We start from the raw sequence: 139,854 nt of genomic DNA on the forward strand, positions 1-139,854 counted from the left end.
TTGGTGAAATTTGGAAAGTAGATGTTATTGTTGATAGTAAATGAAAGTTGCATCAATTGCACCTTCTGTGGGGTCGATTTTCAGATAACAGTCATTGGTACTTGTATAAGATCTACTTTCAGTAAATAACTTATAAATTTGATAAGTTAAGGATCAAAATGTAGGCATAGTTGTACTTCAATTTGTATTTATGAGAGTATCTATTAGTCATATGTTTTTGGTTTTTGCAATTTTAGGCAATGGGGATTCGAAAAGCTACTGTTCAGGGAATCGCGAACCGGAATTCGTAGGGATCGGAAGTATGCAATTCAGGCTAAAAATGCCTTTGCAACGGGAGTGCACATGTCAGAGAATGTGGTTGGCAAGACATTGCACAAGACAGAAACAAAGATCCGATATTTTCACTATCACAATACCATAACAGTACATGAGGAACTATGCAGGGAATTGCTCCCTCAGTCGGCCAAGAACAGTGTGACAAATTACGATAACCTTCCATATGTTTATGATGACAATATGAAGAAACTTGTCAACACTATCAAGGAATTCGAGCGCAAAACCATCGGAAATGTACAGGGGCTTTTATGATTAATTTAGCTCAGAGTGATGCCAAATCCCACCAGCATCATTCATCCCCATGTATGTGTAGTGTGGCATACGTTCTTATAATTCCTGATCTGGGTTGCTTAAAGTTCACTCCTCTTTCCTGGATGGCATGAATGACCAGAAACTGATGAAAAAAATGGAAAGGGAAAGGAGGTTCCTGGGTCCAGCTATATTGCTTTGGTTTGTCTATAAAGGTGAGTGTCTTACTTGTACCATTCGGTTCATATATTTTTCTTTTTTCCTTTAATAATTTCATTTAATTTATATACAGTTGAGACTTTGTAATCTTGTGACATTTTTTAATCTTACCGTTAATGAGAAGCAGTAGGTTTTAGAAAGTCCTATTTTGATGATCAAACTAAGATGCCTGGACGATGAGAAATAGTGATGATAGAATCATAAAGGTAGATGCTGTGTAATGAATGATGGGGACACTTGTTTCCTAAAATTCATTTCTAAAGAAAAAAAAAAGCTTAGGAGTGATAAGACATATAATTATAAAGCAGAAGGAATAGAGAATGGTAATGGGAAAAGTGATATATTGGAACATTACAGTTTACATTCCTCTTTTCTATCTTTCAGCTCTTTATTTTTACCATTAGATGTACAATTCATGAACTTTTTTACCATGGAAAACACTACAGAATTTCAGGTCCATTGTACGTCTGTTTAGTAGTATTAAAGGTTGATTTTTCTTTTTTCCTCTTTTCTGACTAGATTTGCATGTGGGTCTAAAATTGCAACAGTACAAGACCCACATGTCAGCTCCATAATGTTTGAATAATTCATGTAGTGATAATTTTATCTAGGTGCTCTGTAGACGTCCTCCAGTCCGACACTTGCAATTTCAGAAAGGGAAAACAACTATTTCCCACCCAACTTTTAAGTCATTCTCAAACTTATATCTACCGGAGATGAAAAACCCCTATTCTCACTCATAGGTAAACTTATATTAATTTTCTCTATTAAAGGAAGGGGTAAAATAGTTATTTTACTGTTTATATTAAAAAATTCTAAAGTTGATTCTCCTCGTCCCCTAAGTTTTAAAAACTAACATTTCATTTTTACTTAAAGTTTTTAAACTTTGAAAAGTAATATTTTCACCCTCAAACCTAGGGTTTACACATTTTTTAAAACTCAGTCGTCCCCTATATCTTTCAAAAATAACAGTTTCACCCTCATTCTTCAATTTCATCTTTCGACGTCTTCTCTGACCTCCTCCTTCTCCTAGTGTGACGATGGTGGTGTGATGAATAAATTTTCATCTCTTTGTCGCACGGTGCGACGAAGAGATGGATCTCTTTGTCGTACCACCGTGCGACGAAGAAGTCTCTCTTTATCGCTTCACCCAAACGACGAAGGACAACGCTTCGTCGTCCTTCGTCTGTTCTTTCAGATCTTGACGACGCTTCTTCATCCAAATCTGAGTAACGAAGGGTCGTCCTTTGTAATCGCAGATGGGAGATCGGTGAAATGCATCGGTCGTCGGAGGTGGCCAAAGAAGGAAGCAAACCCTAAGGGTGAAATCTAAACTTTTCAAATTTTGAGGATGGGTTGAGATGTTAGTTTTTAAAACCTGAAGGGGGGAAATGATGAAATTTTAAAGTTTTAAAGTTTATAGATAAAATGATAATTTTACTCCTGTCTCTAACTGAAAATTTAGATAACAGTTTGGTCATAAATGAGAGTTTAGATTTTTCATCTTCTATGGGTATGAGTTTGAAATTAGGTTAAAAGTTGGGTGGGAATTTCAGAAATATATTAAGAAAGTGTACAGCCGGAGAAGGCAGAATGCACGTCTTGTTAGGTGGCTTGTCATACAATATTGGTGGAACCAACCAATTATTTCTCGTCTTGATTTGAGATGCTTACTTTTGGTCCCAAGCTTACTCTGTTATGGACTTTAATTGACTTGATATATCACATGCTTGTAGGAAAACTTATCTCCCAGGGTGGAATGGAAGTCCAAGCTCAAATTTGATAATACAAAACCTTTTAAATTCAAATTCTAACTTAAACTCGCTTAAACTAAATTTGGTTGAGCCAAGCTTAAGCTAGTTCAATTAATTTACATCTACCTAATTAAGTTAGAAAATACAAATATAATCGGTCAAAGGATTATATCCCACCCAAGTTTTAGTACATTCTTAAAGTCGTATCTACAATGTTTAAAAAAATTAAAGTCTCACCATAAGTTAACTACTATTGGAATTTTTTATTAGAAATAGGGGTAAAATTATTATTTTACTAATAATATTAAAAAATAAAATTTATTATATTTCTTCCCTTGAATTTAAAAAACTAACAACTTCACTCTTGTTTAAAGTTTTTTAAGTTTGAAAAGTCATATTTTACCCCCCAATTTTTTTCTTCACCCTAAAGTGTTGGCCAGTACACAGAAAATGCTCTAGAGCAGATCTCTTCATCGGATACAAAGAGATCTGATGACGAAGAGAAGATCTTAACAAATTTCTCTTCAATAATGAGACGAAGAGATTTAGAGATCTCCTTGTCTCCAAAAAAGAGATATGTTTCAGATCACTTTTTGTACATTGGCTAATAGTTTTAAGGTGAAAATGGAAGGTCATTAATGTCAGAGATAATGGTCAAAGGAGTAACGAAAAAATTTTGAGGGGGTAAATATAAGTTTTTAAAATTAGAAAACTTTTGATAGAGATAAAACTGTTAGTTTTTTAAATTCTATAAATGTGATTTTGAGAAAACACTAAAATTTGAATGTGTCATAGTCCTTTGGCCAATATAATTATTTGGATGTGGATAGGATATTTTTTATTGTAATTAAAGGTAATGCTGTAGGATGGCGTAGTAGATTAGGCAACTAATTCTGTATTTATCGTTTGACCTTTACTATATCCTGGCATACAAAAAGATGAAATTTATTGGGACGATCCCTGCGTTTGGCCAGACTCCAGGCGTCTTTTACGTTTTTTCAATTTTGCATTCTTCTGTGACGGTGATGAACAAACAAAACTGTCTTTGTTTGTTTCCATGGAAACTGACCCAAGTTGATTATTCAAGTGTGTTTGGTAGATACCTGATCCAAGTTAGTAGTGATTGATTGGATTTTTCTTCTAATCTTGAGCGGGTAAGTTGTATTTTGTCTTAGATCTTTTTTAGTATGAAAATTACTACAAACTGAGTGTTTGAGCGCCTTCAGAGAAGAGAATAAAAAGTTAGAGCCAAATTGAGTTACTCTGGTTATCTATTCAAATAAATTAAACTTGAATTGGGATAGATAGTTCAATTCGAATTTAAATTAATTTAATTAATATAAATTGAGTTGTTAGTAAATTATTAATGGATTTTTTTTTAATAATTTTTTTTTTTATGATTCTTAATTTTTATATTTTTGATAATTTTTTTTCTAATGATCCTCTATTTTATCTGATGTCCTTCCTTCTCATCAAATTGAGCAAATTTAAAGTAAAATTTTTAATCATAAATTGATTTTTGTTTGGATTTAGTTTAGCTCTATTCATACCACGCATTAGAGTATTTGAAACTAGGGAGATTGGGACAAAAAAGGCCTTGTACCTCCAATCAAATCAACAGTGTGCAACAAAACAATGTCAAAGCAGGACTGGAGCATATACCCCACAGCCTCCACTATATGTGGCGTGTATTGCTTGCCATGTTGATTTTATGAGCTCAAATAGTTGATGATAATCATTAAAATTAATTGCGTTGGTGGGTGGTCTTCTCATCATAAACATGGAATGGGCTGTTGAAACAAAACAAGCCAAGAGTCAGGTGGGCTGGGCTGGGTTGCGCTGAAGTTTATCCTAGTTTGCCGATTCTCACCCTGGCTGCCTTCCATCTTAAACTATTGACTGAAATAAGGACCGAGCTCTCCTCCAAGAGTTCCGCCACGTTACTTTTTCAGGATGGACTGAATTAACTTAATTTGAATAAGTTAATTTTAAAATTAGAGTTCTAACATTATAATTTAATTTGAGATTAATTTGTTTATTAATTTAATATCATTATGCATTCTATGGATGATACTGTTTATATTACTGACAATAACACTTCAAAATGCTAGACACAAATTCAAACGAATTTGAATATGAATTCAATATAGATTCAATTTGAGTTAAAGTCCACCCAAGGCTCGATTTAGCTTGAATTGAGTTTAGTTCAGATCGAATGCACCTTAATTATTTTATGGGCATTAATTAAAATATCAAAATTTTGAAGCTATATAAATAAAATAATACTACATATACAAACAATATATATTAACAAATAGGTAATATTGTATGTGTACATAAATTTTATTAACTTATCTTTACAATTTAATGTGACAGTTTGTTAATAGTAAAAAAAAATATACAATCGTATCACCCAATCTATTATTGTATTTATTTATATAATTAATTTTATTTTATCCGTATATCCAAATAGCTCGTAACTTTAGACAAATATAATCTACTAACTCAATTAAACATAATTTTTTCTTCATTCCTTGCTTCAACCAATACGTAAACTAAATTCTCAACCTAATCAATTTCTAATTCTTATTTTAAATATCTCAATCTCTAACTCTCATTCGTAATATTTCGCACATAAAATCTGAAATCAAACAATAAAGATCTTGAAAATGGGTAGTACATTGAAGAAGAAAACCTTCAAAGACATACAAATCTTTACTTCTAAAAATACGAACTTTGAACTACTGAGATTTTGGCCATAATTTATACTAAAGATTGGGAGATGGAATTTTGTTGAATGTGAAGAATAACTTCTGAGTTTATATATAAGGTTAAATTTGTCAAACTATTTTATAAATATAGAAGTCAACTAACTGTTTAATTTTTAAAGAGCCCCTCTTATTTTAATTAATATCTCTTATTTTATTAGCTTAGATTTAAATTTATAAATCTTCACATATTAATAATTTATTTTCATTTATAAATTATTACTAGGGTTTTGAATCTTTGCATGGCTCATTTGGGATGAGTGTGAATAAATTTTAGTTTACTATTAATTCAAATTAAGATTTAAATCTAATTTTAAAAATAACATAATTTTAAATTCGATTTTAATTTATTTAAATTTAAATATTTAAATTAATTTAAACCCAATTTATTTATAAAAATAATTAAAACCCTTAACTCAACCTAAATTCATCTACATCCGAACTCTCGAATTCAATCATGACACTTTGCATTCTACATTACATGGCAGTTAATTCCGGTTTCTTTCTAACATTACATGGAACCTAGACCTTTCGACTCCAATCTCTCCACTATCATATCTAACTTGTAATAAATCAGGTGATGCTTATGACACGTGGACGGTCATTAACTCCCCGTGAATCCATGAACCCGTCTCTCATCGAACGGCTAGAAAACACCTTGGGTGGAACGGGGTCTTCCCGATTCTGATAAAATAATAAATAAATAAACGAATCTGGTTATCGCTGTCTCCATTGAGGTCCGTCGATTTGTTCGGCTGTTATCAAAGATGGGCACGTTTCCTCTTTCATTTATATACGTAAATATTATTATTATTATTATTATTATTATTATTGTTGCAGGCAGCTGTTTCAGTGACCGCCATAATAACATTTCCTTATTGTTTTCTTGGTATTCTTCATCTCTTTTTCTCAGTCTTACCATATACATACATATGTTTGTATGTATATACCATATACACTCTCTGTCAATCTCTTCGGTGGCCTGGCCGTTTCAATTTTCCATTTCTTCTTTACCTGTTTCAGATTTGATCTCAGTCTGATTTTTTTACCAGTTTTGATTGCTTGTTTAGAGCTGGAGGAGTTGGCTGTTTATAATCAAGACAAGATTTTAGAGGTGGTTGAAGCCAATCAAAAGGAAGTCATGGTATTTTTTTTTTTTTTGATTTTCATCAGTGTTTTGGCCAATAACTGATTGGTTTCTGTTTGATTTTCCAATCCGGGTGCTAATCTGTGGAGATTTTGATGAACTTGTGAGCATCAGGTGAGTCCGATAGGGCGAATTGAAGACCATGATACGGGTCCGCCATGGTTGAAGCCAATGCTGAAGGCTAACTACTTCATTCCCTGTGCCGTTCATGGCGACTCCAATAAGAGCGAATGTAACATGTTTTGTTTAGACTGTATGGGAAATGCTCTCTGTTCTTACTGTTTGATTCACCACAAAGATCACCGTGTTGTTCAGGTTTTTCTTTTCTTCTTCTTCTTCTTCCTTGTTAAATCTTTAGGGCGAATCTTTTATTATTTTAATTATAAATTTTCTGAGAGACATTGAAGGACGTGAGTGAAATCTGATTGGGTGCAGATAAGGCGATCCTCCTACCACAACGTGGTGAGGGTTAATGAAATACAGAAGTACATAGACATTTCTTGCGTACAGACTTACATTATCAATAGTGCCAAGATTGTCTTCTTGAACGAGCGTCCTCAGCCGAGGCCTGGAAAAGGTGTCACCAATACTTGTGAAATTTGTTGCAGAAGTCTCCTAGATACCTTCAGATTCTGTTCTCTTGGTTGCAAGGTTAATGTTTTTCTCTAACTCTTCACTTGTACATGCATTTTCTGATTGTCTGGTGCTCAGCTGCTCTGTTTTTACTCTGTTGTAGCTAGGAGCCATGAAGAGGGGTGATTCAGAGCTCTCATTTACACTGAGAGCCAAGCACGGGTTCCATGGCGGGTCAGAATCAGATGAATCCTCAACTCCAAAGAAGATTCGGAGATCTCCCATGTTCAAACGCTTGATGGAAGGGCTAACAATTTGTTCAGAAAGTCATCAGAACGAATTTGGGGAAAGGTCTTGTAGCTCTGGAGATGAAGCCACCACCACCACCGGCAAACTCTCACCAACCACTCCTCCCATTTACAACCACCGCAATGCCACCAGGAGAAGAAAGGGTATTCCTCATCGTGCTCCATTCTAAATTCCCAATCCATCCCAGAAAAAAAAAAAAAAATTCAAAACATGTGAAAAATTACCAGAAAGTAGCACAGAAAAAGAACAGTACTAGCCAGTAGTTTCATGTGTATCTACCAGAGAACAAAAATAGTGTATAAAGGGAAATGGTCCATTCATATCTAGTTATTCAGAAACATTAGGATATGAATTGATACAAGTTTCCATGTAAAAATCATGTTATATACACGGCTTGAAATGACCGAAATAATAGATTACAATGTAAAGAAGAAAATTATATATGTTTTTAGTGCATATTGGCATATCTTTATTGAGTTACAGGGAAGTGATAAATCCATATTTCTGTCTTTCCTTCTTTTTTTCAGTGTTCTTGGCAGAATTCTGTTGTGGGTTCAATTATTGGCTGTGGAAACTGAATAGAACAAATATTGGGATGAGCTAATCATGTTTGTGGTTATAATCTTTCTATTCAGAGAAAGTCCGAAAATTCTGAAGGCGTATGATTGAGTGGACCAAACTGTTTTAACGATTAATGGGGTTGTGTGTGCTTGATGTGGCTTTAGCGTTCCCGTACAGAGTTGGGTTGATGTGAGATGAGATGAGGCATTTCTTGACAAGTACAATTACCTAACTTCTCCCACCATAGAACGTCCATACTGTTGAAGTGGATGGTTTTCACAGTGAGATATTAGGTTAGTCTCTCTAAGATGGATTGGTTCGATAGACGAGTCTCGACAAATAAAATAGAGTAGAATGTTTTAATTGTATGTATTAGGTTGGTCTTCTCAGACTTTATTGTCTGATGGATAGGTTTTTTAACAGTGTATAATTAGGATAATCTTTTCAAGGCTTATCGAATTAATGGATTATGGACGAAATCCACCAAATAGGTTAGTCTTTCAGAATTTACTGTCTTAGTGAATAGGTTTTTTGACTGTGTGTAATTGGGTTGGTCTTTTTCAGGTTTATCAGACTAACGAACCGGGAGTGAAATCCGGCCAACAGTGATAAAGGGTTCAGGATTATGGAGTAGTATAGGTTAAAAACACAAGGAAAGAGGTGATCAATTATTGATGGGTTGAAGAAAGTGGTAATTATAGTTTAATGGAGATGGGATTCGAAGATGAAATCAAGAAAAAAAACAACTTGGGGAAACACGTAACCCCACTGAGAAGAGACAAGGACGTCCTCTTCTCCCTCTCTCTTTCTCTCTCTCTCTTTCACAGATGATGCCTTCAAAACTCTTCCTTATCCCTTCTCTCGAGTGTTGTATTATTTATTTATTTATAAATCCTCATAAATAAATGAAATAATAATTTTGATAAATAAGTGGATTACGAGAGCCGTGAGGAATCAAAAAGACTGCGCGACTCCTCTCCACTCCTCTCTCAAATTGGCGTTTTCCCTATCAAGAAAAGTTTATGAATAAATAATATTTATAATTGTATATATAAATAATAATATATTATTATATAATTAAATATTCTTTAATTTTTAATTTAAAATTTAAAATTATTATATTATTATTTATATATAAAATTATATATATATTATTTATATATATAGTATTAGTATTTTTTAATTGTGCCTTTCTTTTTTTAATTAAGTAATTTTATTAATACGAACTCTAAAGATTAATAAAATTGATAAAATATTATAATTTTTGGAAAAAAGATTTGAATTAGATTTGGTCACTTTATCATAGGTTACCTGTTCAATCAATACAAACGAAATCTTCGGTTATCAAAAAAAAATTTTATTAACATGATGATTGAATATCATCCTCTTAAAATCTAAAATTTCTCAATTACACTTTTATATTGTTATCATTTTAAAAAAAAATATTTCAATTTGTATCAATAAGATATATTATGTTGTATAATATAAATAATATATTATAAAATATTAATAATTATAAGTATTAATATTTTATAATACATATAATATAATATAAATAAAAACTGTTTGAAACATTTAAAATTAATATAATATATTATTCGTTCCTACATGCATCAATCTTTATCATGATTTTATTATACAATTTTTTATGAAAGTGACAATAAAATATGACTGTATTGAAAAATATTAAATTTTATGTTGACATTTTTAAAATTTATATTATTTACAAGTGGCATGGAAAATTAAGTCTTCCATGTGGAATTGACTTTCATGTGATAAAAATGTAAGCCTCTCTGTCGTTTTATCAAGTGCTTACCATGAAACTCGTCGCCTCGAGAGCTGCCACGTACCTACTCTTAACAATTCCATTGTCGACACATTTCACTGTGATGTGCTGTGATGGAACCTCTTATGTTTATCTCATCAGTGATGATTTCTAGATAAATGACGTGGCACTAATTAAATTAAATCCAGCCCACCGAGATAAGTTGAGTTTGGGCCTCCACAAGTTCGGTTCCACTTGCATAGGGCCAATTGAGTTTAAATTTAGTTTAATTTAAAAGAATTTAAAATCAAATTTGATTTGAATTTAATTATTATATCAATTTGAATTTAAGTTAAGCTAGGTTTGGTATTATAATGAGAAGAAATTTATTAAAATTATATTATTATAATATATATTAATTAAAATAATATATTTTAATCAAATCAAATCAAATATTTTTTAGGTTCAAAATTTGGATAAACCAAATATAATTAAACTTGAGTTTGACAATATAAAATATTTACGTTGAAAGTTTTGACTTTGTTATTAATGAAATAAAAATTTGTAAGTAGCACAGGTTATTCAATCATTGGCTAAGACTTTCAAATTTTTACAAAAATTAAATTATATATTTTCAATCTTATAAATAAAATTAAAATGTTATATTTAAAATATTTAAATATAATCAATAAAAATATTATATAAAAATAATTCTTAATTTATCCATATTGAAATTATTATTTTATCCTTATAATTTTTTTTTTTTGGGAAAAATGAAGTCTGACTACGTGTAAAAAAACACGAGGTTACTTTTGTTAGTGGGATATGCCCAAATGGTGCTACTGCAATGTGGTGGGTGGGACCATATACTAAATAATTGACACCTTTATTCTTTCCTTTTTTTTTTTTTAAATTTTTTTATAGTGATATATTATGTAACTTCATATAATTTACAATAATAATTTAAAAAGTGAATGGCTGTACTTGGCATTTAAAGAACAATATTATATATTATTTTAAATATTTAATTAAATATTTATATTTTAATATTATTTTATTTTTAATTTAAAATTATTTAATTATATAATATTTAAATCCGGATATAACTATTATTGTTGACATCTCAAATATTACAAAGTCCAAATATATATTTATTGATATCACGCTTGGGATGGGTAGATAAGGTTTAGGTTTAGGTTTAGGTTTTGGGGTCCTGCTGGGTTTCGTCATTCTTTAGTCATTTATTTGCTTAATTATTGATTACCCTTTTTAGATTAATAATCACAATAACGGTATTTTTTTTTCATTTTAAAATTATTTAATTATAAAAGATTACATTAAATTATAAAAATATGTTGTTAAAATTTATTTTTATATGTAATTTTCATTTAATCACGTATTATTATTTTATTTGTTTTATAGTTAAAATCATGGAATCTGTTAATGGCGATTAATAAAACCAGTTTCTGGTTATTGCTTTGAGAATAATCTTTTTAACTAAAGTGAGTAAGTGATGAACAAAAGGATTTTTTATGGAACAACGCCACCATCTCAATAACATAGAAGGACTTTTCAGTGAATCCATACATTTTCTGTATCTTTTTTTAGGCCAAAGGACTATTTCTCACCCAAGGTATGTTGTTATTTCAAGTTTCTATCGGTTAATTTTGAAAATCTCATTTACCCATTCGTAAGCTATTAAAATTAACGGTTTAAAGAGTAAAATCGTCATTTTATCTATAATATTAAAAATAAATTAAAAATTTATTTCTTTTTTCCCCCTAACCCTAAAAATATTGGGAGACGAAACTCTTCGTCTGGAAGATGAAAAACTTTATCTCCCGATAAAGCTCTTCAACTTTTCAGCCCAAATCTCTATCGATCAATGTTCCAGAGGAGGGAAGAGAGACCGTCGGAGTATGGTGATGCCTTTGAAAAGCTTCATTATCAACAATGACGTTGGATTTGACACCAGAGATTGAAAACTAAACCCTAGAAAGGGAATACTATTTTTTAAAATTTGGTCTAAGAAAAAATTGTTAGTTTTTAAGGGTTAATAGGAAAAAAGAAATAAAATTTTAAAGGGTTAGAGTTTCGTTAATTTTAATCATTTATGGATAAGTAAATAAAAATTTTAAAGTTAACAAAAGAAACTTGAGATAACAACATACCTTGGGTGGGAAATAGTCCTTTGGCCTTTTTTTTATGGTAAAAATTCTATCATACAAAAAATTAAAGGTCTAATCTTGTGCAAGCAATGAAAATTTTTAAATGGTTTAGGTTTCGAAACCCTGCATCCAATGTTAATAAAAATGGTCGTCTCTTTATCTCCGTACAACCCGATGACAAAAGAAATGAATAATTATAATTAAATATTTAAAAGCTAATATTCAAATCCCTGTTGAATTTGGGAGGTCTCAAGTACGTTGTGATTACGGTACATAAAAAATAATTGTTCTGAGTCAACCTACGGATAGATAGTATGTATAATTTTTATTTGTTGCTTGCATAACTAATCACTTGTATATATTATCAATACACTCTTACAACGTAATTATCCTACTTTTTTATGAGAAAATTGGAATATAATATTTGTCAAACTTTTGTGAAGAGATTAAAGCAATAAAAATATTTTGGTAAGTGAAAAGAATAAATAATTTTAGACGGGATTAAGTTAATTTGAATATTTAAAAGATGGGTTAAGAGTAAAAAATTTCAATATAATTCTAATTTAGATTAGATTAGAGTTGAAGACTCTCTGATATAAAACTCAAACTGACACGATACGAATATAATCTGATAATACAAACTATCAGATTTATTGTTTATTGAATAATTTAAACATTCATTATATTTTAAAATATAAAATATATGAAATATATAAGTCATAATTATATATATATTAATTAAATAATTGACATTTCATTATATATATTAAAAAAACCAATTATGAATTTTGTTATTAATTTAATTAAAATATTATAAATTGTAACTTTTTTAAGTTTTAATAACATAAAAATAGTATAATATTATATGATCTCAGTTTTATTTATTTTAAATAATTTATTCTTTTCAATGCGCTTAATAAATTTGATCAAATTTTATATAAATTAATATTTATATATAAATTAGAGTAAAATATAAAATTAAATTGAATTTTAAATTAATTTATAATTTAATCAACTAAATCAATCAAATTGATTGTACATTTTTCTACGGAAAAGTTTGAGTATACAATATTTGTCAATAGGGGGATCGTGCAAGGAGATGATTCCTGTATATGGTTGATAATTATTTGACAGTCAATGACCACAATGTAAATTAATTTGTTTGTTGACATTGACCCCACGAATTGAATTTTGACCGAGCTATTTATCTAATTTATACATCTAGCTACCATCTTTCAAATTTTCAATGAAGCAACAGAAATAATAGAAGTACCAACCTAATGCACATAAAGATTCTACTTGTAATGATATAAATTAAAAGAAAATTCAAAGGTGAAGATGCGTACCTATGTCATGTGTGCACTCGTTCAATTGACACCATTGTCGTCTATTTGAGGTTGCATTCATGAATAATAACAGTTAATATTGAATATTGATGATGCCAAAAATTTCATATTGAATAGAAGATGAAAGTTTTAAATTATTAGAATATATATTAAACCTATAAATATGAAGATCGAAACTCATATTACATAAAATTAATTAACTTATGTTAAGATTTAATCTCTTACATTTATATTGTATTTATTAAATATGAAAATTTCGTTTTTAATATAAATCAGTATAAATTTATTATCTTTTTTTTTTTTATAAGTTATCTTTTACAATAAAATCGTAAATTTATTGAAGATCAAACCAAACAATATTTTATAATTTTTAATGATTTGTTACGTGCGAATTAAGATAATATCAATGTTAATATACTCTTATCAGATCTCTCAACTGAAAATTAAGTTGTGTTAATATCAAAAATTGCAAATCAAAAGAAAGTTGAAGATCTCTTTTTAAGAGAAAACTTATGAGATTGGCAAGAGACAAACCCGGAAATGTCTTGCCATTTTAAGTGCGAATTTAGGCAACATAAACTAATAAATAGAAACAATCGGGTTGGTGGCTGGCTGGCATCGTTGTCTGAAATACTGGTTGAGTCCGATTTCTAGATTCTGACTGATACCAGTTCTAAGATTCAAGTTTTTACGAAAAGAAAATGTCAGAGATTGAACTGATTCAATTTCTCTACTCAAAAGTTGCGTGCGTATTAGCCGTCCTGTTTTCAATTCAATGCCTGACTTTTTTCCTTTCGTCAATATCTAATATTATTTATATGTTCGTATGAATTTTTCACCTTATGGTTGTAAATTGACTGAGTTTTATTCTGGTTAACACAAGCAATCATGTCATCGTGATTCATAATTTACTTGAGATGGAAAATAATAATAAAACCATGGATTAAGTCACCACGGGTAGGGCTAAAGTTTGGAATCTTAAGCCTTAAGTTAGACGACTCGGCTATTCAATTTCACACTCTTGTATATGGATTTGAGTAAAATATACTACCATTTTTTTATATGTTTGTATTGAAGTAGAAAAAATCCAGAGTGGGTTGTTGGGTTAATCTCTTCAAAATTTATTAGTTTAATATTCAAACTCTATCACAAAAGGTGATTGGACTTTTCAAAGTTTAAAGTTTGGAATCTATGATTCTATTTCACACTTTCACAAATAAATTTGAATATGTATCTATAAGATTGACTGGTTTAATGATCAAACTCTATTACAAAAGGATGATTGGGCTCCATCAAGATAGGTTTTTTATCACTAAAGTAGAAAACATTAATGATGAATTATTGAACTAATCGAGTTTATCGACTTAATGATGAAGCTCCACCAAACAGGGTTCCTAAAAAAAATTTGTGGTTGGCCTCACTTGTGTCCTTGATTATAATGCGATTATTGCACCGATTCAACTGATAGTTGATGTAACAAAACTGCAAGGAATATTATGTGCCGGGGTGTGAAGAACCAGATCGCAGCATAATCGGACATTAAAGAGTGAGGGCTCGGCTATTAACAAATAAACAAACATTGGAAACAAACGCCACGTTTGACGCTGACAGATGTGATAATTAATTGCTCAAATCAAATCAAACGGGGAACATTGAAAAGAAATTCACATGTTTCCAGTGACTTGGCTTTGGCTTTGGCTTTGATTATAGGTACCAGCTAGGGTTGTTGATATTTGACAATTTTTTTTCCCGAAACCCCGTTGGTTCGTTTTGTCTTTCTTATTCTGCTGATGCCTTTCAATTGTTTTATAGTAACTTTTCCTCGCGTGTACAACGATTATGAGCAGTAAGAGCGACTCAGAATGTATTTTATACGCGAATCATTCTTAAATACGATAGCCGCCATACAAAGTCATCAAGAAGAAATATATATATATATATATATATATATATATATATATATATATACCTGCGAAGGAAAGCTGCCTTCTTCTATTAAACCGGGTATTTAATTTAATAATACTAATATTTAATTATTTAAAAAGAAAATGACAATTTTTTATATAGGTTTTGATAAAATAATAAATATATATTTGTAACAGATAAAATTTTTTAATATTTATCTAAGTTTTAATTTATTAAGGCACACTAATAATTTTACTATTAAGGTTAAGCGATAAAATTATTATTTTAATCAGTAATATTAAAATAATTAAAGTTATATCTTATTTTTTCCTTTTAGTTTAAAAAATTAATAGTTTCCTCTTGATTAAGTTTTAAAAAAATTTACTTTTTACTCTTAGGATATCAAACCTGAAATCTAATCACTTTTTCTAATGAATGGTGAATCAATGATAGAAGAATAAGACAGAGTTGTTCAGAAGATGACTTTTGGATGACAATTATTGTCCAAAAATGACGACAATCGTCTAGAGAAAGGATGATGTTCCATCTTTCAATAAAAGATGATGCTCATCGTCTAGCAATGTGTCACACCGGTTACATGTGATCAAAGAGAGGGGTGAAAAAAAAATTTAAGAATTTGAGAGAAAAATTACTTTTCAAAATTAGATATACGATTAAATATCAATTTTAATATTATTATTAAATAAGAATTTTACTTTATATTTAATATAAAATTCAATGATATTTCAAAGATAAATAGATATTTAATTTTTTCACCTGTTATAAATAATTATTAAAATTAAGTTAAAATTTAAAAGAAAAATAATCCGATTCCCTTATTTAAATAAAAATTCTTCTCTTCATCGTAACGGGATAGGTGCATAAAGAGGGACGTATACACTGACAAACATACATGGAGATAAATAAGTCAAGAGTCATATTCACTTACCTTTCTCTTAACATAAAATTTTTCTTAATCTTTCTCAAATTTTTTTGTTCACTGTAGAGTCATTTTCAATACATATTTTATTATATCTACTCAATTAATAATATACTGTAAACATAAGATTTTGATCATTTGAATAAATTATATTAAAAATTATTTATATTTATCTTTTATTCTAATAAATATTAAAATTATCTATGACATAATTTAGGTAAAACTCTCAATTATGTATAGTTTGATTCAGAGACGCACTAAAAATGAAAAACCTGTGGATCAAAACCAACGGAAATCTGACCAAGTGATATTGAAAATTTTAGGTATCAATGTAGACATTTTAGGTATTCCAAGCCATCAAGTTTTGAAAAATTGAAGCTTTCATTTTGTTGTCGTCATCACCCTATCTGTTCTTGGAACTGTAAATGCGGAAAGTACAGCTAAATTTGTACGGATGAAAAGCGCATGCGGTAAATTACTACAACGGTACAAAAATTAATACAGTTGGGTCTGTGCTTGTTCCGCAAGTACGTACAGTTTTTGACGTGTTACCCTGCCGCGTTCGTTCCGCGTCATAGCTGAGCTGAGCATTTGTAAATTGACCCATCAATATTCTATGTTAATCTCAGGTCAAGGGCTGTCAGCCCCTAACGAGGCTTCCTATATATGTTCAACCCATTCCCCCTCACGTCTCTATATCCTCTTTCTCCTCCTCCTCCTTCTTCTTAAGTTTCTTCTGCTCATTTAATCTCGTGGTTCTAATTGTTAGTTCTAAAACTGGAAGGGAAATGGGTGCTTGTTTGTCTTCAGTCAGGGGTGAATATGAATCCGAATCCGAAAGACCCACTTCAGCAAAAGTTGTCTCTTTAAGGGGTGATCTTCTTCAATACAAAGTCCCGGTCTCGGTGTCTCAAGTCCTCCAGGCTGATCCTACGGCTGCTAATTGTTTTCTCTGCAATTCTGATAATTTGTTGTACGATGAACACATTCCGGCTTTGGATTGGGATGAACAGCTTGAGGCTAATCAGATTTACTTTGTTCTTCCTAACTCTAAGCTGGTACACAAACTGTCTGCATCAGATATGGCAGCTTTGGCTGTGAAAGCCAGCGTTGCTCTTCAAACGGAGTCCAAAAACAGCCGCCATCGTCGTAAAAAGTCTAAAATTTCTCCTGTTTTACCCATCAATCAAGCCAGTGCTAGTAGTATTAATGGATTTGATAGGGCAACGACGAAGGAAAAGAGCTTTAATAATAAGCCAGCTGCTGTATCTGAAAGTAGTATTCGTTTGTCAAGATCTGGTTCTGTTAGAAAGTTAAAAAGATACAGTTCAAGACGAGCTAAATTGGCTGTTCGCTCTTTCAGGCTCAGGCTTGCCACCATTTATGAAGGAAGTGTTGCCTAGATTGATTTCTTTTTTTCGGCCTTTTGTTCCTTCATATCCCTGTGCCTAGAATGATTTCTTTTTTTCGGCCTTTTGTTCCTTCATATCCCTGTATAAAAGAACAACGGAGATTGAATTTAGTTGTAAGCTTTAACTTCAATTCAATCTTCCATACGTATATATGGATTTTCCCTTGTTAATTTTCTTTATTCTTTTACAAATATTTAATGTTTTATAGTTTTTCATGTGCATGCATATGGAGAAGTAATTCATATATGCTACATCCTTTATGAGACAACAGATAGAAATGGAATGTACAAATCTTTTGAAAAGAGAATTTCTGTATGAAAACCTATGTTTGTTTTCCAATCTGGGTCTTGATTCAATTAAACAGAATTATTGTCTGCTTTCGTGATATATAGTGCATAATTTTTATCAGACAGATTGGATTCGAGACTAATCAGAATTGTTGTATTGTATTACAAAACCAGCTTTGAATATCGATGCTGATCAGAATGATCACCGGGTCCCGATTCCACCGGCCAGGTCGGTGTGTACCATAGCAAGCTGGAACCTACTCCTGACTTTCCTAGAAATTGCAGACAATGCACGGCGTGTATGTTTTGTTTTTGTAAAACTCTACGCGGACTAAGTTGAAGTTCACAAAGGAATACAATTCTACTCTAACGTACTTTGTCTTTGTCTACAAATTTAGCCTGGTCGGCCTGTGTGTTTACCTACAACTGTGTTTTTCATAATATGGAGCCTCTGAATTTCCTTCGTTGGCCCAGCAGCGCAAAGCATTTCTATTTTAATTCGATAGCTAACCTTTATAATGAATCCTTTGTGCCTGTAACCTACTATATATGCCTGTTTTCACAAAAAACCCAGTTCGAATCTTAAAAAAAGAGGTTGTTAAAGATTTAAAAATGAACTGAAAAATATAGTTATAAGATTAGATGAATCTGGTGATAATTCGTTGGATTTAAATCGACTTAACTTAAATTTGAGCTAAAGATATAAATACCTCAATTTGAGCTTAGTTCGGAGGTAATCTTATACCTAACTAAGAAGAAATGTTACATTTGTTTTGTTCCCACTACAAAGAAGCTAACATATAGACTTTGGCATTGCATTTTCTGTTGTCTTGATTAAACTAATACTGAATCTGACTAAGATAATTGAATTTAAAAAGCCATTTGCGTGCAATTAATTTCAAATTGCTGACGTCTAATTACCAAACAAGAAGTGTAGAAAGAGACAGTACAAAAAGTCCAATCTCCGTACCCATTTCATACAAGTAGACGAAAGTCCCCGATGCCTCAAAAGTCAATCCCTGCATTCATAAGGGCAAGATTACTTGTTTGACAATATGCATGATTTAGATATAAAGTCATCTCTCTCCTCAATATTTTTATGTGGTTAGATTTTTTTTTGGTTACCAATTAATATCCTTAATAGAAAGTATTATATGAAATAGATTATTAAGGGTTCATTAATAAATATTACAAAACATAACCTATAAGAATGTTTGGTAATATTTGAAAAAAAGATGAAACTTAGAATCGAGATTCTTATACGAGAATATTAACTATCTTTCTATTAGCTTTCTTCTTTTCTCTCTTCTCTGTGTGATGATATTTTGTATTTATAAGAAAGAAAAAGTTACATATTTTTAATTCAAATTTGATTTTCAGGATATATTACCATATTCATTGGGCCAAAATATAGTTATATTAATAACCTAATCTTGATTTTTGTAAGAAAACATCGTCTTCTCGAATCCAACCTTATCTACAGTTATACCAATTGGATTATGTAGCAATCCCAGGTTGCACCTCTTATCTTGACATTTAACTCATGAGACTATCTGTGATTATACCTTGATTAATACTTGGATAGTGATCAAACCAACCTATTTGCCTTCATAAATGAACCCTTAATGTGCGTGATTTTTTGGGTAATTATTAAAGTGATGATAATGATATGTTTGAAACTAACGAAACCACAAAAAATTGGGCAGTTGGACAGTTTTCTCGTGATTTTCTCAATAAAAACGTGAAAAAAGAAAAATAAGGTTATTTGGGTCAAGCTTTAAATATATTTTCCAAGTGATGTCATGTGCTTGAAAAGCTTTCCATCAGACTCCCCCAATCGGCCTAGTTCTCCAGTGGCCCAAAAGATACATATTAGACTGCAACTAACCGGCTCTATTAGCCCTTTAAATTCGACCTCACTAATGTGCTATAGAAATTGTAGAAGGGCCCATATTACTGTGAAGTTGGGAATGAAAATAATTCAAACCAAACTGACTTGAGTTTGATTATCAATTCAACTTATTTGAGCTCGAAACTAGTAGTTCTAGGTTAAGCTTGAGCTATGGGCATGTGATACTATTAAACCCAAGCTTCAGCCAAGGGAGTGCTCAACTTAATAAACTCTTGAGCGGTCTGTGTATACAAATAAAATAATATTGTTTTGAGCTCGAATTATATTATGTATGTATTACAAAATGATACTATTTTGCTATATAACATAGAGTTAAAATGACAACGTTTTATTTTAAGTTAATTGATGTCAAGCTTGGTTCTTAGGGGCTTGAACTCATAAGTATGAAGCCTATGCGAGCCAAGCTTGAGTACCACCCATCATAACGAACTCAAGCTTATGTCTCTTTATGCCATGTCAAATCGAGTTTAAGCAAATACAAGTTTGACTCGAAACTAAAAGAGTTGACTCGACATTGATAAATTGAAATTCAAACATAATTTGAAAAACATTTTAACTTTGAATTTAAACTAAAACAATTTGAATTCGAATATTTAGATCAATTTAAACTTGATTTGATTTATAAAAATGGACTCTATTATTGACTCAAACGTAATTCATTCTATCTCAACTCAAATTTTAATTTAACTAACTTAAATTAAATTTAATCTTAATTAATAAAAGTATTGATTACTAATTGGGGTACATATATGGGTTGGAGTTAGTAAGAGAAGTCAAAAAGCAAACAATTCTTACAATTGAATGAAGCCAAATAACTTTAAGCTGAAACGAAAGGGGCGAATGCCCCCACTGGTTCGCCACTAATTGTTACTTAATACGTGATATGTTCTGAAACCTCAAACTTTAACAGCAGAAACTGTGCTTGTCTCCCCCAATTTGTTGTGTCAAAATAGCGCACGTCTTCTTCATTGCCAGTCATTTCTGCTTGCTCGTGTTTTCTTTGTTATTGTTTGTCTGTCGTTTTAATGGTATCTTATCACAATTTCTAGCCTGGCAATTCCCAGTCTTTGCCCATCAAAGATTAATCATAAAACAACAAAGATCATGAGCTTACGTGCTATCTCCACTGTCTTCCATTTGCAATCAGACGAGCCAAACTTATCAAATCACTGCATTATGCACGTAGAATGTATTCACTCAATTGCCTACTTACAGAGTAACTCTTCGATCATTGATTGAAATGATAATCTTGAGTCTGGACTAGTGGATAGTCATCCCTTGATCAAGAATGTATTCCCTCAATTGCCCTCTCTTTCCTGTCATCTACATACAATTGAAAACAATTACTTTAATTTAACTATTTAGGAATTTACAATGTCTCTCGTTTGAAGAATGTTTTATTATCAAAATTAAAGGATAATTTTAAAAATAAATTATTTTGAAAATTATTGAGTATAAATTATTATTATGTTTGATAATCTTTGATAAAACTAGATAAATACAAATAATTATTATATTTAGTTAGAAGTAATTAAATTAAATTAGTATATTAGTTTACTTAAATACCCTTGGGTATAATTATTTTAAAATATTTTTTATGTTATTTGTTATATTAATTGAAAATGAGATTATTTTTATCTTAAAAAATTAATAAATAAGAATATAATTATAATAAAATTAATATTACCTTATTAATATTTTAATGTTTAAGGTAGAGACAATAATCAGATTGCCCTTTGTATTATCTATTAAATTACCATTAGGAATAAAAATTACTGAAATTTTTTATTACTTATAAATTAAACAAAATAATGTAAATACTAAAAAATAGATTACTAAAACAATCTTTAATCTCTCATAACCAAATGCATTCTTAATGTTTAAATTTTATAACCGATAAAACTATAACCTATTTTCTGAATCATGTAAATACAAAATATCACAATAGAAAAAAGGGAAAACATAACGAAACACAGATAGATATAAGATTTCTCTTCCACACTCAGGATTAACCCTATTTCTTCCTAAACGAAGCTGCAAACCTCTCAAACCTAGAAATTAATTCCACCAAAGGTTACTTTTCGAAGTCAAGTCCTACTCAGAAGGACGTTTCTCTATAATTTCTTAAGTTCTTGAGCAATGGATTGAACAAGATTCAAAACTATTTTGTTTCTTACTTTTCCTTGAATATCAAAACTTATTATTGGATTGGATACTCTTGCCACTACAACAGCTTAATTTGAATATAATTAGTCATAACCGTCCACCCACTAATCATGAGACACATGCAGCTCAATGAATTAGCTCATATATTCAATTATAAATCACACAGAAAAGTTGACAAGATTTAATAATTATGCACGAAGATCAATCAGATAACTTAGTTAATCTAGTATAACTGAACACTAATAAGGCTTGAAAGAAAGAAATGGGATGATGATGATGATAATGAATGTCAGGCTCTTCCACCTAATAAAAATCCCCACCATCCACCGCAACTGTCATGCATGCGTTCATAAAAAGGCAAAGCCGCAGAGTCAGGACTGGACATGATCATAAAAGAGAAAAGGGATATGTGGGATAGCAGATCTTATTGTTTTGTTTTGTTTGAAGCAGGAGTCGACAATTGAATTACGGTTTCAAAGGCATATTCTCATTACCAGACCTGAATGGTCCAGTACACGTAGAAAGAATTATTCCTCAGGCCTGGCCTGCCCACCAGCTGAGGTGGATGGCGGTGGTGGAAAAAGTGGTGCGGTGGGCAGGTGCATGCTTGCAATACTATATAAATAGGCCAAAGGACTATGTCCCACCTAAGTTTCAGTTCAATCTAAATAACACACCTACAGTATTTAAAAAACTCAAACACTCATTTATGAACTTACTTCCATTAGAATTTTCTGTTAAAGATAAATATAAAATTATTATTTTATCACTAAACTCTAAAACCCTAAAAATATATATCATTTTTTACTTTTAATTTGGAAAGCTAACAAATTTCTACCAATGATTAAATTTTAAAAATTTCACTTTTTCTCCCATTTCTAGGTTTCATCTTTGATGACTTAAAGAATTTGGCCACTAACCTTCTCCGACGAAGATCATTTGTTGATCTTCTCTGACGAAGAACAACTCTTTGTCATCTAGCTCTGAAAGATATAACGAAAGACTTCATCTCATCTTTCAAATCTGGACAATGTTTTGTTGTCTTTCATGGAAAGATATAAAAAATGGGTGAAAAATATCAACCGTCGACTGAAATGATAGTAGCAAGAGAAAGGAAACAAACTGGAGGGGTGAAATGTTAATTTTTCAAACTTTGAGTGAGAGTAAGTTATTAATTTTTAAAACATAAAAGGAAAATGATATTAACTTTTAGGATTTAATAGTAAAATAACGATTTTATTTTTATCTATAACTAAAAAATTCTAGTAAAAGTTAACCTTTGGATAAGTATTTATTTTTCGAAATACTGTAGACATATTTTGAAATTTGGCAAAACTTGGGTGGGAACAAGTTGTTTGGCCATATAAATATTATACAATTCAATGAATTGACGAGGCAAAAAGCAGATATAAATATTATATAATTCAATGAATTGACGGGGGAAAAAGCAGTGAAGCGTGCAAATAGATGCCTTCTCTTGATAACTGTTGAAGGTCCTCTTTACTTTTTTAACGTCATCCACTCATTGTATTTGCTTTCTCTCCTTGTTCCTTTCATCTCCAATCACTTTAGTGCTTCTATTTTTAAAGATTATATAATTAATATTAACCATGCAAATGATTTGCATTAAGCACATACTAATGTAATTAATCAATTCACCTAGGAGTAAATTCAAATCGAATCATATTCAAATATAAGCTAACTCATGTATCACTCAAATCCAAAATAGTAAACTTAAATTTGAGCTTAAATTGACTTTAATAGTGAACACTGATATTTGAGAAGATGACAAGTCGTTAGAGAAGGATAAGAAAAATAATTGTTGAAAAAGGTAAATATTATCATCGAAGAAGAATAGTTTCGGTGAAGAATCTATCAACATGGATTTGAGCATAAAATGGATCAATTCAAGTCTACTCTTAAATTTGCCATATGAAAGAAGAATTAAAGACTAATGTAAGAGTTCTAATCAAATTTCATATAGATAAAATATGAAATAAATGTTAAGTATATCCGATAATTTTTTGATGGGTTTTTGAATTATTAAAATATATTTATAATGGTAAAATATAAAATCAAAATTATGACGGATTATTTATGTAAGTAGAACAATGTAATATCTTAACCAAAGAATTAGAAAGGGTTAATGTTAGGTGTGGTGATGATGATATTTACTGTGCTAGATTATGTAAAAGAGAAAGCTACCTCCACTTCATGAAAATGTCACCCCTGTCTATGACAAATTAAAGATGAAAAATCAGTGCCAGCAAACTTGTGGACAAAGTTTACAGGAACAAAGACAATTGAGAGCTATGCCTTTTTTCTTTTAAACTTATAAGTAAAATGAAAAGCCAAAATTCACCAACACGTACCTTATTAGGGAGTTGAAAATGGGCAAAAATAAAATTCTCCAAGTGAGAAGCTGGTAATTAAAGTAGATTAATCACAACTTAGATTATTTTATACATAAATTGAGAATCTCCCTGGGCAAAAAAGCTGTGGACCATGGCAGAGAGAGAGACAGAGAGAGGTCGGCTTCTTGGAGGGGCAAAAGCTGAGACAGGCATGACTGATTAGGTCTAATCAGTGCCTCGTGCATGCTCATGCTCATGCTCATGCTTATGCATGCCCATCCTTTTCTTCTTCCGTGTTCCTATCTCATCCCGTGTAAGATTTACTGTACATTAATTGAATATAAAACCATGCAATCCAATATATATATAAATAAAAGATATTATATTAATACTGAATTAACCTTTTAACATTATATAAATATCTGAAGTATTATCATGTAGTTTCAATCTATAAAACCTGCAAATGCTTAAGATGTCAGATTAATATTATAACCTGCAAATGCTTTGCTTAAAATATTTCAGATTAATTGAAATTTAGCTTAAGATGTCACTAAGTTTATGATAATTAAGATTATGATATGTAAGCGGAAGATGGTGGTGCAGTTATTGGTGTTCTTTCGCAATCTGAAACAGGAGAGAAAGCCGAGAGGTATAACAATCAGGCGCACTAAGCTTACAAGTCCAGCCAAAAATGGAGCCCGCAGACCCTCGTGGGCAGAATTATTGCCCACGATTCCTCGGCCCACTTTCATTTCATCACTTTGTTCCCTTTTCCGTTCCTTGCTTATTTATAGGCCTTACGCTCTTATTCTTTTACTTATAATATACACCTCTCTCCGTACTTAGCTCTTTGCATTGCATGCCACCAAGCTAGCCTCTTCCATTTCCAAACCAGACCAAGAAACAATGAGGATGATGATAGACTTAGGAAGCCAAAGAGGCCCCCTGCAAATTATAGAAACAGCTACTTCCGTTGAATGTGGAAGAGAAGTTCGGTTTCGTCGTTCCTTTCGTTCTTTAGTTGAGTGTATGGTCCCTTGTTGCGGCTTCCAACAAACAGATTCATTCTCCAGTGACACTGACTCCATAGCCACTCACGCTTCCACTATAACAGGCACTTTTTTTGGCTACAGAAAAGGCCGCGTCAGCTTTTGTCTACAAGATGACACACGTAGCTCCCCACTTCTGTTGCTTGAATTCGCCGTCCCTACAGCTTATCTCGCCAGAGAGATGCAGTACGGTCTGCTGAGAATCGCCCTTGAATGTGACCGACAGAAGCAGTGCTCCACCGCTTCTTCTTGCTCTCTCTTTAACGTGCCTGTTTGGTCCATGTACTGCAACGGAAGGAAGGTGGGGTTCGCCATTAGAAGGCAGACGACTGTGAGTGACATGGCGGTGCTTAAGCTTATGCAGTCTGTTTCCGTTGGTGCAGGCGTTTTGCCTGTTTCTCCGAAGTCTGAGGAAGAAGGAGACCTCATGTATCTACGTGCAAGCTTTGAACGGGTAATTGGGTCAGCCGATTCTGAGTCGTTTCACATGATTAACCCAGTTGGGAGCTCTGGACAAGAACTCAGTATTTTTCTATTAAGAACATAATACTCTCTTCTTCTTCTACTTCACTCATCTTGTGTAATACATTTTCATTTCTTCTTCGTCATTTTGTCCCGTCCACCCTGTACTGTACTAGCTAGAATGTATAATTAATTATATATAATCTCTAATTTTAGCTCTTTGTATCCACTACTGTCTATATGCAAACCACCTTCTTCTTCTGTTTATGCGACTAATTGAATACTTAATTAATAAGGTATATAGCCAGCCATGAAAATTATGTTAATGATAGGAAATCTTGTACAAGAGATGACCTTTATTTTGTTCCACGACAAGATAAAGTAAAACAACAAAGTGTAGGACAGTGTTTGGTTAATAAGCATAACTAGCCATGGTAGAATCAAACTAAGTTAAATCTGAACAAGAGTTAGTTTAAACTCATGTAATGAATTATAATACTAAAAAATATGATAAATTATTAAAAAAATAATTTAATTATTGAAAAAAAAGAAAAATTTTAATAAAGAAACACAAACAAAACCTCACCTACAAATCAAATATAAATTAACTGGATTCAAATTTATCCATAGTTAGTGATTGAACAAAAAACAATGAAACTACTTTATTGGGTTAGGGTTAAAGGTAATTATCTTAGAAAAAGTCATTCCATCTTGTGTCAAGGTATCGGTGGGAACTTGTGTGATAATAATATATGAATGAACAAACAATTGACACATTTGGTCATGTCTGTCAACATTCATGAATGATTTGAGTGCAATTGCATAATAAATATATGCCTCTCAATCTGAAAGGCTCATTTAATTATTTTGACAACCCCCACGGGCACTATGATTGCACTTGAGGACAAACAAAATAACATCTCCTTTTTAAACCAAGCCAAAATTCTTACATTCAATTAACAGGGTTTCGAATTAATATAAACCCGTTATCTCTTTTTCCCTTATGAGATATTTTTTAAGGATAAAATTGTAAGATTTAAAAACTAAAATAAAAATATTTTACGACTTTAAGTGATTTATTATATTCAGATTAAGGAAATATCAAAAAATTATCATATGTTTTTTTCAATTCTCAAAAGCTAAGGGTCTTATGTCACTATTTGTGGGGATGACTCTCCCGAGTCTAGAGGATTCATAAATTGTATTGATGATAAAAATTTTATATCAATATGAGTCAAGAATATTGAATCAATATAAATTTATTATCGAGCTTGCGAGCTTGATTCCATTTCTTTCATGAAACACCTATAAGAACAAAATTGTGAAGTTAAAGAAGGTCAAAATAAAATAATAAGTCGTGGTGGTGTGGATCAAGACAACATGAGGCAACATCTAGATGATAAATGCATAATATCACTCAATAACATGTGATGAGGAATTGGTCCAACGATTTTGATATATGAGAGATGGGTTTGACCATTGTTTCGCAGTTTAGTGGGAGAATGAAAATGATCTGCCAGAAACTGAAAATGAATAAACAGGCAGTGTGTCTGTGACTTTAGCATCAATTAATTTGTAAGCATGCATCAGGCAAAGATTTGATGAAATTCTTTGAAGAGAAAGAACACAATCAGATGAGCTGTCCAGGGATTTTAATGGGTCGGCTTCTTCCTTGCAGCCAAATGCAAAAGAATATATGCAATGTGATTGACCATTGACTGTCCCGCCTGGCTAGCCCACTCTCAAATAATTGGTTTCATTTCAGACCTCCACTCCAGTAAGATTAATGCATGAAAAAAGAAGAAGAAGATGGATAAGATAATATTGGATGTGGACATGCACACGAGTGGCCTCTTTTCCAACACAGTGGCTCCACCTCCACTGTAAGGTTTGAAGATCGAAGAGACTTATCCTGTTTGCATCCATCTGTCCATCCATGATCACCGTTCTGATCTTATCTTCACCTGGACTTTTTCAACTCAAATCTCTTCTGCCATTGCCTTCGCATATAATATTTAGGAGTTGGAAATATTCTTTGTGAATGGTAGGTATAAACCGGTGGTTGGGTAAGTTCAAATTGCGTCAATTGAAGCTAGAGGTAGATTCAATCTAAACTAGTTCAGTTAAATAAGGAACTCTTGAATTAAAATTTAAGCTCGATAATTTAGTTTATAATTGATCTGTTTGTTTCTTTAATAATATTATTTATTTCTTTGATAATATATTTTTTAACTCGCTAACAATCTTTTAGTGTACTATATATTAGTTCAAAGTAAGTATTACAAATTTAATCTAGATTTGAACTAACTCAAGCTTGAGTGAAATCTAATTGAATCTTATATTAAAATTCATGTACGGTTATGACTATATGAGTAATTTCTTATGCTTGAAACTCTTCTTTATATAAAATCGTGACATCTTTATGGATCTTTTAATACTTTGACCTTAAGACAAATTCTCTTCGATCACCCGATTTTACTATTGTTATGGTAGATGTGATTTGAATTAAATCGAGCTTAAATTATTATTTAATTTGAATAAACCGAGTTCAAACTGAAAAACTTTTTAGCTCTAGCTTGATTTTGCTATATTAAACCTATTTAATTAATGATTCTTTTGGATTTGAATAATTTTTTTATTTACAACTAATAATGAAATTATTTATTATTCGAATGAATTAAATTCAAACCGACTTCTTGTTCAGGTGGGCTCTGCTTTAATCTATCCGTTATTAAAGTCAAAAGTGAATTGATCGGTCTAAATTAAGTGATATCATTCGGCTACTGGACAAACTGGAGTAAGCCCATTCGTTTGTTATTGGAATTTGAAAAGGACATTCAAGGCCTCAAGCTGGGCCTTTCTGAAAGCTGGAGCTCAACTCTGAGCATCTCGAGAACACCAGATTAAATTCAATTAAAACCAAGAGCAAGTTCCAAAGCAATTATTTATTTGGCTTAACTACTTATACAGGATACCCTGGATTTGATTTGTATTGTTAATGCAAATTGTCTTCTGAATCGTTTTAATTACTGTAATTATTATACATTTAACATGGGGGAGAGAGACTTGGGAGGGAAGAATTCAATGCTATTTATTGGGTCTAGTTATCTTTTTTATAAGGCCCCGCGCCAACATTTATTGCACCAGCCATTGTGATGTTCTCTGTTCATTCTCTGATTAACATTTTCCCACCAATTGGTCCAATATCAATAAAGTTAATTTTCTTTTTTTTTGTCGACTTCGATTAATAAATTTTATAAAGTGTTTTCGTATAATTTTTTTAAATCTTTTTTCCTTCTTATTTTTTCTCTTTTTTATTTTTATTTTCCTCTTGCTCTTCCTATTTCTCCTCTCTCTCTTATTTTTATTAATTTTATTTTTCTCGTATTAATTACTATATTAAGTGTTTATAACAGTTTTATGATTATAATAAAAAGATAAAATAGTTATTTTCATAATTATTAAATAGATTCACTCTAAATAAAAATTTGATTTTTAAAATTTACTGTTCAAAAAGTTTAGACAAGAAGTTTGGAAATGTTTTTTTTTTTAATTTAAAAAAATTACATGACAAATATACTATTTTACCTTTATTCCATGGTTTTTTTTTTTTTTTAAATAGAAAACTATTGGTAGGAAAATGTCAATGGCATTTATTTTTTCTCCAATAACATGGACATCTAATCAAGCAGGCTCTGGTTATTTCTTTTTCAAGTGAAAACCAAAAGGTTCTGCCTTTGCTATTGGTGTTGTTCTTCATTAAATTTCATTCAATCTGGTAGCTCACATCAATAGGACCTCGTTTTCTAGATTTCTATCTTTTCACCTCATTATAATCGAACAAAATATGGGCATTTTATTAAAATATCAGAGGTAATCAAGAGTAAAGTCTTGGAGAATATAATTAAAGAAGAAACAGGGGAAGGACCTGGTGTCATGCATGCTTAAAACTATAGTGGGTGGAGGTGGAGGCGGAGGCGGAATCTGGAATGGAAAAGGATAGCTAAAAGATTTCCATTTCCTTTTGGGCAAAGTCGCCGTCATAACAGTCTACTTTCTCCACCTAGTCTAATTAGCAATGTGTGTATTTAATTTTTCAATAATTATGATTTTAGGAGACAGTAGCCAGACGCTCTCTCTCATCACCTCATATCTCTCAATCATAATTGCTGTTTTCAATGCCCCATTCAGACCTTCTTGGTGGGTCGTCCCCACATCTGAGACATTGTTTGTTTGCAAGCATATATCATAGCCCCTTTCAATTTTTCTTTTAACCCTTTGCAAGAATATTAGTTTAAGATTACCCACTTCATATATTTTACGTTGGGTCATCGATTGCTTTTGTTCTTTCTAATCTGTGTTTATAATTAACTTTTGTAGCTGGGTGGTTTTGTTTTGTTGTTTCGGATTGCAATTGGTGATGCTTGCTTTGTTTGATTGTTAGTGGCTTTGGCTTTGCGCGGGCACTCTTTACAACTGGTAATGTCAGCTTCACTTGCTGTTTCTTTTGTTGTGTAGTTTCCTTTCAGCAGATTCCAGAGATTAATATTGCTAGAGAATCGAAACCCTGTTTTACAAAATTTGCAGTTGGTTATGTTCTATATATATATTTAGGGTATTATTATTTCCTTATTTGGATTGTTTGATTGCTTAGTGTATTTTGTTGTATATATGTTTAGTGTCTTTTTGTTTAACACTTCGTACAATTCAATAATAACGAGCCATTCTTGTTTTCTAGGAGTGAAATCTATGCCGTTTGACTAAGGTAATGCTGTTTCCACTTTATGCTTCAAGTTTAAGATGAGACTACTTTTCCTCTGTCTTTGCTTCTTCTGGTGACTTTTTATGTCTAAAAGTGTTACTGTTGATTGTGATCCCTCAGGTACTCCGAAAATTTCATACAGCAAAATATTATAAAAAAAAAAAGCATGGTGGTGGGGAATTGCCGCTCTTCCTCTTCTTCTGCTTCTTCTCCTCCACAATCATTTTCCTTAAGGTAAGCTTTACCTGTGCATTTCCTTTATCATTACTCATCAAGTAACTGTTTATAACCAGTAATATTATCTTGGGTTAGTTGCAGTACTCTTGACAAAGGGCTTCTAGAAAGCATAATCAATATATCTCCTAGACTCTCCTCTCAATTAATTCCTGTAAGTGCTATTGCTTTAGATTTGCTTCCTTTTATGTCCTTTTCATTGCTTGAAATATGTCGCTGGTAAATCACAAGTTTACGTTGGTTCTTTTTGCCAATATTTTTTTTCACTTTTTTTTTTTTGGGTAAGTTACTTTCACCATATTATTGATATAGCTGGTTTTTTGTCGGCTTTTTATCTTGTGGGGACGTGGGCATTGACAGTTTCTTTTTCCTTCCAGCTTGGTCTCTTTCTGTGTTTAATGGAGTATCAAGACTGAGAAAATGGTTTTAGGATCTCAAACACCTTGTTAAAAGTGCCATATACAGAGGTGGAGGTTTTCGCCAGGAGACCAAGTACTTTCCATATTCTCCAAAATGAACTAAATTACGTGTTCTCCAAATCAAATTTTGGGGTGCCTGGTCCTTCTAGAAATAGGCTGGTTGTTTATGTCTTTTTATGTAAAAAACAGGCCAGCATTACTTTCTGTTTTGGATTTTAAGATTAATCATACAGCAACAACATAATGTGATTCCAACTCCTTAAAAATTCAGAATCTCCAATAAGATGGCAAATTTTAAGACTTGGGGTCATGGCAACCCCCGTGTGAAGTAGAGAGTAGTCAGCTGTTAAATTTGGTTGACCACGTTTTAACTTGTGTACTGGTACCAGGAGATTTTTCTATTACCTTTCAATTCAACTTGAATTGTTAGACTTAATTTCCCAAATTCATAGCATTATTTATTTTTTCATGGTCTCATTTTTTGACATGGACTGTACAGTTTGAGAGGACAGTACTGCACCAAAGTTCCCCATCTCCAGATTCTGAGAAAGCAGCAAGTTGCCATTCTATTGCAGCAATTCCTTCTAATGACACTACAACATTTAAGGTTTCTATCTCATACACAAGTCTGATCTTCATTGCCAGCTACATGGAAAAATTCATAATAAATTGATGGTCAAACTTTTTATGCTTGAGTAGGCTATAATTTTTTAATGCCCATCTAGGTTGATCGCCATAAACATCAAATGAAATCATTTTCTATAGTCTGTTTTCCATTTTGTTTGAATCTTCTAACTTGACTTTTGAGCGTCTAATGCAGTCATCTGTACAGCTGAGGAAGGAGATCGCTGCACTTGAAGCTGAAATTTTGTGTTTGGAACGCTATCTTCTTTCACTTTATCAGACAGCTTTTGAAGAGCATGTACCAACATTGTCAAATGTTAATGGGACCTATTTACAGTTGAAGGCAAAATCTCCAACTCAAATTGCACCAAATCCATCTTATTGTACAGAGCCAGAAATTGGGAAGGATGATTTTTCCCATCATAGCCCCGCTTCTTCTGGACTTGATTCATTCACTTCAGACTATGGCAATTCTGCAAATTGTTTAAAAGCAGATTCTACGAGGGTAATTATGCATCATGCACCATCACCTAAATTTTTGTAGTTCAACTTCGTTCTTTGCACAAGTTTATATTCACCTAAGATGTGTAAGTTACAATTTCATGGGTTGTGTACATATGCAGAGTGAGGACAAAAAAGGTTCTGGTCATCGCAGCCTCGCTGATCACCTTGATGCCTCTCGCTTGGAGAACTACCTTAATACTCCAGAAAGACTCTCTGAAGATATCGTAAGATGCATATCTTCTATATACTGCAAGCTACCCAGTGCCCCTCAAAGCAATGCAGGCTTGTCAGCTTCCCCCACTTCATCCCTGTCCTCCTTTAGCATATTTTCTTCTAAAAATCCTTGTGATAGTTGGAGTCCAAATTACTATGAGGATGCTTCTGTACATAAACTGTCGAAAGAAGAGAGAGGATCACATACTTCAATGGTTGAAGTACTGAGGATATATTTGGATGAAGATAGTTTCAATTATGCAGCCGAAATGCTAGAAAATTTCAGGTGGTCAACATGCACCCAGCTATGCTATAGTTGAACTTGCAAATAGACTGCATTGTGTAATGTGTATAATAGCCTCATTGGTATTTGTATGAATTTTATCCTTCAAATATACAAATTGCTGAATGAGATTCCAACACTTTTTTAAGCAAAGACTCTGGTTAATGCAGTGCTTTTTCAGTCTTCTCATTTATTTTAAAGCTGTATAGGTCACTGGTTCGTACTCTTGAGAAGATTGATCCAACAAGGATGAAGCGGGAAGAAAAGCTTGCATTCTGGATCAACATTCACAATGCCCTGGTTATGCATGTATGTTTCTGAAAAGCTTATCTTTCTTTCAGTTATGACTTATAATGTAACATGTGTTGAAATATATTCATCTCATCTAGTAGGTCACTTTGTAAAATGAACTGGTAGTAAAATGCTAACAACTGCTCCATTGCAAAATATCATCCTAATCACAATTTCATTAATAAACAATACAGAGGATCCTTTGTTGGTTCGACCTTTACCAATTGCCAGAATTAGTCTTCCCTGTATATGATATGATAACTGAAATAATTTTGCTTCAGTCATAATAATATTATACAATGTTTGACTAGAACTTTTATGATCCTGATTTCTGTTTGATCTTTTTATCTGATATGCTCTGGGGATTTTCTTTGCAGGCATATTTAGCACATGGAACTAGTAATCGTGTAAAAAGATCCCCTATTTTAAAGGTTTTGCTCATTGCATATTTTGTTAATGTGATTCGTCATAAATTTTTAAATATAACTGTTCAATTTTTTTGCTCCTTTCAGTCAGCATACAATGTGGGTGGACATTGTGTAGATGCATACATCATTCAAAGCTCAATTCTAGGAATTTGGCCACACCTTTCAGCACCGGTACTCATTCATATGTTAATATCTCAGATGTAGTTTGCATGTTTGTTTTATTGTTCGCTTGCAAGTCGCAAGGTAGAGATGGCGGCTTGATTGAAAGCTCCTTTCTCTTGAGTTGAAGACTTTAGGGAAGCCCCTCTTGCAAAAGGTCCCTGCAGCAATTTAGTGCTTTGGATCCTAGTTAGTGAATACGTGTATTATTCGCGTATTAAACACATTCAAAAAAATCTCAAAACGTATTAAACACATATTTTACGCCCTTCTCATATTAAATGCGAATTATGCGCCGTGTTTTATGTTTACCGTATTTTTTAATTTGTGCTAAACTTAAAATACAAAAGTGTTCATTCTATTTTCAGTTATTTACGAAAATGTTATTGTCATTTAAAAAAAACAAACATTATTTTTTTTCTTAATTCTCAGTTTTAATTTTGCGTTTTCCTCTCCTGTAGTCTATACAAAGATTCATTCTGATTTGAAGTCTGAAATTCAAACTGATTAATTTGTTTGCTTTTCCTAACTGACTGGTACATTACTTATTATACAATGAATTTTGATTATGTATTAGGTTTAATAGTTAATTAAATACTTTACAGTTGAATTGTTAAATTAATTTTCAATAGGAGATTCGTAAAAAATACTAAAATTATTATATATTGCCATATTTTAATAAATGTATTATTGACGATGTGCTGTATTAAACCAGTATGTACATGTTTTGTACTTTTTTCGTATGCAAATTTTAAGAGTTTTTTTTACAAACATATTTTTTATTATTCGCCATATTATACCCATATAATTCGCGATCGTTTTTTTTCTCGTTCCCATCTTTACTAACTAGGCTTTGGATTGCAGCAACCTTAAGAAATAATGGTCATAGAGAATAAATTGATGTTGTGGTCTGGAGAGTTGCATTGCAATTTGTAGTTGGTACATGTTGATGATGTACATTGGGCAATTTGTAGTTGGTACATGTTGATGATGTACATTGGGCAATTTCCAGTTAGAGGCAACTTTTGCCTTCATGTTTTAGCTGGTTAAGCCAAGTAATCAATCAGGGCTGGGATATAGTAATCTGTATAAACTAAAAGTTTATGTTTTGAATATAAAATGCGGCAGATCATTCAAAGTTTTCTGATTCATAATGCTTTTCTTCCACAAATGCAGAGGCTACAAAAGTTGTTTTCTCCAGGAAGGAAATTTAAGACGGGCAACACCAAACATGTATATGCTTTAGAATATCCAGAGCCACTTGTTCATTTTGCACTTTCTTCAGGGGTTTACTCTGACCCGGTGGTATGCATATTTCTCAAAACCAACCAAATTTGTTGCTATCATAGATTTACTATGTCTATTCTCAGTACTTCTTTTTTCTGATTCACAACTTCTTAATTAATTAGGTTCGAGTTTACACTGCTGAGAGTATATTTCATGATCTCAAACTTGCATTCAAAGATTTCATTAAATCCAGCTTGTACATCTGCAAGGAATCGAAGATCTACCTCCCAAAAATTGTATACTACTTTGCAAAGGATATGTCATTGGATGTGTCAAGTGTCTTGGAGTTGATAGCAGACTGTGTGTCAGAAGTGCAGCAAATTGCTATCAGAAAATGCATCAAGGGAAGGTATGAAAAATGTATCCATTGGCTACCGCAAAGTTCAACCTTTCGGTATCTCATCCACAGAGAATTAGCTGGAGGGAGATAACCATATCATTAAATTTTTTTGGGTCTGAATCTCTGTACCATAAATAACAAGTCTGCTTGTTTATTTTGTCTAATAAAGAGAATGTGTAAGCTGAATGGTTGTATTAGAAAGAGGAAGTTATTTTTATGCTTCTTGCAATTAAGCAGAGTGGTTTTATATAGTTGTTGTACAGGCTCTTAGAGTGGCTTATATGATTTATATATAAACCGTTTGGTAGGATCTCCAACATTATTATTTGGTGGTAGAAATAGAAAGAACGGAAGCATTCTCTTTGGTTGAAATGAGCTGTAGGGGTAGGTATGAGTTGGCTGGGGCTCGGCTTATTGTTCGGTTTGTACAAACCAAACTTGAGCAGGGTAGCTCTAACTCAACTTCATTCAGTTATGGCAAGTTATTGATTGGTTCATCTCTTCTGACGATTTTTCCTCTTTTTTAATAGATAATTAGTCTTTTTGATTTTTCATTTTCCAAGAATTCATTGTAAACTGGAGTGAGACTTGCTTGTGTTAGAGCTAATTATTTTAGATTTCAATCGAGTTTAAACTGATTCTTTAATTCAACTTAAAAGTAGTGTTATGTATATAACTTTTATGTATAAATAATAATATGTCATTATATAATAAAATAGTTAAAAATTAAAAATAAAATAACACTTAATTATATAATAATTTGTTATTGTTTATGTATAAAATTTTATTGTTACGCTCAAATCCATTCTTACAGTCCGACAACTTATCTATACTTTTGAGGATGACCAAATTTCTCAATGCCAAAGAACACAATTGTAGAAGTTTACCTATAAAAGACGTAAATCTCGTTTAATGTTCATTCCTTCCAACAGATTCAACTCTGAAATGATTTTGCGTAAGACTCGCTCCAATTGAATCTAACCTGTGAGATCTATGGCTATTTGCCGCCAGCGAGAGCGCACCGTTTCATCCACATTGTCAAACTGACTGTTATCAATCTTGGCTGTTGGGAATGGCCCGTTTTGTTGTGCGAAATGAAATCATTTTCATATCCATAATTCATTCATACAAAAGAAACAACATAACTTCAACAAATTCTATCCGGGTTAATCAATGGTACGTTTTCATTTATTCTTCAGATTTCTTTGTCGCAATCTTGTAAACTGACGCTTGATGCTTCTGGGCGTGTTCATGTGTTTTAGATTCACTTTGTGCTTCTCGTTAGTCGCCAAGGAAAAGTGAGACTCACCAAATGGTATTCACCATATTCCCAGAAAGAAAGAGCTAAGGTATCTCCAACTGTCCCTGTTAAATTTACTCCAAACACTCACATCTATTGGAATTGGCAACCAGTTCGTCTCTAAAGTGCGATGCATATGGGTTCAGCTATAAAAATTTTCTTAGAGCCAAAAGACTCGTTCCCCACGAGGTATAGTGAAGTCCGAAAGCCGTACCCTTAAACTTTCAAAAATCTAAACACTCATTTATCAATAAATTTTTATTAAAAATCTTAGTTAAAATTAAAAATAAAATCGTCATTTAACAAAAGAATTTTAAAAACTAAATTATCATCGTATTTTTCTCCTTCAATTTTAAAATCTTACATCTTTTTTAATTTTCTTTCAAAGCTTGAAAAGTAACAATTTTTCTTTTAAGCTTTTCTCTCATTCTTTTTAATGATCGATTTCTTTTTGATGTCATTTAACTTTCCCTCTTTCTTCTTTTTTGGAGCTCTTTTTTTTTCGTCAGAGACGAAGACAACAATCTTCATCTCCAACAAAGGAGGAGCAACAACAAAGAAGGAGAGAAGATTGGTCGATGATCAAGAAGGATGAGTCGCCAGAGAGAAAAAGAGAAAATCTTAAGGGAAAAATTGCATTTTTCAAATTTTGGATAAGAGTAAATTATTAGATTTTTAATTTAAGAGGAGCAAAAAAATAATAAAATTTTAATTTTTTCTAAATTTTTTGTTAAATAACAATTTTGTCCTTAATTTTAACTAAGAATTTTAATAGAATTTGAATAAAATTTAACTTATAAATGAGTATTTAAATTTTGAAAAATTGAAAAGTAAGACTTTAGGTTAACACAATACCTTGGTTGGGAACAAGTCTTTTGGTTTTTTTATTATAAATAAAAATCTTAATAAGGCTTCTGTCACGGATGATAATATTGACTCTGCAAAGAGTCATGTTTTGGGTCAGTCAGTATAAATTGTGCGTCATTTCTCATCCTGTTTGTTTACTTCGTTGATTCCACACATTATTTTATTAGTTCAACCTTATCATTCAACTTGTTTCAGATTCTCTCCTAATTTATTGGATGATATTTGGTGTAGAATGCTTCTGCTTTTTTGATGATTTAGATTTGAGTACACAGAGATTAGAATCATTTGTGGACTGAGAAACGTATACAGCTAAATTGAATTCTTGCTGTGTCATGTGATTTGAATATCAAAACTGATGAGTGGTAAGTTGGAACAGGTAATTCGACAGCTTAGTGGCATAATACTTACCCGAGGCCCCAGGCTCTGCAACTTTGTGGAGTGGAGAGGGTTCAAAGTTGTTTACAAAAGGTATCAACATATTACGAACTTCATTCTTCTTTAATGCAGTAAGCTAGACAGAATGCTAATATGAAGAAAATTTGATAATGGTTCAGATATGCGGGCCTTTATTTCTGCATGTGCATCGATTCAGAGGATAATGAACTAGAGATTCTGATGATAGTTCACCACTATGTTGAGATTTTGGATCGGTATTTTGGCAATGTGAGCTTACTTTTCTTGTTAGGGGTGGATTCACTCTGATTCAAATCTAGGGTTAGCTCGAGTTTGAATTAAAGTCTTAATTCTCAATGTTTGAACGGGTGCATATTGTTATGGAGGGCTACCAACAAGGTAAAAGTTATTGGAGGGATAAATAGTATTATTGGTAAAATAAACATTATAATCAGATAAACAAATGAGTCAATTTAGAGCCGAACTACTGAACTAGAACTCTAATTCGAAATTGACACATTCGAATTAAACTGTAGATTCAATCTGAGTCAGTTTTGATTAGATCCACCTCTATTCCTAACCATTGAAGTAATTAAGAATGGGGAACTTTATACTGCCAAGTCTTGAATTGACCTTTTCTGGAAATCCTTTGCTTTCCTTTCAGGTTTGTGAGCTGGACTTGATTTATAACTTCCATAAGGTATTTCCCTTTAACCTAGGCTAATATGTACTATTCTTACTAAAATAAAAAAGGAAGGGGGCGGGGGTTGATTGGATTGGTGAAAAGCTTTTGATTTTAAATGAGCAGGCCTATTATATATTGGATGAAATTCTGATAGCTGGTGAACTTCAAGAGTCAAGCAAGAGAGTGGTTGGACGGCTGATAGATGCACAGGTAAATGGTTCTTCTCGTTGACATTGTCTAGTCGCAAAGATAAACAATGGTTTTACATTGATCTAAGACTCTTTACTCATATTTGATATAAGATTCTTAACATTAATATAATTCTAGTATAAGAATTTAAGTAAAACACTTGACATCATTCCAATATATGATATCATTGTTGATATTGCAGAGATCCATATACAAAAGATTATTTAAAATCGTAAGATATTGTTCACTTTAACCTTTGTTAGTCTTACTGTTTATACTTAAAAGAGAGGTTTGAAGTATCACATTTCTAAGTTAGAATATTAAAGTTATGGTCTAATTACTTGTCTTGGTATGGAAGCAGGATTCACTGGTGGAGGTTGCTAAAGAGCAGGCCAGTTTAGTGCGCACTATAATTGCACAGGCCACCAAATAGGAGAAGAGCAATGTCATTTGATCACCAAATTTGGCTTTGTTTAGCAATAAGAGAAAAATACAGTGCTTTCATTACTGTTATTATTATTATTATTATTTAGGAAGTGGTGTAAATGCATTTGTAATTGTACCAGCAGTATTTCTGCAGGATATTGTTGTTTCTGATTTTTACTGCTTGATGAGAAATAATGAAGGCTCATAGAGGAGATTAGATATTTTCATAATTTTGGTCAAAGTTAATAAAATTTTGCCCTTAATATTTTATCAACATCAATTAATGAATACCCAGATTGCAGCCAAAAAAAAAAAATTCATTATCACAAACAAGGTTGAATTTTCTCCTAATTAAGTCTAAGCAAAGGTTAATTCGAGATTATTTAGGATTCAGTAGGAGTAACTAAATTTAAACTAAAATATTTAAATCAATTTGAATTTGATTTGTTTATGAAAATAAACTCAAAGTTTAAATTAAGTTTGACATATTTGAATTCGATCTATTTAAATTCAAATTCAAATTCCTAATCTTTTTGGATAAATTTTTATAATAATTGAATCTTGATTATATATTATATTACATTAGGTTTAATAATTAACTAAATATTTTCTATTTAAATTATTAATAAGAAGATATATAAAATATGTTAAAATTATAATTGATAATTTTATATTTTTAAAAATATATTATTAATAATGTGTCGTATTAAACTTATATATATACATTATATATATTTTTAATATCCAAATTTTATCACTTTTTTATAAACATGTTTTTTATTATTTATTATATTATATCCAAATTATTTTTAATTTATTTTTTTATTCTCGTATTTTCTAATATCTGGGTATATCATAATACGGAAATGATGAAATAAGACACCGATATGAGGAGCCGTATTCCAGTTATAAAAGGTGATATCATCACAACTTTCAAGTTAGGTCATCTTGGCATATTGTGAGATAACTGAAATTTTGGAAAGCCTAATAGTATACAGTAGACAGTTCGAAAATATGTAGTGTAGAGACAAAGTTGACTTAATGGTGCGAGTGACAAAAGGGAAGAATTTCAAATAGGAGCGGAGTTAGAATCCAAAGTAGGCGTGGGTAGAGGGGGGGATTGGATATTAAATTTCCTTATCGGTATATAAACCTGAACCGGAGAGAAGAGTGGTTTAGGGTTTAAGTTTCCAAAAACATGGATAAAACGGTCATCTCCTTGAATTTTGCTTCAGAAATTGTATAATTTTGTTAATAATTGGTTTGTGATTATTAACTGTAAATGAATGACGATGGTTGTGTTTGTTTTAGGAAGAAGAAAACGAAGCTCTGTTGAAACAATTGCAGGAATCTTTAGAAGCCAATCCGGAGGATGCCTCCGTTCACTTTGATCTTGTAATTTTCAATGAACTTTTTTTGATAAATTTTCATGATAAAGGTATGAAATTTATGCATGTATTCGTTTTTAAATTGGATTGCAGGGGTTGTACTTGTGGGAGAGAACAGAAACAAAGGAAAAAGCAGCCGAGCATTTTGTAAAATCGGCCAAATTCAACCCTCAAAACGCAGCGGCTTTTAGATATTTGGGTGATTACTACAGGGGAGTTTGTTCAGATAACCAGAGAGCTCTCAAGTGTTACCAAAGAGCTATTTCTCTCAATCCTGATGATTCTGACTCTGGGGTGAGTGAGTATCAGAAATTCGTGTTAACTTATTTTTCTTTCAATAAATGAACTAAATTTGTTTGTATTAACGAACGAACAACCGAACAAATACGCAATGCAACAGGATGGTTTATGTGATTTGTTGGATCAAGGAGGAAAGGAGAGCTTGGAAATAGGCGTATGCAGGGAGGCTTCCGAGAAGTCACCTAGGGCTTTCTGGGCATTTCGAAGATTGGGCTATCTGCAATTGCATAACAACAATTGGTCTGATGCTGTACAGAGTCTTCAACATGCCATACGAGGCTACCCAACCTCTCCTCGTCTCTGGGAAGTATGTTGTAATTTTTTTTTAAAATTTTTATGTTGGTTTTTTGACTTTCTTCTCCATACTTACATTTCAATATCTTTCTTTGCTAGGCTCTCGGTCTTGCTTACCATCGACTTGGCATGTTTACTGCTGCTATTAAGGTTTCTGTTTTAATGCCTTTGCTCTTCTATCTGTGTTATGTTCCTCAGTCTCTCAGCTTATAGCCAGTTCTTTATTATCTTAAGTTGTTGTTCCCTTATTAAATTAGTAGTTTAATTATGATTTTTGACAGTCATATGGGCGAACTATTGAATTGGATGATACAAGCATCCTTGCGCTTCTCGAAAGTGGAAACATCTTTTTGTTGCTTGGCTCCTTTAGAAAGGTTTTTTTTTTTTTTTGGTTATATTTTTTCTGCATTAATTACTTATGAAGAAGAACCATTTGTGGTATTGTTGGAACAAATACCTTTTAACCGTCCTTCTAGTTATCCAGTGTTGTATCTGTGAAACACAGAGTTGGACTTGTGATGCACTTTTGAGCGAGCACATTTTGAACTTAAGACTATTGTTATATAGTAAGGGATAGGATATATTTGTTTATTGAATTTAATTATACTGAACTTCTCCCTTATACCAAGTACCAACTTCTTTTTTTATGTAGATGTGATGATGAAATTTGATAATGTGTTTTTTTTTTTGCATTAAGGGAGTTGAGCAATTTCAACAAGCTCTTAATATTTCACCTCAAAATGTATCTGCACACTACGGGCTTGCTTCTGGACTACTTGGTTGGGCAAAAGAATGTATTAATATGGGTGCATTTAGATGGGGAGCTTCACTATTAGAGGTCAGTCATTGTGCAGTTTCAAGCTGTTAGCTGCCTCCCTTTTTTAGTTGGAGTTGTGGGGAAGTATTTGTTACTCTCTTTTTAAGTGCTTGCAGGATGCATGTAAAGTTGCAGAAGCTAATACTTCTTTAGTAGGAAACCTATCATCTGTATGGAAGTTGCATGGTGACATTCAGGTATTATTATCTAAAGCTTTGGCCATTTTGTTATTACACTGTAAAGAAATGGCTTGCTCTTATATATACCTGTTAAATAGCACCCATTATTTATTTCTTCTTTCTTATATTAGTCTTATGATTCAATTTAATATAGAGCACCAGTGGTCTGAAGTTATGATGTCTATGGCATGACTAATATAAGTGTTCTGTGTTTTTTTTTCTGGCCAGCTTACATATGCAAAATGTTTCCCATGGATAGAAGAGAGCCAGAATTTAGAATTAGATGTTGCAACTTTCCATTCCTCCATAGTTTCCTGGAAGAGAACCTGCCTTATGGCGGCCATTTCTGCCAGAAATTCTTATCAACGAGCTCTGCTTTTGGCTCCATGGCAAGCTAATATCTATACTGATATTGCAGTAGCTTTGGATCTCATTTCCTCTTTGAATGAAAGTTGTGAGCATCATCTCGGTGCTTGGTAAGGTCTTGGCATAGTTGGTTTACATTTGTTCATTTGCATTTGGCTAAGGATTTGCTATTACAACCTGCTTTCCTTTTACCAGGCAGCTGTCTGAGAAGATGGTTTTGGGTTCTTTGTTTCTTGAGGGCGAGAATCATGAATTTTGGGTTGCATTGGGATGTTTGTCTGATCATAATGCTTTAAAAGAGCATGCTTTTATTAGGGGATTGCAATTGGATGTATCTTTAGCTGTTGCTTGGGCACATCTTGGGAAGGTATTGTCAAATTTATACTTTAATCTCTTGGGCTGTATTTGGGCTATACTGCTTACTAAGTGCAACCCATCAATGGAGAATTGCTATCACTGTGTACTTTAACTAGTCCATGCATTTCATGGTATCACATTGAGTTTTCATTTTTGCAATAGAATCACATCTACATTTATCCACCACACCCCCTTCTCAATATACACAACTAGTTGATTGCTTTATCTTAAAACCTATGGATTATATAGTTGGTTGCTAAAAGCTAGCTGCAAAAATCTTGGGGTATATTTGTCATGTTGGATTTCAGTCTCTTTCTTTCTTTCAAGGGTCAACTCATGTAGATGAGATGGATGCTAAACTCATTTTGGCTCTTGTAGTTAGCTGAATTTTATATGTGAGTTCACTCTGATTAATTGACCAAAGCTGATGCCTCTCTCTGATTAAGGCTGACGGCATGTACCTTTGTTTATCTTAGCCTCACACTTATCATCCCTACAGCTGGGAGACATTAATCAGTTCAGTAACATTTGATACAAACTGAGTGAATTGGTAATGTTTCTGTGTTGGATTTTATAGCTATATAGAGAGGAAGGTGAGAAGAAGTTGGCAAGACAAGCATTTGATTCTGCTAGAAGCATAAATCCTTCACTTGCATTACCATGGGCAGGCATGTCAGCTGATGCTCATGCTAGGTGAATTTTTAAGTTTTATATATATATATATATATATATATAATTTATTTATTTATTTATTTATACTGAGTTGTCACCTTGCAGCCTTTAACATATACTTCATCCTGCAGGGAGCCTTCACTTGATGAAGCTTTTGAGAGCTGTTTACGAGCTGTGCAAGTATTACCTGTTAGTGTGTTTGCCAACTGGTGCTCCTCAAATAAATTTTATATGATGAAATATGCACTTTTAATTTATTCACGTTGAACTAGCCAGACAAATTGATATTTGACCGGAAGTTTAAATTACATTGGTGTCTCATCTCATTTGTGTGTTGAACAGTTGTCTGATTATGTTGGGATAGATTTTTTTTTTTTTTTAATTTTAAGTACATGTGAGACACTCTCTCTTGGTTCTCCAATTTTTTTTCTTTTAAACTTTTTTATTTGGCCTGAAATCTAACGTTGAAGTATCAAGTGGTGATTATGGGTTCTCTTGCCAACATTTTGCTTATAGAGCTTTCTATGGTTGTCCTGAAAGCTTTGATTTCTTGCAGCTTGCAGAGTTTCAAATTGGTCTTGCTAAGCTTGCTCAGCACACGGGGCACCTTTCATCTCCACAGGTACAGCAATTTATAAGTGATAGGCAAGGTTTAGCCTCTTTGGAAGAAAAACATACCTTCTTGTTCTTGTGAAGCAAGCAAGTGCTAATGGTGGTTTGCTTCAAAGGGTATTATTTTAATTTAGCTGGTAATTTGGTTGCAGGTTTTTGGAGCCATGCGGCAGGCAATTCAGCGTGCTCCTCACTATCCTGAATCCCATAATATGTATGGACTAGTTTGTGAGGCACGGTTTGACTATCATGCTGCTGTTGCTGCTTTTAGACTAGCACGCACTGCAATTATCTCTCCTTCAGGCACTGTTCAAAAATCTCATTTACAAGATATATCCATTAATTTGGCCAGATCACTCAGTAAGGTAAATATCTTGTGGGGACAATTCACTTCTCTTTGTTATCTGCTAGATCTATAAAGATGCAAATTCTTAACTCGACCTCTTGCCCCTCTTAGTGTCAGTAATATTAATCTCTGTTTTCTATCGTTGCAATCATTGTAAATGTTATTGTACGTTGCAGGCAGGGAATGCTTTAGATGCTGTACAAGAATGCAAAAATTTGGAGAAAGAAGGTTTCAATTTTGTTTATATCCCTTTAGTTCTTTATTTGAAGTACCCTTCATTTCTTTGTTTTTAGCCATTCTAGGCCTTTGTTAGGGTTCTTAGATCTACTGGTATATAATTGACTGAAGCTTTTTTAGCATTAAGTTTTTCCCCAGCTTTTCTTAAAATGTCAGGTAGTTATGAAAAGAAAAAGTATTTGGATTTGATCAAAATGAAGCATAGTACAGATTGTAGAGTTGATGTTGATTCCAGGATCTGAACATGTTAAAGTGTGGACTTTAACTTGTGATTATGGTTTAGAATTTTTATATATCTTACCTTGCAGGTATGCTGGATGCCAAGGGTTTGCAAATATATGCTTTCTCCTTGTGGCAACTTGGTAAACATGAGCTGGCCCTCTCTGTGGCAAGAAATCTCGCTGCAAGTGTTTCTACCCTGGAGCAGACATCTGTAGCATCATCTGTTAGTTTTATATGTAGATTGCTTTACCACATATCTGGACTGGATTCAGCAATTAATAGCATTCTGAAAATGCCAAAGGGGTTGTTTCAGAGTTCAAAAATGAGCTTTGTAGTATCTGCCATTCATTCACTTGATCATAGTAATCAGCTTAAATCAGTAGTTTCAAGTAGTCGTAGCTGTGTTTTATCTTCTGAAGAAATCCTGGGAATGCATTATTTAGTAACACTTGATAAATTGGTGAGTAATTTGCTTCTGTTTTTGGAACTTGAAAAGTTCTGACACTAAGTTGAGGTTTTCATTTAAATTTTAGGGAAGCAAATTTTATTGATTATATCACCTTTGCATTTTGCAGGTAAAAAACAGATCAGAATCCCATCTTGGATTTCACAGTGGAATCATTCACCTTAGGAAAGTCCTTCACATTTACCCAAGTAGTATTTTGATCAGGTAATTTTGAGTTTTTACAAGAACTCTATTTATTCATTTCTGATCTATGCTGAGGAATCTTGTGTCTGCCATTTGCAATGTAGTGCTTTGTGCAGTTCTGCTATTGTAGTGGCTTTCAGCTGATTTGCATCTCTTTTGAACTTGAAACACTACACTTATCACCCTGCCAGCTCTTGCTTTTTGTTATTTATGACGTAACTGTCTAGATGAATGTTTCTTCGTCTAGTCTACTTCAATATGTACCATTAATAAATATGTCCTGATGTATTTTAGAATTTTAATTGCTCAATGTCATGATTCACTTTATCATTTGATCCAAGTTTTGCAGACCTTATCTTTGTTGATAATGTTATATTCTTGTTATAGCTCTGAGGTTCTGACATAAATTTGCCGGGACCAGGAATCTACTTGGTTATTTATTGCTATCAAGTGATGAATGGAAATATACCCATGTCTCAAGTAGATGCTGCATAGGGACTTCTGACTGTACAGAAAAGGAAGGTCTAAAGTCAGCATGGGAGATCCTTGGGGCTGGAGGGGTTGCTTGTAATGTGATTGGCAATACAGAACTGAAGTTTGCTTTCCCAACCTGTGGCTATGAGTGCCTGAATGGACCAAAAGCTGCTCAAGAGTTGCAAAAGTATAACCTCATATTTTTATTTATTTATTATTATTATTTTTTTTTTTTGTAATTGGTCATTGTGGATTTGCATATGGTAATTTCTTTTTCTGTTTATTTGCATAAGTCACCAGCATCTAATGTGTGCATATAAAAATAATGGGTATTATTTTCTTTTTCTTATCCTTGTACATTATTTGAATTTATATGGACCTATTTTCTTCAGCAAAATAATTATGTTGTCTTTGTCTACATTGATCAGATGTTTACATCGAGAACCATGGAACCATAATGCACGGTACTTGCTTATACTTAATCTCATGCAGAAGGCTCGTGAAGAGAGGTTTCCGCAACATCTTTGTACCATACTTGAGCGGTTAATTGTTGTGGCACTTTCCAATGAATTGTATACTAGTAAACAAATGTTTTATCAATATCAAAAGTTTCAGCTTCTACTTTGCGCTTCTGAGATCAGTTTGCAGGGTGGGAATATAACTAACTGTATCAATCATGCAAAAAATGCTTCAGGACTTCTGCTTCCTGATAGTTACCTGTTTTTTGGACACTTGGTATTATGCCGTGCCTATGCTGCAGAATTTAATGTTGTAAAAGTTGGAGAAGAGTATTTAAGATGCTTAGAGCTCAAGACAGATTATCATATTGGCTGGTTATGTCTTAAAGTCATAGAATCTCAATATCAAGTCCAAGTCGATACAAATGCCATAGAATTGAGCTTCCAGGAATGCTCAAAAGAGGGGAATTATTCAGGACAGATGTGGATGGCTGTATTTAATTGGATATTGGGTTTGGTTTTCATATGGAAACGGGATTTTCTATCTGCAGAAAAGAGTCTTGCACAAGCTTGTTTGGTGGCTGATGCTGAAAGTTGCCTTTTTCTCTGTCATGGTATCTATCTATCAACTCGCTTATTTTTGGTTCATACCTTCTTCTACTGAATATTGTGTTGAATTATCAAATGTTGATCTGAACCTAAGAAGCTGGAAAGAAAAATCTGAGATTAGGTGCTTTGCATTATGTAGGTTAGCTCGGACAATGTGTGCTTCTGAAAAAATAAATCTGTGTTTTTGTTTTATAAGAAGACAAAATTTAGCATTCTGAATATTCTGGTGCATTGGATGCCAAATTGAAATATTAGGCTTAATTTGTAGGGTTTAATCTCAGGAAACCATTAGAGGCATGCTTAAACTTAAATTCAGTTACTAAAACTGATGTTACCATGCAGGTTTTGAGTTCATATTTATGAAGTTTTGTGCTAGAGAAACTTGTTGGGCAGAGTTGAATCAATGTTTTGTGTATGGAGTTGTCTGTCTTTTTCCAGGAATGTCCTGGTCCTCTCCTGAAACTGTGTGCAAAATCCCTAACCTTTTGGTGTATGAAGCATCTGAGCCAAATATAGGATGGTGCACTTTTATCTATCTTCCTGTTCTCTCTTATCCATGTTATAATTTATGGAACAGGTACCACATGTATGGAAATTGCCAGGCAGTGTTGTGATTCACAATTTTTGGCACTTGCTGTAAGAAGTCTTACCAAAGCTCAAGAGTCGTCATTTTTTCAACTACCTGTGGTGTCATTATTGCTTGCTCAAGCAGAAGGAAGCCTATCCTCTAAAGGAAACTGGGAGAAAAACCTTCGTCTGGAATGGTCAACTTGGCCACCAGGTTTAATTTTCATCTGACATTTGTGTGCAAGTTTGGCATTTTTTTTTTCTTTTTGGATTTATGTTTAAATTAGTTCTCATGTCTGGTGGCATTGCACAAAATTTTCTAGTCATGTTTTATAGAGATGGATGGTCTATGAGACAAATCATGATTTTCTCACACAAGTTTGCATTTTCCGCAGAAATGAGGCCTGCAGAACTTTTTTTCCAAATGCATTTGCTTGCAATGCAATCAAAAGCTGGGTCTGACTCTTCTTCTTCGATGAGAGTGGAATTCTGTCAGAGCCCACAGAAATGGGTTCTCCGAGCAATTCATACGAATCCTTCTTGTTTGAGATACTGGAACGTTCTGCAGAAGCTTACAGATTGAGTCAGGTATGTCATTTTAGGAATGAAGAGTAATTTTGTGGACTGCTTGTTGTGCAAAGTGCCTCCATATTATTGTCAATATAGTACTGTCTTCATGTTGGTTTAAAATCTATGTAGCTGATTGACCCATTATGTGCTGGAGGAATAATTTGAACTGGAGTTCACCCCAAGATCTCCTTTTCTGTGTATTATGTGATCATTTGTTGCTAACATTGTAAATCGACCTAAAATGATGCTGGGGATGAGAAATTCACACCAAAGTTACTGCAATTTTATGCCTTGTACTTTTTTTTTTTGGGAAATTAAGAATTTTATAAATGAAAAATATAATACAAAGATACGAGGGATATATACCCAAACAAATGTCATAGATTCAAAATAAAACAGATAGAGCATGTAAGTTTAACCCAAAAAAAAAAAACTGACTAGGTAAATGTTAAACAGCATGGAATTTGGGTGAAATTTCAAATCTTGTCTTTAAGTTTACAAGTACAACCCTAGATCGAACTAAATCATAGACTGTCTTAACAGATTTGTGATACTGATGGATCATTTGGTTATTCTTCTCATAAAATCGTGAAATAATAATAAAAAAGCATGTATAAGGTCTCTCACGATGAAAGTACAAAGAACCCAATGAAGAAAGAGAATATAGATAAACTTAGTCAGGCTATAAAAGTCTTGGCTTCGACTTTCCCCTGAACTGATGAAGAGAAGTCGCAACCAAAAACGAGATGTTCTTGAGTTTCCAAAGCTGATCGGCAAGAGGACCGTGAGCCCTGTAACTACTCGTATCATCTCATATAGTAGTACGACATTTTCTGAAATATTAATATTTGATGTCTAAATTCTGATTCTGGAAAATGGGAATTTTATATGACACAAATTTCAGCAGGCTTCTAAATATAGTGAGGTGTTTAACTACAAGAAGCACTAATATTGTATACTAGCATCTTGTAACCTTACCATCAGTAGTTTATTTTCTGTCCCTGACGCTGCCTTGTGACATGGAGCGATATAGCTCGTCTGATGGATCCCAATCCAACAATGAAGATAAAATCTTGGACAGAGTGATGAAAACTTCAACCATGGATGGGCGAGAATTTAGATCATGAACCACACAGTTTTTGGCAAGCTGAGCCACAGAGAAGGCCAAGTCTAAGGGGTACTCATTCCTCAAACAAGGATCCATGAAGCCTCTAAATTTCTCTCTTACATTGTCTCCTTCAAGCACCTTATTAATGGATGCAGAAAGCAATTCTTCCCCTTTATCTTTATCTCCTGTTAAAGCCTCCCTTCCAGATAAGAGCTCCAACAGGACAACCCCAAAAGCGAAAACGTCTAGTTTTGCTGTGATGACTCCATTTTCTATGTACTCTGGAGCCAGATAGCCATGAGTGCCAATTACATGCCTTGTTAATTGCATTCCACCCTCTTCTTGGTCGTCGACACTTCTTGCCAAACCGAAATTTGCAATTTTGGCTCTGAAGTCGGCATCTAGGAGAATGTTACTGCTCTTTAGATTCTTGTGGATGTAAGGGGGAATGGTGTATTTGTGGAGATAGTTGAGGGCGTTAGCTACATCATATGCAATCTGAACTCTTTTCTTCCAATCCAGTGTAGCAGAAGCAGCTTGGTTCTTGCTGCCATGGAGCCAATCATCGAGGGAACCATTGTCTGCACACTCGTAAATGAGGTATGTATTGCCTTGATGTACACAGAAACCAGAAAGCCTTATGATATTGCCGTGATTGATCTTCTTCAATATGTTTATCTCGCTTGAGACATCTCCTTTCATTACCTTAACAGCAGCAGCATCACCTTTGAAAGACCCCCTGTAAACAGAGCCCTTGATTCTGTTCTCTTCGCTGAAATTCCCAGTGGCTGTTTCCAAATCCTGAAACTTATAGATTGTCAAAGACTCAACAGTGCTTCGAAACCCCTGTGAGGAGACAGAAGTGGACCATGATTTGCTGTTTTCAGGGAGTGCTGTGTAATCAGTTGACTCTGAAACCATCTTAGGCCTTGGAGAACTAGAGGATGGCTTGGACTTTGGCTCCTTAGACTGGCGACGAAAGAAGCAGAATAAAAATGCCAAGAGGGCAATAAGTAGCAGCAAACCAACTCCGATTCCAACACCAACATACACCCACTTTTTAGAGCTGGATGATTCACCAGGAGGGCTGGTTGGTATTTGTGGAGAAGGTGCCGGAGGAGAAGCCACTGGTGATTCAATCTTGGTGGGCTCAGTCGTAAGAGGAACTAGAACAGTTGTAAATGGAAAAATAACTTGATCTGCTGACAGCTCATTTGCATCAAGGATGCTTTGTTGATCCACTCCGAAATTTTTAGCAATTGCAGAAATGGAATCGCCCCATGTGATCAAGAAATTGAGCAAATACTTGACACCAGAAGCCGCCTGGCTGGTTGATGGACAAGCACATCGAATTGGAACTGTTAAAATATCACCCTCTGTGATATTTTTTTCACCATAAACATTCTGAGCCATCATTGCCTGGCAAGTGGTGAGTCCCTGGTAAGTGTTATTAGACACAGAGAAATATGTCTCCCCAGTGACAATAACGTTGTAGGTGGCATTATGCTGGTAGTAAGAGGACTGATTGGTTCCGGAACAAGAGCAGTTGACTGGAATTATCAGCATCTCATTAGTGGGGACGGTGGCGGTGGCGGAGGTTAACTGGTTGATGGAGACAATTGAGTCTGCTTGAGCAGACAATAGATAAGCTATGCTGACAGCTGAGTTGTAGGGAGAAATTGATCTGAAAGTCACATAGGATTGACATGAAGATCCAACACTGCTGCAAACAAAACCTCTGGTTATATTATTATAGGCGGAGTTATCGCAGTCCAACTGGCGGTTGTTTACGTATGGCTGTTGCCCATGAATCAAAACTGATACATGAAGAAGAATCGAGATGCAGAAGATCAATTTACAAGGAGAAAAGGTTTCCATCTTCACGCCCACATAAGAAACAAAATTCAACTCAACTCAGCTTCTCTCTCTATCTGTGATAAAGAAAGGAGTAAATGAAAATGAGGGTTTGGTTTTGCCATTGGTAGGTGTTAAATTGATAAAATATTAATATTGCGTGTTGAAGATTGCTGAATACCTACCCCGCAACGACGTTTCAAAGAAGACGACGACGCAGACTCTTGACTTCTGCATTCCAAATCAACGCGTTCTTGAATAGTTTATCCATCGAGCGTCGTTCACGTAATGGACTTGACCAATCTTCGATTTAACCCACACACCAAGCGAGCGGTGGATTAGAGGGAGACAACTTCTGAGTTCAGTTATAATTTAGAACCATCTGTTGAGTTTTGATTTGCTCGAATTGATAAACACTAACATCGGATAAATAAAAAAAATCACCGGATCATAAAAAAATTTGTTGGTAAAGCAAACTTCAATGCAAGTGTTGATTTCAAATCAAACTCAAATTTAACAATTTAAGTTACAAATAATCAATAAATCATAAATTTAAATCACAAACTTGAATCATAAATTTAAATAATAAATTTAAATAATAAATTTAAATCAAATTAAATTCTAACCACTCTTAATTTTGATTCAATGAATTCAAATTGAACTCGAGACAGACTATTTTTCATTCAATTTAAATTTAAATTAAGGAGTGTGTGAACGCAGTTAGATTTATATCCACCCCTGATAAACGTCACTCTTCAGTGTAGACAGGTTAATCCGGAAGTACTCTGAATCTAAACAACTAAATGTTCCATGTACCCGTGTGGATAGATGACTTCTGGATCGGTATTGATCTTGAAAGTCAAGCCATCTACTATGGTCCTGCAATTTTCATCCAATACCCATTTAATAAGAGGGATGTTCAATGCTGACCCTTATTCAGACTCAGCCCAACCAAATCGAATCCAACACTATTATGTCCCCAGAATGATTATCCCCCTCCATGGGTTAATATATTAATACCCTGTTCCTAGCAAGGGATAGAAATGACTTAAATTATTGATAAATGAAAATTTTGGTTAAAAAAACTTCTTGACTTTCATTGATGCTTGAAAGTAGAAGATCCCATTCTTTTATTTTCTGAGAGTAGAGTGAACACTCCATTACATCTCAAAACTAACTCATGAGACTCTAAAACAGCCATATTTTAGATGATATAAATTTGAGTGGGAATTTTACATCACAGAATGAACCCTTCACAGAATTATTTTACCATGCAAAACTGATCAGTGAGTCAACATGGTTATTTAGGGGCGTAAATCATGATACAGAGATCAATCATATGGTCAGTCAAGCTTGCATTTGCGAAGAGCTAGCCTGATCAGTGATGCAGCTAAAATATTGAGTCCCACCAAAGCAAGAAGCAAAACTGCAAAATCAAATGACAATTCACAATTAGGGAAGGAAAGAGCAATGCTATGTGCATTTATAATGAGTACTAATTTGAATACTGATGATAATGTGTTATCATGTGAGTGAGTATTACTTTATTCTTAATTTAATATTATTCAATCACATCATAACATATCTATCATTGGTACTCATTATAAGTACACATAGCTTTATTGGAGAATAAAATTGTCTAAACTTGCGTTGATGCAAATACTACTCATATTTCAGGTATCATACAACAACACATTCAGTCAATACTCAAATATCATGCATAATAGATGCAACAAATTGCTGATACATGTTCTATACAATGCACCAGCTATACCAAAAAAGAAGAAAATAGCCAGGCGGTATCTGACGATCCATGGAAGATCAACTTCAAGAGAACAATGCTTCCTCTGTTCTCCCACTTTAATACTGGCCACAGAATTTACAGTTTTTGCTTGAAGTTCTGATAATAAAATATCTACACCTGTAACAGGAAATCCGTTCATATCCCGCACTGCAATTTTCAGTGCCACTGGAGTTGCATTCCAGTCTATCTCAATGGTTCCAAAATTTGGAAGGCCTGTACAAAATTCACAAACAAGATATAAGTGTAAAGATCCCAAGCAATTTTCTCACCATAAGATTTCCAAGAAAAATTGGACATGACAAGCATACCATATGTGCATGATCTGTGTCTGCAATTTCGGTCCATAACTCTCATTGTGTTTGGTGTCAACCATGCCAGAAATCTCACTATGAAATGTAATGGTGATGGGACAACCTTTTCAACAGCTTGTGTAAGCCCACTTGAAGTAACATCATACAATGGATATTCAACAGCACAATCATACCGTGTAATTTCTCCAAAATGAACATCTCCACTGATAAAGAAGACTCCGTCTCTCTGGACAAGGAAACAGAAAAAAGAATCATGGAAACTGATATACACAAAGCATCCTCCAGTTTTTCAGAACAGAACAGAGGAAAACTCACATACAAGCAAATGAACATATAAATAATATAAGAGGGGCCATCTAGTAACTATCTGCTATTAATTGGAAATGCACGTCAGTAGTAATCACCTTACTATCCGCTATTAATTTAAAAAGGCGATCCCTCTCTTTTGGAAAACGTCCCCAAGACTCCATATCGAACAACGGCCCAGTGGTCGCTGAAAGATTTGATACAACCTAAATTGGGGCAAAGGTAATTAAATAGTTTCAAAGTATAACATATGACAAAGCTCAAATGCAAAAACCTTAGAAAGCATGGTTATTGTAGGAAAGAATAAGCATCAGCAAGCGCACCAACTTATTTCTTAAGACACATAACTAGCTACTGAAATTCATCACTCAGAATTATTTAAAAAAAAAAAAATACACTTTTTAATGTCAGAGAACAGGCAGAAAACCACACAGAGCCATAATTCATTAATCATTGGTGTGCAGAAATGATGGTACTGCAATCTGCAGGGGCCAGAGAAGATCTTCTACTAAGACGTTTCCATGATCAACAACGACAAAATATGTTACCAGTAAAATTTAAAATCTATACAAGAAACTTCTGTAAACCTGAATGGAAGATCCAATTATGGTAATGGCAGAAGGTGGACCCTTCAACTCTTTTTCCAACCATGTCCATTGTGCACTTCCCAAGATACTTCCATCACTATTCAAAGGGTCTCTGTGGTATCTAGTGTCCAAGAGGATTATCTGAACAAAATAACTACCCCAGTCATGCTCCACAGAATACATACACAACCACATGGACATCAAAAAGTGAACTAAGTTAGAACATACAAGGGGTACAAAAACTAGATTAAAGTAATCTTTTAACATATCATAAAAACCACACATACCATTCAGATTCTACACAAAAGAAAAAACCCAAATAGAATTTGTAAGCACTGATTTTAATACCTTGATCTGTTTACCCACGGGGCCAAACATATATGATGTATAGATGCCAGCTTGCTTGCGGCTACAATATTAAGATCACAATAAGCAAACGGAAGGAATAATAGGGAACCAAACACGATCAACCCCTATTTTCCTAACGACAACTCAATGGGGATTCTAATCAAACACCATATTACACAAAAACTATACAATAAAAGTAAACAAATACAGGACAATTAATTGCTTACCGTGGACTATCTTGAGGTTCATCCAAGAAATCAAGGGAAAGCCTTTGGTTACGGACTTTGTGTGGAAATTCTTTGCCGGCATCATTTAGTCCATAATCATGGTCATCCCATGTACCAATTACCTACAAATAACAACTGCCAAATCAGTAAACTCAATAAAAAACTGTCAGCAAGAATTAACCAAAGTTGTTGCATGTAAAGCACCTTAGAAGTCTTACGAAGATGAGAATAATCAGGATTATTCTTGATTATGCTGTATCTGGATTCAAGTTCCTCCTGGGAAGTAGGAGCAAACCTTAGAACATTCTTCCAAGGGCCAATTGTCCTTTCTCTTCCAAATAGTTTAAAAGGGCGTTTAATGTCTCCGTATATATTGTCCCCCAGCCAAATGAAAACTTGTGGATCAAATTCGATAATTGCATTCCATATGGGCTGCGTTCAAGTAAAAGTACATACAATACAGCCAACCCAAACAGATAAGGACAAATTCGAAAGTAAAATAAATACTGAAGAAGTCGAAAGAGAACAAACCTGAGGAGCGCTTTGGTCGGCACAAGATCCGAAAGCTATACGAGATACCGGAACGTCTTCGTCCTTGGAAATAAAAGCATTGCTGCTGCCGCCGCCGCCGTAAGCTAATTGTGTACTTATCAACGCTCCAATTATCATAACTCCGCACCTCCACCACCTCCACCACCACCTCGTCCACGGCCATCTCCCGCTTGATATTATTTTAAATATCGTTTTCATATTATCTTTCAGGCGTCGCTGATGAAACTTAGCGTTCTGCTTGGATATTCACGGCGAGATGGTCTAGCCTCTTCTTCCGGAACTTGGAACAGAGTAACATGTCTGTCACTTACGAAATCTTCTTGGCTGTCATTTTAATTCTGCGTAGGATTTGAAGGCCGAATAACTATTTTTCACCCAAACTTTTCAACCAAACTTTTCTGGAGTACCATTCTACTTGAAAAGTTTATTTTTGCTAATTTAAAATCCTTCTACTTGAAAAGATTATTTTCCATAATTTTAAATGAAAAAAATAATAATAACTTATCCTTTAAAAAAAAAAAAAAAAAAAAAAAGAACTGATTGTATCAAAGGTTAACAATACTGATAAAGAGTTGGAATTTTCAAAATGAAACCTCCTATTTAAACATTTACCACAAAAGTCAAACCTTGAGGTGAAATATATTTAACTTCAATTTAATTTAATCTATAAAGTAAATGTTTAAATTTGACTAAAAAGTGGTTTAACTTTAAAATTCGAACAAAATCCAGCTCGGTTCATTTTCAAAAGGGAGCTCAATTTTTAATTTGAATTCAGTTAACTCAATTCAAACCATGGCCCAAACTTGAACCACTTCAATTACAACTAGCCCTAAGTGACAATTTGAAGGCACTTGAAAGGATCTCACAACAGATTAACCTCGAAAGTGAACTTACATAAATTTGCACAGAAAAATCCATATACAGAGAGCATGGCAAGGTGGGCAAGCGGCAGCCACGGAAGGCCCAAACAATTCAAACACACACATTGTATCGAAGGGCCCAGTGGACAATAAAATGTGCGGCTGTGGCATCGGCGTTGGAGTCACGACCATACTTACGACCTTACTAATTGTTCCAGTGATTTCCTATATTGGGTGGCCTTTGGTGATTTCCACTATGCAAAGCTCAGCTTTGTTTTCAGGTGTAATCTCAAAGCCACCCTCCTTGGTTCGGGTAAAAGCCCTGTTCACAGCCAATCCGGGCACTATTAGTGACAATTCAATGGCGGGTTCTGGTAGTTCTTCTGCTCCTAAATGGGCGCAAAAGACTATAACTCTGCCTCCCCATCGCCGAGGCTGTCATCTTATTACTCCTAAGGTATAAGTTCACCAACCTTCAGCCCTAACTGTCTCTCCCTTTTTTTGCTTTTTCTTCATTTTTAATTATACAGTGCTTTGATTTCCCGGGAACCAGATTGTGAAAGAAATTGGGAAGGATTTGTCTGAATTTAAATGCGGCCTCGCACATCTCTTCCGTAAGTGATTTTAACATTTCAGTTGAGGCCTGTGTTATTTCACAAACCGATTTTCACATTCTATTGATTGGAATATTTCTGTTTGTGGTAATTTGACATTTCAGTGCAACACACAAGTGCTTCTCTTACCATTAATGAGAATTACGACTCTGATGTTAGGGATGACACCGAGACGTTCCTCAATAAAATAGTTCCAGAGGTTGGTTTTCCTTTTTAATATAAGCTTTTATGAAGAATACTTCGTGTTATTTATCAGTGAATGATTGGTTTTATGTGTTTTTTATTTTTTTAGGGGAGATCTGCCCCGTGGAAGCATACTCTGGAAGGTTTGTCCGAGCTTTATTTTTGTTTCAAATCACAAATATAACTGCAACTTGATAGACAAGATATCAGATCAGTTAGGTTGGATGATTGAAGTTTAACATATTAGGGAAAACTTTATAGCATATTTGCAATGAAAAAGGAATTCTCTTGATGATGAAATGATGTCAAGTATGATTTTGAAAAGAAGTCATGTGTCCTTACCATCCTTGTTTAGTTGTATTATTCTCTTGTTAGACTCCTCAGTTTATCCTTGTTTTTACTCTCTTTTATGAAGGTGCTCCACTTATGCCCAGTAGAAGGCATATTCTTTCTCAGAAGCATATCCTGGATAAAACCTGGCTGAAAATTTGATCTTCTTCACAAGTCACCATCAATTAGTAGTATTTCTAGTTTTAATCCGGCGAAATTCTAAACATATCAAATTGCTGAGTTCAAACTTAATGATGTGAACTTTATTAAAGTGTTGTGTTTAGTGAAACAGTTGCTTAACCCTTAGTCCATTTGAACAACATGAATTTCCTGTCTGCATTCCTGTCATCCCTAATGCTTGGCTGATGTTGGATCTGTGTAATTTCTGCAGGCCCAGATGACATGCCGGCACACATCAAATCATCAATGTTTGGCTGCACACTCACGTGCGAATGTCCCACCTTCATTCTTACTATTTCTTTTTGCTCTGAAATAAATGCTTGATCGCCATTTACCTAGTCCTTAATTCTTTTGCAGGATTCCCATTACCGATGGAAAGCTGAATATGGGAACTTGGCAGGTGTGTACAAATTGTGTTGGTAATTTACTAATTTGTTTTAAAATCCATCAACTTGTTTTACAGAAATGCATGCCTCATAAACTGAGTTTGAGACCTGCATCTAAAGAATTTCCTTGGACCTTCAATTATTGATCCTGATTAATTTGGCTCACTGGAAGTAAGAATAAGCTATTGTTTATTTATGCATTATGATGACGGAAGTGTGTTAGGACTAATATTTAGTTGACCCCCAAGAGGTAGTTTGAGTAATAAAAGAGAAAACGTTATGTATAAGAGACTATAAGTTCAAGTTTTTTATAACGACATTTCAAGATTAAACTTTTGATTTACTTGATTTAGTGGTTGTGAGATTAGTCACCGGACTCGAAATTTGACCTGCTCGTTGTGATTGGTTCGGCCTCAAAAAGACGGTCCAACTCTGGTGGGGTTCCTCATTACAAAAAGAAAAATTAGGTGAATATGTTTGGGTACTTGTGAAACATGTATGGTATGTATGGGCCATTATAAAATAGGATTGGGTCGGTATGAAACATATATGAGCAATTATGAAATGAGCAAACATAAAAGAGAGATTGGGGAAGGAGAGAAGGGAGAAATTTGGGTTTTGTTTGGGTAGCCTTTGATTGATTGAGGGGCAAAGTCTAGTCTCACGAAAGCTAGAAAAAATAGGGAGTTATGACCTCTCGAATCACCAGAAGTGGAGAGCACCGACCTCTTGGATAGCTAAAAGTATGTATCTAAGAATATATACAATATAGTGGAGGGTTACTCCATTTTGGTTGTTTTTTTGTTTTACATCCTAAAAATCAATTTTGTTTGTGTGTAAGTTGTGTGTGCTTGCTGTGTGAGTTGGTTGGGCGTGATTTGAGCTGGTTCCTAACAGAGAGATTCCAGTTTTTCTGGTAACAATCAAATATATGGTTACAGAGAAGAATTGAGGGAAAACAGAAAATTATTGGAGAGATGATACAATCACAAAGTAAGAGAACAAGCCACCAAGTTGGTTTAGTTAGGAATGTCTCAATATTTGTCATTTTCTTTCACAAAATGGGAAAGTTATCTCACATGAATTAGCAAAATGTCAGCCAAGTTGGAATGATGTGAAGTTGAAATCTAATATCTGGCTGACCATTATGGTATTTAGAAGTTTAATTTATTAGGCATAGCATTTTTAATATTTATAAATAATCATTTTCCAACCATGGTACGGTCATTTCCTGCTTAAATGTCCAGGTGCACCATGGACACAGAATACCCCGTTACTGTCGCATGTTCTGGATTAATATCTGATTTGTTTTTATTATTTGCCAACTAGATTTCTTGAAATTTTGTTTCTGTATGTGATGTTTCAGGGAATATGGCTATGTGAGCATCGTGATGAACCCAGTGCTCGGAAAGTTGTAGTCACCCTTAATGGAATATAAGAAGATAGGATATGGAGCTTTTGTGTTTCTTTTCTTCCATCTAAATTTGTAATGAGAGTAAATTTTAGAAAAACCAAAGCAGCTGCTTTACTTGTTAATGTGATGTTATGGCAATAAATTTCAGATTTGATACTTGAAAATATTTTAATTTTGTGACGATGATATCTGAAAAGTTCCAAGACCTAATAGCCTGAAATCCTTCTGAAAATCAAAATTTCGATGTGAAGACTTTGTGGGCTTTAATCCTGAATTTCTTCTTTCCATTCATGTCAGTATTCATGTTAGCGGCTTAGATTGAGTTTGAAGACTCAGTCAACGTTGTTGTACTAGATCCCTTGTTCTTTTCTAACCATGCTTCTTCTTTTCCTTGGTTTTACTGTTTATCACTCGGGTTAGATAGAAGTGGAATTTTAGTTCAACAATTTAGATTTGAGTTGAGTTTGAGTTGATTCTTGATCTAGTTTAGTTTGATTCTATTCAAAATTGAATTATAATTATTAATGAATTAACAAAGAAGTTAAAAGTGTATCAGTCGTGTTTGACAGAAATAATGTGAAATGTGAAGGTGTAGGGGAAGGGATATACCAGAAAGGAGCAAAGAACTCAACTAAATTCTTATTATTTGAAAGTAGAACAAATAATCAATGAAGGGATTACAATATGTGTACAGTAGTAACAATGAAAGAATAAATGCAATGGATAGTCTACTGCAGAGACTAATAAAGAAGCTATTCAGTGCATCATAATGGCGAATTCCTCAAAGCTGAGAACCCCGTCTCCATTGAGATCAAAGGCACGGATCATAGCCTTACAATCGTCGATGGAGGAGGACTCACCCAGACGGCTGAGCATCCTCTTTAGACTGGCCGGGGTGATGCAACTCGACCCTTCCATTACATACATCCCAAAAGCCTCTCTTAGGTCTCTATTTTTCTGTTCCTCGTCAACACTCCCGTTCTCCATCAGCTTGTGGAACTCGTAAAAGTCCAAGTGCCCATCTCCATTTAAATCGGAAGACTGTACGGCAGCTTCAGCTTCGGCCGCCGACAGCTCCCCTCCCACCGTCCTCAAACAGCTTTGCAACTCAGCTGCTGATATTCTTCCGTCCCCATTCTCATCGAAGTAGTTAAACACCTTCTGCAACTGGCCACCGCCTCTGCCGCAGGTACTGCTCTCTAATGAAACAGAACGCGAGTCGGTCTTTTTTGGAGAGAGTTTTCTTCGTAATCTTGCAAAAGTTGAAACGGAAGTGCGCTTCTTATCATTTGAAGAACCCATTGAGGATGCTGCGTCGGATTTCATGAATACGATGAAGGTTGTGTTCGGAAACGAGACTTATATATTGTTTTTGAGCTTGAGTCGGAAGAGGAAAGAAGATAAGTTATAATATTGGAAAGTAAAGAGATTAGATCAGAAGAGTCGTGGAATGAATCAATAAGTTGTTGGAATTTGGCTTACACAAGAATGGAATGTTAAAGAAAGACACAACACGGTTTTGATTTTGGAGATCGCATTGTATTTTATAATGATTTGCACCTGTCCCTTCCGCCAGTTGTTATGGCGGTTTCAGAGGAGGTAGAATTGCAAGATCCACGAAGGTTCCCTGCCAACTTGCCTCTGTGCTCTCTAATTATTGCCTAATTTACAGAATGAATTCGGTAATATCTGGGAAAAAAGATTGTAATTTGTAAGTTAAAGAAACTTGAATAGAATTGCAAATCTCAATCTTTTCGGATTCGATCCCAACTTTTTGTCATTTTGTCATCGCGAAGGGTGAAAAGAGAGTTATGGACTACGAGAACGTGGTTAAACCGTAATAGAAAGGCATTCTGTCGGTCCTCCTCGTCAATCGTCATGCCATTCGTTCTATCCAGTCTACTTTCTCCTCCGTGTTGATTGTGGAAGGCCTGTTGCCCTTTTTTTTACTCCGTTTATACACATCTGTAACACGTGGGTCATTCTAGATGTGAACACTGTATGTTTATACACGGCCTACACATGAGACTGTATGCTGGAGTCACTCATGCTTACCAATCCCAAGTCCCATGTAGTGTACTTCAAATTTTAGGCAAAACCTAAACTTATTATTGATAGGGGTACACCCGAGTATCACTCAGGTTCAAAATCAAGTCAAATTCAAAAGAATAATTTAAAACTGGTTTAAAATTGATTGATTGATATTCAACTTGATTAAAGAATAATTAAATTCACTATAATCTGGTTTAAACTCAAATATTATAATTGATTCATTTATGAAAATGACTCTAATCTATATTTTGAATTTGACTCATTCAATTTGAGTTTAAATTTGAACTTAAACAACTTATATTGAATCTAACTATTAATATATTTGAATAGAATAGAACTCGAACAAAAAGTAACTTAAACTAAATTGGAATATAGAATGACTTATTTGAGCTCGAACTTAGCTTTTTCAAACTGATAAATATTAATGACAAAAAACAAAACAAAACACTTGAAAAGAAAATCATAAAACAAAAAACACTGATGAGATGAGCTTTGACATTCGCTAGGTTGGATTTGAATCGAGCTAGCTTAGCTCAACTTGGTGTTCAACTCGATTCAAACTAAAATTGTGTTAGAGCTTTAGTTTAACAGACTCGAGTTTGACTTAAATCTCTCTCTTTCAACATTGTTTATTTTGTCAAAGACATTATTATTTCATCAATATACTAATCATCTTATTGATAAACTCAAACTTGAGCTCAAGTTTATCATTTAAGATTCACACTAAAGTCAAGCTAATTTATATTTGGATTATCTCAAATTCAACCCTAAATTTAGCTTCAATCTTTATCTAAACTCAAATTCGACAAGCTGAAATTGCTTCAACTAAAATTTGACTAATTCAAGCTAAACAATCGATTCATTTTGAATCTAACCTGAATACATTCTGCAGATTTTATCTTATATTTTAGAAGTTGTGATGGGCCAAAGCAAGGAAGGGTCTATGCCCAGCTCAATTTTTATTGGGCCCGTAGGCCCGTATCTGTGTAAATTACAAGTCCAGTTTCACAGATATTTAATTTGTTCTATTGGCCTTGAATGACAAGTTTCCTATTTCTTAACCCCAAAATTTTATTTTATTTCCACATTTTCTTTTCCATCTCTTATTGGCCAGGAAAAAAAAATCGTAATTACCCATTTGCCGGTCTTTAATGGGAAGTATACCCTGTGAACAAGTCCACAGAAAGATCGTTGACTCATCGAGATGTTATAATCGGACGGTTGAGGAGTAGACCTACTTGAATTACTAAGTGTTTGTATGCGCGAAAAATCTTGCAGCCGAACCCTCCCTAACCTTTTCCTGCTCCTCCTTTCTCTTTCTCTTTCGTTCGTCTCTAATCCTCAATATCTGTAGCAGGTGCTACGTGGTCGGCGGTAGGTGACCCTGCTAATAATTCAATTATAAATAAATAAAATTGGAGAATAGATATAGAGATAAAAAATGGCAACGTCACCAAGCTCTCTAGTGGCTTCGGTAAGCGTGCCTCAAATCCGTCCGTCGTTGAATCAAAGAGACAACAGGTTTCGGATTGTACGGCCACGCAAACATCTGCCGCTCCGAAACCGTTTCCATGTGAAGCCTCTTTCTCTTCTTTCTCCTGCCAGGTACTCACTGAAGCATAAAATATATATTTATATATTCAATTTCGCCAATGTGTCGTCGTTTTCATCTAATGCTTTTTGTTTTGAAATTTGGCGGATGAAGGTGGTCAGTTGCAGGTGGTGAATCGACGTCATGTTTCAACAAGGCTGTTACTCGACACAGTCGTGCTTTTGTTTTCGGTAGACGAGAGCAATTTCATTGCGGTACCTGTTCTCTTAACCACCGTAGAACTCGTTCCAGATTTGTCGAGCCTAGAGCGTTTCTTCACAAATCTGATTTTCCTTTACGCCACACTGCTCGTGTAAGTGATTTTATTCTTCAATTATGTAATCAGTTGCTTATTATTTGAATTTTCTATCTGCAAAGCCTTCTTGATGCGTAGCTCACTTAGCACGCTTTTTAATTCTGTGAATTTTTTGTTGTTATTGATTTTACTACGATTAAATTCCTTTCCGGTGCACTTCAGAATTGCGAGTTGATCACTTGTATTGTTGCCTGAGCACAAATTTCTGTTTAATATTTTAGTTATTTATCCATTTTTACAAAAAAAAAAAACGATCGAATTTTTTTCCGTATTTTTCATCTTGCCTTTCTACTGCTTTTATCTGTGGAGGTTGAAAAGGTGATGTTTTCACCTTGAATTAGATATTGATTTTTTTTAATCTACCTTATAGTAAGAGGGTTTGCATAATGTAAGATTTTGAGTGAGAATGTTGGACTTCTATTGCATTTGTGAGTTGGACAGCATCACATTTGCTAGCAGCTGCATCGGATATTTATATTATTATGCCATTGTATCCCCAATTTCATTCCCCTTATGCTGGAAAGAGTTTCACTAATTGTGGTACTTATAATTTTCAGGTAAAGCATGTCCACGTTCCCTGTGCAACTGTGGGTCCAGATGAACCACATGCGGCTAGTACAACCTGGCCAGATGGTGTTGTTGATGGACAGGACTTGGATTCATTTTATCATGAGCCAATCAAGGCTGAAATTGAGGCATTTTTAAACTCTGAACTTCCATCTCACCCAAAACTGTTTCGTGGACAATTGAAAAATGGCCTTTGTTATCTTATTTTGCCAAACAAAGTTCCAGCAAGCAGGTATAGTTTACCCTAAATATGATTTATGTGCTTAAGGGTGCATATACTTGCAAGATTCATTCATTTTTAGTAGTTGTTATAATTTTTTCCTTAAAAAAGATCAGTAGCATTATCGGGGATTTGAGAAGTATAGAAAAATACTAGATTTCCATTTTCTTTTAGATTGTGAAGAAGATTTTTCCTTAAAGCATTGTTTGGTTCTCATCTATTCAGTGAACATATTCAGCCAGTAGTATTATCAGGTTTTATGGTTCCACCCTTTTAGAAGTCTGTTTTCGTCAAATATGAATGATTAAACTTGTTAAGTAGTGTGGATGCCAATGCTTTTTCTGGGTGAATGCTCCATTTTCAGTTTTTTCCTTGAACATAATAATGCTGCACATTGTAGATACATAATTGTATCCATTAACTAAATTGAGGATAATCTTTTTGAAATAATGTGAAAAAGTTTTGAAGTCATTGATAAAAAACTGTTGAAAACTAGTGCTAAAAAAAGTTTATTTTAAACCTGGAGTCTAACATTTCATTTCGGGAAAAGAGTTTTCCTTTGAATTTTTGCTAAGGCGAAATGAATGAACCCCGATGTTTATTCTTTATTCTTTAAGTTAATAGACTCCCTTTTTGTCTCTCTCCACTCACTTGGATGATTTTAGGTTTGAAGCACACATGGAAATTCATGCTGGATCAATTGATGAGGAAGATGATGAACAGGGAATTGCACATATGATTGAACATGTTGCATTTCTAGGAAGTAAGAAACGTGAAAAACTTCTTGGGACAGGGGCCCGTTCTAATGCCTACACTGATTTCCACCATACAGTGTTTCACATCCATTCTCCAACTTGTACAAAGGTTTCTATTATCTCTTTGGGATGTTCCTTATATTCCTGTATATGTTAAAATTTATTTGCTTCTAGCAGTTCCCTAGTCATATCAATGATCTATGCTTATATTAACTTGAAATTGATTGCGTTTTCCACTTTCCAGGACTCTGATGAAGATCTACTTCCTCTTGTATTGGATGCCTTGAATGAGGTATGAACAGCAGAGTTTGCCATATGATTTTTATGAATGAGTTTACTTGCATATCAGCTGGACTTGCTCTCTTTCTTTCCGATTGCCCTTGTTATTGTTTATGACAGAATCACTTGCATCAATTTCTTTCTGATGTGATCTATTCAATGATTAAGTAAATAAATAACTGAAAATGATTCATTTGTTGTGTCTTATATTTTGTATCCATTTGATTTCTGCAGATAGCTTTCCATCCAAAATTCCTTTCTTCCCGAATTGAAAAAGAACGTCGTGCCATACTTTCAGAACTACAGATGATGAATACAATAGAGTATCGTGTTGATTGCCAGGTGTGAAAAAATATATGGTTGGGCTTTCCTTCATTTCTTCATCTGACTGGTCAATATCCATAATTTCATGTGAAATTCTTTTGTATGTAGTTGTTGCAACATCTGCATTCTGAAAACAAGCTAAGCAGAAGGTTCCCAATTGGATTAGAAGAGCAGATTAAGAAATGGGATGCTGATAAAATAAGGAAATTTCACGAGCGTTGGTACTTCCCTGCTAATGCAACCTTGTACATTGTGGGTGATATTGATAATATTTCAAAGACAGTTCATCAGATTGAGGTATGTTGAAGATTTCTTGTGGTTATGCAATTAATGTGTGTCCACATTGTTAAATATTGAATTTACGACTGCAGTCGGTATATAGACCATGATTTTTTTGCTTCCTCACAGGCTGTCTTTGAGCAAACTGGCCTTGAAAATGAAGCAGCTTCTACACCATCTCCTAGTCCTAGTGCATTTGGTGCAATGGCTAGTTTTCTAGTTCCTAAGCTGTCAGTTGGCCTGGCTGGAAGCCTATCCAATGAACGATCATCTAGTTCAGCTGATCAATCTAAAATCATTAAAAAGGAAAGACATGCAGTTCGTCCTCCTGTGAAGCATAATTGGTCTCTCCCTGGAAGTGTTGCAAATACAAATCCCCCACAGATATTCCAGCATGAGTTGCTTCAAAATTTCTCAATTAATATGTTCTGCAAGGTATGAGCTTTGAAGACTTGTGTTGCTACTTTAATCATTTGCATCTTGCACTTACATGTGGCACATTTAATGAGTGTTGCTTGTTTTGCTGTTCATTATGCAATTTCTTGTTTTTACTGTTCCTCAGTTTTATGTGGTCTCATTCTCATCTGTGTCTGGTGACTTTCAATTGGTTGATTTTTTTCATTTGAATTTCTTCACTCTAACATTTTGTTTTGAATTCTGCTGCAGATTCCAGTGAATAAGGTTCGAACATATGGTGATCTGCGAAACGTTTTGATGAAAAGAATCTTCTTGTCTGCTTTGCATTTTCGGATTAACACAAGATACAAGGTATGCTGCAGCACAAAAATTTTCAGACTTCACTTTGAAATTTTAGAAAATTTTCATTTTTTTTGGGTCCTACCTTAGAGAAATATCAGTCAGAAATTAATAATTAAGCCAAACATTTGGGACTTTTTTCTTATGGGAGGATAGTGGTGGTTGAATCATTCATCAAGTCCAAGTGTTTGTATTCTGTATGTATTGCCATGTTGTGTTGCGCTTTAATGGTTTAACTAATTCATAGAAAATTTCAGAGTTCAAATCCGCCGTTTACCTCTGTTGAAATGGATCATAGTGATTCTGGAAGGGAAGGATGCACAGTCACTACCCTTACAGTAACTGCAGAACCTAAGAATTGGCAAAATGCAATTAAAGTTGCAGTTCAAGAGGTTTGTACTTTCTGCTATTCTAACTGTGTCATCGCAGACAATTTCAATGAAAGTTTTGTTCTTATAAGATTCTAATCATGCTGTTTATATGATTCTTCTGCATTAATTTTGGATAAACTCTAATTGAACTAGTCAAGAAGAGAAAGTAATCAGTTTTATTTATTCATATATTTTTTTGATCTTCTATTAATGAATTGTTAGGTTAGTTTATCTGGTAAAAATAAATGAATCAGTTACCACTATACTAGGCTTCAGTAGGTACCAGGTACTTCTTTCACAATTTCAATTGAAGTCTACTTGATCTTCTTTACCTGCATGTCTTGATGGTAATGATATATATTGTTGGTGCAGGTACGAAGGCTTAAAGAATTTGGTGTCACCAATGGTGAATTGACTCGCTACTTGGATGCGCTATTGAAAGATAGTGAACACCTTGCAGCTATGATTGATAATGTGTCATCTGTTGACAATCTGGATTTCATCATGGAGAGTGATGCCCTTAGCCATATGGTTATGGATCAGAGACAAGGACATGATAGCTTGACTGCTATTGCTGGAACAATTACTCTTGAAGAGGTATTGTCTACTAACTGTGTTGACCCACCTATGTGTAGTTGTATCTCATGCTTATTTCATTGTCTATTATTTTAGGTCCACATATAATTTGCATCTCGGTTATCAACTTTTTACTAACAGATTTGGTCTCATAAGCAAGGCGCAAGTATCTTTATTGTAATTCTTACAATGTAGTAATAGGACTTGCATATTTCTTACTGATTTGCTCGAGTTTTTTTCTTGTCTAAAAAATCAATATTTTTTCTCTTTCACAGTTTTTGATCCTCTATCGTCTGCTGCTGTAGGTTAATTCCATTGGTGCCAAGGTCTTAGAATTTATCTCAGATTTTGGAAAACCTTCTGCACCTGTTCCTGCAGCAATTGTTGCATGTGTTCCAAAGAAGGTTCATGTTGATGGCATTGGTGAAACCGAATTCAAGATATCCCCCAGTGAGATAACAGATGCCATAAAATCAGGACTAGAACAGCCAATTGAAGCTGAGCCTGAGGTGTCCTTTGGAATTTTTCTTGATATGAGCTTTTAAATTCATTTCAATGTTGTACCTATGTGAAAATAAAGGCCTGAACTTCATTGTGATTATCTTGTTTGGCCAGCTTGAAGTTCCAAAGGAATTAATATCTTTATCGGAGTTAGAGGAGCTAAAGTTGCAGCGCAGGCCATCATTCGTTCCTCCAAGTCCTGAATTAAATGTCACGAAAGTGCATGACAAGGAAACTGGAATCACTCAACGCCGTCTTTCAAATGGAATTCCTATTAATTATAAGGTATAACTTTTCTTCTTTGTTTTCTTTATTTAGATTTGCATATTTTATGTGTTTTTATGTATATTTGAATGTAATTTAAGATCTTTCAGAACATTGGAAATGCTTGGAAAGGAGATATTTTGTTGAGTAACAGTTTGCAGTTCTCTTTTTCCTTTGAGGTTAATTTTTTTTTTCTCCTAGAGTCTTGTTGTTTCCCTAATTTTTCTTGTCGTAAAAATTTCAATCCTTATTATTAAGAAGCCTACATCTTTCAGTTGCTATATTGATTGCCTTTAAATGAGAAAAATATCTATGATCTTCAGGTCAGTTTTCTCATGTTTTCACATCGATAGGAGTATGTGTTTGCATAATTGATTATACTTCAGCTTTTATACCCTCATTGCCATTCAGATTTCAAAAACTGAATCTCAAGGAGGTGTTATGCGGCTTATTGTTGGCGGTGGGAGAGCAGCTGAAAGTTCTGAGTCAAGAGGAGCTGTTGTTGTGGGTGTTCGAACTCTTAGTGAGGGTGGTCGTGTGGGCAACTTTTCAAGGGAACAGGTAAATTAAGTTATATTCTATTTAGTTTTATACCTTTGTAATTTCACAGTTACACTTTTATGAATAGTATGCACACACATATACATAGTTCTGTATTGGTATTGGTCCTTCATATGTATGCAAGATATGTCGTCATGTATCATTAAGGTGTAGAAATTTATTTCTTCAGTTATCTACAAATGTGTATTGATGGAACCAAGGTTTTGCTTGTATTATAGAAGAAAAATGTAAGAGCTTCTGTGTGAAAATCAGAAGCAAAAATGTATAATGTAGTGAATCAAAAAGTGCATTTCCATGGATAAAATCATTCTTGTCTTCTCCTTCTTGTTTCATTTTATTACCTTATCTTAATTAACATTTAAGTTAATATGGGCTTCTGACCTCAAAGCATGGGTAGTAAATTACTGTATTTATATACATAATGGTAGGAACACTTCTCAGCATTGTAGTTTCACAATCTGCTGTTATGCGGCTGTCTCTCATTTTTTTAATTGATTCTCCAGGTTGAACTGTTTTGTGTAAATAACTTGATAAATTGCTCTTTGGAGTCCACCGAGGAATTTATTGCTATGGAATTCCGTTTTACTCTAAGAGATAATGGAATGCGTGCAGCTTTCCAGTTACTCCATATGGTGCTTGAGGTATCTCTATTTATGTCAACCATAATCATTATTTTGCACATATTTTGTTCTTCCTTGTGGCATTTTTATATACTATGACTTGGTAACACTTCCTGTTCAGTCAATTGTTTAACAGTGGTTGTTGACTTACAGCATAGTGTCTGGCTGGATGATGCCTTTGACAGAGCTAGACAGTTATATCTTTCATATTATCGGTCGATTCCCAAAAGCTTGGAACGTGCAACTGCACACAAACTCATGCTGGCAATGTTGAATGGAGATGAGCGGTTTGTGGAGCCTACACCAAAATCATTAGAAAGTTTAACTTTGAAATCAGTAAAAGATGCAGTAATGAATCAGTTTGTTGGGAATAATATGGAGGTGGGTAATTGTCAAGTTTTAGAATTTTTTTTATGAACATCACATCTGATATGAGATTTCTTATTATCTAAATGGTTTTCTTAGGTAAGTATTGTTGGGGACTTTGCGGAGGAGGAAATTGAGTCTTGTATTCTTGACTATCTAGGCACAGTTAGAGCACCAACTGATTCTAAGAGAGAGGATGAGTTTAGTCCAATCTTCTTTCGACCATCTCCATCTGATTTGCAACACCAACAAGTGAGAATAAGATATTTACAATATTTTTATGTTTAATTTCTAATTTTCTAGCATGCAAAAATGTGGAATGCTTATGAAGTATTTTGGTTACAAATGTAGCAAAGTTTGTATTTATCTTAGAAATTTGATTTTTTTTTTTTTCGAAAAACCATATTAATAATCATTTTTCACCTTTTAATCAGGCATTCCTGAAGGACACAGATGAGAGAGCTTGTGCCTACATTGCAGGCCCTGCTCCAAATCGTTGGGGGTTTACAGTTGATGGTGAAGATCTGTTTGAGTCAATGGGTGATAGCTCAACTACTTATGGTAAGTTTATGCATGATATGTAATGCTCGCTTGGAAGTTCTGTGAGCAAACTTATGATTCTTTAATTATATTGCTAGTTTTCACATGCATAAACTAATTTGAATAATTTTATGTATCTGTGTACTCTATCTCCTAATATTTTCGTGTAAGATTTATTTAGTTTTTGGAATGTAATCACTTCATACTCCAATGACAATTCAGGATTAATTAACTCGAATGCTTATGCAGATCTACAGCCTAAAAATAAGGAACCATTTTCAGAGGGGAATAATATTGAGAAGGATCAACAAAGAAAACTTCTCAGACATCCACTTTTCTTTGGTATCACATTGGGACTGCTGGCTGAGATCATAAATTCTAGGTAATTTTTGTACCATGTTCATTGCCAATACATCTAGTAGAGCTGATGACTAAATGTGTTCCTTTGTGGCCTGTTGCATTTTTTTCATTTTGAAAGTTTCCCAGTCTGATTTCATTAGGTAATTTATCAACATATTTACTAGGGAAGAGTTAGCATAGAATTAAAATGGGACTGTGATCCCAAAGGCAGGAAGGTCATTCAAACATTTTATAAACGGCTGTGGAGTATTCTCATTCAGAATCAAAGTATTGATAAATGATATAGTCCAAGGATTTTATTGTGCTATATCTCTCTGTTTCTGATAGACACAAACAAGAATTAGTGAACTTAGAAATCAAAATGTTAGTTTTGCGCACCTGGAGTGAAAGGGTATGATATATCTATTCCAGGCCTGTGAGCACAGACAACTTAGCAAACAGATTATCCTTAGGGATGTCTTATCTATTATTCTATTTGTGGATAAATTGATTTTAGTTGTATTTGTAATCTGTCTATCTAGTATTATATAGTACTTTTATTTGATATACAGAAGGCAGGAATTGATAGAACATTGTCGAATTTTGTATTCTAGTGACTTTGCAAATATATATATATATATATATATATTTTTTTTTGAAATAAAATAAAATAAATTATGTATATTGAAACCCTATGAAATCTTGCATCCAAGAATTAAGATGCAATTTGTGTGGCTAGTTTATTACCAATGACATGAAATTTTTCAATTTGCTTCCTACAGGCTTTTTACAACAGTCAGGGATTCTCTTGGATTAACTTATGATGTATCATTTGAATTAAATCTGTTTGATAGACTTAAGCTTGGCTGGTATGTGGTATCTGTAACATCAACCCCAGGCAAGGTGGGAGTTCAGTTTTCCAGACATCTTTATTTGAAGCACATGTCATTTCTGACTGTTAACCAAATTTGGATCTATATAACATGCAGGTTCATAAAGCAGTGGAGGCATGCAAGAATGTCCTCAGAGGTTTGCATAGTAACAGGATTGTTCCCAGGGAGCTGGACAGGGTGAATTTTCACACATCTATCATATGCTGCTTTATATAACCTTGTAAATGAAAGTAGTCCTATTATAGTACAGGTGTTTGATGTAGAAAACGTTTTCTGGGGAAATCGTTTGAATCAAATCTCAAATTACAGATAATTATTCTTTCCAGAGAATAGCTTTCTGCTTAAAGTTAATTTGTGGAATTTTCAGTATTTCAGATAATTATTCTTTCCATAGGAGAGCTTTTACTCGAGATAATGTTTTGTTGTTTACTGTTCTGGTGTGTCTGTGCATTACGCAGGCAAAGCGGACCCTTCTAATGAGACATGAAGCTGAAATCAAGTCAAATGCTTATTGGCTTGGATTGTTAGCTCACTTGCAAGCATCTTCTGTTCCAAGAAAGGTACATGGGAAATCTTGTCACTTGATTATTTCTGAGCTTACTTTTTATCTTTGACATTTGACAGGAGTGGATAATAGTTTTATGTCCAAATTTGGTTAAACTTAGAAAAAAATACAGATTATTCCTTAAACTTTTACTGTAATTCTTATGATTACTTACTTTATGTGGTTTTGGCGTGCAGGACATATCATGTATTAAGGAACTTACTTCCTTGTATGAAGCTGCTACTATCGAGGACATATATCTTGCATATGAACAATTGAAAGTGGATGAAGGTTCTTTATATTCATGTGTTGGGATTGCTGGGGCTCAGGCTGGTGAAGAAGACACTGGTAAAGATTAATTTGTTGCATTTTCCTCATGCCTAGTGCCTTAAGATAACTAGAATTAGCTGGATTAATGCATAAATGAAGAGAATGAAAAGGGTCTGAGTCTTTATATGAGATCAGGGTGTAAGAAGAAAATACATTTTTCTAGTTTTTTTTTATAATGTTTCTTCTCATTTGCATATTTTTATGTTGTGCAGCTGCTGTAGAGGAAGAATCAGATGAAAGCTTTCAGGGAGTTATTCCTGTGGGAGGGCGTGGCTTATCTACCATGACACGGCCAACAACATGAGCGCACTATATCTCAATGTCAATGTTGCATGTTGAGGAGATTTAAACATTAGAAGGTATGTTCTTACAGGCATTAAGTGAGAGATTAGAATTCTTCAGGATTGGGCTTGCCAATATTCTAAACAAAGTAGGCATGCCTGAGAATACCTATATTTGAGGAAATCAAACTAGAAGATTTAAAAAGGGGATAATTCATATTTGCATTGGTTGACGAGAATTTTGCAATATCCAATTTCATAATAGAACAGTAATCCCAGGGAGCTTGGGACAGCCGAAAACATAAAGCTGTGAATCAAGTGATTTGCACCTAGTTGATTCTAGTTTTGAATAATACATACAGCTAGCTTCTCATTATAACCGATGGAAAAATCTAAGATTTCTGGTATATTAGCATTTCATTCACCAAGCAGGTATGTAATAACAATCAGTAGAAATTAAACCAGGGCAGGGTTCAGCTTATAGGTAGCGGTTATATAATTGTATATTAATTGATTTGAGGTACAATATCAGAGCTCATTAGCTTGTGATTATAATTTCAACTATCTGTTCAATTTTAATAATGGCTGTAGAAAATTGTCCAATATTTGTTTTTATGATTGACATTGATGGCAACTTCATCGAAATTAGTACATTGGGAATGGGTTAGATTTATTCTAGATGAGTATTAGTACATGCACAAACGTATATATATTCAATTATATGATGACGTATTATTTGTGTTTGTAAAATAATTTTTGTGCATGAATATAAAATGACTTACATATCATATTATTGATTACTGTACTAAAATTTTCAATCAGGGAAAATGGAAGCCATTCTTTCCTTTGGGTATAGGACCCAGAAGTTGGAAATTACCTTTGTGGTCAGGATTGCTTCTTTAAACCTGAATCCATAATACCGTTGCTCACAATGGCATGCTTTCAACAGATTCAAGTCTAATACACCAGAAAACCAACACCCTTTTGAGCCATATAATTGTCTTTGTATCTCTCGTACTCCAAATAGAATTGATTCATTTTCCAGATATGCTTTGTTTATGTTGGTGTTATGGGTTGAGCAACACCGTTCTGATCTTATTTCTCTCCAATGTTAACAATAGATACAAGCAGGGGTGTAATACAATAATATATCATTATGTAATTAAATAACTATGAATTATGATAAAATAACACTTCTTACGATGACATGCATTAACATTTATATCTATATTGATATAGTGTATGTTTTAGAGCAGTTGACCGGTAGTCTTGAAGGCTGGAGGTAGATGGATCACGCACAAAATTTCCCTTTTTTGTTGAAATTCTGAAATCATTGCTGGAGCCCATAAATTCTTAGGCCACGGTCACACAGTCTTTATTCTGAACAGATATCCAATTTTGATTTTGCTTCCTGTCGTCTGCAATGACTCGTCACGGACTGGGGCCTCGGGCGACACATTTATGACTAAAATTTCCACTCCATTTTTCTTCCTGCCATCCCATGACTCACCAGTCGTGCAAAATCCATTCCGTTGTTTCATGTTCATCTTCAGCTTTTGATTTCAGATTCAATAATTAAAGACACATAAAGCTGTCTCCGTATCCATTCCATCCACTCGATATGCCACCTGGACGCATCACTGAATGACCCACAGTAATTTCAGATTGGTGCTCATCCAGAAGTGAAGCCAAGATGACGATAAAAGGTGAAGCATTCCTGATAACTACGGGAATTGAATAAAGGTCTGCCCATTTATGGGTTCCCAATTCCCAGTTACAGTCCAAGTTGGATGCTGAAAAGCCATTCGAGTCACCACTCGCTATCTTTCTCGATTAAAAAAAGAAGATGGGCCACAACGTCCCCACCATTGCTTTCCTCTTCTCTCTTCTCCATTGCCCTTCCGTTCTGCGCTAGGGCTTCCTGTCTTTTAACTCCATTAAATAAATCCAAATCCCAAAATAATTTTAGAATGGTTCTGGTCCTAATCTGTTCGGATTCTTGAAAAGTGTTTCTTTCTTTGTTAATTAGGCTCGAAAACTGTTATTCGGTAAACTCTAACCTATGGAGAATGTAATATTTCAGTTAGCATTCTTTCTGTCACTGTAATCTTATCAGACTTGATCGTTATCTTATTTAACATTTATAATGGATTAAAAAGTTAATATTTTTTTTTAATTTTGAATTTCTTTATCTTAATTATTATGAAATTACTTTTTAAATTTAAATTTGAAATGTAATCCTATAATCATTTAGGGAAGGAAGAAAAGGAAGAAAGACAGACATAGAAAGAGAGCAAGAAAAATTCCCAATGGAAAATTAGATATACAGTTCTATATATATATATTGTAATCTCTGCTTTTCACTCTTGTCAGAGCACCTTCCTAGAATTACACTAGGTTCTAGATTGTGTACATATATATAAGTTCACAAAATCTCATCAGCTAAAGCCCTAAAGCCAAAAAAAAAAAAAAGGGTAACCATCACTGCAATGTCTTTCTCAGAATGTAGCTTTGGTTTAAACTGTTAAAATTAGTAACACTTGCAGATTCCTTAATTGGCAAGCAAAATATTTGAAGATCAATTCTGTTTTTCTTTCTGTATCAATGATTTGGAGGAGCCCGTCCAACAGCTGGGGAATGGGGAATGGTGTACACCCAAGTTCTTTACAGATTCCATTTTTATATTTCTCTTTCTGTCCCAATCAATCTCTTTGATATGAAAGCAATCTATAACAACCCATCAATTTGGAGGTAGGAAGAAAGAAAAGAACCACAAAAAATTATTATTATTATTATGAAATTAGTAATTACCGACATGGGAAAACTATCACTGCTGCTGACCTCTGTTTACACTAAAGCCAGATACATATTTATAATTGGAGAAGAAAAAAGAATTCACAGCCTGATCCACAGTGGTGATGCATGATTTGTCTGTGGAGATCGCCTGGCATTTTTACAGGATTGTAGGGGATGAATTTGATCTGAATTGAGCCAAAACTAGGGCCAGCATGAATTTTGATCAAATCCATAATATCCGATCGAAGTTCAAGGGTGAATAGTCTTGAGTAGATCTGGATCCAAATTGTCAAACTAGAGCTCTACTTAGAGATTGGTTTGTTCGAGCCAAGCAATGGGTTCGAACAGAGGCAGCTCGAATCGGATCCATTCCTACAGGATTGTGAGCATTTGTATATATATATGCTAAAATCTACAGTCGTTAATCTTCCCTATTCTGTTTATACAATCTGATGCTTCAAGTCAACGAGCGATATCTGATTTTGTTGTGTTGTAACCCAGTTGTTGCTCCATCTCCCAGCTTAATTTGGATGCCACACCAGAGTGCTCGGGAACATAATCCTGCTCAAAATTTTCACATTATTGATCATCAAGATGAACAGCGCTCTCACATATCATTTGACAGTTATAAAAAAAATGCAAAATTCTACCTCAAGCTTGCACATGAGTTCATGAGCAGTTGGTGCAGAAACAATAATATGTTTAGCAGTTTCTGCTATGAAACCTTCATCAACAGCTTTGTCTATGAAAGATAAGAGTGAATTGTAATATCCATCAACATTTAGCAACCCCACCTGAATCCAGAAACAGTGTCATTATTTATAAGCTTTTTTTCTGGATAAAATGGTGAAATGGTTTTGTATTTTTGAAGGTGAAGATAGAAATGGTTACAGGTTTGTCGTGGATTCCCAGTTGAGCCCAAGTGATAACTTCCAAGAGTTCTTCCAGAGTTCCATAGCCACCTGCAAATTGAACTTTAGTTGGCTTTTTACAGGTATCTCGGAAAGTTTAATTATAGAAAAATAAGCAGATCACCTGGCAAGGCTATAAAGGCATCAGCCTGACGTGCCATTTCAGCTTTGCGTTGGTGCATGCCTGATACAGCTCTCACTTCTCCAACAGTCACTCCAGTTATCTGAATTTCACAATTGGATGTCAGATTCATTTTATATAAATTTACATGTATACATGTATATGTATAATTGAACTCTACTTCTTGATGAAGAACACTTTGAATACCTCTCTTGGCATGAGAGTTTTAGGAATTACTCTGCAGGAAGAACAGAAAAGAAAACAAAGAATTAGAATTAAAAGGTCTGTGACAGACAGAGAAAGAGAAGTGAAAATAAGTTGAGATACCCCAACACATGGCGACCCCCATCATAAACAGCTTGAGAGACAAGCCCCATCAACCCAATGCTTCCTCCGCCATAAACCAGGTCAATGTTCCTTTCAACCTGCAAGTATTTAATATTAATCATTTCTCTTCTAAGCCATTCAATCCAATCCAATCCAACCAAAAACAGAACAAGCAAAACATAAAAAGACATCTGGGTTATCTCAAATCTCTGAGAACTTGAATTCTGAAGATTTGACAGAACAGAAGAGTAACAGTTCTGGTCAAGAAGTATTAATACAACAATCAGAAGAATGCTAATAAAAGCAGAAACAGTACCAGTTGTTTGCCGAGCTGAATGGCTGCAAGCTGGTAGCTTGGACTCTTGCCAGGGCTGCTGCCACAGAAAACACAAACACGTTTGAATCTTGATTTTATGGAAGGCAGGCGTTGTTGTTGTTGTTGGAGATTTTCCATAAGGGGAAAGATTTTAAGAGATAAAAGAATGGTGTTTAAGGTAGTAATTTAAGGAATTTATGAAGATTGAGAAGTCAGCTTCGAAGCAGCAACTACTGAAAACCAAAACCCAAAAGTAAGGGAATGAATATTGGTGCCTTTGGCCCCTTTTTATATCAAATCACTGCCCCCACCACCCACCCTACCATACCATACCTTACAATTTCATTTTCTCTCAACTTTCTCATCTCATTAATTTTATATATATAAATAATTCCCAATTTATGAATTTCACCCTTTTCTTTTTTATTTTAATCCTAGGTGTCATTTTCATTCTTTGTTTTTTTGACATTTAGATTCATTCAATATTATAGTACTGAGGTAAATTCTCTAACTCGAGTTCAAAGTCGACTTAAATTTAACGCAAATCAATAATATTTAACTCAAGTTTGTTTAATTAAATATATAATATCTTTAAAAAATTATAAAAGATATATAATGTTATCAAAAGATAAAATAGATTTTATTATTAAATAAATAAATAATTCAAATTATTAAGATAAAATTTTAACTTAAATTTAATTTATACAAATTGAATATTAAATTCAAACCAAGTCAGGTTCCACTCAAACACACCTGTACAAAAGTGTTGTAATAACATTATATTATTATAGATTACATGTCTCTCATTTTGTTAGGATTAGACCAAAAGTTTTCCCCTTTTTTGTCAAGATAAGGTTTCTATAGCTATAGGCCGATAGCTATTTACCCATGATGGCACATTTCTTATCCTCCTTTTTCCCTGTCTCTGCGATAGGAAATCACATTACAAATTTTACTTATTAAAACTATATGTAAATAATTATTCATGTGAAAACGGTTGAATATTAATTTATACAAATAAAATATTTTATTATTATATAATTAGATAATTTTAAATTTTAAATTAAATTATCTAATTATCTAATAATACGTTAATTTATTATTTATATACAAAAATGTTATTCTTATGTAATAAAATCAATACAATAGGGTATAGGTGAGATAATGGGACTTGAGAGGACGGTGGATCGCAGATATCTCCATGTGCCTGGTGGTCCATCATATATAATATTATAGCAAGTTGCATTTGATTAATGAAAGAAAGGATAAAAATGAAATTTTATATTGAGTGAGCACTCCTTCTCAAAAGTTAAAAAAAGGATAAAATTATTTGTATAAATATTTTTTTTTATAATTTATCTACACAAATTAATTAGATAATACGTGATTAAAATATTTTATAGTGAAAAAAGTAAATAATTATATTATGACTCTTATAGAAAAATCTTGACAATGCACAAAAAATTTCAAGTATGTATAAGTATTTTATATCGTTTAAAAATACTAAGATAATATTAATTTTATACATAATTAATGAACTTCTAAACTTACAGAACCTAAACGCAACTATGAAGAATGTTGTGTTTAATACGTACATTATCTTGATAGTGGATCATGCCATTAAAACATTTGTTATAAATAACATCAAAATTATTTCGTAGTTGTTAGAATATATTTTAGGTTGTAAAATCAAATAATGCTTAATATTATTTTGATAGTAGGATTTTTTATATATATTGTATTTTTATTTAAAATAATTTTTATAATTGATATATTACCATATTATTTGTATAGGTAAATTAATAAAAATGTTGGGATGGATCCATATGCTTGGGAAACAAGTAGGCAACAAAGCTTGATGGAGGACACGTGATATGGAATGAATTACAGGCAGCCCCACTTGGGAATGATGATTAAAATTTGAGGATAGAGATCTGAGAGTAGGTAGAAAGGCCCTTTACCTTCAAAACTCAAAAGTACATTTCTTGATAAGAAGTAAAACTTGTAATGAATTTGGCACCTCATGTTATTTACAGAAGATCAGGGATCGATCCATCCATCAAAATCTCATATTTCACCTATGTATATATATATATGTCTGTATATTAATTGTACTGGTTGGTCCTACTTACTGATATTATGAAATATGTTCCTTTCTGTGTATTACAGCTGTATTTCCAAGTGGTTCATATGCACCTGTCTTCCCATTCATACTCTCTAGCTCTTCTCTGCCTGCATGGCCCTCTGCCCTAATCAAATGGCAAAGTATTTTAGTGCTTCTGTTCTGATGCCTGATGTAACCCACTTTGTTTTATGATGTTTTAGTACTGTTAATCCATAACAATCCCACCACAACCTTAAAATAATACCAAATTGTGAGTTAGATACCGTATTAAAACTCCACTGTGCCGATATTTAAAGCCAAAGGTCGCCCTAAAGGGCGATATTTGGACACTTCAGGTCGAATATACCAATACCACCATGCTAATTGCCTGGAAGATTCTCAAGTAAAATCAATATGGAACTCAATATTTAATTTTTCTACCTGTAATATATTAGACATGTTATAAATATCTATATATAATTGAAGTGCCTCACTTGCTGCATAATTTAGTACTTGTACTTGCTATTTATGGCAAGCAAAAGCTTGGCAATTGGCTTATTCTTTCTTTCATTCGCCATGGAATTCTCAGCTCATGGGTCCATCGATCCCTTTGAACTCTAGGGTTGAGTTTCCAGGATTTTATCAATATAATCGAAAATTTTACATCTTAAAAATACTTCTGTCTGTCTCCTGATACTTCTAAAACTAATTAATGCTGTCACATGTCATCACTGTGTTGATTCAGATATTCCATCTGGAACATCTCTGTACAGCATTCAATCAAGATTGTTGTCAGCTTTATATATTTCCAAGATGTATATATAGAGGTATGTATGGATAAAACCGAGGGAAGAAGAGGGGTGACCATGTGCCCACTTTTGTCTGCAGAAATTAAATGCAAACCCATATAATATATAAGTTTGAAGCTCTTTCAGGTCATCATCAATTTTATCTCCATTCATACGGCTCTTACAAGGACCTGGAAAATCCAATGTGAGAGCATGATAACAGATCAAGATACTGTGTGCGATTAAGTCAATGGCATATGTTAGAAATTCATATATATATATATGAATTATTGATGAAGCAACAGCGACCCCATATTCTAGCTAAGCTAGCACGGCATCATTTCATTTAAATAATGATGTAGAGTTAATCGAATCACGTAAATTTGTCTTATACTGTATATTGATTTTGTATTTCAGTTTCTTTTCGTTTGATTCGTTTCTTAACAAACCAAACTCTATGGCATCCCAATTTCCCACTATGTGGCCTTATGATTGACGGAGTCAATCAAATTTTCCAAATGGAATTTGATTAAAGGAAGTAGGTTGAGCTGGTAGGTCTCTTTAACTTAGTGCTCGAGGTTGATTCTTGCTCCATGTACAAAGAATGCTTCTTTTATCTGCAACATAAATTTTTAAATGTTTTTATTCAATTCAACACTTCTTATCCAATCAAGAGCTTCCCCACAAACTTATCTTATAGGGTTGGTCCTTGCCTCGTGTTTCGTTTCAGGGTCTTCCCTTGAGACTTTTATATACATATATTTCCAGATGGGTCACTTCATAACTGCCTGTTTTTTTTTTTCTTCTTATAAACAAATATATAAATAAATATTCTTCTCCTATTTACCTCTGAATCCGATTCGTCTTCTGCAGATATCATTAGAGTGTTCATCTACCTGCTATATTAGAGAACGATAAATAAAGTCTTTTTCCATGAAAAAAGGAAATATAATAATTGGAGTCGTGTTGACTGCAACAGATGTTTATTACGTTTTTATGATGTGGTCTAGAAAAGAACACATCTCATTTTGGAAGGTTGAAGAAGAAAAAACCTAACCCTACTTCATTGTTAATATATATATATGGGGATTATTTATTTGTAAAGTATAGAGTGAGATAGTCTGAGAAGCTAGCTTTGCTTGGCTGGTGAGATTATATGAAGTGGGTGACAAAGATTTTTTGGCTTTTGCATGACATTTTTTAGGGTTTGAATCAGATTTCATTCAACTTTTTGGTTCACAAGTCAGATCTTTTGAAAAGTTGATTACATTTTTTATTAGACATACAATAAAAATGACCGAATTTTATGACTGGTAAAAGCTTCAGCACTTGTTGCCGCACTGCACACTGCAGCAAATATCCCTTTACATTATGAAAAAGGGTCGGTTACTGTCAGCTGCTAGAATTTCATTGTCAGCTCGGAGAAGAATAGCTTTGGCCCCCAGAGAGCGATCTGTGTTGTCAGATCGATGACTTCTCTAAACTCATTAATTATTTATGTTGAATTATTATTTTCTGATCTAAAAAGGTGATCATGGAGTTGAGTTCCTTGCAAACTGTAATAGGATGTGATTTGTGAACATCATAGTTATAAATACCCAAAAAAAAAAAAAAAAAAAGAAACATTTGGCAATGAAAACTTCATTGGGATGAACATTCATGTGGGATCCAATCCAACACTAAAACCCTTATGTGACATTAATCAAGGGCCAAATAACAAAAGTTTTAGCTAATTAATTAGCATTCGTCATTTATGACATCGATCCCTTCCAAATCCCTTGAGAGCCCACGTATATATTATTATCCCATTAACCATCTAATCAATGTTGATAGGGGATTCTACGAATAAAATATTGAACTGGATTGGCCCCTATCAGTAGGTAGTGAATAGAAATTATATAATATATAATATAGTTTAGGCCCCCCACGGATGATTAATTAATTGACTTGATTATACACTTGACCATGAGTTTTCATTAGGTCAATTATTTTACTCCGATATTCATTAAAAAAAATTAATTTCTTTTGGATAAATAATGATATTTAAAGGTGTATTTAAAATTTTTTTAATAATATATAATTAAAGTTACATTTGATTCAAATTAAATTTAAATAAATATTATTTTAATACCGAAGAAATCCAATTTAAAATTAGTTTTAAATCGATCAACTTAAAAATAATTTGAATTTATCATTCAATTCAAACTTTCGTGAAAGCGGTGGAGTTGTGAATGAGGAAGAGTGGACCAACAACAAAGCAAATCAATCGCACGTGTGAGCTATGAACAAACGAAAGCTTTATTTCTAGCTGTGCAAAACACTCCCAATAGGACGAACCGAAACATTCCAAAATTTAAAAGGCAAACCAGATTCAGCATAAAGTTGAATCCCTTCAATAATTGAACTCAATTATTTTTTTAATATTATATTTTTAATGAAAAAAAAAGAATGGCCCCCCAAATAATCCCACTATGACCTTTGGACAAATATAAGCTGTGAATGTGCCGCACACGTGCGGCACCTGGCGTTGGGACACTGCACTTTATTAGTAAAACATAAAAGGTCCCACGTCCGTTGGAATTATTTTTTTTCCACTTCTTGGGCCTTGATTTTTGTGATCAGATGACATGATCATGATGTGATGATATAATAGGGATGAAGTTGAACATGGCACGTCTTAAATTTTGAAATATCTAATTTTAATATAAATTGGTCTAAACATGTTTAAGATTCATCACTTTGAAATATGGCCGACGTTGATCCTCGCTAGATTCTTGATAAATCCAGTTGGATTATGATCTAAGATTTTATGCTTGCATCTAAAGACGTGCAGGCACATACGGTGAATTTTGTTTGTACAAAGGCCTTAGGCTTGGAACCTTCTGGACTTGCAAGTCGGAAACTTATGGAATCCGTACTCAAGCTCTGCATAAATACAATTAAAATGAACCAAATCAAACAGTACTCCAACAGGGGTGACTTCCTTTTTCAAAGTTACCACTCCGGCAGCTACTCAGAAATGCTAGGATGTTCAATGCGACTTTTGAACTCCTGTTTGAGAGTTGTTTGACATCAAAACTCAGGCCTTGGAAGAAAATTTCATATCATTGTCCTTACAAAGCATTCACATCCCATGTGTAAAGTGACGGTAAAAGTTAACCAATTCATCAGTCCTGCGGCTACATATTCCATTGAATGAATTACATTTTAATTATGATTCCAACAACAGATTATTCTTATCAGATGGCACCTAAAAATTTTAAGATGAAAATATTAAAGGAAATAGTAAAAAACAAGGCTGACAAGGAAATGGGAAAAGAAACAATGGTAGAGATAAAACTCCAGCCACAAAATCAGGACTATTGGACAACATTTGAGAAGTCATTGGCTCCTCATGGTGAGCAGCAGGAAACTATGTCATTGGTAGCTGCTCCCAGGTGGCGGCGGTGGCGGCAGCCCTTTATTTGGTCTTCTATCCAATGAAGAATATTGATTGCCACTTCGTTGATGATGGCTGTAGTTTACTCTCTGTTGATTGTTAAACTGGTGGTGACCCTGGTTTCCTCTGTTCTGATAGTGGCCCTGGTTTCCTCTGCTTTGATAATTGCCCTGATTTCCCCTTTGTTGATTGTAGTGTTGTTGGTTCTGATCTCCTCTCTGCTGATGGTTGCCATACCCTCTGGGAATGCTTTGGTTGGCCGGCATCCCACCCCGTTGATGTGCACTACCAGCACCGGGTGGTTTGTAGCTCTGAAAGTTACTGTAACCACCTTGATGCGAATATGAAGTTGCCCCAGACGCCTGGACCACAGGCCTGGGAGGGTACCTCGGTCCACCATTCAGGTAAATTGCTGAAGGGTTGTATAAATCCATCGGCTGCCCTCCACTGTTAGCTGACCGATTATTTCTATCATATTGAGGCTGAGACCTTGTGTGAGGAGTTGATGACAAATGCGGTTGACCATACCCACCGTCATAGGAACGGGCAGGAACTGAAGATCGAGGGTGGCCAGCAGGAGAATAATCTGTTCTAGGTTGTGATATTCTATGATGTCCCTGATCATGAGCCCTGTAATCATGATAGGAAGGAACCGCAGGGATATAGGGAGTGGCAGCATAAGGTACCGGTGGATCCTGCATATGATTAGCATACCCATTATGATTCACCTTCAATTGTAAGCTATTAACAAGAAGTCGATGCGATGCCTCGCCAAGCTCACGGCCAGAAATGGTTCCACGGGGATTTTGCCTGAAAGAAAAAAATCAAACACACAATTATTTAAAACACAGTAAAATACAATCTAAACTAATCCACAGGTAATTAACACAGAAAGGAAGAAATTTTAACAGGTTAAGCATCCCATTTGGCATTGACCTCTCACCAAAATGAAGTGCATACCTTCCATTTTCGTAAGGTCTTCTCCCGGTATCTTCATGCCACAATGTAGGCTCAGGTTTTAGATCATCCAGTTGCACCATCTGCAAGATTTAAAGTTTAGACATTAAATTTTAGTACCACAGTTAAGTAAAAGATTCAAGCCTACTTAACATTCTGAGAGCCCATGCATCAGCTTTGGTAAGAATGATATTAATGAATAAAATGTCAGTCCAAGAATTACACATATAAGACTAGCACATGGCTCATTACATTCATTAACTATGCATTTAACAGCAGAGATGCCTCACTAGTACTTACCTTTTTGGGAAATATGACCCCAACAGGAGGTCTAGTGATGTGTTTATGTGCATCTGGGAGTTTGTATATGGCACAACTGAAAATCAAGGCACATAAATAAAGGAAAATTAATTAGCAAATCCTAGAATATGATAACTTCAATAACCTAATGAACAATTATATCCAATAATTAGAAGCTTACACAACTTGGTTGCCCATGATATCTTCCATCCCATCAACTGGAGACCTAAATATAGGGGGATGAGGATCACCAGCACATGGTGATATATAACCATTCATCCCACCGCTGCACATATCCCTAAATAAAATCATAACAGTTCAAACTTAAACTAAATATAAACTTCATTAGCAACAATCAAACAAAAACAAGACACAAGACATGACTTATAAACCTCTTCCACTCAGAACTACAACACTGCACTAAATGTGTAGCTGAAATTGTGGCTAAAAATATTGGGCCAGAGTGATCAAAGAACTGCTAAATACTAGTATTGTTAAAATAAAAAATGCATGAAAACAATCGAATATCCATTTGAACAATTTAAAACATCAGTATGACCCAAACAAACACAATTGGCCTTGATTTTTCCTTTTTAAAAAGATGAAAAGTTAACACAGCGATTTTAACTAAATTCACTAATTATATGAACCTAGTACAAGTTATAAATAAAACAAGCTGGAAAAATCTACACCTAATTTGATAAATTATCGCATATATCACTTTGTGAAACAGGTGACACATGAATTGTTGAAAATTTTCATCAATATAATACAAATAGCTACTGGTATGGATTTATACTCGTAGAAATCAGATAGAATCAACTTAAAATCATATAAGTCAGACAAACTCCATAAAGCAACAGTAAGCTTCCAGAGCTAGAACTAGATGCAAAACATGGAGCCATGGCAACACAAACCTTAACTCAGGTTTGATACGTTCCTTGACTTCAGCTCGCTGTTTGCTCGTTAATTGTTTACAATGTTCATCAAGTGTATAGATGCTTGCAGAAAGAGGATGGGATAATAACACAAAAAGCATGTCAGACATCATACTATTTCTCCGCACTTCCTCCTCCTACAGAAGATTTACACATTACTTGGATTAATTAATATAAAATGAACCAATAGAATGAAAGGAAAACAGCGCATGCAGGCTTAATCAAAGTACCGTACCGTTAAAGTGTGTTCGACTTTCTTAACCTCAGTAAGAAGGCGAGCTTCATCAATGAAAGGCAACTTGGCAATACCCTTCATAAAATCAAGTACAAATGTATAAAGAAGTAGGTATAAAAACAAGGAATTGAATAGAAATCATTTCCTACACAAAACTTAATCAAGGGGAAAAAGATAATACACCTGCCAAGCATACCGTTTCCCATTCATGTCCACTTCAAAATCTGACACAGATAATATATCAAGACTGAGCTCAAAAGGCATTAATTTAATAATAAAGAAGTATTAGGGATTTTCATTTAGCAAAGTCGCATACCAGTTGGGTAAAAATCAATTATAGGTGAATTTGGATCGGTCATCAATTTTCTGTATTGCTCAGGGAGTGCATGAGCACTGAAAATAGGTTACAGTCAATAAATTTCTAATTAGGAAACTCATCAGAAACTAAATATAATAATTACAGTAAGTAGCTCCCACACCTTGCAGCAGGGAAGACCCCCAAAAGTTGATTAAATGGTTTGAAAGGCTGACCCAATTCAAACCTGATATCCAGCTCAGCAAGATCCTTGAGATCAGAAGCAAAGGGTGCATAATGATAAGGATAAAACCTGAAACACCAAAACGGCATTAAGATCAATTTTAAAAAAAATGGATACAATTTCAAGAATGACCACAAATATCCCCAGTGAGGCTGATATGGATAAAACAAATTGATGGCTAACAAGATACATTTGGAATCTCAAACCCAATATATAAACACCAAAATGGATATGACACCAAAATTGTCCAGGAAGTTCTTCACTTCTGTACAAACATATGCATATCAAAAGCTCAAGGAGAACAGCAAGAAATAACAAGAAGTTGGAAGAAGAAAAACACTCACCACTGCCAAGAGCAGACACCTTCATAGTAATAATGCATGACCCAGCATAACCCTTCTGTATACCGCAAAACCTACTCAATTGAAACTCAAGCACATGAGACAAGCCTACATTGACTGAAAGATGTCGACATCTAACACGATACTTAAGACCAACTTACAACATCTTTCCGTATATCTTCACGTTCCTCCAGAGTTTTTGCATTAAACTTCTCTTCATAATACCTTTCTTTCCATCCTGCCTCTCCCAATTTAATCTAATAAAAGAGAATTGGGGTTATAACATCCAACATGACAAATGTGCAAAGCCAAAAATAAGAAAAAATTATTTTACCCACTATTTTGGCTGTTTATCATTTAAAATTACATCACAAATTCACCATTACATAACCACAAATAAAAAATGCAAGGAACTTGAAAGAAGAAAACCTCAGTAAAATATAGCTACTATAAGCAAATTGCAACTTTGTTTTAGAGTGAAAAAACCTCTTCCACTCAAAATTTTAAAAGGAAATATATAAGGCACAAAAGCAACATCATTTTGCAATTTTATGACTCATCATAATGCAATATCAAATCCAAACCTTATCTTCTTCTGGATTTTCTGAGTTAAAAGCATCAGATTTCCCACGAAGTAACTCCTTCAACTTTGCTTTCAATTCTTCTTTATTTTCCTCCATCTGAAAGTCAATGAATAAATTAGCCTAAGATGCATCACTATAGCACAAAATAATCCTGCAAAACTTGCAAATATATAAGAGAAGTAAATATAGTGTAAAGTAATATTAAATGCACTCTTAACTCCTCGCCATTAAGGCTCATACCAAATCAAAGGCGGCTAGCCCATAGAATATGAATCCTAAAGAAAGGCTGAAGAAGTCAGAATTACATTAAAGTGTCTCTCCTGGAGTAGGAAAACATACATCTGTTTCAAGACTGTCCTCTGCTTCAACAATGGCTGCACCAATACTGGCCCCTGAAGACAACCGTGGAACCTTAGGGGGCCGAGCAGGAGCTCCTTTACCATCTGATCCCCACGAAAATTTTCCAGCATTATCATTTCCCATGTCCATTTGCTGATATGGTGAGGGGGAAGGACCAGAAGCAAGACGAGAACCACGAAACCGTGAAACACGAACCAAAGAATCAGGTTGGGCTTGAGGCTCAGCATCATCTCCTCTCTTCGCCTGAGCCTTTTCACGCTTAATTCGTTCAGCCTGCCTCTGTTAGATATAAACCATAATAAAATAATCAATGACACAAAATGCTGTTACCTTACCAACCACAACGATACTAGGAAGAGCCTAAAACAGTTAGAAGTCTCACTTCCTCATTATACAAATACATATACACCACAGTTAGTTATATTCTCATTCAAACAAACGGATATCCAAACATATTATCTTCTTTTTCTTTTTTAGGGGAAGATACTTAGGATATCCCAATCTATCTCGGCATATAACACCACCATCTCAATTTAAAAATATAATCCATTTGTGCAACTCCAGTTCATTCATTGGGCCAAAGGCTTCCACGGACCTAATTTGAAAACCAAAATGCCGTGGATGTATTCAGCCAGTTACACATAATAAAAAATTATTCGTAACTTATACAACTGTAACATATTCAGTTAGTGTCTCATGCTAAACACTCATAGAATCCAACATGCACATGATGTAAAAAATTCCTGATTTATACAAAACCGTAATATATTCAGATGACATCTCATGGTGAACAAATCCATATTGATATGGAGAAAAAAAGGAGAAACCTGGTGCAACCGTGCTCTTTTTTGAAATATTCTATCCTCATAGGATCCAACAGCTTGAATAAAATGCTCCACCCTGCTCAAGTTTGGCTGAGAAAGAAAATAATCAATTTACTACAAAAGAAAAGAAAAGCCAAATGCAGTTAGAGAACTGAAACCACTTAAAGAGAAAATTACACGATCAGTTTACTACCTTGCTTCCATCAGTCAAGTAACCACCCATAGCCCTAAACTCCTTCTTGTATACTGCAAGCAACAAGTTGATTGCACCCTGAAAAATATGCATGAAAAGAAATAAGGGTTGACCTTTTTATTAACAACTGGAACTGCAGTTTTGGGTTAAGACATTCCTAATGGACAGTTGGCTAGCAAGTTTCAACCCAAAATCGAAACGGGTAGATCAATAATGGCCAGCCACTTGAAAAAAGCCTAATTTAAAGTTTACATACCTCACGAATCTCCAGCGTAGGCATATGTGGCAAAAAGTCATTGCCAACAAAGAAACACATAAAGATAAAATCATCCACAATACATTCAATATCAATCTCGCATGGCGGGTTAGGGATTCTCATCTCATATTCCAGGTATTCTCTAAGAGTCCAAATGTTAAGAAACTGCAGCCAAGAAAAGGATGAATCGGGGAAATGAGAGCCAAGCAATATGTATAATTATTTGGACATCACATTATGAAACAAATTTACACCAGCAACCAAGGACATTTCAATTAAAACTTACCTGGTATGGCTTTTTTACCACAGCCACCTCATCTCCTTTCTCATCAAATTCACCTGACTTCCTTTTCACCTTTCCCTCACAATCTGAGGCTAAATGGCCCATCTGACCACAAAGGAAGCATTTGTCTTGCTGTCCAGGAGTAAATACAACCTGAAGAATAACATCAAGAAAAAGGACACTCAATTAGTTGAGACTGACAAAAGGGGACTTCAACTATCAGTTATCCTAAGAATAAAAACCTACAGAACTTGATTTACCAATCAAAAGACATTAAGATGGAAAAGATGGATGAAATTCAAGGAAAGAAATGGTATCTCCTCTCACTATAACATGTTGCATAAATACATAATTAACCAACAAATAACAATAGTAAAATACAAACCTCTCTAAGGATTGAAAAATGAACTTCATGTGTAGCCAAGGCCAACATAATTAAATCAGCGTCCTGAATAATTACAGCATGGCATTGGTGTAAGATACCTGATTAAAGTCAATGTTTCTATCAGAAATGAAGCATAGGCTTTGAGGGAGAAATATACCAAACCATATAGGCAATGGCGCGTATTTGGATCGAAACCAGAAAGATTTCTTTGAAGACGAATATAAGACATAATTTTGTGTTCCCCTTCACCAGGGACATTAGCATCAGAAAGAATAACCTACAGAAAGAAAACGTAAGCAAAAGGTTAAAAACTGTGGTTTATTATTGTAATGTTCCCTGCGGGTAAGAAAATTATTTGGATTGTAGAATAAATAAAACACAAAGGAAAATAAAGAACATTGACGTAGATGGTACCTTGATTTTTTCCCATCCAGGATCAGTATTTAATCTAAGATGAATATAGTACTGCAAGGCAATTGACAAAACAGCCATAAATGGAGTCCCAGGAGTGATGACATTAGAGTCACAAACTTGAGAATCAATTTTGGGAGGGAGTTTTCTGCCCTCCTTCTCGAACTCCTGCCGTAACCGTTCTTCTTCAGCTGCCTACAAAATACAACTGACGAATCAACAGCCACCACACAACTCAATTATCTCCCTTCTAAATTTTTTTCTATTCTTTAGAAGTTTAGGGTGAGGAAAGGTAAATGGACTTTGACTGGAACACAAACAACTACAATTTGTACAACCTCTGAAAATCCCAAGATAGCACTAAAAAGAATGGAAGCAACCACACAAGGAAAGCCTCGATAGTCAATATGTCTTAAAAGTTCAAATACATTAACTTCCCATGTATAAGGGCTAAGATTTTCCATTAAATAACTTATCACTGAGAAACAAGTAACAGGCAAAGAACATCATTAAATCATCAATCCCTAGATTTCATGGAATATGTCCTTAATCCCATCCATCAAATAAAAAAAGAAGCTCCAGAATGTGTAATTAGCAAAACTCAAAATGCACCATTAATATTAACTATAATAAACATATTCTTTTTATGAGCTACCAGTACTTGTCTATATCCATTAATGTACAAAAATATCAAGAACATAAATACAGAAATTTATTGTTCCATGAAAAACTGGTTTCCACTAAATGCAATCTGGCAATAGCATGTTGATCTGACCACTTAGAATCCAAGAAAGAAACCACATACCCCATCTGCAGCATCCTTAGCTGCTCTAAAACGCCGAGATCTCTGTTGATTCATTTTAGCCCGTGGAGCAACACCATCTACAAGTTGTTTCAACATAATTAATATTCAATGATGTCTACCGAATTAAACAATTTCTACAAGTTTTTCTCTGCATGATCAGAATTATAAAATATTACAAACATTAAACAATAATTCAATAAATTTCCACTGCATGAAACTATTCATACAAACTTCTATAAGTTTTTTTTTTCCATAATCAGTATTACAAATAATACACACAATTTTATCCAAACTAAACACTCACCAATAGCCATGTACAGCAACTTTCGAGGTCGCACCATCACAAAAAGTCTATCAATGTAATCGAAAACACATTGAAATACTTCATCAAAGGTTGTGGGCGCAGGCTGCAAGAATAAATTGCATCGTCAATCAATTAAAGTCCAATAAATACAAGAATTAAAATCTTTAAAAATGGTAATAGGGTAAACGAATTTGAATTGAATATTACCCTATCTTCAGGGTGAAAGCAGGGGTGAATAATCCCGTTCATGTCAAGATACAAATTATCGAATTCAAGTTGATTCGGATTAGGTTTACTTGTATCAACAGGAATCTTAACACCGTCAATTTCAACTGGCTCTTCCTCGATGACATCCACCACCACTAAAGGATACTTCTCCGCCAACCATCTGTAAAAAGCTGGTACTCCCATTGCCAAAGACTGGAGCTAGAAACCTAAGAAATATCTTATAAAATTCTAAACGAAATATCGAAACCCTAATCTTAAAAAAGGGAGGACAAAGTAATTGAACGAAACGTTGGGCTAAGTTTTGTTTCCGCTTTGTAACAGAGGATTTCGTTTCGTGACGCCTCAGTTAGGGCACGAGTGTAAATAGTGGGACATTTATGCCCCTGAGTTCTTGAACAATTACATTCAGAAAGCGGGAATTTTTGGAAATACTTGGGGTGTTTTTGTCTTGTAAAGAATATAAAACTGAGCACGGTCTAGTGGATCGGTTTAGTCTTGGATTTATTGGTCAGCCGATTGCAATTAAGGCAAGGAGCTGTCACTTTAATGCGTCACAGACCAATGATGAGTCTGTGGGTGAATTTCAAAATTGTTTGCGCAATAAACCTCCCTTAAGTTTTTATAAAATTAATGTTTGCCCAAAGTTTAGGAAATCAACTAAGAAATAGTTAAATTTTCAAATTTTGATCGTCATCTAATGAATTTCTTGAAAACCAAATCAGACCGCCCTATCGAACCTCTCCAAACAGGCCTCTTTGGCTAGTTTGGGACAATTTTTTAAATTTTAGAATTAGATCACTTAACTACAATTGATTTGAATGAATCATTTTGAACCATTATCAAACTAATTAAATTGTGTTTATTGATTCAATCCCTATTTAATACACTTGTTAACGTTATAATGACATAAATATGACTTTGTATATATCGACAATTACTGGGGTTAGCAAACTCCAAATGCACCATTAATATTAGATACCACTGTATCATCTCCATCCCAGAACTTTATAATATATATTTTTGGTCCTCAAAATTTAATAATTCATCAACAATTTCTTGACTGCAGTGTTTTAAATGGTGTTGAATTCAAGCATCTATGATGATGCGGGTAAAGATTTTAAAATTTCTTTGAACGTGATTTTTAGTTTTACTTAAATTTATTTATTATGGTGGTCTTGACAACATTTAGGGAGTCCTTTGTTGATTTTATAAAACTATGGTGAAAAGGAGGGTCTTGCAACATTTAGGGAGTCCTGAAATTACAATTATTAATTTAAAGTGCTCACTCGGACCGCTCAAATGTCGTTCTCTTTTTCATTGTTCTAACCCAACTGTGACCCAGCGTATTGTGACGGTGAGATTATTTGTTAAGAAAGCAGGTGGACTGGATCTGTAATAGATGCGGACGTAGCCCGAATATTCATCATAAACTTAAGCTTGAGACCGAGTTGATAGTTAAATTCATTAAAAATAATTTTAACTTTAAATCTGAGAAACGATTCTAATTGGAATATTTAAATCGATTCGAATTCAAATTGTTCAGTATCTTCTGTGATTAAGAGCTCTTTCATGGAACCAGGTGGAGGGGCGTTGGTGGACCTCGTGGTGCCGGAGAATGAACGTGCACCCAAGGCGATAGAAGCTGAATCAATGCCGACAGTGAATCTGACGAAGTTTGACTTAGAGTGGGTTCATGTGATTAGTGAGGGATGGGCGAGTCTGTTAAGAGGGTTCACGAGGGAAAATGAGTATTTGCAGAGTTTAAATTTTAATTCTTTGAAAATGGGAGATGGTAGCATTGTAAACATGTCGCTTCCCATTGTGTTGGCTATCGATGATGAGACAAAAGACCGAATGGGGTCGTCAACCAATGTTGCGTTGGTTGGCCCTAGTGGAGACTTGATGGGAATTCTTCGCAGGTCCGTTTGGTTAATCACAAAAAAAATGAAGTTACATATATATAGTTTTAGATTGTTTCCTAAATGTGTCTGTGTCTGTGTCTGTGTGTTTTTAGTTTTATATTGTTTCCTAAATTTCATTGCAGTATTGAAATATATAAGCATAACAAAGAAGAGAGAATTGCTAGAACTTAGGAATAACAGAACCAGGATTGCCATATGTGGAGGAAGTTATTACTCCTGTTGGAAATTGGCTCATTGGCGGGGATCTTGAAGTGTTAAAGCCCATTAGATATAATGATGGCCTTGATCACTATAGGCTATCTCCTAAACAACTCCAGAAAGAATTTGATAGCCGACAAGCTGATGCAGTATTCGCATTTCAGTTGAGGAACCCCGTGCATAATGAACATGCTTTGGACTTCTGGAGATGGGTTACAAGAATCCAATTTTGTTACTTCATCCTTTAGGAGGCTTCACGAAGGCTGATGATGTGCCTTAGGATGTTCGAATGGAACAACACAGTGAGGTATTTGCACTAAATTCAATCATACATATTTAATGTGACAACAAACTGGTCAAACTCTTTTAAATTAATACAACTCTTTGTATTTGTGATCATTGCAGATGTCGAGTATGTCTTACTATACTAATTGTATGGCATTGGAAACAATCAACTTATTATCTTTATAACTCATGATGCGGAGCATTATAATTTACTTATAATTTAGGATGCAACATCAAATTATACCCAAAATTGCATGTTTCAGGAGCTACATGATTTGTGTTGAATCTGTTAACTTCATTGTGGTGTCCTAGGTGACTAGTTTATTAAGGTTACTTCCTTTATTATTATTATTTTTTAAAATATCTGCAGGTATTAGCAGACAGAGTCCCTGACCCTGAAACTACAATTGTGGCTATGTTTCCATCACCCGTGCATTATGCAGGCCCAACCGAAGTTCAATGGCATGCCAAGGCTCATAATGGTGGTGCATTATGCAGGCCCAACCGAAGTTCAATGGCATGCCAAGGCTCATAATGGTGGCTATATTTCCATTACCCATGCATTATGCAGGCCCAACTGAAGTTCAATGGCATGCCAAGGCTCATCGATGCAGGAGCTAATTTCTATATTGTCGGTCATGATCCAGCTGGAATGGGTCATTCAACAGAAAAAAGAGATTTATATGATCCTGATCTGGGAAGAGGGTGCTAAGCATGGCCCCTAGTCTAGAAAAACTAAATATTTGGCCATTCAGGGTAAGCATTATTCTATGCTGCTGTTAGCCCTGATTAACAAATCTCTGTTGCTTCTTTTCACTGCTATCTATTGTCGTATATTATATATTTCTATTTGCAGTTTTATTATTTGTCATATGAAACTGCAATGAATAATGTTTAGTGTTGAATGTGCAACGTTGACTCTATGGTTTAATATGATTTTAAAGAAAAATATAGTTGGCTTCTCGTCCATTATAATCTTTTAAATTTGATTTTACTAATTATTTTTGAAGATGTGGATTCACCAGGTGAGTAAGTATTGCATTTTCTGTAGATTTTATCAAAATGTTATTGTACTCAACTTAGCATTTGCTAGTTACTTGCTGTGCTATGTCCCAGCTCTTTCTAAAACTTAGGAGCTTGTGAAAAAGGGCTAAACGCTGTACATGTGCGTTTGTATACGATAAAAAAATTCAAGAATATTAAATGTCAAGGGCTTATAACAGGCTTCTTATCTGGTGTTAATGTTATGGTCCTGAGAGTTTCTTGTGTTTTTTCTTCATCTCTGAAACCAGGGTGAGAAAAGTATTTACTTACCCATTTTCTGAAAAAAGCTGTGAAGATAGAAGACAATGATTTTTTAAATCCAGTGCTTTTCCTTAGTGTATGATATGATATCTTAGCACTTCTGGAAAAAGTGATCTATCATGCATGCACTTTTTGGGTGGCTGCACCACTAAAATTTTCAGTCCCAGTATTAAGTATGAACTGTCCTACATAAAGGTGTTCTAGCATAAACTGGGATATCGCCCTTACTTGTATCGTTTTTAATCTGGAAAGGACTGAATGGTAAAACTCATGAAATTGTCTTAAGTTTATTCTTTTCACTTAATTTAATTATATATTAATAATTTTGGAGTTTGCTTGTTATTTTTTTACATAAACATCACTTTTTACTTCATGAGTCTGAAAGTTGAGAGTTAACCTTTCACATTTTGCTATCAACTAAAACTTTTCAGTGACTTATTTTCCTGAAATTGATTTGGTGGACTTTTTTGGTTATCCAGATGCAAACATATGCAAGGACCGAAGAGAACCCTCCTGATGGGTTTATGTGCCCCAGAGGATAGAAAGTCCTTGTCAAATATTATGAAAGCTTGCAAGCAGAGGAGGCAACACAGCAGCAGGCTGTTTTAACAACTTAACACTGTAATTTAATATTTGAGGTTCTGATGAGTAAATTCTGAGAAAAAGAAGGGATTTAAGTGGCGATTTTCAAGCTAGTATGAGCAGCTACCATATTATAATCCAGCCTATCCGAGTAATACTTCAGTATCCTTATTTTCTTACTCAACCTTGTGTTTCAGGTTTTGCTTTCAACTAAATTATATTTGGCATGCCTGTAATGCGTTGTGTTATTAAATCTTTCAAAGTCTTATGCAAATTAAATCATCCTCTGGCATGTTTTCTGCGGATAATGGTCAATCTATGGGATTTTCCTTGGTTTCATTATTAGGCTGCCATTGCAAAGAATTGGACCCAGAAGTGTTCGGCCAATCCATGCGATCCTTAGATTTGTTGGGCCTGTGTATGGTTGGATGTACCTTACTATAACAATGTGCGCAACCACAAATTCAGAATAGAATAATACTATGTATATTTATAATGAGTATAATATTAATTTGGATATCAATAATTATTTGTTACTATATAATTGAGTATTATTTTATCATAATTTAAAATCATTTATTCATATTATGATATATCAATAGTAGTATTTAACATTTATTATAAGCACATGTAATTTATTTTAAATAAAAAGTAAATAGCCCACCGGGCTTGAAGATTTAACCAACCGAGTTAAATTGGCTCGCATGTGGTAGATGTTTGCTATTAATATTAATGAATAGGCAGCAGAGTGAAAGTTTCGACGATAAATGACAGTGATCTTCAATTCTAGGCACGCCAATGCTTTCTATTTCAAATGGGTTTCGGCCACCTTAAAGGGTGGATTTAATTTAAACTATTTTAGTATAGTTCAAATGAGTCAAGTTTAAATAGGGATGACTTTAACTCAAGATCAAATTAAGCCAATTGGGTTATTGGAAATTTTTTGATAGATTCATTTTTTTTTTGTTATTCTGGCAATTTTTCTTTTCTTCTTCATCTCTAATAACTGTTCTTCTCATTCGATGAATTCGTCGTCAATTAAATAAACCAAAATTGATCTCGAGTTAATTATATTGAATTTGAATCAAAATTAAGTTAAACTTTATTTGCGGTAGCTTGCATCCACCCTTCCATCCTTTCAGAAAATGTTCCCCCTGAGGGGGCCTGAAATTGCGGTGAATCGCCGGGCAACATTTATGCTGGTAACTGCAACAGGTGGCCTAAATCAATTACCAAAAAGGAAAATCTACTAAACTAGGAGTAACAACACTTCAAAGGCAACAGCCTAGATTTATAAGAACGTGTACATGGTTTCTTATGGGACCAACAATTATTTGAGTCCAACGCAAAAAAGCTAGCTGGGACCAGTTTCTCTTTTAATGGATTCAGGCAGCATTTTCTTTCATTATTACTTCATCCTTCTTAGGCTTGCTATTCACACTCGTATACACTACATGTGCCATTGAAAATGGTCGTAGTACTACGTTGAAGTCCTTGGTGCCCTGGAATCAGGGCTTGGCTGTAATGGGGCCATTTCACTTCAATATTTCCATCTCTTCTATCTACTTTCATCAAAACGTGTTTTTAGTTTCAATTCTTGTGGTCATGTTTTCTTCTTTTTTTTTTTTTTTGGATTGAAAATTGTCACATTTAAGGATTGCTTATAAAATTGGAATTACATCTCCTTAACAATGAATTTGATCTAATGTCACACACATTATATTCATTGATAAGTTGTTGGAATCAAGGATTTGACTGTAGTAGACCATAAACCAATGGATTTGGGTTTGTTTGACCGCCGGTCATTTGGGTTCAAAACCCTATACCAATGTAAACCATTCTTGGACTGGATTGGCTCTTAATTCATGACCGATCCACTCCGGTTTTAAAATCAAGCTTTTTTTTTTCGTTCGAATTCCCTATAGTTATGACAACAACCAAAGAAGATGATAATTGAACCCATTGAAAACAAATTTTATTTATGTGGGTAGATTTATGTAGCGCAGGTAGAGAGATGGTTAAACCAACAAGAATTTACATGGGAAGTAAAGATTAAAGAGCAATAAATCTTCATAAAAAGATCCATAGAAATGGTTAAGGTTTTGAATTATGTAGAAGTGAATTAGCTAAACAGTTGAGTTTGGTTGGCTCACACTTAGGGCTAAGAAACACCATCTAACCTTCTACCATCCTCTCCAGCCACTCAAAGTTGAAAACCCAGATAAAAATGTGTATCAGTTTACCATATTCTTGACATCAACTTGATCGAACGGATATCTGACCATAAGCAATGTACTAAATTGTACAATTAACAATAGGATTATACAATTACAAGGGACCAAAAAAAAAAAATGAGGATAGGGCGGACGGTGCCGTATTAAGGTTGCACCAAGTCAGATGCGTAGAAAGTGTGGCTCTTTCTGGGCCTTAGAACATGGGAAATGCTGCCTGTTCTGCATCATAACTATCTGGAAAAAGCACTAGTGTGGTTCTCGTTGGAGTTGAAGTGAATGTCCGATGAAGACAAATAGGTTTGTTTACACTAGTACTGGCTGTACTAATAATAGTCGGACCACAGTTTTCGTCCTCTGCTTCTTTATCAACAGGGGTCCAACTCCAATATGCTCATTTCTTTATTTTCCTTTGCTTTTTTAGATGATTGGTCTTTATTAGTTTGGCGTGAACAGATTAACCAAGTTCAGGACCTGAAAAAAGGTCTGGGGTTGATTTCCTCTTCTCAATGTCTCTTAAAACTGCAACTGCTGAAGCCATCAATATTAAGCACTAAACCTTGTGGTGGTCCAAATGGGCATGTACGAACATTCTTCACTTTGATAGTGTCATATGAGCTCTGTTGATGGCAGATTAAAATTAAACTTTTAATTAATTAGATATAATAACTAAATAAAATGATGGTAAAAACAGTTATTAAACTTAAAATTTTTATTTGTTTAATGTGGTCTATTCAGACCTAACAACTTAACTATTATAGCCCAACACCAACAGAGAAACACTGTCTTCTCCTTTTCACTTTTTTTTCCCCTATTTTATTGGTCAAATACCCATCATCCTGAGAGTCAAATATGTACCACGCACAAAAAGGGACATTCTTTATGGCAAATTTACTGAAGTAAAACTTTTCCTCACTATGATAAAGCAACTGATGGGTTGCCTAAATTTTATTGCCTGTTATGTCACTTAAATCAATTCACATCTTCCAGCAACAGGCGTACTGTGAATGTATAGTCCAAAAAGGGATGAGTAATGTTAACTTTTATGCGCAAATAAGGAAATATTTCGTATAATTAGATAATTAAAAATTAAAAATAAAATAATACTCAATATATGGTGATATATCGTTATTTATATACAAAATTATATACATAATTTTATTAAAAAATGAGTAACTTTATAGGTTGTTTAATACGTTTTTTTCCGTTACTAATTAATATATGTAATTTAGAGCATTATATAAGTTAGGCTAATATTCTAAAAAATGATTTTAGCTTTGATATAAGTTAACTCAAATTCGAATATTTAAATTATTTAAACTTAATTTATTCAATTTAAACTTTTCGACGTAAATCCAACCCTAACCCTACCCAGCTAAGAAACTAATATTTAATACACACAAATCAACAGGAATGGACAATTCTTCATCATCTAAATAATCCGGTCTGTACATATCAGTGAAATCCCTCTCTCCCTTGCTTCTTGATTAGTGGATGAAACATGACCACGATTAATGGTTATGAATTGTCATCTTTTAAAAATGATTCATTCAGTTGGCATTCGTGGTGAAAGTAAAAGAATTATGGAGTATTGCCTTGGGAGGTCGCAACGAAAGGCTGGAAGTTGGAACAAGAGAATGGAAGAATGTGTTGAAACAACCCATAAAGAGGGAACAAGAGTATTGAAATTGTAAAAGGCCAAACGACTATTCCCACCCAAGGTTTGATGTTTTCTCAAGTTTCCACCCTTTAACTATGGAAACACCAAACACCCACCCATGGTCGGTTAGATTTAACAAAACTCTAACGGTGGTAAGGGTAAAATCGTCATTTTTGCTATAATATTAAAAATAAACTAAAATAGAATATATTTTGCCCCCCTAAACTTTAAAAACTAAACTTTTCCCCCAGCCTAAGTTTTAAAACATCGCAATTTCACCCTAGGGTTTGGTTTTGAAATCTTCGGCGACCTCTCCGGCTCCGTTGCCGACGGCTTCTCCCTCCCGAAGCAACCTCTCCTTCCGGGGATCTCTTTCCTCCCCCTTGGAGGTCCGATCGGCATTGGAGACGTCTTGGGAGACGAAGAACTTCGTCGAGGAAGACGAAGAGTTGCTTCGGGAGGGAGAAGTCGTCGGCAATGGAGCCGGAGAGGTCGCCGGAGATTTCAAAACCAAACCCTAGGGTGAAATTGTGATTTTTTAAAACTTAGACTGAGGAAAAATTTTAGTTTTTAAAGTTTAGGGGGACAAAAAGAGATAAAAATTTTAGTTTTTAAAGTTTAGGGTTCTGTTAAATCTAACCAACCATGAGTGGGTGTTTGGTGTTTTCATAGTTAAATGGGGGACATTTGAGAAAACATCAAACCTTGGGTGGGAAATAGTCGTTTGGCCATTGTAAAATTAGAATTTCATACAGAACAAACAATGAGTAGCATTATCACAGTAAATAACTAAAACAGTTACATTAACAATATCCAGGGATACATTTACAACGAGTTAAACGTAAATCTAGATTGATTCAAATTTAATCTAAATTTTAATTGGGTGGTCGGAATTTACATTTGAATTTATTAGAATTAGTTAGAAATGTCATAAAAGATTATTGACAAAATAAATAGCATTATTGAAAGATAATTTAAGTTAAATTATTAAATTAAAACTCTAATTTGATCAAATTAAGTTGAATATTAATTTGAATTATGTTAATTTAGATTATATATCATCATATAATTGAGTATTATTTTATTTTTTATTTAAAAATTATAATATGTTATTAATATGTCTAATTAAATATAGGTAGTTGAATATTGCATAACTTTACTTAAAAAAAAAAACTTCTTTTATAACGGGGAGCCTATCATAATCTATAGCGATGTTCTTAATGTCAAGCCAATTACATCAGACCCAACGTGCCATCTGGACTTAACAAAAACCCTAAAACCGCCATGGCTTTGTCCTTTGCCCCTACAACCCCACATGGCTTTGTTTCTCTCAAACTCTCCATAAATACCCCTAGCCATTCCTCCAGTGTGTTCATACCAATTCCAAACTGTCCAACTTTCATAATTTCTGTCAATCTTTCAAACTTTCTTCTCCTCTCTTCTACACCCTTTCTTTCTTATAACTCAAACATGACTATCAGGAAATCGAACAAATTGTCTCAAGCAGCTGTCATCAAGCAAATCCTCAAGAGGTGCTCAAGCTTGGGAAAGAAACAAAGCTACGATGAACAAGGCCTCCCTTTGGATGTCCCAAAAGGCCATTTTGTTGTATACGTTGGACAAAACAGAAGCAGATACATTGTCCCTATTTCTCTGTTGACTCGTCCTGAGTTTCAATCCTTGCTTCACCTAGCTGAGGAAGAATTTGGGTTTAGTCATGATATGGGTTTGACCATTCCTTGTGAAGAAGACGTTTTTCAGTCATTAACATCAACGCTCATGAGATGAAAAGATGAGAAATCGGCTGAAGATGAAAGCTGCTTCATTGCTTCTCCTTCTGATTTTCTCTTTTATTATTATCATTAGTATTACTCGGATTTCTCTTTTGACTCTAACAAGACGAAGAAACCCATCTTTATTATCAGGGTTTAGATTTGTAAATCTCTTCAAACTCTAAAATTTTCCTCACTGTGGTGTGGTGTTGCAATTACTACCAGTGAACCCTGTGGGAGATCTGATATTATTATGAAAATTTAGAATGTTAAAACGTACGCTTTCTTCTCTTATTTTTATCGATTTTGTTTTCAATCGATGTGCATGCGCGCTTCTTCACACAAGCGCGATCGTCGTCATCACAGGCACAAGCTCAGCTTTTTCGGGCTTTTGTCTCAGGAAGAAAGAGATTACGATTTTTTTTTTTTTAAATGTTTTTGGTTAACGCTCAAAACCCACGTAAACAGAGAATTAACAATATCAGAATGTTTCATCAGATATACTATCCAAACAGTGCTCGCCATTTTTCAGTAATAACAGTTGAATTTTTCCAGATTTTCATGGCCTGTAATGATGCAGTCTTCCAAATTCATTATCTTCCCCATTGCCTCCGATTATTGACTTGAATGGTAAAGGTGGGACTAGATACATCATTATCAAACTCATTTTTTACTCACTTTGTATAGTTATTGTAAACTCAGCCACTAAAAATAAAATTTACTTATTTAAATTAATCAATTTAACATTTTGGCTCAAGTAATCAAGGATTCCTAAAGAAATAGTGAATTTGGTCGTTTAAGTCTCATCAATAAGGCACAGAGCATATGGTCAAAGAATTTATTCTCAAGTTTTTCTTTTGATCGAGTTGAATATAGGAAAACAAGAATCATGCCAGTTTTTTGGGTAATTTCTCATATTGTTGTGTGTTTATCTGTGATTAGATTACATTCAGGGATCAATCAACATCCATTAGAATTTAGGAACCACGTGACAGGGGCCCACTCTAGGACATCTGGTATATCCTGCTCTTGGATGGCCCACACATCGAACGGCTCAGATTGAAATCTCACTTGTCTTCTGCTTCTTGTGTGTCTAAGAACTCTGCCACTAAAGGATGGACGGTGCATATGATTTTTTTTTATACCTTTCAAGATTCAAAAAGAAATGATGATGATCATGGTCTTCTATACTGTCGCAGCGTATGGTAACAGTAAACAGTACACAGTGGACTGGTCTGGTCTGGTCTCCACCGTCTCCTTCTTCTTCCGTTAAAGAGCTCTTTTATTAAATTCATCAGTGGACCCACGAACCGTACTGACCGGACACTTTTTGAAACCCTAGAATTATAGGGTTTTATTCATAATTTTAAATGGCAATTAATATGATAACTTCACGTACTAGTAGCTTTTCTCGTAGCAAGGAAAACTTTGCCATAAAGTAATATTGAGACTTCGCTCTGTCCAAGAAATGCATATGGCCGTTGAATGATCCAACTGTTAACAATTTTCTTTCTCTCTCTCTCTCTCTCTCTCAGTAGATATAAATATATATTGTTCCAGTCTGTTTGACCATGGCCTTCTTTCCATCCCACGTTGATTGAAGTTTTATGTATGCAAAAGAATCTGCTTCTGTTCGTTCATTGTTTTCCATAAATAAGGCATAGGATTAAAGGAGTGCAGGAGGCGAATAACCCAATCACATAGATCTTTGTTGTTATGTGTGCACGATTTTGATTCCTTCTTCTTCTTCTTCCTTTTTTTTTTTTTTTTTGGTATTTTGCTTCTTTCTAACACCAATTTTGAAACCAAGGAAATGAAATACTTAGACTTGCAGTAAGATAATATACAATAATAATAATCTCGCTGAGACAAGATGCCCTATGGCGTATCTCTTCAAATGAATCAAATTACCCTGATAATTTGGCCTCATTTCAAATCGTGGTCCACTTTCTCATTCTCTGTATCCTAATTGAACTTTCTTTTAGTTGACAACAAACAATCTTTTTTGAATTGAGCCAAATCATATAAATAAAATTCAAATCCAATAACTAATTTTATATCTATAATATCAAATAAACCAAAAGTCTAATTTTAATATGGTATTGCCTAAAATTCATACCCCTCTACTCAAAGATTTCATTTTCTTAACCACCCAAAGTTAAACTTGTTTTATCATTTCCACGGATCAGACCTTTTCTGCTTGTGTATACATATATATGGTGCATGCAGGGTCATCCTTCTTAAAATATGACAAGTTGGTTTAGTTGACAGGTTAAATTCGTATAGGGGGGAAGAGGTGGGAAAGGAACCACCAGCAGTTGAAATCCAGACAAAGTAATTTCACATGTAGAATAGTATCAGTATGATGATCTTCTAAAGATTTTGCAATGACCTTTGAAGTATGCATGAGCGAGAAAAGTTTAGATTCCAAGTTACTGACTTACCAGTAAATCTGTGTGCTTAAATTTTTATAATCTACTCTTCGATTTATGTCTTTTCAATGTCCTTTTTGTCCTGTTGATTCATGTTTCTTCTTATGTCTTTTCAATTTCAGCATCTTTCTTCTTATGTCTTTTCAATTTCAGCATCTTTCTACTGCTAATTCATGTACATCCAATAGAAAGAAATGGCATTTTCTTTTTCCAATTCAAATTCAACAATCAATTATACCCATTGGGTAGATAGCTTCAGGATTTTTCTGACTTCTGAAAATGGTGTAGTGTAGGCCACTTAGAAGTATACATATTAGGTCGTTTTCAACCAGAAAGTCAAATGAAAGATTCGGATTAGATCTCATGAAGATCGAATTTCAAACTAGTACTAATTAAACTCAGTAAGTACGCAGACCATACCCCTAGTACTAATGAGGACATTCATTGGTGGTGATAAATTTAATGCCAACAAAAAAATACACCCACAGAATTTGATTCAATGAAAAAAGTTAAAAGGGACAACAAGATTTTCAACGCCATTGTTTGCTATATAAATCAAGAGTAATAATAGTATTAAAGTGTTAAAAGTTGTAAATGCTTGTATAATGACAAAATTATCATCTCTAGTCTTTCTAAAGTTTAATACATATAATTAAACGTATCTATCTATTAGATTTTAACTATCTTTTAGATGTTGTATTTATAAATTTAGTTATATCATAATACAAATATTTATACTGGTTAAACTGGTGTAAATATTTAAAAAATCACATCTTAAAAACTAGTTATATGCTAAAATTAGTAAGTCTAAAATTATTTAAACCATACGAGAAACTTATACTTTTTAGATGTCAAATTTAAATATTATATATTACACTTTCGATCGTAACAGCGAACACCTAAAAGAGAATATGTAAATGTTATTGTTAAGCCATTCAGCTAATTAGAAGGAATTTACCATAAAGGAACCACGAAGAAGATGGGGTGAAATCTGGATAGCTCAGCAGCTTAACGAGTCATGTGATTGTACAAATCAGAACAAGTTGGTTAGAAGTGACACTGTGTTGTCGTAGCAGGTAGACAGCATAGCATAATCGAAAAGGCAAAAGGCTTAATCAAGGTGTCGGCTTAGAGATAAACTCTCCTCTGATTGTTAATCATAAATTGACACTGAGGGCAACAAAGAAAAAATGCAACCAACACATCGTCATTGGCCTCTTATAATTGACAGAAAGATGTAACGATTTGTCTCTCTTTGCTCAATCAATGGCTAGAGAACTAATAGCAATTTGCAAACAATGTTTTTGATTTGACATAAGCTCAATCAAGAGGCTTATCAGGGTCTTAAACTGTATCGACAGTCAAATCAGTGACAGACCCAGATAAAATTATAATTTAGAGGTATGTTGTGCGTATGTATTTTTAAACAAATAGACTGTATTCAAGTCCTATGACAATCTGATTGAATATGTCAGTTCAACTATAGGTGATAGGTGATTCATGTGTATTTTTGAACAAATATGACTCGATTCAAATCCTATAACAGTTTGATTGGATTAACTTAATGGTTGAACCGCAACTCGGAGTGATTCACCTAATTCAGCCGCAGGTTGACTTGATTCAATGAATAATTAAATATCAACTCAACCTCAGTCTTGATTGCAATTTTATGAGCTGCTTTCTTGAACTACCGTTTTCTACTGTGATAAATTCATGTTTTCATATAGCAGTAAGAAGGAAATTTTCTAGTGGAATAAGATAGATTTCGACCCTTCTAAGAGGACAAGAAAACTCTCACATGATGATCAGCTGAACAGAAGAAGAGACGTGACCCACCTTCTCCTTCAATTATGAAAATTCAAACGTATTTATACATATACAGAAATGGATTAATAGTGTTTCAAGTGTATAATGGATCGAGGGCAAAAGTCGAACAGAAAAGCAGATAAAAGAAGAAGTACTTAATTGTGATCATTGAAATATGCATGGCTGATATTATTCAACTATCAACCATTTCAAAGCTGGTGTCTTGAGTAGCTGTATTGATGATGACGTTGTTTTTGTTGTTAGTCTGAGTCAACCGGGAGTTAGACACGGAGAGCCACTTATGTTGGAAGGTAGGCTGTGCTGTAGGGCTACCTTGTTGTTGGGTTCATCTGCACTGATATTTTTTTGCTACGTGATGCGTACATCCATCGTCTTCTAAGACATTAATTATTTATGTCATCTTCAATCTCCTCCTCCACTTAGCCTGGTTCACATTTGAAACCACCCAACGTTTGTTCTTTTTCACCGGTCTCTAGTTTTGTTTTCTCCTATTCGATCTTGATATTTCTGGACCACTACCTTCCTACTCCTCTAATATCAAAATATGCATATCAAACTTTAAATATTTAAAAAATATATTATTATATTTAATTATATAATATCATATTATTGGAATATACAATTTAACACTAAAGCTATATATACATAACATTAGTTAACCTCATATTATAAATAAAAATAAACAGTAAAAAAGAGTTTTTGGGAAAAATAATAAGAGTACTTGTGCAATTAAAGCCAAACATAGAATTGTAGAAACGAGACTAAAGATTGTTTACGAAATTAAATTCAAATATGTGTGATTATTTACTTATTTTGTTATAATAAATATATTTACCATAAAATTATTATCACAATCTTATAAGAATATATAATAGTATTATCATCCCTAAACCAGACTTTACTAAGAATTATTTTTTAGAAGATGTTTAGTTTGGATAATATTTTATTACCAAAATTTAAAAATTATATTAAAAATAGATTATTTTAGATATTAAATATCACTATGTTTGATAAAGTTAGATAAAAATTGATATATATAAATAATTATTATGTTTAGTTAGAGTTAATGAAATAATACGATTATATTATTTTACCTAAATATTGTTGGGTATAATTATTTTAAAATATTTTTTATGTTATTTGTTATATTAATTGAAAAATGAGATTATTTTTATATATATTGGTAATAGAAGATACAATGTCAAAATATATATTGGACTTATAAGTGTGTAGATTGAAATTTATATTATACAAAACAAATTAATTTGTGTTAAGGTCATTGTATTTATTAGATGTGGGACTTTAGTCTCCAACACCCTCCCTCAAGTGCAACCACCACAAGCTATTAAATACACTGTTAAGCTGAGTCCCTTTTTGGAAGGATGCAATGTTACTTTTATCCATGAATACTGTAAGATGTTAAGTTTTTATTTCACTCATGTTTTGATACCATGTCAGAATATATATTAGACCTATAAGTATAGAAATTGAAATTTATATTACACTAAATCAATTGGTTTGTGTTAAAGTCTAATCTTTTACATTTATTATTAAAATCTTTTATTATTTATAAATCAAATAATAAAAAATAAATTATCAAAGTAATCTTTCAACCCTTTGAACCAAAAACCCTAAAAAATGACACGCCATGAGATAAATCCGAAGTTGTGGGTAGCGATTAGCCATTGGTAGCGTCTAGTGAGAAATATTTCATCTGTCGCATGATGAAGAGAAAGTAGCAGATAGTAAAGCACCGCTTATAGACTTGGAGGCATTATCGTCTACGCCCTCGTTTGCTCATTGGAGAGCGGCGCCTGGCCCATTAACTGGACATCAAAACCCCTGTATGCATCCACGTAGCACCACAAAGTTGTCGCTAATCAAGAAGTGCTAGTCTAGATTAAATGAATAAAACAGGCACAAAATTCTAGTGCTTTAATTTGAAGACAACATTAGTTGGCGAATTGTTCACAGAGACAAAATTCCATGATTTCTGAATCAAATGGTGTGCTATGCCAATCCATCTTTGACCTTGAACAACTGAAACTCCTCCTTAATATAAAATTTAGGCCACAGAATTAAATTCTTAATTTGGGTTTTGCTGGTTTTAAAGTTTGAAACAGCTGCATGGAGTAAATAAGGGAACATGACTTCTGGGACTGGTGACTTTTTGGACCCTTCCTTCTCATCAATAATACAAAGGCAGCAGCCTTTTGAATTTGGCAGTTTGATTAGAGGCTGCTGGGTTATAAAGTTTGAATTTTCTTTTTATTATTTTGTCATCCTCTAGAATAGTTGATTTGATCCTATCAGTATTAGCTTGAATCACAATTCTGGATTGAATAAAATACGTTCGCGCTCAAGTCAATGATTAAAATTGTTTATTGAATAAAATAGGTTCGAGCTCAAGTCAATGATTGAAATTGTTTATATCAAACATGTTTGAACATTTAAGTTTAAACTTAATTCACATCAAATCCAAAGAAATTGAGTCAAAATAGGGTTAAAGAAATTTCAATTTATCAATCTTAAACTGACATTTTTTATCAAATCCAACTCTATCAATTTAGACAGAAACAATGTCTTTCAAAATTTGTCCTTTTTTGTTTTGTTTTGCTTGATTAAATCACTAAATAAACCTTACATTTCACTTGAAAGGACAAATTTGTTCCAATAAAAGTTTTAAGACTTTGAAAGCTCCCACGGCATCTTCATCTTGTCAAATACTGCTAGGAAAATGACAAGAATTGCCGACCAAATTATTGATTAACATGGACTCCGACCTCGGCAAATTTAACGGTTGCCCATTTGGGAGGTTCGCTCAGGCCCCGTAACTAATATGAGCAAACGGATTAAACCGGTAGCTTTAACTACCTAACAACTCTACAGGGAATTAAAGATTGAATTAAGCAATTGAGGGTGGATTTGAATAAAGTCAAATTTGAGTAAAGGTTACTCTAAAGTTGGTTTGAATTTAGAACAATCAAATGGAAAATTCAATTCAATTCACTTGGTTGATGATAAGTTCGTCAGGAAAATTGTTAAAGTAGAAAGAGAAATGATTGTTAAAGTTCATAAAAAATCGTCAAAAAAGATAAATTTGTTAATGCCTATGAACAAAAACCCATTTGAGTTTAACTTCATTTTCCCATGGCTATTGTAATATACCAGCTCTAATAGTCCGATCCATTGTCAAGAAATTATCCAAACTTTAGACACATTCTATCATAGTTTTGCCTTCTAAGCTTTACAACTCAAAACACATATTAACAGCTTAAAGAGTTCACAAGGTATTTAACAAGTTAAATCTTGCCACCCTTAACCAATATGGGATATACAGATAGAGTATAAACAAACATAATATTTCTCCCGTATTTTATTGATGTGAAATTTTTCTGAAAGTATTATAGTTAATGTAATATTTTATCTGTCAATTGAGTTTAAATCATTGACGAATTTGAGTTTTAACTTAATAATTCAATTCCAATTCAACTAATTTATATTTTTAATGATTTTATTCATTTTGTGACAATGGTTTTTATATCGTTGACAACCCTCTAAAGGCCAGCTCAAACCAATGATATAGGAGAAGCCACCAAAAAGCCGTCAACGAAGAAGGATTAGTAAAGGAGAAATCAACAAAGATATAAAATAATTGAAGAAGATGACTTTCCGAAGATTCAATAGCATCAAGCTAACTTAATTCGAACCCAAGCTAGAGCAATTTGAGCTAGAGTTTAACTTGCTCAAATAGATCATCCAGCTAGACTTAAATCCACCCCTCAGCACACCCCGGAAAGACAATCTCAAAGCAAAAGCCCAAAAGAATATACAAGCTATAATCTCCAAGTCCAAACACCCCCACTTTACACCAACATTTGAAGAATTGGAAGTTGGGCCTAACAGATGTAAAATCCCAAGCAATTATTATTTGGAGAAGATTATATTGCGTATTTGCGTAATAACAATACTTCCACATACAATATATATGCAAAATAGTTTCAAACTATGTCATGTTCAATTAACCAAAATTACAGACACGAGTAGAAAGAGACACGAGTAGAAAGAAGAAAATACAAATTAACCGATAACATGGATATCATATACAGTCAGTAGTTACAAAAATTAACCCAACTCCAAGCCATAATTTCACAACCTTACCCCTCCTATAACTCGTTCCGACGAGGCTTCAACAACCATACAACTCCCCATTGTTGGTGTTTTTTTATTATTACCCAGTGCTCTTATCCACTGCTATCTTTTTGGCTAGTAAGCTGCATGGTCTATTGACCATTCTTCCCTTTTGACGAAAAGAATCTGCTAAATCCTCTCGACTGTTTCTCTGGAGTTGGGGCTGAGGAAGAAGAAGATGATGAGCTTGATTTTGAAGGCCTGTGTTTTGGATGCGTTGAATTGATTGGTGATCTGTTGATGTTTTGTTCGTTTTGGGATGGGCTACATGGGGAACTATAATTGTGCAAGGGTGACTCCGCACCTACTCTGAGGATATTATTGGGAGAAACAGCAGTGTCCATCCCAGCTTGATTTAAGTCTTGTAAGTTCACGCTGCTAGAAGCAAGTTCATCTTCAGGGAACCCTTCAACTCTTTGATGACTCTGGTTGAATGGAGATCCCATGAGCTCTGGCTGAGGTCGCAAAGAATTCAACTGCTTGCCAAGAAGAAAGATAGTTTCTTGACACTCTGCCAGCTTCTCTGCTGCTGCTGTTAACTCCCTCTCCTGGTATGAGACAAGCGAATTCAGATACAGGGCTTACGTATTGATAAACCTATATGTAACTATAATCAATTCAAGCATCAGAGCAGACAATAAAGAAATCAAACAAGAATTAAGGGTTTGGTACTTTTGTATTATTAAAAACTGATAATACCTCAACTTAAAAAGACTACTAGAGAGCCAACCAACACTGTATGTAAAAGCTAATTTGGGTTTAAGCGACTCTCATGGACAGCAGTAATGCATGTACACAATCTACCGTGAGCATGAAATTTTAGCTCTTCCATGATGCACATGAGCAAATATTGTTTATCTATATTTTTCTATGATCATAACATCGATTGACCTAATTATTCATGAAAAACTAATTTATTTCACTAAATGGAAAAGACAAGATAAACTTATAAATCAAGTATTATATAATATGGTCTCACCTGCTTGGTCTTCAGATCGTCATCAGCCTCACCATGGCTCTCATTCCTAAAAATATTAGGAAATGCAGAAATTAGAGAAACAAAAAAAAAAAAAAAAAAAAAAACAGAACCCTATAATGCATAAGGCAATCCCAGAATATCTAAATATGTAAATTCTTCTGTCCATAGTGAGGTAATGGTAACCTTACCACCAAATAATCCGAAGTAATGCAGGCTTATACCAAAAAACAGTAAAGAGAAGTTGGACGCAAACCTTTGAAGTTGCTCCTCAAGTTCCTTGCATCTAGCCAGAGCATCGTGGTGACTTGTCTTTTCGTCTTGAAGCTCAATTTCCAGATTATCTATTTTTGCTCTCAGAAGGTTCACCTCAGATTCTAGTTCCTGGGCACGCATTTCAAGTGACCTATAAGACTCTGCCATACATTTGAGCTGTGTCTCAGCCAAGCTATTTGACTTTTGAGCAGAAGCCAATTGTGATTTAGCCTCAGCAAGAAGCTGCTCAGTTTCATGTAATTGAGACTTAGTCATCTCCATATTTTCAGTACATCTAGCTAGATCCATTGCCATGTTATCTTTCTCCAATTTCAATACTTCAAACTGTTCCAGTGAGAAAGGGCATGCATTGGTTTTTACTTCATAGCCTCTGACTAAATTACCATCATCAGGAACCTCAGGATCAGAGGTTGGATTAGAAATGTGGTCACAACCATTTGGATATCTTTCTCCTGACAAATCCTTCTGAGTGAACTTATTCTCCGGTAAAGCAACCTTATCAATGCAATCTGGACTGTTAGGTTCTACTTCAATACCCTTATAGCCCAGGATATTTATTCTGAGTTTGCTGGCTTTCAATAAAACCTGAGAAAGATCGAAAATGAAATCAACCAAACTTCCACTGCTATCTAAGACCTTGTTAAAGCTGACAGAGAACTTCTCAATATTTTGGCTCAATCCATTTCCATCAGAAGACGTATCATGAACAGCTCTTGCTTCTTTGCCAAGGAACAGCACAAAGTCATGAATATGAGTAATAGCCATCAACAACTCCTTGCTTATAACACATATAGTTTTTGAAACCAGCTTGTCATCTTGGGAGAAATCAATTTTCTCATCTGCTCTTAATTCAGCATCTCCTGGAGCCTCCCTATTGCATAGGGCATCAGAACAGTTCACATCTGTAGAACCACAACTTGCAGATTGTTTATGCAGTGCACCATGCACATCTTCTGCAGCTTGTTTAATATCCTCCACAATTTTCCCCAGATCAGAATCACTGGACATGGACTTAAGTAACATAGAGATTCTTGATCGAAGCTGCATTATTGGGAGCTGCTTTGCATCAGATTCTGGATTACTCTGGGACAAATCCATATTATGCTGCTGTTCAGATCGGAAATTCTGCTCAGTATTGACCACTCCTGAAGCATTGTGGTTCATAACCTCAGATATCTTGTTGCTTGCACAGTCTGGAGCAGTGGTAGCAACATTTGCATTAGAATCATTTGATAAACAAGCCAACTTCTCCATCTCAAGAAAGTCATCCATAAGCTCCAAGTGCTTCGCATTTTCAGCATTGTTTGACTTCTCTGTGTGCTTTTCCTTCTTGAACTGGGAGAGCTCAGAGATCAGAGCTGTTGCCCAAGAGTCTGCACAGCTTACTTTGTCATCATTTTCATCTTCTGAGATGGAGGTGAAGCTAGGAGGACTTTTATGCTGATTGCCAGTTTGCAGTTGTGCCTCCAAAGTTTGAATTGTGCTAGATGTCTTAGCACACAGATTCCTTGAAGCCTGCAATTCACTGTTACGCTTTGCCAAAGCTTCTTTAAGCATCTTTGTTTCTTCTTCCATCGCCAATAACCGTTCAGTGAGAAACTCATTCTCTTTATGGAATTTCTGTACACTATCAAGTGAAAACTCTGTAACAGGGGATAAATGTGGACTTGCTGCTTTAACAGGAGACCTCCTCAGTCGGGTATCTCCATAGTCTCGGCCTAAACTTTCTACCTCTAGCTTCATTTGTGCCAGAGCAGCAGGCCCAGGCAACTTCTTCCGCACAAGTCCACGTAATCTTTGGCACTCTGCTTCCAGTTTAGCTATCTTCTTGACACCCTCCATATGTTGCTTGTTGGCTACCTCTGCAGACCTCATGCTCATGTTCTTTTCTTCATTACGAATTTCAAGCTCTTTGGCAACTATGTGGAGTTCATATTTCGCTGAATTTATTTCCCTTTCACATGATTCAATATTGCCCTTCAAATGTTCAATTTCAGCCTCAGCTTGGGATTTTTCTTCACTTATCTTCATTAGCATGTTAGAACGTTCTTGCAAAGACCTGGAAAGCGCAGCATTTTCTGCTTCAGACCTAAGGAGTTCTTGATCTAGGTTTGCTATCCTTGATTCAAGCTCAAGCCTAATTTTGTCGCATTGCTTAGTTTTTGTAAGAACAACATCTTGCAATTTCTGCTCATGTTCTTCCTTCAGATTTCGTATCTGCCGCATGCATTCTTTAAGAGCACCATCCAAATGTGATGCTCTATCTTCGGCAGTAAGCTTCTGTAGTGTGACAGATTCTAAATGATTTTTCAATGCCAATGCTTCTGCTTCAGCCTTCTCCCAACCTACAACAAATGAAGGTCTCATTTCAAAATTTTCAAGACTAGATGAATCACAAACCCAATAGTTTTAAAGCGGCTTTGAATGACAATAGTTATCTAGTAAGATTAGATCACTAACATACCTGAGACAGCTTCTTCAGCAACTCTGTTATGCTGTTTCACCAGGTTGTCCTTGGTAGTAATCTCTGATTCTGCAGTGGACAATTGTTCATTCAAGTCTCTAATTTGATCTTCCAGTGCCTGAACTTGTTCCTTGTAAGTTTTCACTTGATCCTCCAGACCAGTCAGATGAGTGTATGATTCCACAGAAATTTGAACATATGTCGGTTTTTTGTAATTATCCTATCAAAATAGAAGACAACAACAAAGAACAATTAAACCAACAAATGAAGTATCAACAAAATTAATTAACCTCATAATCAGATATCCCTGCCTGTATCCCGCCACCCCCATGCATGTTGAAAAAATGCAACCAGGAGCCTCATGGAGCTTTTAAGAACCTAAGATTGGTTGTTAAGTGTGGGCAGGGTAAAGGAGATGCTGAAAAAGACTGTCAATTAAGCAATAGGGGCTAGCATGTGCAATAAAAATAAATACTTTGAGGCTTGTAATTCTTTTATTTATCCTTTTTTATTTTAATAATCACAAACTTGCACTCAATATTTCACTCATTTATATTAAAGCAGCATTGTACTTCATTAAATTGCATTGTGGCAAATCATCTGACTAACTAAAATCGTTGAAATCCAAGTGTGCAATCACAGCTTTCAATGAGCATGAAATGAACAATAACCATTCATATGAAAGCAGATTCTAATTTTACAACGATTTTCCTGAAACTGATATTAATGGGCCTACCTGATTGGCTTGAGATCCGGCAGACGCCGGAGCTGCACCAACAGACTCAGCTAACACCTTCTCAGTCTTTTCAGATGATGATTTTCTCTTCCATGGCCAACCACCCCGGCGGTCCATCTCAACCTGTATAGCTAACACAAGAAATTAAATTTAAGCTTTAAAATTACGGCAGATCACTTATGAAAAATATACAAAAATGAGTGCATAAAACAACACAAATACTAAAAAATTGAAGAAACGTGTAACGACAAATCACTAACTATCATTAGCGTACACATCAATCTAAACTCCAAAACATCACATGAATTCATTGTGATCGAGGCACATACACCTAACAAGCAATTATTTTTTCTATTAAATAAAATTAATCGATAAATTGTTCATGTAAACACCAATTAAATTTTTGCCAGAATTGAAAAAAAGAAGTTGAAACCAAAACAGGAAAAAGTTCAAAAAAAGAACACAAATGGAGTAATTGAAATTAAGATGTGAATCATAATTAATTAAACATTAAAAGAAACCGACAAAAATCTGAAATAATGACATGCATTGTTACTAAATGAATCCGAAGTTTTTAAAATTGAAAAATCAAGGGCATCACTGTTTCAGTTGTTCCTGTTACCTCTAAGATCTGATTTTAAAGCTTCCAATAGCTTAAGATCTTTGAATCAGAAATAAATTACAGATAAATGAAAAAAGGTAAAAAAATAAATAAAGTAAAGAAGAATAAAAACTTTATAAAGGCGGAATGAGATCCAAATTAATCAGAAACACTTTAAATATAGTGATAAGAACGAGAGAAAGTGGAATAGCAAAAGTTCCAGCTGAAAATACTAACTGATAAGAAATTGTACGAAGCCACACTGACCGACTACAGAGTCACAGTGAAACAAAGACGTGATTATTCCGAAATCAGATCAAGAAGATGAGATTTTGAAATCATACCAGAAACTAACAGAGGCTAACCTTAAGTGGACGCAATCAAGAAGAGAAACCACATCGACAAAAATAGATGAGAAACAAAACTAGGAAGCAGAGAGTATTCAAATAATAACAGACTGTATTCAGAAAGTTCAAAAAAAATGGAAACAACATTACTCTTGTTAAGTTTAACCGTTTAAGTAACAACATGATTGACATCGAACAAAAACAAAAGAAGCCATAATCTGTAGAGATGATAAGTGGCTAAAACAGACCTACCAGAAGTAATGTGGCTTCAAAAGAGAGTTGAATAAAAGAAGTGTACGAGATATTGAAGTAAAGATACAGCTATCGCCTTTTACAGTGACCAATTTGTTCGAGATTGAACAACAAAGATCTATAAATAAGGAAGTTTTAGATGATAAGGTTGTAGTTTTTTTGAAAGGAGTGACTGAAGAGAGACAATGAGATGGTTTCCGTGGCGGAGGAGGAGGAGGAGAGAGCGGAGGTGGTGGTGCTAGAGCTCCAAAACCATCATCTTTTAAAACATTTTTTTAAATTGCCGGGGAGTTGTTACTTAATGAGATTAAATATTAGTATGGTTTGACATATATACCCTTGAGAAAATTAAAAATGACGAATGAGTCCCCCACGCACGCACGCTACTGCCAGAAGCTAAGCTGCTGAGCTGTATCCGATATTTGGAAAGTTCTGTTATTTAGTTTGCATGTTACGACTTAGGACCACCGTCACCACTCACTACAGCTCATAAGCTGATAGAGCAGAAGTAGTGAGAATTCCATGTACTGACAATGCATGAGCAATCATGGATTGTCACATTTGGGCCGCTTATTTATTCTTTTTATGGTTTTCCCACAACAAGATTGAACGAGAATTAAGAGATTTTGGAATTGAATGATGAGAGGAGCCTAAATGTGGGCCCCGTGCCCACTGCCCAAATTATGTTGTGTGCGTTGATTTCAAGAGATCTAAGTTGACAAATGATGGCCCTATTTCTCCACTCCTTGTTTTATGGTAAAGACAAATACAATTTAATCTCTAGATGGATCGCCGATTCTTATCTCATCGGTGAGATGATACAGTGCTTAGGAATTGAAATTTTATACTAATAATTGATTTTTTATTTTTTTTTGGTTTAGCTGCGCTTGTCTTTCGGAAAGGGTGAGTTTAGATGGTTTCGAATTCTTCTTTTAAAAGTTTTTTAATTTATTTTTTAATTATCAAAAAAAAATTATACTTATAATAAATAAGACGTACAGAGTTTTTACAAATAAAGCCTCCAATCTAGTCACTATTTACCACATCCCCTAAAAAACAATGTTTCTATGTTTGGATCTCGTCAAGCTACAATTGCGGGCTGATCAACCGTATTATTATCGGGGTATAATTAAAATTTTTAAAAAAATATTTAATATATTAATGTTAATATATCATTGTAAAGACATTAATATAATAATAAGACTCATCGATAATTAAATTATAATTTAATATAATTTATCATATTCAATCATTAAATTATTTATAACTGATGGATGACATAAGTTTTAGTCATAATCCAAATTGAGTTTACCATTAATTTTCGACTAAATTAACTAAATAGATTCAAATAGAAGATTATGTTTAATGATGAATTCGAATCGATTCAAATTCAAGTTTGGGACATCTCAAGTTTAACTTAACTTGAAAAAGTCAAGTTTTAGTTTAAGATTAAACTCAACGAGTTCCCTTTGAAATAATTTGAGTACAACTTGATTTGAAAAGATTCAAGTTTGAGTTCAATTATATATCAATTCAAACTCAAACTAAGTTTGGTTTAATATTGTAACCAAGTAAAAATCAATTAAAATAATATCATTTTTGATACATATTAATTAAAAAACTATTATTTTAACGTATTTAATTTGAATTTTTTTTCACTCACAAGTTTGGATTAATCAAATGCCTCTCCATTTAAATTATTTAAGTCAGGCTTATTAAATGTTCGTTTGAATTAAGTTAATAATGGAACTTAAAGGAGATCGATTTAAATGTCTCCCACTTGCGAATGCCATTGATATTGACAAATGACAACGTGAAAAGGGCATAACGGTTGTTTAGATGGGTAATCTACATGAACCCAGGACTGCTTAACTATCAAAAGAACCAGTGGTTGGCATAGATGGTATGTTATTTTACAATAATAGACTCTAATTACAACTTTGAATCCAAGCAAAACCTAACCACTCTAGTACAGTGAATATGGTTTTGTACGTAGTAGAATGTGACACCGCGCTAAAAACTGTGCGGCCAGGTCAGGATCGCCAAGATTATGCGAATAATGTAAAAGCTGAGAGGACGAGAAAGAAAACAAAATTTGGAGTTTTACTTTTTACAGTTCCAGGATTTCGCCTTAGATTTTGGGTATCTAAAATTGCAGTCATCTATGTCGTTTTCTACGGCATCAATTTTCTTAAGCCTCTCTTGGTTTTTCCTTTAATAGAAGACAAACTGTCTTCCTCGCAAAAATCAACCCTACGAGGCATGTCAAAATTGTGCATTGCCCTACGAGGCATGTCAAAATTCTGCATTTTTATCTCCAAAGACACTCATTTATTTTCGACGGCTGCAATGTGTTTGGCTCGGACTATCTTGGCTTCATTTAATCCCTATACGTGACATCGGATGAAGGAATCAAGCAAGGACCAACCGTCGTTTAATATCTACATAACATCACTTTCTATTATATTGTGACATGTGGGCCTGATTTGACAGCTCACATTTTCTGACCTTTTTTGACGCAACAGAGACTTAATTAACCAATAAATCACTCAACTTAATTATTAATTAATTATTTTAGGCATTAATTTCTGATTAGAAGGCCCCTAAATCGGAATTTGTGTGATGATTAAAGTGTAAACATTAGTGGGTAATGCACCGCCACTACAGTGCGGAGAAATCAACTCAATCTGAGACAAGATTTAGTACGGTGGGTGTTATATACATCCAGTTACAGAACGAGAGAGGGTGGTCCCCACGAGAGACACAAACAACAATGACGCGCGTTTAAGATAAGGCCCATCAAAAATATATAATTGTAGGCAGGACCAGCCCTTAGTATTGAAGCTGGAGAAGTTAAAGTTGATGAAGAAGAGAGTAGATTAGACTCAAGGGGGTGGTTGTACTTGAGCCCGATAATTTAAGTTTGATTGAATATTAAAATATTAAAAAATTTTAAATTTAAAAACCATTAATAATAAATATACAATAAAATTATATGTATCTATTTTAAGTACATAAATATATACATATTTATATATATAATCATATGATTAGATGATTTGAATTAAAAATAAAACAATAATCAATTATATGATGACATATATAAATGTGTATATATTTATATACCCAAAATAAATACACATAATATTACTCATAAATTTATTATTAATAAGTTTTTTAACAACTCACATAAGCTAATTCAGAATTATGCCGATAGGGCATGGCAAAGCCATCTAAGTGTGGCATCCAAGGAACAGTTAAAGAAAGTCAAAATAAGACACATGGACCCTACGCTTCACACGATTCTTTGTTGGTAATTGCCTTTTATCTTGTGGGGACCAGTTGAATACGCTTTCATTTTACACGTGTCAAAAGAAAACGACCACGTTTCATATTTCCCGGAAGTTGACAGCGTCGGCAGAGAGAAGCGCCATGACCCTGCCCAAAACAATTTAAAATTAAATATTTTTTAATAAAAATTTCACAATTTTAGGCAAAACAAATCTTTAAATGCCACTGATATCCTCAACTACCTTAGCTACAAGAACTGGCCGAGGCTAATTTGGGTATTTACAATTAGTCACTCCACCTATTTCAGATGTTATTTATCGACAGAGCAAATAGACTTCAAAAGTTTCTTAATAATAAAAATAATAATTAGTTTTTAATTATCTATTAATTCAATTATATTGTATATCAAAATTTTAACTTTCTAAATTATGTATTGCTTATTTTATTTTAATGTATCCTAACATAAGATACAATACTTTATTATATAATAATAAAATAATTAAAAAATTTTATCACATTAATGTTCTAAAAAACATCATAAATATTTTGAAACTTTCAAAATTTTCGAATACACTATTAAAACATATCCACATATGTATCACAAAATATAAAATTATTGATATATTATATCATATAATAAGTTAATTATTTAATATTAATTTTGATTTATAATATGATATATATCATATTTTACTTTTCATATCATACAATTTTAATGCACATAAAATAGATAATTCAAACAAAAATAGATGTAATGTGAATCCTTTATGATTCTCTTTTTTTTTTTTTTATTTACATAAAAATAGGTAAGAATAAATAAGATTAAAAAATCAACAATGTTAATTTGAACAAGTCCTATCTTGTGACGCCACGCCCAACCTGACCCAAGGCCTACAATTTAGGCCGCAAGTCAATATCTATAAACCTTGAATTTATTGGGATTAAGTGACCAATTATTATATTAAATATGCTTAACAATTTGAAGCATCAAGACCAAACCAACCCATGAATTATAAACAAATAACAACAAAAATTATGTGAATAATATTATTATTACATAATAAACCAGATTGGGACACTTCAAATTTTGTCGTATAAAAAACATCCCGAATGCTTGGATGTACGCAGTTCTGTACCCAACTCGATAGTCTTATTATTATCTTACCAGGATTGATTTGCATAGCTGTCGTTGCATCAGAAAAGGGTACTAAAAAAATACAATAAATAATTTAAAAAGTATGAAGAAGGAGAAGGGATGGTTCCTTCGTGGCAAGCTTTGCAAAGAGAAATTCCACCAACTGCTGGAATTGAAATAATTAAACAAATAGCCTCTTTTTTTTTTTTTTTAAATACTTGGAAACGTGTCGTGACCTAGTTAATGGCTTAGTATTAAAGAATGAATTGATGCAATCAATAAATTAACATGATAGTTAGATCGGTCTAACTCAACGTTTAAATTATGATTTATCATAATTTATTTAATTTAATATTTAAATTAATTTAATTTAATAATTAAAATAAGTATTAGTCATAATTCATATCAAATTATTACGGATGGTTGACCAAATCAGTTTGTCTAATTGAGATTTTAAAGCATTGATAAGTAAAAGAAGAAAATTTAACTCATTTAGTTATTGGAAATAGTAAAGATAGAACAAATGAATTTCGTATGATGTAATAAAATATGTTCTCTAAAATATAAAAAATTTTAAAATATATATTATTGAATATTTTTAAATTTTTTATTTATATTTAGATTATATTATTATTTTATAAAAAAATTGTCATTATACTTGTTTTTATTTCAATTTTAAATTGAATAAACGTGAAAAATAAAAAAATAAATAATATCATATTTTTATAAAGAAATATTTTAAGTTAATTTCCAATTAAAAAATCACATTTTAAATGAATAATAATTTAATAAAAATAAAATAAACCCCAAAAAAGAAAAAGAGAGGATGAAAACGATTGGTTTAGCAATGATATACATTTTAGTGGGAATTTTCTTTTCTATCTTTGCTTTGTTTGTACGAAATAATTTTTATTGAATAAAAAAATTTACCTTAAATTTTATAGTATTTATATTTTATCCCATCTGAGAAGGGCGGGACCCAGACTTACAGATGACAGCTTTATGAATTATGGCCTCTCAATTTCTGAAAGTAACAGACTTCTTTTTTTTCCTTGGATTCGATTTTAGGGGACTTTGGTACTTCTCCAACTGCCCTTTTGCACTTTTTCTCTTTTTATTCCCCCTATTTTTAGGGTTAGAATTAGATTGGCCTAAATTGGGCCTAAAAAAATTTTAATTCAAGATATTGAAAAAAACAAAAAACTCAAATATTAAAATCAATTCGAGTCTAATTAATTAGCTTAAATCTAATGTAATCTTCGGCTTTATTTTGGCTTCACTTAATGTCATGTGAAGCCAAGCCATTATCTTTGCCCATCAACTTAATGTCGGTTAGATTTACAATCAAGCCCTCTAATTATTTTGGGTTCATTTTAATTTTAGGAATATTAAACTTAAATCTGACTATAATTTTAAACTTTTATGTGATGAAATTGGTGTTTTAATAGAAAGGACAAAAGTCCTGAATTGAAAATGGGTCTCACCGCATTAATGACTTGTAAGTCAATTATAACTTTACTCTTTATTTTCCTTTTAATTTTTTGTTTGTGGGCTGAATGTCATGGTTAGGGCTCCAATAAAGCAGAGTAGTGTTATAATTGAGTATCAATTAAACAAATTATAGTTAAATTTTATAAATAAAAAATAAAATTTTAAAATGTAAATGTTTATTAATGTTATAATTGAATCGAATCACAAACTTGAGAGTCTAACTTGACATTAGTTGAGTTGTGCCCTACTTAGTAAAAATTGAGTTACAAACAATTTACGAGTTGATTTTCTATATTCGAACAAATCTCGAATGGCCTTGACTACCAAGCAAATCCTTGTGTTAAAGTGATTAATCACAATGTTAATTACATCATGATCATTCTTACTTTACACGCTAAAGTGAGTAAAGTTGTTTTCATTGTTGTCACTAATTCATGGTGGTCATCATAAATGTGATCATTTTCTCCTCGCAATTTCTACATTTTTTCACTTTTTACTTTTACCCATTCATTGAATCAAACTACTGTCGTTTTATGAGCCTAAACAATGCCAAAATTAAGGTCAGCACAATCCACAGTCCGATATCAAAGATTACAAATTCTTTTACTGTAACTGGAGATTTGGTCGTTGAGATCGGGGAAATGAAGTTAAAACACCCTATTTCTTCTATTGCAAAACAGTGCACCAAGTACTTATTCACAAATTTCGCCACAGCTCTTGACTTGTATACATATGTTGTCTCAATTAGAGTTAGATCTGAATCAAATTCCTTCAATGTTTAGTTGGAATAGCTTCAGTTTGAGTTTGAATAAAATTGGCTTAAATCTAACCAGTTATTAAAAAGTTATCAATAAATTTATCTTATTTGATGATCTTTCTTTTTCTTTAACTTTTCTTTAAAAATTATTCTTCAAAGACTTTTATATTTTTCTCTAATGTTTTCCAGCTAAGTTCAAATTGGATTTTTTTTTAATTGAATTAAGTTTAGGTTGGCTCTTGTTTGAGTTCAGCAACACTCATATTCATCCATAATCATAATAAATAATGTGATAGAGATAACCAAAGTGTTACTATTTATATATAATGTTTTAAGAATTCGGATTAGATTAATCAGTTGAACTGATTTGATTGAGATCTAGTTTAATCTCAGATCAATCAATTTAAACTATCATATCAACATCATATTGTTGTGTAAGTTCGGTCTTATCTTATTGTTGATTGGAATGACACATCCAGGTTAAAAAACAATCTTTACAACTAAGATTTGGGTGTTGGATTCTCTTATCCCAAAAGAGAAGGAGAAAAGCAACTACAGTGGAGCATCGTAGCTTAGGAATTACACAAGAAATGGCAAAACTCAAAGAAGAGGAAAAGGTAGCAGGAGTGCTAGTAAATAGTAATTAATTACTACATGGAGTAAAGAGTGGTCCAATAAAACTTTAAAATTTTTGTGAACTTGAAGATTGCAGAACCAAACACACGTCCCATTCACAAATTGCTCTGAAAAAAGCATGTCCCGTAATTATAATTGTAACCTTCCCATTTGTAGTTTAGTGCGCTTCTCGTCCGTGGCCTGGACAAATCCCACGTTAGTGCACTATTCACATGCCACCCACTTGAAATGAGTTTAACCAGGCGGGTCTAAGAACAGCACGGAGGATAAAATTGTCATGTCAAAATCGGATTCCCCACCTCACAATTAACCCTTGTTGTACTGCCAATTTTGTTGACAGACTCCGATTTTCTGCCACCTTTTTGTGTTTTCAACAACCGGCACTGGTATCAATGCTGTCTACGAAAAGCATTTATTTATGGCGTCATAATTGGTACTTATGTGGAAAGATGTATAAATGAAAGCCGTAAGAGTCGGTGAATTTTAGTGGAGGTTGTGGAATGTATGTTGTGACTTTAGAGCAGGTGGGTGACCAGTTTGGGTTTGTTGGCTACATTGGGCTTGCGAAAGTAGAAACCGAAGCCAAGATAGCTTGTGATTAATCGATAGGGCTCCAAAGTGTAAAGAGCCGAGGGCATGTCGAGTAAGATGCTGGGCCTTGAGCTATTGACAAAATAATCAATATTGTATGACAGGTGAGTGATGTTAACGACAAAATGAAAAATATCATCAAATTAACAAATGAAAGGATCTCAAGTTGAGCTACCAAGAACTCTAGCTCATGATCAATCTATTCAAGCCAAGCCATCTTTGTCAAATCCACCCCCTAGTTGCTCGATTTGATCCAAGTTCCTTGAGCTTGAATTGTATATCAAATTGAACAATTCGAGTTTGAGTTTATTTGAATATTAAATTTTAAACATGTTCAAATCAAATCCAAACTTAAAAACTATTCGTGCCAAATTTGAATTTCAATTCAACAATCTCGAATCAATAAAATTATATGTAAAAATAATATGCACAATTTTGTATAAAAACAATAACATGTCATTATGTAATTTGTGTTATTTTATCTATAATTTAAAATAACTTAATCATTTTATAAAATATTATTATTTATACATAAAATTATATATATTATTTTTATACGTGGCACTACTCATTTGGAACTAGCTACCTTAAATTTGAATCAATTTCAAATTAGATTTTGCTAAGGCTTGACCCAGAGCTACTCCAGCAGTTCTCGTGTTCAGTGTAATTTCTATTGACACATGGATCATGACTTACAATCCGGCTCTTAAAGTGGAGAGGGCCCAAAAAAAATTAGGCTAATGGGCCATCATCAGATGTAATGTTTCGGCCAATAGAATAACACATTTGTGATGTTTAGTGGACCGCACTCGCATTCTGGTGTACTTAAAAAAAACAGCGTTGTAGTGGAATAGTACCAAACCAAGCAACCTATATTTTTTGCTTGAAGAAATTTGTCCAGTCCAATCCTATCGCCATGAAACCGTCCAACTTTTTTGAGAGACGATAGCGAATCTACCCTAATCTCATCGCAATTCGATTGGACTGATACTGAAATCATAATCATGGACCGTCCCACCGCCCATCTGATATTTTTTCTGCTACACATTTGACTTTAATTACGTCCATCATCCACTTGAAAAAACGTTCTTCCATGCTAAGTCAACATGATTCTCCTCCACTACTCCTGGTTCTACTGCTTTCAGAAGCCCTTACTCAACTCTCATCCATCTCTTTTCTGGCTTGGTCTTTTATGCTTTTACATCAGGCTCGGACTGCCTAATGATTTAGATGGAGTTGATCATGACATCCATTTTCTAGCAGTATGACATTGGAAGTCAAATGTTCATATTGGTTTGATGCTTTCTTTTCTTGTGATTGAAACACCAGTCGGTTTTAATATTTATCCATTAAACAACATTGTTTTAATCTTTTTAAATTAGGAATTTTTAAGTTTATGAATTTGATAAAATGAATACCCTCAAAACTCAAGTTAAATTTAAGTTTGATAATATAAAGTTTTTATACTCAAATTCAAATCACTTGATTCAAACCCGTTCAAATCTAGTTGAGAATCAATTCGAATCCAGCCGGGTCTAAAAACATTGAAGTATAACTAACAGGTCCTTTTCAGCAAATATTGTTCACTCTACTGTGGATCGGCATGGATTCTGTATTACTCTATTTGACAACTGAAAATTCCTAAAAATTATGTAATGATCTACATGTACATCGCAGCCTCACCCGCACTAGATGTGAGCTAAATAATCCCACACTGTCTTCACATGTATTTTTCAATGTCTTTGAATAATCAATCAATCCACTTTGAGATTGGGTATTCATATGCTGGGAGATTGGAAACTGACACACGTTACGTTGCATGTTTTACTTAGAACAGGAGCCAAAACCAATTATTTTCCTTACTGGTTTTGTGGTTATGCCCCACAGAAATGGAATCTCTGTTCGATTGAAGCTTAGTTAACTCAAGATTGAATAATTGAATTTACATTTCAATTTTATAGTTTAACTTGAGTTCGGGAATCATCAGTGTCGTTGCATCAAAAATTTTCTTTTTTAATAGTTTTTTTTTCCAATATTATTAGTTAATATTCAAGTTAATTTGAGTTAACCGTTGTTCAATTAATAACATTACAATAATCTTCGCTACTGAAATAATTAAATGGAGGGTTCTAAAACTTGAACATGCACCAACCAGTGCAAAGTTGTTCATTCAAGAATTCATAATCAAGTCAAAGATCCATCGTGCTTTGGAGTTGTGGCCTTAAAATGCAGGTAAATCTCTGAAATCTTCTTGGTCAGAGTTTATATTTGCCCGTATTTGCTAACTCGGTTTTTCTTCTTTAACACTTGTAAATCAAATGGGTAAAAATTTTGGAGAGTAATTGAACAAAATTTCATTAAATTTGAAGATGCATGATTACAAATAGATGAAGAAAGACTGAATCTTGTCTCTAAACAGAAATTGGAGAAAACCCAAATTTGAACGAAAAGAAGTATTCCTCTTATATTGAATTACAAGTTATATTTTATATTTTATTAGACCTGATCCAAATAAAAAGAGAGAGACCTTCATGTTTTGAATTTGAGATTGTTTCGAATTCAAAACAATTAACTTGAGATCTAACTCAAGATCAAGCTCGATTCACTTGATTGATGTCGACTTGAGAAAAAAAATAAATGGAGAAAGGCTTCAGGCACAGAAGTACCATTTTGATGGCTAAAGACAAAGCTAGAGTTGAATCAGGTGAAACAGAGCAAATTGGAGAGACTCTCTGCCTCTGCTTTCACATGGGTTGTTACTGCTACTTAATAACTGCCACCACAACGGCCAGTCCCTATCATCATTTTCTTGGATAATAATTTATTATTTTAATTTTAATTATTAAAAAATAATCAGATAATAATGGAGAATCGTGTGCTCGAAGGAAAAAACAATCAATAAATCACATAATTTACAACAGTGAGTAATTAACAATCACTTCAACTTCGAGTCTTCTTCTTCCTCTTCCTCTTTAACTCCTATTCAGAACCCGGGACGACTCGGCGGATAACTCACCCCCCATTTTGCCATCTCCATGCATTCTCCGCAGCAATTTATATCACGACTCACCTCAAATCTTACACAAATATACACCCACCTACTTACCTTTCCTTATTGGCAAGTATCAAACCCAAAAATTAGTAAACTCAACTTCGAATCAGTAGACTCAGTCGGCCACTGTATTTTATTTTATTTTTTACTTTTCACTTCAAGATTTCGTTTCCCCACGAAACGAACGAGCGAGATAACTCGGACTGAGTCAAACCGGGTCAGAATCAATCAAACCAGTTAACTTCAAATTTTTTCATGCCTTATTTGCTTACCATATACTTTTATTGCCAACTCCATGAAGAAGAGGTTGAGATTCAGTCCAAAAATCAAGTTTTTTCTTGATGTCCACGTGGCAGTAGCTCTGAAAATCTTCGAGATTCGCGAACCGAGATGAGCGTCCGGATTCCGACGACCGTGAGATGAGTCGAAGCGCCTCTTCAAACACGGACTCGTCGCATGGGATAGCCAATGGACCTTGGTTAGTGAATCCGTACTCTTCCTCAGCTTCGACAAGTATGTTCTTGAAGATGGGATGGTTAAGGTACGTCGCACGCACCACAAATCTCCTGTAACTGCTGCCAACGCACACCGCCACATATCCGGCGGGAACATCCGACGGTACGCGATTCGCTGACATGCGGGCCTTGTTACGCCACCTTCGTAGCAATTGTCTTAGCCTAACAATGTGAAGGATTTTGCTGCATTTTCCAAGTCCGGCAGACATTTTCCTGCAAAAGAAAACGAGAGAAAATAGAGCCTGTTTGGGTTCGGATTCTTTGGGTGTTGATGATTGAAAGAGAAAGAACTGGTTGGGGGGGAATTGGCTCTGTAGGAGGGACGAGGTATATAAAGACTAATTGTGGCGAAATTACCCTTCATAGACGGATTAATTACAATGGCATTTCTGTCGTTACGTTACGTGAGCATAAAAATATTTGCTTTTGGACCTTCTGGTGGCAGGCTAGCGATAATATTCTATACATTTTCTACTAATGCTAAAATATTAAATAATATCTCAATTTATTTATATTTTTACTCTTGTATCAAATATACAGTTAGATTTAAGCATAATTCAACTCATGTTTGTTTAAATGAAATTTCTAATCAATTCGAATCAAATAAAATTCAAATTGAAGTTTTAATTTGATAATTTAACTCAAATTTTCTTTCAATTATAATATATATTTGTCAATGACATAATTTATCTTTTTTACGATATTATTCATCTTATTAATAACATTAGTTATTTTATTAATAATACTGTTTATTTTATCAACAATCTTATGTTGATATCTTTTGTCAATTCGATTTGAGTTAACAATGATTGATTCAAGTTAAATTTAAACTAATCTATATTTGAGTCTAGATCAATTTAAATCAAACTCTATTTGAATAATGGTTTATTTGAGTTTAACTCAAATTTATAATGAGTTTAAACTCATTTAAATTATTGTATAATTTCATTAAAATGTTATCAATAAAGTGATCAATACTACAAATGAAGTAAATAGTATTTACAGTAAGGTGAATGGTATTATCAAAATGGCAAACGAGCTAAACTCGAATTAAAACTATTGAAATAAAGCTTCAATTTGGGCTTAGTTTATTCAAACTGAACATAAATTCCAACAGGGATTCCCTCAGGGTTCGAAGCAATCCATGATTAAATTGATTTATTAAAATTTGCATCTGTATTAATGGAAAAGAATTATGTTGAAAAACATGTGCGGTCAAATTTGCTACAACATGGCATTAAAGGTGGTCAATTGTAAGAGGTTATAGAATGTTCAATTTCATGTGATTGTTGTTGAAAATAATAAAAATGAATGGACTCACTTTCACAAATTACATATAAAATTCCCCAGTACATGAACCAGTTAATTACCAAGTATTAAACAAATAATATTATTAGACGCTCCTTTTTAACTTGAAAAGGGGTAAATACTAGCCGCCAAGCCAAGCTGTCTGCAACTTGGTTATTATTTACTTACAGTACACGTTATATGGTACATATGATTGAACAACATGCCTATTGAGTATATAGTATATAGTATGGTAGAGTATGTGAAATAAATTTTAATTTTACTAATACGGTCCATCCAGACACATTTTTTAAGGTTTTTATTTATTTGTGATTTTTTAAAAATATTTATAATGTAATTGAATATATTATTATTTTTTTAATTTGTATCTTAGGCTACACAAATTGAACCACTCGTGACTTGTATGTGTTGAGTTGGATTTGACTTGATTATTGCCGAGTTAAGCTCGAATTTGATGTTGATTAATTTGATGAGTTTGTGAGCTCATGACTCGATCTAGGTAAAATATTATTAAATTTTTAAAAAGTTTAAAATTGTATATTTATATTAGAGGTGTTCAAAACCAGTTAATTAAACTAGTTTGTCAATTTTTTAAATCGAATTGAATTTTTATTTAAAAAAATTATAAATCAAAATTGAACAAATTTAAAGATTAATCGACAAAGAATCTAATTCTTTAATCATATTTTCTTCTTGAACTGAATCAAATTTTTAGTTAATCAGTCTTTTAACGAAATTTTAAAGAATTATTATTATTTCAAATTTTTAATAAAAATTTTAAAATTTTATTAATTTTTATTCATCTTTTTCAAAATCGGTTTATTTCGATTAATCAGTTTTGAAAATTAGGTAAACTAATAATTGAATCAAAAAATCGATTTTTCTATATTCTTGAACTGGTATTTTAAATACCTTATATTTTAGTTTGATTTTTAGTTAAAAAATTTGTGTGATTTGGATATCAACTAATTTTGAGCACCCCTAATTTAGACCCTTGAAGTTGTATTTGTTTATTTTGAATATGAAAATAAATAATAAATATATAATTTTTAAAATTTAAATATAATTGTTTAAATAAAACTTGAGTAAATTGCATTTATCTTAAGCTCAACTTTTGCTTTAATGTAACTGAACTTAATAATATTCTATTCAATTTAATTATAATCTTATATAATATATAATATATGATAACAAATTAAATTTTTAACATATCATATTATATGTCCTAGAGTTACATTTGTTCGAAATTTTTGTCGTCCGTGCGAAACACTTTCAGCACGCATGACCACAAAGATGAAGTAGAAAATAAAGCTCATGACCCACCACATGCAAATAGGAAAGTGTTTAGAGGAAAAAATAAGTAAATGCTTTGTTTCTATTGCAGCGGTTGAGGCCTTGAGGGCTTCAATTTTTCAAAAAAACCAACTCTTGGAAAAGCAAACCACTTTATATTCTAAATAGAAGACCTTTCCCCATGTGCAATGATGCCCCATTTTTCCTTTTCTTTTATGTTTCTGCAGGCAAACTGCCAAAATCTTTCCTCCTAATCGCTCTACTGCCCATCCTACCCAATCAAATTTCTGATAATCCCTCTAAAATCATAACACGTGGCACTCTCATTGAAAAGCACTATTGAACGGTCAAGATGGACCCATTGTGAGGGTGCATCTCCCCATATTCATTTTTATTACCCTACTTGTTAAGATTTAAGGATCGTATCATTTATAATGTTTCGTTGTTCAATGTTTTGAGCCATAAAACACTTCAATATAATCTAAGGGCAATGCAAGACTGAAACTTTTTTTAGTATATGATTGAATATTTAAATAATTAGATATTATTTTATTTTTAATTTAAAATTATTTAATTATATAATAACTTATCATCTATATATATATATAAAATTATATATTTAAAAGTGTAGATATATAATTTTATGAATAATAGTTTTCATTGTTTGTAAGTAAAATATTCCTGGTTCAATTTTATCAACAAAATGCTACAATTCCTTTGGAGAAGATATGCACAATTTAGGTCAGGGTAGTTTCGTAATTATATATAAATGATGTTCAACTTTTTTGGATGTTATTATTACTTATATATCTGTCCATCCAGGTGTAGGGTCCTGATTCGTAGACGTAAAAATGTCGAAATTATCAATGAATTAGTTGGACCCTAGTGAAAAAGCAGATGACGTGCCAGTGATCGTTAATATTCGGCTTCAATTCTGCGCAGAAGTCGAGGAAAACAGTTAGCCCGCGTCATTGTCTGGAGCTGACGTGGCGTTGTCTTTATGTATTCGAGGAATTAGGAAAGGGTCGTATGGTAAAAGGACCTCTCCCAAACAGGCCAATAGGAAATTTTTTATTTTTTTAAATTTGGACTACAGTTGAAGAGTACTTGGAAAGTAGTTTTGAATAAAGTAAAGTCTACGTTTGCAGGTGCTTCGTTGTACTAAACTGTGTCACGGACCCATGCTCTTCCGTCTCTTTTTCGTACGAGGTGATTTTTGTTTCAGTAATATTATAAATATTTATTTCTGGATATGTAAATAAATATTGGTTTTTATATAAATTATCTTATAATTAATTATTAATTAATTATTAATTTAAAATTAGTTAATCATATAATAATATATATTAAATATGTATTTATTTATATATTTAAAATAATTACATATAATTTTATTATTCTTAACATTATTATATATAATACAAATAACTTTTTTTTTAAATAGGGAGAAAAAGTTGAAGTTGTTAATAAATAATGGATGGTGGAAAGAAGACGTGTGCTGTTTGTAATCTAGTTATACAACAGAAAAACTTGTGTCGGTAGTCTGTACTACTGCTTAACCGATGTGGGAATCTGTTTTATCCATTTTCACCCACTGGACTTGCTAATAAGAAATAATTATACAGTGCAATCACTTGGCAGGCACATGCGAAGCTTGTTCAGGGACAAATTACGAACAGATGTTTATGATTTGGATTTATATATTCCACCAACTTTCGGCGTATGCAAAGCAACAACGTTAAGAGGGTCGGTGACACTTGGCTAGCTTAACATGTTGGCGATTTGCCTTCATTATTCCTGCTGTACTGGTCAAGGCATCGAACACTTGATACTTACCTCTCGGATAGTGCAAACGTGAGGGTGTCTTTCAGCGCAGACTAAGCAGATAATTACACTGTGATATGGGAAGATATGCCGGGCTTTTTAGATCTTTGACAGCTTCTTCATTAGCACGAACTCAAAACATGACACCCAAGATACTAATTTTTACGATTCCATTGTCAGAACATTGTATTTGATCAACATCCTCATCCATTTTAAGGATATGGATGTTGTTGAAGTATACATTAAATTTTGTGCAGGTGAATAAGTACAAGCTGGTTTCAAATCTGCCCAACACCCGACCTCCTTGCTTTGCTGCACTGCCAGCCCGTTCCTGGGATTGACGAGGCAGAAGACAATATTACTTTTTAGTGCATGGTTGGTGCCTTCTACGTAAGATAAATCCAATTGCTAAAAAATAGTTATTAATTAACTTCAAGTTCGCTCAATTGTCTTATCATGGATGGCCTTCTTTCTATGCTTCGGCTGCAAATAATTAGGCCTAGCCATTCACCGGTTACTCAAGCGTTCTGAGCATACTAGGTTTGAACCCAAAAATTTTTCCTGAGTTTAAATTTTTTATCAATTTTGTTAACTTCTTTTTCACTTGCAATTGACAAGTTTAATACTTGAGATCCAATAAAGCTAAACCCAAACTCAACCATTTTTAGCTCTGACTTAATTGTGAGAGGTACATTGCAATGCTCTTAATTATTTACGATGGCAAAGGACAGAGGTACTAGCTGTAGCCAGTTGGAGCACACAGACATTGACTCTTTACTTCTCCATCTACTTCAATTAGAAAAATATACAAGTTAGTTTCTAGGCACCTAAAACGGCAATCATGCTCCCCGTGTGGTGGTGGATATGAGATAACACTACTTTTTAATATAATATTTTACTTCTGAAGACTAAAATGATTGTCCACGTGTCATCTACTTTGCTCTGAAACAATCAACACAATGAAAGTTAGATTCGAAATAAATTTATTCAAGTTTAATATAAGTTTTATCTAAATAAATTTGAATATGAATTTAGTATATATGAATTCGAATTTAAATATAAATTAAAATATATTTGAAAATTGATCACATATAACAACCTAAACCTGAGCTTGTATTCAAATTAAAAAATATTTAAAAATTGATCATAAGTTTGAATTCAAATTAAAATATATTAAAAAGTTTTTTCAATACATGACATACAAGCTACAAGGAAATCAAATTCAAACAAACGAGTTCGAGCCAAATTTGACTATTTTATATGAACCTAAACCTTATGCAAGCCGAACAAAAACTCTTGATCTACGAAGTGAGCCACACATGAACGAATTATTCTTGAAGTTTGACGATCTTGAGCCAAACCCAAGGTGACCCCCCAAAAATAAGTTTTATCTTGTTCAAGCTCAGTTCGATTCACTTTGAATCTAACCATAATTACAACATTTCATTCTTCATTTGGAGATTCTGAAATCAAAATATATATAATTAGTGACGAGAATAAATAATGTGTGTTGTACGGAAGTCTTTCGAATCAAAATATGTATAATTAGGGAAAATGACTATTTTTCACCTAAATTTTAGTCTAATCTCAAACTCACACTCACGGGAGATGAAAAACCCAAATTTCCCCTTATAGCCAAACTTCTGTTAATGAGAGGGGTAAAATAGTTATTTTTCTGTTTATATTAAAAAGTTATAAAGTTTATTTTTTTCCCCTAGGTTTTAAAAACTAATATTTCATTTTTACTTAAAGTTTTTAAACTTTTAAAAGTAACATTTTCACCCCTAAACCTAGGGTTTCCATATTTTTTTAAACTCAATCGCTCTCTCATAACTTTCAAAAATAGCAATTTCATCCCCACTTTTTAATTCTTCTTCCGACATCGTCTTTGGCCTCCTCCTTCTCCTGGTGCGACAGTGGTGATACGACGAAGAGATCTCCATCTCCTCGTTGGACCACCTAGACTAGGAAGGACGACACTTCATTGTCCTTTGTCGCTCGACGAGATGATTCGTCATCTTTCATCTGTTCTTTCAAATTTGTAGCCGAAGATGGGAGATCAGTGGAAAGTGTTAGTTGTCAGTGGTGGTCGAAGAAGGAAGCAAACCTTAGGGGTGAAATCTAAAATTTTCAAACTTTAAAGATGGGTTAAAGTGTTAGTTTTTAAAACTTGGAGAAAAGAATGATAAAATTTTAAAGTTTTAAAGTTTATAGATAAAATGATGATTTTATCCCTATCTCTAACTGAAAATTTGGGTGATAGTTTAGCCATAGGTGAGAGTTTGAGTTTTTTTATCTCCTATAGGTGTGAGTTTGAAATTGAGATAAAATTTGGGTAGGAAATAGTCATTTTTCCCTATAAAATTATAACCCTGACGTAAGTTTTTGAACATCTTGCCGAGCCAGGTAGCCATGGACAACGTGATTGGAGAGGACGAAGGACAGATTATCGTGCTGAGACCTCATCATTTTTGTACAATTGTAATCCACTGTCTCCATGCAAGCAAAAGGGGAAGACAATACAGATGGAAATTGCACAATCTATTCATTTCATGTACAACCATATTAACTGTTCCATACAGTTAATTAATTATATTAGAAGAAGAAGGAGAGAGCACAAAGCCAAACAATCTTTTCATTTTCTTCCGGCTTTTCAGCCTAGATTTTGGACGGTGAATGTAGATTTAGGCATTACGGGAGTGTATAACTTTGACTGTTTTAGACCTCGTAGATCCAAATACTTAAAAAGTTAATAAAACTGATAAAATAATAAATTTTTTTAAAAAATAACCTAAATTCGAGTTTATCCAGAGTTGAAAAACTGCTGCGTGTTAGTGTTTGAGTTCCATCATCAAGAAGCCGGCAATGTATAAAATCCATAACTGAAGCATGTAAAATTCTCTTTTTGGACATGATTAACTAGTAATCAAAATTTTAAATTAAAAGCTATAATAAAAAACAAAATATTGCTAGCTGTCGTGGACTTTTACCAATAATAATTAATAATTCTTTTCAATAAATGATGATTAAAAGGAATTTATTTGACTAAATGTAGAATAATCACAGATTTAGTGGGAAGAAGAAAGTCGGCAATTATCTTGGTAAGCCACCTCTAAACTTATTGCTAATCATTTCCTAACAGCCTAAAATTTTAAAATCAAAGCAAATGATTAGCTTAATTAATCTAACAATTAATTTTTGACTAGGTATTTATTATTTTGTATTACCTAAAATCGGGTCAGATTTGATTATTTGAAGCATATAATAAAAAAATATACCATATATGATTTAATTATTTTCACCTATTCTTTTATAGTCACTATAGCTATCTTTGAATTTATGTACTCATAACTAATAAATATGCTTGGAAGGGGAGAATTTGGGATGGGTTGAAGCAAGAGCGACTCGATGTCAGCTATATATTTAAATTTGAATTTGAATTAGTATACAATATCATAAAATAGTATTAATAAGATGAATATATATATATATATTATCAGCGAGACAAATAAATTGAACTCAAATCGAATTGTCAAACTAAAACCCTAATTTAAGTTTGATTTGATCAAATTAAATTTATTCAATTTGAATCTACTCCTATTGCAAAACACATTTTTTTATTTTGTTAAGTGTTAATTTTATAAAATTTGATTACATCTATCAACAACTAGAGAAGTATGCGATCTAAGCTAGGTGGGTTGTATTGCTATTTGATTCAAACGAGTTCGATTTGATATTGAAGCTTGTGGTCAACTCGAGATCGAGACATCATTGTTGTCATCGTACTAAAACTTGCTTTATCGAGAATTTTTTTTATCCGATATTACTATTTATCAATTGAATAAACCAAACTGAATCTTAAGTTTACTATTCTACTAATTTTTTGTATCAATCTGGATTAAATTCGCCCTTATCATTGTTATCAACAACTACCTTCATTAAATAATGATATGAAATCAATAAAATCGATGTCTCTGCATCTAAACAATACCTTGGAAGTCGGTTCTCATCATGCATAGAGAGAAAAAATGTCAGATAACGAAAGGTAAACCGAGCAAAGATTCTTCATGCAGAGAGATAGAGAGAGATGGTCTTTTAAATATCATAAGAGAGCATTAGCATGTTAAGAGTCCGGATTATACGGAGAAATTTTGTCAGAGTCTGCTCTTATTTTCTCATTACAATAAACACCAACTCACATGGAACTCAGTCAGAATCATCAGGCAAATATTGAAAACCCCATCTTCTCCCACTTCTCTCTTTCACACCTTATACATTATACAATAATAACTTCTTTTCTCTGCAATTGCATGCTTAAATATTAAAGGGTCCCATGCAAAACGAATAAAAGTAAGGTGGGTCTGAAAGAAACCCCATACCTGACTGCAGATGGTGAAAGTTATTATGATTCCGACTATACAGATTTGTCTTTGTGTATTTTAGTTAGGCCAAAGGACTATTTCCCACCTAAGTTTTTATGTATTCTCAAAATTCCATCTATACGCTGATTGTGGTTAAATTTTTTTTATTAAAAACAAAGTAAAATAATCATTTTATTAATAATATTATAAAAATAAAAAATTTATTATATTTTTTCTTCAAAGTTTAAAAAACTAATAATTTTACTCTTATCTAAAGTTTTTTAATTTTGAAAAGTTATATTTTTCCTCTCAAACTTAGAGTTTTTTCTTCTTCCCTCCAACTACCATCTCCGGAGCCAATGACCCTCCTTCTCCATCTTAAAATGTTAGTCGGCACACGATGATCTCCCCTCTCCAAAGCTCTGTCTCTAAAGACGAAGAGACCGATCTCTTTGTTGAGACTAATAGATCTCCTCCATATCTCTAGTCTCTGACGAAAAAATCTAGAGAGGAGTTTGGGAGAAAAATTATTACTTTTCAAAGTTAGAAAATTTTGGGTAATAATGATGTTGTTAGTTTTTAAAATTTAGGAGAAAAATATAATAAATTTGATTTTTTTAATATTATTAGTAAAATAATGATTTTACTCATACTTTTAATAGAATTTTAATTATAATCAATCTATAAATGAGGTTTTCAATTTTTCAAATTTAATAAATATAACTTTAAAAATACATCAGAATTTGGGTGGGAATAAGTCCTTCGGCCTTTTAGTTATAGGAGCCGTCCATGTATATTTTTTGCCACTCATAGTACATGGTGTCATTGGAATGTCCTTGCTCACCAACACCCAAATCCTTCATGAAAGGATTGACGAAATCTCCACGGCGAAATGGTGGAATTTGCTGACATGTGTTCCAATCTAGCTGTGGCTTTGCGAAAGTAATACTATTAAGAAGAATCTCAGAAAAGATACACATTTGGGTTGGGTGATGTCCAACTTGATTGATGAAGACAATTTAGCTGCTGCATATTGAATCAGATTAGCATAGCTGCGTGTACCCATAGGCAGTGCAGCCAAAAGAGTCAGAAGCCTCCAAGCAGTAAATTTTAGGACAAGTTTGTCACCGAACAAAACACCCCGTCTTTATCTAAATATTTATTTAAGTATTCAAAATAGAATACACTTGGTATTGTCCTTATAAATATTACAGCTAATAAATCCATTATGCTTTTGGAATGTGCCCGCCAGTCGAACCCCATTTGGTAAGGTTAATATTTCTGAACCACACAAGTCGTCAGGGTTACTACCGACTGATTCGATAAAGATAGTGACTTTGGGTGGAAGCATTCTGCATACAAAGCCGGATGACTTTGTCCTAGAGGATTTTAGTATTTTCCATAATTGTTGATGTGAAGGAAGAAAGAGTTACTCCTAAATTCCCAACCAAAGAACGGATTTTCTCAGCTCTCAAGTTTCATCGTTTCACTATGGAGATTTTATCAATGAGAATACTATATACATTAATAATGAATACAAATACGGATATAAATACTGACATGCCATTATATATTCAAATGTTTTTTAATCTTTAATTCAATTTCATTCAATCTCATGACAGCACATCAATATTAGTATCGGTATTTATATCCATTGTTGATGCATAAAACATTTTTGTTACAAGAAAGGGATAACTTTAGAAGCAACCATGCTTTCATCAATAAAATTGATTACAAGATGTATTAACAAAAGCGGGTAAGAGGGAATATAAAGCAATAACCAAGACTGTCACAATAGAGTATTCAATTGAAAGTAATATGTAACCAATACAACAATGGTATTATATCAAAATGTTATACAATCGATTTCATGAAATGTACAAAGCATAAGAAACTCTAAATCTACATCAAAATTCAAGAATAGCTCCAAAAAGGCTGTCAAATGATTTGAAAGGAAACAGAACCATTTTGTTTCCAAGAACAAATTTTTGCCTTTCAATCTTGTCAAACTGGGAATCAGCTTCCAATCTCCCAGCATGCAACCAACCTATGCCAGAACTGTGGAAGCATAAAATACACTGAACTGTAATAACAGGGGAAAGTAAAATATATAAACACAATTGATGGTAGATAATATATAAATGCAATGTTAAGTGAGACACTACAGTGTTCAGTACTTTTACACTGGTGTTGCATTACGGTCATGACCATGTCATGTTTAGAGACCAGTTACTGAACGCATAAATGGTCCAAGTGGAGCTTAATAAGGGGCTCATATGAATGATGAAAAACTGAGACTCATTTTGACATTTTCAAATTTAAAAAAAAAAAAAAAACCTCAAAAGACTTTCTTAGTCTTGCAAATTGGAAAATATAGAAGTAAAACCAAAGTATTTAGTCTTCACTAAACTTGACCACACAAGAAACCTTCTTCACAGAAAATCAAAGCAAGGTGTCCAGATTACTTCCACAAATTTACAAGACATGATTAAGCCGCAAGTTTAGAATTAAGCTCCAGCAACTTCAAGACAATATGTTTTGCTAATGCTTATTCTGCTTCATTGTTTGCTCGGTTTTCAAAAATGAATGTGCAATTAGAAGTCATTGGTCCTATATTTACACCAATAGGCATCTATATACTAAATCTACAAAAAGAGAAGAATCACTATATCAAATCCAGAGATCATCAAACAGCACCCACCAGGTGGTATCAAACATGCTAATTGGTTATGAAGTCTGAGCTCATACAATTATATGTACAAAAGCTTTCAGACCTGAAACCAGTGAGTGGTGGGATTAAAAGAAAAATTACAAGACAATTCAACACAAGCCAAAAAAATTCAAAACATGAATAATGACTGAACTAGTTAAACTAAAGAGTTGAAAAAAGCACCTTCAACAAATGAAAATTCAATAGCAGACTAATGATCTTCATCAGATCTATGCTTCTTTGACTTCTTCATCCGATGGTCATTGCTCAATGAAGATGCTCCCTCACCAATGGTTCCATTGTCCAGCAAATCTGTTTTCCCCAAACCCTCTCTCCTCTTCCTATTACTCCTACATAATCATATAGCAAATATAATCATGAGCTGGTGCACTAGGATAGAGGGTTTGCAGGTTTTAAAACTTCAAAGTTCTAAGGAGTCCAAGATAAGTTTAAACCTATCAACTGAAACATCTTCTGATTTCTTATCCAACCAACGGATGCTTCCTGTATGATCTGGACTTAATGATCCAAAGATGTGAAGAATTTCCTCATCAAAACTGCATATATAGATCAGTGTAAGAGATCATGCAACATAGAATCTAAGTTTAAACCTCATATATGAATCATAACATCAAAATAGAATTAAAAATTTTCCTCAGATATTAAGCATACTGTCACTCAAATAGAAATTAAAAAGTACTTCCTATAAGATACCATCAGGAAAAGTAAAATAAATAATCAGAAAAGCAAAGTGTCACCTCTTGGCCAAAAACCGTATCATGGTTCCAACCGTTATCACATGTTGCTTGTGGGATCTGCTAGCAAAAACTTCTTCACCATGTTTCTAAGTACGAAAAAAGGAAGTTCTGTTAGTAATCTATATTGACCTTCTACAGAAAAGTTGTTATATCACTTAACAGGTAAAAAGGGTCAGAGAATGCTATGAACATCAAATAAAATGATTAGTACATACAATTTTATAGTAGAAGTCATCCCGTATGTCTTGATCTGTTATAATAGCAGATGAAAATCCTAGAACAATAACATGAATGGACTCTTGCGTAAGCTTCACCACTTTCCCTTCTGAAAGATGAACATTATTAGAAACCAAAATGAATGTGCAGCATGACAGATCAGCAACAATGATTTAAAAGTACATACAAGATTATGCACTGCTATGCATAATCAGAAGATCATAAATTTTTTTTTCAACCATATGAAATTCATAATATTTTCCTAAATCAATCAAATGATATGATCTTTATAGTAACTTAATTAACAACATAATTGTGTGTTCATAATTAGATCATGTGTAATCAAGAATGTGAAAGATCCTGAAAAACCCACCTAAGAGCATATTAGGTTTTGGAGAAAAAAGTAAGAGCTTTGCTTTTAGCCTCACACCAAAATATGGATGAATCCCAGAAAGGATTTTTGCACTTTCATCCAGAATGTTGACATCATATGCAAGCACAACACCGTCAAAAATTTCACTA

The 139,854-nt window shown here is 33.6% G+C and overlaps 18 protein-coding genes, 1 long non-coding RNA gene and 1 pseudogene across 40 annotated transcripts in view; 12 read left to right on the forward strand and 8 right to left on the reverse strand.

Moving 5' to 3' along the window:
* The window catches only part of LOC123228995 (galactan beta-1,4-galactosyltransferase GALS1-like), a 2,250-nt gene extending 1,306 nt beyond the window's left edge, over positions 1-944 (forward strand). Inside the window, exon 2 of the mRNA XM_044654535.1 lies at positions 237-944. Coding sequence (XP_044510470.1) covers positions 237-588 — 352 coding nt within the window. The 3' untranslated portion in view covers positions 589-944. The remainder of the gene's footprint in view (positions 1-236) is intronic.
* Positions 945-6,071: 5,127 nt separating this feature from the next.
* LOC123230094 (protein RGF1 INDUCIBLE TRANSCRIPTION FACTOR 1-like) lies at positions 6,072-7,811 on the forward strand. 4 transcript variants are annotated; one of them, XM_044656214.1, is made up of 5 exons: positions 6,072-6,215; positions 6,379-6,470; positions 6,563-6,788; positions 6,909-7,124; positions 7,210-7,811. In XM_044656214.1, the coding sequence occupies exons 3-5, from the start codon at positions 6,645-6,647 to the stop codon at positions 7,522-7,524; spliced, it is 675 nt and encodes a 224-aa protein (XP_044512149.1). In that variant the 5' UTR covers positions 6,072-6,215; positions 6,379-6,470; positions 6,563-6,644; the 3' UTR covers positions 7,525-7,811. The 4 variants fall into 4 exon arrangements, with proteins under 4 accessions (XP_044512149.1, XP_044512146.1, XP_044512147.1 ...); XM_044656211.1 differs by having other exon boundaries at positions 6,588-6,788; XM_044656212.1 differs by having other exon boundaries at positions 6,142-6,215; positions 6,397-6,470; positions 6,588-6,788.
* An 8,883-nt stretch (positions 7,812-16,694) lies between these two features.
* LOC123229051 lies at positions 16,695-17,622 on the forward strand. Its single transcript, XM_044654619.1, has one exon. The coding sequence runs from the start codon at positions 16,829-16,831 to the stop codon at positions 17,441-17,443; it is 615 nt and encodes a 204-aa protein (XP_044510554.1). The 5' UTR covers positions 16,695-16,828; the 3' UTR covers positions 17,444-17,622.
* A 7,358-nt stretch (positions 17,623-24,980) lies between these two features.
* Positions 24,981-25,911, forward strand: LOC123229194 (protein MIZU-KUSSEI 1-like). Its single transcript, XM_044654837.1, has one exon. The coding sequence runs from the start codon at positions 25,078-25,080 to the stop codon at positions 25,765-25,767; it is 690 nt and encodes a 229-aa protein (XP_044510772.1). The 5' UTR covers positions 24,981-25,077; the 3' UTR covers positions 25,768-25,911.
* Positions 25,912-29,392: 3,481 nt separating this feature from the next.
* Positions 29,393-35,598, forward strand: LOC123228916. 5 transcript variants are annotated; one of them, XM_044654416.1, is made up of 13 exons: positions 29,393-29,410; positions 30,063-30,161; positions 30,421-30,447; positions 30,565-30,678; positions 30,757-30,832; positions 31,597-31,704; positions 31,918-32,226; positions 32,345-32,724; positions 32,931-33,030; positions 33,390-33,443; positions 33,525-33,611; positions 34,776-34,904; positions 35,009-35,598. In XM_044654416.1, exons 4-13 carry the CDS (start codon positions 30,611-30,613, stop codon positions 35,315-35,317), a joined length of 1,620 nt encoding a protein of 539 aa, XP_044510351.1. In that variant the 5' UTR covers positions 29,393-29,410; positions 30,063-30,161; positions 30,421-30,447; positions 30,565-30,610; the 3' UTR covers positions 35,318-35,598. The 5 variants fall into 5 exon arrangements, with proteins under 5 accessions (XP_044510351.1, XP_044510350.1, XP_044510348.1 ...); XM_044654415.1 differs by lacking the exon at positions 29,393-29,410 and adding an exon at positions 29,442-29,762; XM_044654414.1 differs by lacking the exon at positions 29,393-29,410 and adding an exon at positions 29,789-29,882.
* A 478-nt stretch (positions 35,599-36,076) lies between these two features.
* Positions 36,077-39,310, forward strand: LOC123230045 (AP-1 complex subunit sigma-1-like). Its single transcript, XM_044656145.1, has 7 exons — positions 36,077-36,402; positions 36,489-36,575; positions 37,770-37,861; positions 37,948-38,056; positions 38,451-38,486; positions 38,595-38,681; positions 39,022-39,310. Exons 1-7 carry the CDS (start codon positions 36,400-36,402, stop codon positions 39,091-39,093), a joined length of 486 nt encoding a protein of 161 aa, XP_044512080.1. The 5' UTR covers positions 36,077-36,399; the 3' UTR covers positions 39,094-39,310.
* Positions 39,311-40,062: 752 nt separating this feature from the next.
* On the forward strand, positions 40,063-48,485 carry LOC123229376 (tetratricopeptide repeat protein SKI3). 3 transcript variants are annotated; one of them, XM_044655150.1, is made up of 21 exons: positions 40,063-40,326; positions 40,398-40,481; positions 40,568-40,768; positions 40,875-41,081; positions 41,168-41,218; positions 41,350-41,442; positions 41,766-41,906; positions 41,993-42,082; positions 42,293-42,540; positions 42,626-42,797; positions 43,365-43,480; positions 43,591-43,648; positions 44,016-44,081; positions 44,224-44,436; positions 44,594-44,645; positions 44,963-45,336; positions 45,452-45,546; positions 45,947-46,186; positions 46,428-47,071; positions 47,644-47,847; positions 48,029-48,485. In XM_044655150.1, the coding sequence occupies exons 1-21, from the start codon at positions 40,285-40,287 to the stop codon at positions 48,214-48,216; spliced, it is 3,579 nt and encodes a 1,192-aa protein (XP_044511085.1). In that variant the 5' UTR covers positions 40,063-40,284; the 3' UTR covers positions 48,217-48,485. The 3 variants fall into 3 exon arrangements, with proteins under 3 accessions (XP_044511085.1, XP_044511087.1, XP_044511086.1); XM_044655152.1 differs by having other exon boundaries at positions 40,063-40,296; XM_044655151.1 differs by having other exon boundaries at positions 40,064-40,326; positions 42,002-42,082.
* Positions 48,486-48,666: 181 nt separating this feature from the next.
* LOC123229377 (protein LYK5) lies at positions 48,667-51,496 on the reverse strand. Its single transcript, XM_044655153.1, has 2 exons — positions 51,351-51,496; positions 48,667-51,242 (listed from the first exon to the last, which is right to left on the reverse strand). The coding sequence occupies exon 2, from the start codon at positions 51,187-51,189 to the stop codon at positions 49,192-49,194; it is 1,998 nt and encodes a 665-aa protein (XP_044511088.1). The 5' UTR covers positions 51,190-51,242; positions 51,351-51,496; the 3' UTR covers positions 48,667-49,191.
* On the reverse strand, positions 51,446-55,763 carry LOC123229378 (alkaline phosphatase D). 5 transcript variants are annotated; one of them, XR_006504867.1, is made up of 10 exons: positions 55,280-55,760; positions 54,953-55,180; positions 54,749-54,870; positions 54,522-54,582; positions 54,174-54,314; positions 53,685-53,792; positions 53,278-53,506; positions 52,940-53,182; positions 52,436-52,591; positions 51,446-51,581 (listed from the first exon to the last, which is right to left on the reverse strand). XR_006504867.1 is itself a non-coding variant. In XM_044655156.1 (9 exons), the coding sequence occupies exons 1-9, from the start codon at positions 55,496-55,498 to the stop codon at positions 52,509-52,511; spliced, it is 1,287 nt and encodes a 428-aa protein (XP_044511091.1). In that variant the 5' UTR covers positions 55,499-55,760; the 3' UTR covers positions 52,311-52,508. The 5 variants fall into 5 exon arrangements, 3 of the variants coding, with proteins under 3 accessions (XP_044511091.1, XP_044511089.1, XP_044511090.1); XR_006504866.1 differs by lacking the exon at positions 51,446-51,581 and adding an exon at positions 51,853-52,044; XM_044655156.1 differs by lacking the exon at positions 51,446-51,581 and having other exon boundaries at positions 52,311-52,591; positions 53,087-53,182.
* Positions 55,764-56,159: 396 nt separating this feature from the next.
* Positions 56,160-59,431, forward strand: LOC123229381 (UPF0047 protein C4A8.02c). Of its 2 annotated transcripts, none has more exons than XM_044655158.1 (7): positions 56,160-56,617; positions 56,714-56,774; positions 56,879-56,973; positions 57,067-57,100; positions 57,679-57,733; positions 57,825-57,886; positions 59,220-59,431. In XM_044655158.1, the coding sequence occupies exons 1-7, from the start codon at positions 56,315-56,317 to the stop codon at positions 59,234-59,236; spliced, it is 627 nt and encodes a 208-aa protein (XP_044511093.1). In that variant the 5' UTR covers positions 56,160-56,314; the 3' UTR covers positions 59,237-59,431. The 2 variants fall into 2 exon arrangements, with proteins under 2 accessions (XP_044511093.1, XP_044511092.1); XM_044655157.1 differs by having other exon boundaries at positions 56,161-56,617; positions 57,825-57,867.
* Positions 59,432-59,873: 442 nt separating this feature from the next.
* Positions 59,874-61,117, reverse strand: LOC123229382 (calcium-binding protein CML39-like). Its single transcript, XM_044655160.1, has one exon. It carries the CDS (start codon positions 60,591-60,593, stop codon positions 60,024-60,026), a length of 570 nt encoding a protein of 189 aa, XP_044511095.1. The 5' UTR covers positions 60,594-61,117; the 3' UTR covers positions 59,874-60,023.
* Positions 61,118-62,518: 1,401 nt separating this feature from the next.
* On the forward strand, positions 62,519-73,795 carry LOC123229325 (stromal processing peptidase, chloroplastic). Of its 2 annotated transcripts, XR_006504856.1 has the most exons (25): positions 62,521-62,924; positions 63,025-63,223; positions 63,784-64,025; positions 64,679-64,877; positions 65,013-65,060; positions 65,282-65,389; positions 65,480-65,668; positions 65,780-66,085; positions 66,317-66,418; positions 66,664-66,798; positions 67,150-67,374; positions 67,659-67,862; positions 67,969-68,139; positions 68,530-68,679; positions 69,183-69,320; positions 69,453-69,680; positions 69,765-69,917; positions 70,100-70,226; positions 70,455-70,587; positions 71,327-71,447; positions 71,534-71,614; positions 71,896-71,997; positions 72,179-72,329; positions 72,524-72,670; positions 73,415-73,795. XR_006504856.1 is itself a non-coding variant. In XM_044655074.1 (24 exons), exons 1-24 carry the CDS (start codon positions 62,761-62,763, stop codon positions 72,613-72,615), a joined length of 3,768 nt encoding a protein of 1,255 aa, XP_044511009.1. In that variant the 5' UTR covers positions 62,519-62,760; the 3' UTR covers positions 72,616-73,195. The 2 variants fall into 2 exon arrangements, 1 of the variants encoding a protein (XP_044511009.1); XM_044655074.1 differs by lacking the exon at positions 73,415-73,795 and having other exon boundaries at positions 62,519-62,924; positions 72,524-73,195.
* A 1,564-nt stretch (positions 73,796-75,359) lies between these two features.
* LOC123229161 (cytokinin riboside 5'-monophosphate phosphoribohydrolase LOG1-like) lies at positions 75,360-77,335 on the reverse strand. The gene is made up of 7 exons (XM_044654779.1): positions 77,064-77,335; positions 76,748-76,845; positions 76,628-76,658; positions 76,424-76,523; positions 76,280-76,350; positions 76,039-76,182; positions 75,360-75,949 (listed from the first exon to the last, which is right to left on the reverse strand). Exons 1-7 carry the CDS (start codon positions 77,199-77,201, stop codon positions 75,851-75,853), a joined length of 681 nt encoding a protein of 226 aa, XP_044510714.1. The 5' UTR covers positions 77,202-77,335; the 3' UTR covers positions 75,360-75,850.
* Positions 77,336-83,041: 5,706 nt separating this feature from the next.
* On the reverse strand, positions 83,042-91,667 carry LOC123229160 (5'-3' exoribonuclease 3-like). 2 transcript variants are annotated; one of them, XM_044654778.1, is made up of 23 exons: positions 91,317-91,667; positions 91,110-91,212; positions 90,806-90,882; positions 90,004-90,195; positions 89,747-89,866; positions 89,590-89,652; positions 89,208-89,357; positions 88,922-89,086; positions 88,666-88,743; positions 88,476-88,562; positions 87,628-87,927; positions 87,289-87,384; positions 86,866-86,961; positions 86,708-86,778; positions 86,304-86,432; positions 86,141-86,217; positions 86,008-86,048; positions 85,825-85,899; positions 85,569-85,726; positions 84,833-84,937; positions 84,652-84,727; positions 84,355-84,434; positions 83,042-84,204 (listed from the first exon to the last, which is right to left on the reverse strand). In XM_044654778.1, exons 1-23 carry the CDS (start codon positions 91,518-91,520, stop codon positions 83,373-83,375), a joined length of 3,375 nt encoding a protein of 1,124 aa, XP_044510713.1. In that variant the 5' UTR covers positions 91,521-91,667; the 3' UTR covers positions 83,042-83,372. The 2 variants fall into 2 exon arrangements, with proteins under 2 accessions (XP_044510713.1, XP_044510712.1); XM_044654777.1 differs by having other exon boundaries at positions 84,833-84,949.
* A 1,117-nt stretch (positions 91,668-92,784) lies between these two features.
* Positions 92,785-93,928, forward strand: LOC123229606 (annotated as a pseudogene).
* Positions 93,929-94,262: 334 nt separating this feature from the next.
* On the forward strand, positions 94,263-95,937 carry LOC123229162. Its single transcript, XR_006504810.1, has 2 exons — positions 94,263-94,498; positions 95,527-95,937. It is a non-coding gene; the product is annotated as an uncharacterized LOC123229162 (long non-coding RNA).
* A 4,934-nt stretch (positions 95,938-100,871) lies between these two features.
* Positions 100,872-101,571, forward strand: LOC123228970 (auxin-responsive protein SAUR50). The gene has a single exon (XM_044654505.1). The coding sequence runs from the start codon at positions 100,991-100,993 to the stop codon at positions 101,306-101,308; it is 318 nt and encodes a 105-aa protein (XP_044510440.1). The 5' UTR covers positions 100,872-100,990; the 3' UTR covers positions 101,309-101,571.
* Positions 101,572-109,458: 7,887 nt separating this feature from the next.
* LOC123229475 (filament-like plant protein 4) lies at positions 109,459-115,668 on the reverse strand. 3 transcript variants are annotated; one of them, XM_044655303.1, is made up of 6 exons: positions 115,395-115,668; positions 114,195-114,317; positions 113,459-113,678; positions 110,975-113,339; positions 110,722-110,767; positions 109,459-110,290 (listed from the first exon to the last, which is right to left on the reverse strand). In XM_044655303.1, the coding sequence occupies exons 2-6, from the start codon at positions 114,309-114,311 to the stop codon at positions 109,835-109,837; spliced, it is 3,204 nt and encodes a 1,067-aa protein (XP_044511238.1). In that variant the 5' UTR covers positions 114,312-114,317; positions 115,395-115,668; the 3' UTR covers positions 109,459-109,834. The 3 variants fall into 3 exon arrangements, with proteins under 3 accessions (XP_044511238.1, XP_044511237.1, XP_044511239.1); XM_044655302.1 differs by having other exon boundaries at positions 114,195-114,325; XM_044655304.1 differs by having other exon boundaries at positions 115,391-115,668.
* A 10,503-nt stretch (positions 115,669-126,171) lies between these two features.
* Positions 126,172-127,181, reverse strand: LOC123229104 (auxin-responsive protein SAUR50-like). The gene has a single exon (XM_044654688.1). The coding sequence runs from the start codon at positions 127,069-127,071 to the stop codon at positions 126,616-126,618; it is 456 nt and encodes a 151-aa protein (XP_044510623.1). The 5' UTR covers positions 127,072-127,181; the 3' UTR covers positions 126,172-126,615.
* A 10,254-nt stretch (positions 127,182-137,435) lies between these two features.
* Positions 137,436-139,854, reverse strand: part of LOC123228968 — a 3,155-nt gene continuing 736 nt past the window's right edge. The window contains exons 2-7 of one of the 4 annotated variants that reach the window (XM_044654502.1): positions 139,706-139,854; positions 139,332-139,441; positions 139,117-139,202; positions 138,814-138,915; positions 138,542-138,708; positions 137,436-137,695 (exon numbers count right to left, since the gene is read on the reverse strand). The exon at positions 139,706-139,854 is cut by the window's right edge and continues 3 nt beyond it. In XM_044654502.1, the coding sequence (XP_044510437.1) occupies positions 138,570-138,708; positions 138,814-138,915; positions 139,117-139,202; positions 139,332-139,441; positions 139,706-139,854 (586 nt within the window). In that variant the 3' untranslated portion in view covers positions 137,436-137,695; positions 138,542-138,569. Of the gene's footprint in view, positions 137,732-138,263; positions 138,423-138,541; positions 138,709-138,813; positions 138,916-139,116; positions 139,203-139,331; positions 139,442-139,705 lie in introns of those variants that run through there. The other 3 variants (XM_044654501.1, XM_044654500.1, XM_044654504.1) reach the window with 3 other exon arrangements.

This window comes from Mangifera indica, chromosome 11 (genome assembly GCF_011075055.1).
Source record: "Mangifera indica cultivar Alphonso chromosome 11, CATAS_Mindica_2.1, whole genome shotgun sequence".
Taxonomy (NCBI): Eukaryota; Viridiplantae; Streptophyta; class Magnoliopsida; order Sapindales; family Anacardiaceae; genus Mangifera; species Mangifera indica.

Excerpts from the sequence above, each read along its gene's own strand:
- LOC123229161 (XM_044654779.1), bottom strand. The coding sequence starts at position 77,201 with ATGGAAAATCTCCAACAACAACAACAACGCCTGCCTTCCATAAAATCA. Across the intron at positions 76,846-77,063 it reads TTCAGCTCGGCAAACAACTG|GTTGAAAGGAACATTGACCT; the intron begins GTACTGTTTCTG and ends AAATACTTGCAG. Across the intron at positions 76,659-76,747 it reads GGGGGTCGCCATGTGTTGGG|AGTAATTCCTAAAACTCTCA; the intron begins GTATCTCAACTT and ends TTCTTCCTGCAG.
- LOC123230094 (XM_044656210.1), top strand. The coding sequence starts at position 6,267 with ATGTATATACCATATACACTCTCTGTCAATCTCTTCGGTGGCCTGGCC. Across the intron at positions 6,471-6,587 it reads CCAATCAAAAGGAAGTCATG|GTGAGTCCGATAGGGCGAAT; the intron begins GTATTTTTTTTT and ends TGTGAGCATCAG. Across the intron at positions 7,125-7,209 it reads TCTGTTCTCTTGGTTGCAAG|CTAGGAGCCATGAAGAGGGG; the intron begins GTTAATGTTTTT and ends ACTCTGTTGTAG.
- LOC123229475 (XM_044655303.1), bottom strand. The coding sequence starts at position 114,311 with ATGGACCGCCGGGGTGGTTGGCCATGGAAGAGAAAATCATCATCTGAA. Across the intron at positions 113,679-114,194 it reads CCGGATCTCAAGCCAATCAG|GATAATTACAAAAAACCGAC; the intron begins GTAGGCCCATTA and ends CTATTTTGATAG. Across the intron at positions 110,291-110,721 it reads ACGATCTGAAGACCAAGCAG|GAGAGGGAGTTAACAGCAGC; the intron begins GTGAGACCATAT and ends GTCTCATACCAG.
- LOC123229194 (XM_044654837.1), top strand. The coding sequence starts at position 25,078 with ATGAGGATGATGATAGACTTAGGAAGCCAAAGAGGCCCCCTGCAAATT.
- LOC123229381 (XM_044655157.1), top strand. The coding sequence starts at position 56,315 with ATGTGCGGCTGTGGCATCGGCGTTGGAGTCACGACCATACTTACGACC. Across the intron at positions 57,101-57,678 it reads GTGGAAGCATACTCTGGAAG|GCCCAGATGACATGCCGGCA; the intron begins GTTTGTCCGAGC and ends TAATTTCTGCAG. Across the intron at positions 57,734-57,824 it reads ATGTTTGGCTGCACACTCAC|GATTCCCATTACCGATGGAA; the intron begins GTGCGAATGTCC and ends ATTCTTTTGCAG.
- LOC123229377 (XM_044655153.1), bottom strand. The coding sequence starts at position 51,189 with ATGGAAACCTTTTCTCCTTGTAAATTGATCTTCTGCATCTCGATTCTT.
- LOC123228970 (XM_044654505.1), top strand. The coding sequence starts at position 100,991 with ATGACTATCAGGAAATCGAACAAATTGTCTCAAGCAGCTGTCATCAAG.
- LOC123228916 (XM_044654416.1), top strand. The coding sequence starts at position 30,611 with ATGGTGGTGGGGAATTGCCGCTCTTCCTCTTCTTCTGCTTCTTCTCCT. Across the intron at positions 33,031-33,389 it reads ACAATGCCCTGGTTATGCAT|GCATATTTAGCACATGGAAC; the intron begins GTATGTTTCTGA and ends TTTTCTTTGCAG. Across the intron at positions 34,905-35,008 it reads GGGTTTACTCTGACCCGGTG|GTTCGAGTTTACACTGCTGA; the intron begins GTATGCATATTT and ends TTAATTAATTAG.
- LOC123229160 (XM_044654777.1), bottom strand. The coding sequence starts at position 91,520 with ATGGGAGTACCAGCTTTTTACAGATGGTTGGCGGAGAAGTATCCTTTA. Across the intron at positions 90,196-90,805 it reads CTAAGGATGCTGCAGATGGG|GCAGCTGAAGAAGAACGGTT; the intron begins GTATGTGGTTTC and ends TGTATTTTGTAG. Across the intron at positions 87,385-87,627 it reads AGGACAGTCTTGAAACAGAT|ATGGAGGAAAATAAAGAAGA; the intron begins GTATGTTTTCCT and ends ATTGACTTTCAG.
- LOC123230045 (XM_044656145.1), top strand. Across the intron at positions 36,576-37,769 it reads CCCAGAAAGAAAGAGCTAAG|GTAATTCGACAGCTTAGTGG; the intron begins GTATCTCCAACT and ends AAGTTGGAACAG. Across the intron at positions 38,487-38,594 it reads TGATTTATAACTTCCATAAG|GCCTATTATATATTGGATGA; the intron begins GTATTTCCCTTT and ends TTAAATGAGCAG.
- LOC123229378 (XM_044655154.1), bottom strand. The coding sequence starts at position 55,498 with ATGAAAACGATATTTAAAATAATATCAAGCGGGAGATGGCCGTGGACG. Across the intron at positions 53,793-54,173 it reads TAATTGGATCTTCCATTCAG|GTTGTATCAAATCTTTCAGC; the intron begins GTTTACAGAAGT and ends GCCCCAATTTAG. Across the intron at positions 53,183-53,277 it reads ACACAGATCATGCACATATG|GCCTTCCAAATTTTGGAACC; the intron begins GTATGCTTGTCA and ends AATTTTGTACAG.
- LOC123229325 (XM_044655074.1), top strand. The coding sequence starts at position 62,761 with ATGGCAACGTCACCAAGCTCTCTAGTGGCTTCGGTAAGCGTGCCTCAA. Across the intron at positions 65,061-65,281 it reads TATTGGATGCCTTGAATGAG|ATAGCTTTCCATCCAAAATT; the intron begins GTATGAACAGCA and ends TGATTTCTGCAG. Across the intron at positions 71,998-72,178 it reads CATCTTCTGTTCCAAGAAAG|GACATATCATGTATTAAGGA; the intron begins GTACATGGGAAA and ends TTTGGCGTGCAG.
- LOC123229382 (XM_044655160.1), bottom strand. The coding sequence starts at position 60,593 with ATGAAATCCGACGCAGCATCCTCAATGGGTTCTTCAAATGATAAGAAG.
- LOC123229376 (XM_044655150.1), top strand. The coding sequence starts at position 40,285 with ATGGATAAAACGGTCATCTCCTTGAATTTTGCTTCAGAAATT. Across the intron at positions 40,327-40,397 it reads TGAATTTTGCTTCAGAAATT|GAAGAAGAAAACGAAGCTCT; the intron begins GTATAATTTTGT and ends TGTTTGTTTTAG. Across the intron at positions 47,072-47,643 it reads TTGCCTTTTTCTCTGTCATG|GTACCACATGTATGGAAATT; the intron begins GTATCTATCTAT and ends TTTATGGAACAG.
- LOC123229104 (XM_044654688.1), bottom strand. The coding sequence starts at position 127,071 with ATGTCTGCCGGACTTGGAAAATGCAGCAAAATCCTTCACATTGTTAGG.
- LOC123229051 (XM_044654619.1), top strand. The coding sequence starts at position 16,829 with ATGGGTGCTTGTTTGTCTTCAGTCAGGGGTGAATATGAATCCGAATCC.